The sequence below is a fragment of the Acartia tonsa genome, chromosome 8, assembly GCF_053477335.1.
Source record: "Acartia tonsa isolate MP-2025a chromosome 8, ASM5347733v1, whole genome shotgun sequence".
NCBI classification, from domain to species: Eukaryota; Metazoa; Arthropoda; class Copepoda; order Calanoida; family Acartiidae; genus Acartia; species Acartia tonsa.
In genome coordinates, this window is record NC_137267.1 from 38,970,254 (window position 1) to 39,114,432 (window position 144,179).

The 144,179-nt window shown below is 33.0% G+C and overlaps 6 protein-coding genes across 7 annotated transcripts; 5 read left to right on the plus strand and 1 right to left on the minus strand.

Moving 5' to 3' along the window:
- Positions 1–14,194: 14,194 nt before the first annotated feature.
- On the minus strand, positions 14,195–43,976 carry LOC145326922 (uncharacterized). Its single transcript, XM_080170371.1, has 27 exons — positions 43,730–43,976; positions 43,216–43,281; positions 42,660–42,708; positions 42,121–42,396; positions 41,622–41,906; positions 38,680–38,773; positions 36,687–36,859; positions 35,873–35,957; positions 34,610–34,721; positions 33,518–33,639; positions 32,934–33,110; positions 32,425–32,610; positions 31,808–31,916; positions 31,494–31,535; positions 30,201–30,389; positions 29,703–29,859; positions 29,260–29,408; positions 28,702–28,779; positions 27,823–28,227; positions 27,415–27,478; positions 26,941–27,016; positions 26,262–26,354; positions 25,508–25,603; positions 16,779–16,900; positions 16,110–16,284; positions 15,193–15,342; positions 14,195–14,977 (listed from the first exon to the last, which is right to left on the minus strand). Exons 1-26 carry the CDS (start codon positions 43,806–43,808, stop codon positions 15,235–15,237), a joined length of 3,567 nt encoding a protein of 1,188 aa, XP_080026497.1. The 5' UTR covers positions 43,809–43,976; the 3' UTR covers positions 14,195–14,977; positions 15,193–15,234.
- A 1,433-nt stretch (positions 43,977–45,409) lies between these two features.
- Positions 45,410–47,715, plus strand: LOC145326925 (ankyrin repeat and MYND domain-containing protein 2-like). Its single transcript, XM_080170374.1, has 3 exons — positions 45,410–45,809; positions 46,112–46,874; positions 47,306–47,715. Exons 1-3 carry the CDS (start codon positions 45,442–45,444, stop codon positions 47,438–47,440), a joined length of 1,266 nt encoding a protein of 421 aa, XP_080026500.1. The 5' UTR covers positions 45,410–45,441; the 3' UTR covers positions 47,441–47,715.
- A 9-nt stretch (positions 47,716–47,724) lies between these two features.
- LOC145326605 (selenoprotein H-like) lies at positions 47,725–50,975 on the plus strand. Its single transcript, XM_080169976.1, has 3 exons — positions 47,725–47,832; positions 49,833–49,954; positions 50,451–50,975. The coding sequence occupies exons 1-3, from the start codon at positions 47,725–47,727 to the stop codon at positions 50,563–50,565; spliced, it is 345 nt and encodes a 114-aa protein (XP_080026102.1). The 3' UTR covers positions 50,566–50,975.
- A 331-nt stretch (positions 50,976–51,306) lies between these two features.
- LOC145326926 (uncharacterized) lies at positions 51,307–65,590 on the plus strand. Of its 2 annotated transcripts, XM_080170375.1 has the most exons (11): positions 51,307–51,482; positions 51,983–52,084; positions 57,891–57,978; positions 58,327–58,353; positions 58,648–58,841; positions 59,181–59,259; positions 59,611–59,686; positions 59,932–60,051; positions 60,640–60,716; positions 64,974–65,042; positions 65,227–65,590. In XM_080170375.1, the coding sequence occupies exons 1-11, from the start codon at positions 51,331–51,333 to the stop codon at positions 65,464–65,466; spliced, it is 1,224 nt and encodes a 407-aa protein (XP_080026501.1). In that variant the 5' UTR covers positions 51,307–51,330; the 3' UTR covers positions 65,467–65,590. The 2 variants fall into 2 exon arrangements, with proteins under 2 accessions (XP_080026501.1, XP_080026502.1); XM_080170376.1 differs by lacking the exon at positions 59,181–59,259 and having other exon boundaries at positions 59,613–59,686.
- A 259-nt stretch (positions 65,591–65,849) lies between these two features.
- Positions 65,850–89,345, plus strand: LOC145326923 (uncharacterized). Its single transcript, XM_080170372.1, has 30 exons — positions 65,850–65,988; positions 66,678–66,738; positions 67,370–67,453; positions 70,300–70,362; positions 70,742–70,978; positions 71,388–71,464; positions 71,892–72,302; positions 72,540–72,714; positions 73,462–73,579; positions 73,921–73,985; positions 74,315–74,438; positions 74,704–74,808; positions 75,450–75,550; positions 75,902–76,029; positions 76,575–76,620; positions 77,053–77,130; positions 77,311–77,437; positions 80,345–80,439; positions 80,740–80,858; positions 81,202–81,298; positions 82,320–82,510; positions 82,976–83,138; positions 83,379–83,581; positions 83,897–84,014; positions 84,361–84,425; positions 86,141–86,264; positions 86,938–87,005; positions 87,255–87,387; positions 88,112–88,180; positions 88,658–89,345. Exons 1-30 carry the CDS (start codon positions 65,903–65,905, stop codon positions 88,754–88,756), a joined length of 3,630 nt encoding a protein of 1,209 aa, XP_080026498.1. The 5' UTR covers positions 65,850–65,902; the 3' UTR covers positions 88,757–89,345.
- Positions 89,346–89,802: 457 nt separating this feature from the next.
- On the plus strand, positions 89,803–109,206 carry LOC145326924 (uncharacterized). The gene is made up of 27 exons (XM_080170373.1): positions 89,803–89,926; positions 90,525–90,607; positions 90,837–90,920; positions 91,473–91,551; positions 92,021–92,118; positions 92,423–92,486; positions 93,026–93,078; positions 95,465–95,528; positions 95,901–96,110; positions 96,667–96,817; positions 97,104–97,740; positions 98,064–98,121; positions 98,411–98,500; positions 100,507–100,602; positions 101,356–101,403; positions 102,105–102,196; positions 102,889–102,994; positions 103,247–103,348; positions 104,184–104,284; positions 104,632–104,717; positions 105,454–105,514; positions 105,856–105,929; positions 106,509–106,549; positions 106,736–106,788; positions 107,753–107,828; positions 108,383–108,459; positions 109,113–109,206. The coding sequence occupies exons 1-27, from the start codon at positions 89,903–89,905 to the stop codon at positions 109,144–109,146; spliced, it is 2,742 nt and encodes a 913-aa protein (XP_080026499.1). The 5' UTR covers positions 89,803–89,902; the 3' UTR covers positions 109,147–109,206.
- The last annotated feature ends 34,973 nt before the right edge of the window (positions 109,207–144,179 follow it).

A 144,179-nucleotide genomic window follows, 5' to 3' on the forward strand; every position in this document is an offset into this window, starting at 1 on the left:
GTTATTCCATAATTCTTGAAAATGATACTTAGGAAATCTTTCAATAGATTTAAACTTCGGCTTTTTAACATCAAACATATTTGAGTTTCTAAGATTTCTGGTATGTAATTGGTTACGGCGAAGCCATGTACCTTGAAAGGAACTTGGTAGCTTACTGTTTATAAAATCATACATAAATAATAATTTCAAATAATTAGCTGATTCATGTAAAGGAAGGACATTCATTTTTTTAAATAAAGGCATTGTGTGTGAGATGTGTTTCTTACTAAAAACAATTCTTATTGCCTTTTTTTGCAATTTAATTAATGGTTCCATAGTAGATTTAAGACCACAACTCCAGGCAGGTAAACAGTAAAGTAAATGACTATTTATAAGGGAATGAAAAAGCATTTTTTTGCTATCTAAATTCAGTATATGTTTAGCTCTATTTATAAGAAATAAGGAACTAGAAATTTTTTTACGTAAATGTTCTACATGATATTTAAAATTTAAAGAAGGATCTATAAATACACCTAGGAATTTAATTGCAGGAATATTGCTACTTGAATTGACATAATTTAAGATTTTTATTTTCTCAGGATCAAACTCATTTTCATTGTTAAAGTTTAGCTTAATATTAAGAGCATTCCAATCAATAGTATTTTCGTTTTTATTAAATATCATAATTTTAGTTTTATCAGGATTTAAGCTCATTTGATTACTCCTAAACCAATCAGATATCTTTTTAAGTTCATTGTTTAATTTCAGTTTTATCTCTGTAAAGTTTTTACCAGAAATTAAAAAATTACTGTCATCAGCAAATAATAGGGTAAATAAATCAGTACAGTTTTTAAGATCATTTATGTAGATTAAAAATAGAATTGGTCCTAAAATAGAGCCCTGTGGGACGCCTCTATCTATTTTCAGCTTTGTTGAGTCAGTGTTGTTTACATGTACAAATTGCTGTCTATTACTTAAATAATTTTTAAACCATTCAAGTTCAATGCCATTAATGCCAATTTTTGACAACTTTTTAATTAAAATATGGTGTGGAATTGTATCAAAACATTTTGCAAGATCACAAAAGACTCCAATTACAGTTTTATTATCGTTTTTTGCTTCGGCTATATAATTTAAGAGGTGTACCACAGGGTGTATTGTAGACTTTTTTGATTGAAATCCATACTGATGTTCAAAAATGATATTATTACTAATCAAATAACAAGAAAGTTGTTGATAAATGACTTTTTCTAAAACTTTTGAGAAAATAGCTAATAAACTTATTGGCCTATAGTTTGATGGATCAGCTTTTTCATTAGAATTATTCCCTTTTAACTTAAAAATAGGTATAACTTTTGCGATTTTTAATTCAGAAGGTATTTTTCCAGTTAAAATAGTTTGGTTAATGACATGAGAGAGAGGAAGAGCAATAACAGAAATTATTTTCTTTAAAAAAGAATTTGACAGGCCAAAAATGTCCATACTTTGTTTATTTCCCATTTTTTTAACAATATCTATAACTATATTTGGGTTTATTGTATGCATTTTAAAACTGGAATTATAATTAGGTATATAGCTACACGGATCAATGTTAGAAGGATTTATTTTAGATGATATCTTGCTTGCTACAGAAGTGAAGTGTTCATTCAATTTCTCAGAAATTTCTGCATTATCCAAATATATAGAATCATTAAACTTCAATTCATTGATACATGTTGCTTTATCTTTTGTTTTTCGGATTGCATCTCTAATAATATCCCAAGTTTTCCTCAAGTCAGATTTACATTTTTTTAGCTCATTACAATAATACAATTTTTTAGCTGTTTTTATTGCACGATTATAGACATTTCTATATCTATTATATATCCTAATATTTTCAGCAGTTGGTTCATTAATACTTAACGTTGACAATTCAAATTTTTTATCTCTACATCTCATTAAACCATCAGTCATAAATTTTTCAATTTTATGTATGTTCTTATTAATTCTTATCTTTTGTAAAGGAAAAGAAAGTTCATAAAATTCATTAAAAAGCTCATAAAATTTATTAAAGCAATGTTGGGGTTCCATACTGTTAGTTACATTTTCCCAATTAACATTTCTTAATAGATTGATAAACTCAGTAATTTTTTCTTCATTAATATTTCTTGTAAAAATAAAAGATTCTTTACTTGCTTTATATGAATAAGGTGTTATTGTGAAAATTGGAAAATGATCAGATATATCATTTAATAAAATTCCTGAATGAAAACTATTATCTTTTGCGTTAGTAAAAATTTGGTCAATACATGTTGCTGTTGTTCTAGAAATTCTTGTTGGTCTTGTTATCAAAGATAAAAAACCATTTGCAATGCAATTTTCAAGAAAATCATTTGTTTTTTCATGACAATAGTATTTTAGAATATCAAAATTTGAATCTGTGAAAATGTAAGAGGCACATTTAAAAGACATTAATTTACTTTGTAGGTTAGAAAAATTATCAATAAAAAAATCCATTTGTTGAGATTCTGTAAATCCAATTTTAGTAGTATTAGGCCGGTAGACATTACTTAAAACAAATTTCTCTCTGTTATATTCAAGTTGAATTGTGAGTGACTCAAATAAACCTTCTTCAAATGTTGACAATTCATTCAATATTTTGAATTTTAGATTTTTATGAATATAATAGGCTATCCCGCCGCCCCCTTTATTCTTTCTACACTTATAGATAAAGATATAATCATCTATTTTAAAAATATCTTGGTCATAGATAGTCCAGACTTCTTGCAATGATATTACATCTATTATGACTTTATTTTCTTTTAAATAATCTATATATTCTTTAAGCTGAATAAATTTACTATTGAGACTTTGTATGTTCCAAGAGAGAAATTTTAATGTTTTAAATTGTTTACATTTTTCAATAAATTGTTTGTTATTAAAGTATGCACATGATAAATCAATTTCATAATACGGATTTTCATAATTATTACCATTTAATGTAGAATCTTTATATCTAGATAAGAAATCATATTCAATATTATTTAAAATCTGACAGATACTGCCCACCCTATCGAAAATCATTACATAAATATAGTGTGAGACATATACATAAAAGGTATAATGAAGAAAGGAAGTTGGGGCTGTAATGGGAAAATAGGGAGAAGTTTTTAATGAATGAAAGATATGGAAATTGGGTATAATTTAACATATAAACAAAGATCACTAACAAGGGTATAAAATTATATTTACATGAAGCAATTTTTAGTTGCGAAGCTACTCTATAATTAAAATATTGTAAAATATAATGTAAGAGGATAAAACTTAATCAAAGTATTACATATAATAGAATAATAATGTTTATCTCTTAACAATATTTCTCAATTATTTGATTGGGTGTGATTTCAAACATTTTTACTTTAAATACTTTCTCACTCTTTTTAGTAATAAATTTGACAATTTTGCCATCTAAATGCCAAACTTTTTCAAATTTCTCAGATTGAATCAATTTTTGCATGACAGCATAACGGCGTTTAGTAAGATCAGCAGCAATACGATAGCTTTTTGTGCCTTTTTCACTATCAATTTTCCGAACCTTAGCAAAATTTTTGTTGGCAAGAATTAGATTTCGAAGGTTGCGGTTTTTGAAACGCACAAAAATAGGTGGGCACATATAATTACCACTCTTTGGGATGGGCAATACATGAGCTGTTTCGATGTAATCTGATGGATGTTCAACGCTGAAACCAATAGAATCTTTCTTTTTGATCAACACAGGCTCAAGCACCTCATGAACCGCGGCCATGCAAAGCTTAGCATGGTCATATTCAGAGATATTTTTGGCTTGGGCTTCTGGTACAAATAAGCCATTTATACGCACACAGTAATTCCTTGATGCCTGCTCTCTAGCATCCACTCCTTCTCTGACAGTCTCAAGTCCTTCCTTTAAGGGAAGTATATCCTTATCATTAATTTGTGCTTTAAATGCAGATAGTTCGCTTTTTAAAGCATCTAAATCTGCCTTTTTAGGCCTGGACTCAAGATCATCATTGAGCTTCTTTATCTCCTCTTTCAGATCAGTATTTGCGTCCTGCAAATCACTCATGGCTTTAGAAAGAGAAGCCAGTTCTTTTTCATTTGCAGTAATACGGGCAGACAGACTCTCAATTACTTCTAATTTAGATAGTCTATCCTTGATATCCCGAATATCTTCTGTTAGTGTAGTTTCTACACTTAACTTGTTAAACTTTGACATTTTGTTAATTTGATCCCTTGTATAGGAAATGAATTACAAATACATGTGTTTATAGGATGAAAACTAAACACTAACTGAAAACTAAACACATAACATAAAAATAAAAAAACTGTCATTCATATCTTTTCTCTAAAATTAAAGCTGCTGCCTAGCTGTCACTGACGTAATGACTCTTGTTATAGAAAAGCTTTACTTCTAGTAATATGCAAGATTACAAATATACAGCACAAATTCCAGGGAGGGGGGGGGGGGGGCATTCGGCTGTTTATTACACTAGTCCCTAAAGTTTTATAATAACGTTTTCTTATACGTTGGCTTAAAAACTCTGGGGAATTGAATATTAGATAATTCATTAAATTATGTGTCCAAACGTTTCAACGCTTAATTGTAATCTACAATAGGGTTAATTTTGTGTATCATCATTGGGGATGTACATCAATAATTGTCTTATCCCTTTAGATCCCTGACAAATTGTCATCTCTCTTATAGTATCATGTTGATAAGGTAATTATGTACATTTACATTCAAGATGAAACCAAAATTAGCACTTGCTTCATGTTGTTGGGGGTGGTCGACGGGTTTGAGTCCAAACCAAATTGCGTCACACTAGAGACGTTAAAATTGGTCAAATGAATAGGAAAAGTCAACAAATTCAACTATAGAACGAAATAACATTCAAAGCGAAATCTCAACAAGAAAATATATTATTTAAGAAAAAGGTTGATTAGTTAGAGGTCGTAAAATAGTTAATACTTAATAGTAATGGGTAAAATCTAACTTACACCTACATAAATTTGACTAAGTTATGGTATAGTATTCTAATGAATCACCTTGTCAAACATCTAGTAAGTTAAGACAGTATTACATATTAATTTTGTCAATAGAGGTATAAAATATTTTTTTTTGTAAAAATGAACGTAAAGACTCAAAATATTACAGAGTTGCTGCTTATAAATTTCAGGATTCTACCTAATTTTTACAGGAATACTTTTATATAAAATTTAATTGGATCAAAGGCTTTAAGTCAAAAAAACCGCAGCATTTGAAATTATCTAGTAACTATTTCTCCAAATCTTGCATAATGTACAAAAATCACACAAATTTTGAATATTTAGCTAAATTACCCCCCTGTTTGGTCCTTAGCATTTTAGGACTGGCCAATATTTTGTAAATATAAACTTCATTTTGTTTTGTTTTTAAATCAGAGCTGAATCTTTAAATCATTTTAGTGGTGAGCCAGATCGGGGTGCGCCGAATTTCAGTCAATCACAGCGCGGCATTTCATAAAATGCTGTGCTCTCATTGGTGGAAAGTTGGCTCAAAATTTTTACAAATGTTAATTATTAGTGTTTAATTGCAGTCTTTTTGGCTCCGAGTGGCTGAAGCCCGGCCCATGAAAACTGGTCTAATTTTACTATTTGTGAAAATTTGTCTGCAATATGATAAAATGCTTGTTTTTTCAGTACTGCTATGCCCAGGTCCTAATCCATCGGTTTCAAAGTCATACTAGAAAATTATTTCTCGTATTTATTTGAATCCGGTGGATAGGAACCGGTTCTCATCCATACGAAAAAGCTATGTCTAGCATCGTATTATATCCAGCTTTCTACGAATATAAATATGTACAATCATAAGATTAAAACCAGTTATTTTATCCCGCGCCTTCTTCACCTCGGGGCTAAAAAACTGGTTTTAATCTTATAATTGTACATTATATATCCGCAGAAAGCTGTTTATAATACGATGCGAGAAATAACTATTATAGATAACCTTATTATTACCTAAAAGAAGCTAGGTACTCTGACTCAATAGAATATCTTTCTACTTTTATTGAAAGTGTTATCAATGTCATGCGCGGAACATAGAAGCAGTGAGTACCTTATTAACATTTAGAGATATTTATTGGGCTTTCACTTAAATCTATTTCTTTTCAGATGAACCCTCTCTACCATCAATAAGATTTCTAGAGAAACCCCTACCAAGGAACCTGCTATTCAAATTCTTATCCAGAGGTGGATTCTTAAAAAACTTTTTTGGCTCACTAGCTCACTAAAATCAGTGAGGCTCGCTTAAATTTTTTTGTGAAAAATACTCCAAAATCGCAAAAAAAATCTACAATTATCAAATAAAATCATAAAAGGATTACCTATTAACATAAGATTTTGATTAATTTTGTAGATTTTTTCTGTGATTTTGGAGGATTTTTCACAAAAAAATTTTAGTGAGCCAAAAAGTTTTTTTTAAAGAATCCACCTCAGATTTTTATTTGGATATTTAAACTTTAATCTTTTATTAGTAACAAACTATCAAATCAGCTTAAAGTTACAATTAACGTCAGCTTTTACAGGGTGCGCCACATAAATCCGGACTTTTTCTTATTTTTAAACAAATGAACATAAAATCGTCAATTTTTAAGATTTTATTGAATTTTAAAAACTGAAAAGCAAACTAGGTATATGACTATTAGATTATTCAATAAAATCGCCGCCAGCCTCAATCATCGCCTCTACCCGCCCCCTGAACCGCCCGCCGACCCTGGTCACCATGTCCCTGTTCAAGCAGGCGAAGTTCTCCATGATAGGAGCAGTAAGAGAGGTCTTCTTGGTATGGACGCGTCTATTGGTTCATGCTTTAATGGCGCTCCAGGCTCAAAAGTCCCTTGGATTAAGATCGGGGCTGCTGGGAGGCCACATATCCTTAAGGAGTGAGTAACAGCAAGATCCAAATTAACACATCTTTAAAGCTACTCTTTGACACGGCGGCTCTCATTTGGGCCACAGTTAAGCTAGAACAACGTTTTTTAAAAATAGCATGAAGATTAAGATAGGGTTGTCAGCGCAATACATAGTCTAAAACGAGTTTCAAGGTTCCATATGGGCCCCTGAAGTCAAGAACCGAGAAATTTTCAAGATTTTTGACGTTTTTGACATCTTAAAATCTATCACGATCTACTTTGTCGGAGTACTACAGTTACCTCAGCTGGGTTAGAGAGCTCTAGTCTTTTCTAGTGTTTTCACTAGGTATCTGATAGTATCTCCAGCAAGTTTCATTAGTCCATCTCACCTACAGATGGGCTGAGGTCAGATTTAGTAGGCCCAAGTCATAAATCCACGGTAATTTATCTGCGCAATTCGAATCTGCCTTGTTGAACATATGCGCGGCCAGCTCGGCGTTCACGTCCTCCATCGTCCAAAGATTTTCATGGGCAAAAATGTCATTACCTAAGCTTTTTATAGTGGGGTCAAACGTTCTGATTGGTCAAGTAGTTTTGGCGCTATGGCCGTTTAAAAAAAGTCCGGATTTATGTGGCGCACCCTGTATATACTAACAACGAAATTAACAAATTATTAACATCATTGGGAGGCAAAGTAGTAATTATGACTTTTTTATCTGCGACCCAAAAAATTATTTTAGTTCTATTTCTCTTGTTGTCTATACCTTATACAAAATATTGTTTAAATTTTAACTCATATAGCCTGTGGGTACTTTATTAAGACCTGATATGACTTAATATATGAAACCTAGGGCACTGTAACCACTGAATTATGCAGGATTTAACCACTATATCAAAATAGGGGTGTGCAAACGTTCATGCTAATATATCTTTATTTTTAAGATTAAGGAATACTATTTGATATATAATAAAATAGATGAATTTTAAGTCACTAGAGTTATGTTTAGACAACTAATACAAAAAGTTTATTATGACACTGTTTTTTTTTTGTATAAAAATACATTGATTTATTTTTTTCTTCTGTATTTTCAAAAATATCACATTGAATTATAGATTTGTTATTACTTGGGTCTTACACCAGATTATCATATTCTCTAATTAAGTGAAACAAGCAGCGGGCTTAAATACCGATCCCAGTTACCCCCATAGCCTCCACCTCCTACTGGATAAACGAACTGACCTATAATTGAGAGGGAAATTAGCAACAATAGCGACAATTTTTCCCCTGTCATAATATCCAAGTATATTCTCTACATCCATTTATTGAATATTGATCAAGCTATTTTTATTTATTTCATCTTTACTTTAAAATACAAATTAATTCAACAAGACTTTGGTTTTAATTTTTTTTTCTTCATAATATCATTGTGTACGTTACAACTAATTATCTTGCTGTTATATTGAGACTCTTCAGTTTTGGTTCTAAAGGTGGAATAAAGTTTTAAAAAATTAATAGCGAGGCTTTTCTAAACTAAGGGTAGCATAAATGTAAAAAAAAACACTGTTCTATTTGGGCATGTTAGAAATTTTTATGATGCTTTTTATAATCTTTCCAATACAATTCCTGTGCGGATGAATTGATATCATGAAAGCGTATCCACTCTATCATAATTACAAATACATACGAAAATACTAGGAAGGGTTGGGACATTGGGCTGTTCATTTCACTGGCCCCCAAAGTTTTACATTAACCTTTTTTTATTCGTTAACTTAACAACTTTGGGGCCTTTGTTGAATTCTAATTGGTTGGTTCATTAAATTCAATAAACAAACATTTCAACCGTTAATTGTTATCTACAGAAGGGGTAATTTAGAATATCATCATTGGGGATGAACATCAACTTATCGGCCATTGTCTTATCCCTTTGAATCCCTGAAAAATTCAGTGCATTTCCTAAAATTTCTATAATGATCGTTGACATCCTTGTTCGTGTATGAAGTACTTAAAAACTAAATAATTTACTCTAACCTACCAATATGTTTAATATCTGTAGTAATATTGGGCTAAACCATTAGTAATTAAAATACAAATATTGTACATATTAATATCGAAAAGACACAAAAACATTAGAAGAATTTATTTAGAAGTCAACTAATATGGCATGAGTTGTCCATTGCTTTGAAATATGTATGCATTTTAATGGATATATTATTACTTGGATCATATACTAGATTTTTTATGTGATCTGATAAAGTAAAACTATAATAACGATTTCGCCCATCCCCTGCTATATACCTACTAGATGAAAGAAATGACCAAAAAAAGCGTTCCATGTTAGTAAGCTAAATTGACAAAAAAATTACCCGGTTATAATATCCATATACATTCTACATTCATTACATCTTTCTACTCTATAGGGTATATACCTATTGGTCCTGTGGTGGTCTTAAGCTATTTTCTTGGGGGGTGGGACACCCCCAACCCCCCCCAAAATGAAAATTTCCCCCCCCCCAAAAAAAAAAATTTTCATATTTTTTTCTAATTTCAATGTTTTTTATGTTTTTATATATTTTTATATCTTTTTATATATTTTTATATTTTTTTATACTTTTTTATATTTTCTTTATATTTTCAAATATTTTTCTTCTTTTTAAATTTCTTTTCTTCTTTTAAACTTTGTTATATCAAATTCAAAAAGATTGTGAAAACTTCCTTCTCCTGTAGGGGCGAAGCCCCAAAAAGGCTAATGGCAAAGAAATTTTAAAAACAATAAAAAAAAGAAAAACTCAAAGGTTTTAAATAATATAAATCAATATATGTAAATAAATATAAAAAGTTATAAAGAGTTATAAAATGTTATAAAGAGTTATAAAATACAGAAAATATCTAAAAAAAATGTAAACAAAATTTTTAAAATTCTCCCCTAAACCTTTAGAAAAAAGCCCCTAGAGGCTAGGGGCTAATCCGCTAGTTATACCTATAAAGCAGTAAGGTTTTTTTTGTCTGAGACATAACATTTCAATAACTCCATTTTAGTGACCACTAGTGAATAATGAAATATATGTTAACTAGCGACTACGCCCCCTAGAAGCCTCTAGGGGCACTTAAGGTAGGAGGAGGAAAAGTCGACCTCATCCCATTTTAAATTTGAGTTTAAAAAGAATAAAAAAATTGGGGGGGGGGGAGGGGGGTGAAGATACCCTACTTAAAAATAGTTTAAAACCTTCCCAAGACATATATGAAGCTTCACTGTAAAGGAGAACAATATCGGTTCAGCTTTTAGCGAGATCCTTCGGGACAGACAAAAAACGCTTACTACTTTATATAGTACTAGTGGCTACACCCCCTAGAAACCTCTCGGGGCATTTAAGGTTGGAGGGGACAAAAGTCGACCTTATCCAATTTTAAATTTGTATTTAAAAGAGTAAAAAAAATATTTTTGGGGGGGAGAGGGGGTGAAGACACCCTCCCTTAAAATAGTTTAAAACCCTCCCAGGACCCATAAGAGGCTTCACTGCAAAGGAGAACAATATCGGTTCAGCGGTTAGCGAGATCCTTCGGGACAGACAAAAAACGCTTACTTCTTTATATAATAGGATTAAGGAAGGAGATATGATCAATATCATAGCAAAAATTGTTCGACATTGTTGTATGTAATTGTACAGCGGCTAATTGTTGGCTAAAAAACTATGGGTAGTTTTTGTTGAACTTTGGTTGGTTGTTTCCAAACTTTTCAACCAACAATTCTAATCAACAGACGTTGTAAATTTTTTTTTTTTTCATATTGGGGGTATATCTACATTTATAGTCCATTGTCTTATCCTTGTCATATGTAGGACCCAGGGATCTAAATGGATAAGACAATTGTCGATAAATTGATTTACATCCCCAATGGCAATACACAAATTACGACTTCTGTAGATTACAATTAATGGTTGAAATGTTTTGACACCCAACTTAATAAACCAACCAATCAAAATCCAATAAAAGTCACCAAAGTTGTTAGGTCAACGAATAAGAAAAGGTTATTTTGAAACTTTGGGGACTAAAAACAGCCTATAGTCCAATCCCTCTTTGCGTTGGATCCCAACATAAATTTAATTTCTATGCGCTTAGTTGTCCAATTTAAAGATACACTTGACAACACTCCATGCATGCAATATTACAAATTATTCCACAGACAAGTTAGACATTCAAATCAGGGATCTAAAGGGATAGGACAATGACCGATATATTGATGTACACCCCCAATGATGATACACAAATTTCTCCTGATGTAGATTACAATTAGTGGTTGAAACGTTTGGACATTCTACTTAACAAACCAACCAATAAAAACTCAATAAAAGTCCCCAAAGTTGTTATGCCAACGAATAAGCAAATATTATTATAAAACTTTGGGGACCGGTGTAATAAACAGCCCAATTTCCCTTCTCTCCCTGCAAATACCTGCTACTCCAAGAAAATTCTTGGGAAGGAAAATTTTTCTGTTTTTCTGGGGTTAAATTTTTTTTTTTTATAAAAGGGGCGATTTCTCTTGGGACCTGATGGTGGGTGTACCCTCCTTCCAAAAATATCATAACCCTTCCCAGTACTAATGAGAAGCTAACCTATAAAGGAGAACCATATAAGTTCAGTGTTTAGAGATCCTTTTACTGTATCATAGGTAGTTAAGGTAATAATTAATTAATTCAAAAAGGTTTTACCTATTAAAAACTAAAGGAGAAGCACAAATTCCAGGGTTGGCAATCCGAATCCGAATGGAATCCGCCAAATTTTGGAATCCGAATCCGGAATTCTTTTTTAATAGCGGATTCGGATTCTTAATTGGTAGACTAAAATTAGCGTCTTGAGTTTTTTCTTTCAACTCCGCCTTTTCGAAGGCAAATATTATCATCATTATATTATACTAGAGTTGGCTCGATATAATTATCTCCCTATTGGCTAGTTTTCTATATGCATATCTATTTCTCAATAAATCTATTTTCCTCACCCGGCATTACTATCTAAAAGAAAGTAAATATTTGATAATTGAAATGATTTTTAAAGGATTTTTTTAAATTATATTTTTTTCTTTACATTACCATCACCAAAGGGTTAATGATGATGATTACAATTTTAGTTTAATATTTGAACACACAAAATGTCGCCACAATCGAATTCTTTTAAAACATAGTTTTCTTAAATTTATCATATTATAAATTTAAATTTTCTTTTTTATGATTAGAAATTAAATACATCAATATAAGGTAAATAGCAACATGAAATGAAAAAAATGAATTTATTTTTAATAAAGTAAAATAATGGGTCTTATCGTTCTGGGCAATGAGAGTTTATTATGGATTATTGGAGCACTATGAGTTTTAATCATAAATTCCTTGGAAAACTTGAGCTCGTTTATAGACATTTATTTCCTATATAGATCTGACATGGATCTTGAAGCAATTAAGCAGGCCGTTTTGTACATGTTAAAAATTGGAAGATTTCATTAAATAAAAGTAATCGCAAATATACTTAGTAAATAATATCTTTTAAAATTTGGTTTGATTTTCGGAAGAGAATTATAGAGAACACTAAGAACATTAATTTTTAGGACATGTGTAGCACTTAAATTTTTTGATTTAAAAAAAAAACCTTTAAAATATTGCTAGAATCCGGAATCCGCCTTTTTTTTAGAAGAATCTGGTCCAAAAATTTGATGGATTGCCATCCCCTCCAATTTATTTAAGAAATCTTTTAAAATCCAAATAAGATAAAAATTAATCTAACAGAGTACTATTTGTCTATGAATGTGCAATGTTTCGAAGGCAAATATTATCATCATTATATTATATAATATCTTTTAAAATTTGGTTTGATTTTCGGAAGAGAATTATAGAGAACACCAAGAACATTAATTTTTAGGACATGTGTAGCACTTAAATTTTTTGATTTAAAAAAAACCTTTTAAAATATTGCTAGAATCAGGAATCCGCCTTTTTTCTTGTAAGAATCCGGTCCAAAAATTTGACGGATTGCCATCCCCTCCAATTTATTTAAGAAACCTTTTAAAATCCAAATAAGATAAAAATTAATCTAACAGAGTACTATTTGTCTATGAATGTGCAAGATTTAAGAGATCGATAAAAATTCATTGAGAATTTTGTTTGAAGTTAATTTAGATTCTGCACTAACATTGAACGTCAGACTATTAGAGTAAAACAATAGAGGGGAAAGGGTTTAAATAACTGTATGTCCACAGCCCATGGACCCTGTGACGACTTTCAATTGGGTCTTTAAATATCAGCCAATAGCATGTTAAAAGTTAACAAGCATGACGCTACAAAAGAGGAGAAATCAATTTACTAGCTGACGATTAAGATCCACACGACCGTGGCTAAGTTATTATCTAAGTTATACATCTAACTTATTACATTTATTATAGGAGCAACTAAATAATATTTGCATGTAGACGGTTTCCCTCTAGATGCCTAGTTGAGCAAAAGGAATCCCTTTCCTTATCTTTAAATATTTTTTAAATTCCCACTTAAGTCAAAAGCCTTAATTTAAACTAATAAATAAAAGATATGAAATTTTCTAACAAGATTTATTACGTTTAACGTGTATGTATATTGAATATGTATAAGAATACAAAAAGTATATAAAAATAAACAATTTACAAATTTTAATTTCAAATGCAATGGATTTACATATAAAAAAGTATCTTAAAATAAAATATAAATGCGTTATGATAAAATAATCGAAAAGTTTCTTAACAATTTTGGCACTTAATTTCAATTTTGTTATTTTTTTCCATTTATACAGATATAAAAAATACAAATTATTATATAAAATTTTATGAAAATATAAGAAGCTTATATACAATACAAATGCAAAGTGTAAATTTTATGATAAACTACATGTAATTTGAATAAACTAATTGTAAAAATGTATGATAATATCTAAATATGTCAACAAAATATCATCTTATTTTTATCATTTGTATTTAAAATTGCTAATATAGTCAAAAGACAATTGTATCTAAAAATACTTTAGAAAACAGTTTTTAAAAAATTCATAAAAATTTAAGGCACTAATTATTTAAAGGCTGATCGATAAGATACATATTTTATTTATGGCTGAGATTTCTATTAATGACAATAAAGTAAAACTGGATATAAAATACATGGATATTGTGGCAGGGGAGTTTTTGACGTCAATTTAGTTGCTAATAAAGTTCTCGGATATTGGTCAACACGTTCCACCATGGTCTGGGGAGGGGCTAGGTAGGGGATGGGGGGTATCATTATATTAGCCAGCTGAGAGAAACATTTTTATCAGGGTGTGCGAGATTCTTACAATATCCACGTATTCTATATCCAATAATGTAAATAATATATTTGCATGGTAACTAGGTTATAGCTGCTTTATTTAAATCACTAGTGGCTCCGCCCCTAGAGGCCTCTTGGATAAATAAGGTAGGGGAATGAGTGAAGTCAATTTTTGGTTTTACAAAGAAAAATTAAATTTTTTTTTTTATATAAAATTGATTTCTCCTGGTATGGTGGTTATACCCTCCCCATTATATCCATAAAACTTCCTTGGTTCAATGAGAAGCTACAGGAGAACCATATCGTTTACTTTAATATGAGATTACTGGTGGCTGCGCCCTAGCCTCTAGTCGTAGGGGTTTTCTAGTACATTAGTGAAAGATAAAAATCAAAAATTTTTATGGAGGGATATTTTTAGATGAGCCATTTCTTTCGGGAGATTTTTAAACATAAGCTACCGGAAAAAAAAATAGAACTCAATCAATGTTTAAAGAGCTATGGACGGACCGACAGACAGACATCCTACCTATATAAATGATAAGATCTATAGATAAAAATAAACATAACTAATATACGAATAACTACTAAATAACAAAGTTTAATATTTTGATTTTTTACAATGCTTTATTGGAAGAACAAGACTGTATTATTTTAAATAAAAGAAAAAAACCTAAGGGGAACATTGAAGAAAAGTATTTGATCTTTTCAACAGTTAATTTTGAAGTGGTGGAACAATAAAATCCACTTTAGAAAAAAGTCAGTGCTTTCCTACAGTGTACCTAGCGAACACAGAACCCATCCACTTAGTTCAAAATAAGGAGAGGAGGGAGGGTATATTTTTCTTTATGCCTAACACTTAACCCTTAGGGGATACTTTGTACCAAATACAAACTAACCTAACCTAGCGAAAGGTATTAATAAACACCAAGAAAAAAAACTTATATAGGGGATAGGGGCTGAGGTAATGTGTTCGAAATGAAACTCTGAGGGAAACCGCCGAAAAATTAAAACAAATGGCTAAATCATACTTTTATATTTAGTTAAGAATATTATACTGAGCTGGTACACTTGGAATATTGACAGGAACTCTGCAGCCCATCTCAATCAGGCGTTGCATGTGACAGTTACGACACAGCAGGTGGTCCTGAAAATATTATCAGCATTAGTTTTATGGGAAACTAATTCTTTAAAATAGTTTTGGTTTCAAAAACACCCGCCCCCACCACCCATTCTACAAGTATGAAAAAAAGTCCCCCCGCAGTGTTGCTTGTAAGGGGAAAATTTTGTGAAAAAAATTACTTTGTCTCAAATGATTCCAAATTGCCTAATTCGGCGAGAAATGCAATAAAACTTTTTTTTGCGGCGGCGGCGGAAAATGGCAGTGAACGGCGGAAGTAGCACCCAAAATAAAATTGCTGGTATGTCGTGGCACGAGTCACCACATTCCCCCCCCCCCCTTTATGTACCCCCAATGATAATACACAAAATTGCCCTTCTGTAAATTAAAATTAGTGATTAAAACGATTGAACATACTACCTACTTAATGAAGCCAATAAAAAATCAACAAAGTCGCACCAACGAATAAGAAAACGTTACTATAAAACTTTGGGGACTAGTGTAATAAACATTAGAGTAAAACACTAGAGGGAGAAAGGGTTAAATCACTGTATCTCCACATCGCAACCGCCTTGTGCAACCTTTCTATTGGGTCATTGAAAATCAACCAATAGTGTCGCTTATATTAACACAGCCAAGTAGCAGAAAATAATTTAGAAGCAGACGAAAGAGGTATTTGAAAAAGGAAGGGGGGTAGTTGACTGTATATACATCTTTACTATATATATCTGTTTAATAAACAGCCCACTGCCCCCCCCCCCCTCTCTCTCTCTCTCTCATAATAATAATAATACCTGTAAAGGATAGCATCGCTTGTCAGGTTCATCCGTGAGCTGCATCTCACACACCTCACACACGTAACAATCCACGTGGAAATCCTTCTCCATGGCCACCACCCTCACCGTCTCCTCTGTCCCCTCCACAGGCGTTATACCCTCTCCACAGGCGGCGCATTTTGGCGCGAAAATTCTAAAAATATAATAAAATTGGCGCTAAAATTCTTGATATAAAATTAAAATTGCGTGGAAAGTGGTACAACTTTAGATTATATTGTAATGTAGATATTAAAGTAATGAAACTTTTTGATAACTTCGGCCTGTTCGTTCGTCCCAAAGACATTCACTTCAAAATAGCACCATACTTATTACTTATTACTTACGAAATGTTATTGAGAAATAGCCGGTTAATTATTTTACAGCCCTTCTTTTTCATTAAACTCTACCAACTACAATAACTACAATTGAGTTGATAAAAAACTTTATTAATTATCGTTCTATCTCTCCATTCTTAAAACTTAAACCTTAACATTACAATTAACCGTTCGTCTATAAATTCTGATTTTGGTAGCTCTGAAATATTCACCCCCTTGACATTGAAAAGGGAAGGACTCCATCCCCTTGAACGAAGAGTCAAGAAGGGTGTCTAAGAAAAAAAATTACTCCACCCTTAAATTTAAGTCTTACCTATGGAAATCATTGACACAATAAATCTTGTTATCAAAGTCCACTGTGAAAGGTATCCCGTCCAGACATTCATTACACACACAACAACGGAAACACCCGGGATGGTAGGTTTTACCCATAGCCTGAAACAAATATTAGTTATTTTTCATATTGACAAAATGATTTGGAAACCTATTCCTGTAAGCGCAATTTTGCTTAAATGATATAATATTATAAGGGGGGGTTTTTTAATGCAACCATCTCGTAATCAATGATTAAATGGCATTTAGAATTCGAATTTCGATCTGAAATTGTGCATGAATAATCCTTGGTAGGTCTATTTTCCCTAAATCGAACAAAAAGTTGGAAAAGTAACAGCTAACGGCTGGCGGCTTAGCTGTTTTCCCATTTTTTTGCTATCTTGAGAGGATATTAGTCACGAAACCTATCTCCACATAATACTTTATCTCGCTCTAAAACCTTATCAAACGCTTCTAGCCGGTAGCTGTTGGTACTAGAAATTTAAAAAACTGTTATTGCTATCATTTAACATGAATTAAACCAAAAATATGTTTTAAAAAGTTGATTTCTACGTAAATAATGATGAATTTGCCCTGAAAATAGGCAAAAAACGGCTAAACAACTGAGCCGCCAGCCGTTACTTTTCCAACTTTTTGTTCGATTTAGGGAAAATAGACCTACCAAGGATTATTCATGCACAATTTCAGATCGAAATTCGAATTCTAAGTGCCATTTAATCATTGATTACGAGATGGTTGCATTAAAAAACCCCCCCTTTATTTATCGCATTGTATTTTAGATAGCTTTTTGCAAATATTAAAATGAAAATTTATAACATTAAAAACAGTATTGTTAGAACCGAGGGGCCGAAGGCCACAGCCAATAAAACTAGGGGTGTCCCATAGTGTAGTGGTTAGCGCACTACGCTGTGGTTGGGAGAAACCGAGTTCAAGTCCCCACATAGACTTTGTACTTGGTGGACAAATGCTGTCGCAATTTGTCAGATTATGATCACGCAACCTTCCCTAAGATGCCCTAGGGTTGTAAGGGGGGAGATTTGTAGGAAGTTAGGATTCTACAAATCAAGCAGCTCTAACTATGCTTTCCCTCATCCATGCTCCTCGTATGAGAGTGCCATTAATTAGGGTGGCTTAATATGGAACACCTGCCAAAACTCTAGGCCAGGGTGATGTAATAATTGAGTAGCTTCCACGAGAATTGCGGGTCAGCTTGTAATGTAACATAGAATACAATCAGCTGTGCGCGAAGCTTACCAATCTAAGATTGGACAAAGGATTCTCACTTCCAGTCTCCGTGTGCATCTGAGTCCTAACTTCAGAGAATCATGGCTACAACAACAACAACAAAGCCAATAAAACTGGTATTGATTAAAGTTTTTTTTATTATTCGTGGAAAGCTGTCTATAATAAGATGCTTTGATTTTTCAGCATTGATGAGAACCAAGCGGATATTAATCGGTTTCGAAGCAATAATAGCAATAATTTTGTCATATTTTAAGCCAAAATATATGAATTGCAGTATTATCTTTTTAATACATTAATGTATACATTATCGTTTTAAATACGATAAAATAAAAACACAAGTAAAATTAATTTTAATTAATTTTCTCTTTGGACGGTGAAAGCAAGGATTCCCAAGATCGTTGAAAACCTTCCCTAGACCTACTGAGAGCTTTACTGAAAAGGAGAGCCATATGGGTATGGCAGTTAGAAAGATCTTTCGGTACAATCATACAAACATCCACACATAAAATGGGTGCGTGACGCATGTCCGATAGCCTAAAACCAGCCCACCATATCATTATGTTTTAATATTAATGATTGTCGATAAAAAAATATTAAATGATTTCTATGACAAAAAGCAATATTCTATTTCATGCTTTAACGTATATAAATTGTATTGAACAAGGAAGGCAACATCCATAAAATGTAAGCTTAACAAATAATAAGGACAAACAAACTGAGAGTAAGGACATAACAAAGAAGATAATAGTTATTTCTCGTATCGTATTATAAACGGCTTTCCGCGGATATAGAATGTACAATTCGGCACCACGGGGCTAAAAAAACTAGTTTTAATCTTATGATTGTACATTTCTATATTCGTAGAAAACTGGATATAATACGATGCTAGACATAGTTTTTTCGTATTCATGAGAACCGGTTCCTATCCACCGGATTCAAATGAATACGAGAAAGACTTATTACTAACTTTGTACGATTATCCAGTTTGAACAAAACTGAAATAGGTAATACTTTTTAGAAAGAAAATATACCTAATGTGCCAATATCATTATTTTTGTCCAAATATATAAAATTACTAAATTCCCATTTAAATTCAATTTTGTGCGTGGTTTTGCACATTATATAATGTTTTAATACATTGTAAATGGTCGAATGCCAGGTATGGCTTTCAGTGAATTATTAAAAAAGGCATTAATTTTAATAATATATCTGGATAATTTCTGAAATCATGCGATTTTACTAAAAGCCATATTGACTTTTGGGACTTTCAAAAGTTCCAATTTTATTTCAGGCTAGCCTGGCAGAATCGTCTACCTGGATTCGATTCTATACTTTATCTTCTTTGGGACACAATAGCGTTTTAAAACCTAATTACAGGGATGTTTTGCTAATTGTCTAATCATCTAAAGAAACAATATTAAAGATGCCATGGAAATCGGATGACTACAACACATAAAAAATTATTATGGATATACGATTACGGACTTATTGTTGATAATCATAGATTTGCTACGCTTTCTAAATTACATATTTCTTTCAGGAATCATTAAGCAAATTTGAATAAAAAGGATAATTCTTAATGCCTAAATTTACGAACAGAGCTACTCGTTATTAACGTACTTACAAACTAACCGACACTAAATATAAAAAACTTTGCTTTGAATTATAACAATGACAATAACAAAGGAATTTTTTACAGCTTTTCTACTTCAAGAGTCGGTCCTTCCCTTCGTTCGTAAAGGATAGCTCTGATAGTTCATTTAAAAACAATATTAGAATCATACTTTAGGCTTCAAACTTTGTAAGATGTTTCTTGTAACAGTAGGTACAATTTTTTATCCGCGTTTTATTGGGAAAGTGATAGGTTGGAATCTCGGCCAAAGACCGCATCATAAAATGGTTTCTACTACTGCTGTGTCAGATACGTGGCTTAAATGATTAAACTAGGTGGAATGCCTTGGTCCCAAACATGCGTTACTCATTACAATGCACAGTTAGGACTTCTCATTTTCTTCAGTATTTAAAGAGAGTATACTTGTTTAAGTTCTTGTTATTTCAACTGTTTGATTTGTTAGGCTACGCTTTCATGGATGTTGTCATCCTTGTTATTGGTAATTTTATTAACTACTTTATTGAAGCTAAATAATATTTCATAACATTAACTTATTATAAAAATATATATTTATAATAGTTCAGCTACCATATAATTAGGGTTTATCGACGGTTACTACGTCCGTAAAATTCAATTATCTTATCTCGTGTTTTCTAGTACCTTTTAGGGTGGGCGGGGAGTTATTTTTTACTATGGACGTTTTCTCTTAAGAGAGTGGTGGTACCCTCCCCCAAACCTTCCCAGGACATAAGCTACATTGTAAAGGAGAACCATATTGGTTCAGCGGTTAGTGAGATCCTTCAGTACAGACAGACAAACTTATGAAACTTATTGTTAACTGTCATAATAAGTGGAACATAACTCCTTACTTTTATAAAAATTGAATAATCAATATCTAATTATGGACCTTTTATATTTAAATGTCACAATTATTGTCTATTTGATTTATGTTTATTTGAAGAGATATTTTACAATTTGTGTTAGTTGGTTTGCCTGTAATTTTGTCTATTCGTTGGTATTGGACTTAAAATACAAGTTTTCATAAATTCACATACAAACCACAGAAGTAAAGAACAGGGATACAGAGATGAGTCAATGGATATACAATTATTTTTCTGTCTATCTTAGCAGACAAAGTTTACTAAACGTAATCAACATAAAAATTGGTTTTCTCAGTATGGCTAGTGAAAATAAAGTTAAGTCCTAAGAAAATAAAGACAGAAGATTTTGTTTTTATATACCTATTATTAGAGTAAAACACTAGAGGGAGAAAGGGTTAAATAACTGTATTTCCCCATCGCAATCTTCTTGTGCAACCTTCCTATTGGGTCATTGAAAATCAACCAATGGTATCGCTTATATTAAGACAGCTAGTGGCAGAAAATTATTTAGAAGCAGACAAAAGAGGTCTTTGAAAAATGAAGGGAGGTAGTTGTCTGAATATACATCTATACTAAAGATCTGTTTACCTATTTGTAATTAGCTATTATTAAACCTAATTTACAAGCAATTTATCAATACTAATGGAGATACACCTCCTTGTTGCATACTGTTATGTTGAGTATATGCAGAATAACATTAATTAGTTGAAAGAATCCTTCATTGAGTTAACTATAACAAGCATAATCATGTCAAAACATAATATAAAAAGTAAGAAATTTTTAAGATTAATATTTCAGCTGGCAGCTCTAGGAATATTCTTGTTCCAAATGCAAAACTCCATAAGAAAATTTAATCAGAGGCCTGTTGTCCAACAATCCTCAACAGCGCTATTTGATAACATAAAGAAGCCTGTTATTTACTTGTGCCAGGATACTCAATACAATTTTAAGCGTGGAGAAGACTATGGCTACCTGTCATCTACTAGATATACAATGGGTCATGTACAGAAAGGTGATGATAAAATAACTTGGAAGGGAAACAGTGGAAACAAAACTCCTCAGGAATTACAGATGGAACTAAATGATGTTGATTATAAAGACTTTAGGAATACATTCATTTATTTAAGTTTGGAATTTTTTTTAAAAAGTTTAATTTAAAAAAAGTTATTTAACTGGGGTTGGCAATCCATATCTGAATCTGTTTTGAATTAATTCTCGAATTCTCGGACTAAAAACTACAATAAAATAATTTATGAAAATTTAGTTATTTCCTCAAAAGAAACTGGATAAACAATTAATCTATGAATATTGATGTATGACCACAACAGACAACTTCCTGGGTCCCCCTTTTCGTCTAACAAACTGCTCTCTGAATTTTTGTAGCGACTTCGATGTGTTAATATTCCTGATGCTATTGGTCACTTTTCAAGGACCCAATTGAAATTTGGTACAAGGTCCTTGGGAAGGGGACATAATAGTTAAATAACCCCTTCCCCCTCTATTGTTTTTAGGGTTTGCAATCTGAATCCGGGATCCGCCAAATTTTTGGCCAGTTTTGGAATCCGAATCAGTTTTTTATTAGCAGATTTGGATTCTTATTTGGTAGGCTAAAATTAGCATCTTGAGTTTTTTAATACTTATCATTATCATCATTATATATAATATATTTTAAAATCAAATTTGATTCTTGGAAGTGAATTATAGAGAACACCAAGAACTGTAAGCCTTTTAAAATATTGCTAGAATCCGGAATTCGAATCTGCCAAAAATAAAAATCTGGAATCCGCAAGAATCCGTCATTTTTTTGGATGGATTCTTGTAAGAATCTGAATCCGGTCTAAAATCTTGACGGATTGCCATCCCTAATTGTTTTACTCTAAAGGATAAACTTAGATAAATCTGCCAATATTTTGACAATCAGTTCAGAATCAGAATCTGATTTGGTGCAAAGTGCATTTGATTGAAATCACTGATTCAAATGTCTGATTTACTAAGATTTTTTAAAGTAGACTGAAGGGTCTTTGTTAAGAAAGAAATATGATTATAGAATATTGTTTGAATTAATTTTTATTTAAAATTATTATTTATTTCTTATTAAAAGAGAAGCTTTTCTATAATAAGGGTCGGTCTGTCTGTACTTCTGTAATAGATAGCTTTTCTTGTTAATTTAGCCATGTTAGAATTATCCTATCGATTTCAAACTTTACATGGTGATTACTGTAGTAGTTAGGTACGATTTAGAAAGCGTAGCAACTATATAACCATTACCAGAATGTCCGTATGTCCATTTAAAACATGTTGATTTTATACTTTTTTAACAACAAAGTTTTATGTGATCTAATAATCCAATTGATCTGATTTTTGGTATACTGATTCCTGTACAATATTAAGTACAATATTATAAGCAAAGCAACTCTATAATCAAGTCCTAGAAATGTAAGTATGTCCATAAACATTATCCTGTATCAAGCAGTTTTTCAACAAATTTACTTACAATTTTGCTTCAACTCTTATATATTTATTATTTATATTCTGATTATTCAGTTCTGACACTATACAAGTGTTCATATCCGTTTGTTCTACCGTTTCAGTGCTTTGATTTAATGGATGTTGTCATCCTTGTTTCTGTATAATTATTATGGATGGCAATCTGTATCCGGACTCCGGATCCGGAATCCGCCCAATTTTTGGCCAATTTTGGAACCCGAATCCGGAATCCGTTTTTTAATAGCAGATTCCGGATTCTTAATTGGTAGGCTAAAAATAGCGTCTTTAGTTTTTTCAATCAACTCCTCCTCTTTAAAGGCAAAAATTTTCATCAATATATATAATATATTTTAAAATATGGTTCGATTCTCGGAAGAGAATTAAAGAGAACACCAAGAACATTGATTTTTAGGACATATGTAGCACTTAATTTTTTTAAAAATCCTTTTAAAATATTGCTAGAATCCGGAATCCGAATCCGCCAAAATTAAGAATCCGGAATCCGCCACTTTTTTTGACGGATTCTTTAAGAATCCGGAATCCGAATCCGGCCCAAAAATTCGATGGATTTCCATCAATAATAATTATGCTCACTTTCTATTTCTAAGCCAATATAAACGGGGAAGGCAGTTGTGACCCTTTTTGAAACCAAAACTAAGAGTCATTCAACTAGAAAAAAGAGTTACAGCACTGAAATGGCTGCTTTAAAGAGGTACAATGTGGAACTATCACTGAATTATTTTTAATGGGAAACAGCGGTAGCGGCGGTTTTGTCACCTTTTCTTCAAAGTTCCACATTATACCTCTTTAAATCGAATGTCATTCCAAATTTCAGTGCTTTAACTCTTTTTCTAAGTGGAATTCCTGTAGTTTTGGTTTCAAAAAGTGTCTAAACCAACCAACCCCGCTATTTAAAATAGTATAAAATGTCTCTGTTTGGGGTTTCACTCTCAATATTGAATCTTAAAATCAAATAAATTGCTGATGTCAATGTTGATGAATTTTCAAAATTAAATGTATCTTAAATTTATGGATGATGTAATCTTCAGAGCTAATTACTTGGAAAATGTAGATACAAGACAATGGGTCGCTGTAGATCCAAATGAGGTATATATCATACCACATGGTTATTGCAAAAAACTCCCACATACTGGAAAACAGTTTATGCTTCAGTCCAAGATAAAAAGTACTATATTCTTGGTTGATCCAGCAACAGATAACAGGATAAGACTGTCTGGAATTGACAATGGCAAAATAGTATTTGGACCAGTAGGAGAAAACATGTATGAAGAATTCATATATCAAGTAGAAATCAGGTTAAAATTACTGATTAATATTATAAAATCTCTAAGAAACTTAACCCATTTAAGTTTTTATTTGGCTGAACAAAAATTTTAAGGTCATGATCAAGACTTAGCATTTTATATTATACCTATTCCAAAGTAATTGAAGTCTCATTTGAAGGTTGTTAAAACTCCAACACTTATATTTGGGAGTCAGGTTTTTGTAATCCATAAATACCCAATCATGGGCACCTCGTAATGTTTTGTTTTGTTATCTAGTTTGACTGATTCAAGCATAAACGAAGGATCAACATGTATAAACCATGACAAAAAGAACAAGAGCTATGGCCAATGTATTGAGGCTGTCATGAAAGAAAATCTGTTAACCTGGTATGGTTGTCTCCCTCCATGGTTTCCTAAGTATGGAAACCTAACCTGTGAAACTGATAAGAGTATAAAGCAGCCTGATGAAGCTATGATTGAAGAAATTAAAACTCAAATTTATAAAGTGGTCAAAGAATTTGAATTTGATATCTTCAAGACATGCCTTCCACCATGTATATCAATGAACCTGAGACTGAAAGAGATGATGTATGTTTCCAACAGACAGAAGAGAGGAATGGTTCAGCTGAAGATAGTGGATAAAGTTGGAATACAAACAGGTGTTTATGCATATGATGAGTTTAGTCTTGTTGTGGATCTTGGTTCTGCTTTGGGCTTGTGGTTGGGATTGTCAGCCGTTAGCATTTTTGATTCTGTGATTGAAATATTTTGTAACTTAAGAACAAAATACTTTGATTGATAATTGGGCCTTGATTCACTAATTTAAATTAACTTAATAGTATTGCAAATTAAATACTATTGATATTTTACTTTTATGTACATACCTATTTACTTAATGAACTAAATATATTCTATTGTAAGAAAGTACATAATAATTCAAAAAATTACTTTGAAAGTTTTTTTAAATGAAAGAATTTAACATGTTTGGCAAAAAATAATTGAAAATAGGCAAAAAACGGCTAAACGGCTGAGCCGCAAGACGTTATTTTTCCAACTTTTTGTTCGATTTAGGGAAAATAGACCTACCAAGGATTACTCATGAAAAATTTCATATCGAAATTCAAATTCTAAGTGCCATTTAATCATTGATTACGAAATGGTTGCAATAAAAACTCCCCCCTTTGAATCTTACAATTACCTGTAAAATGAGCTCCATGATGAGATGACCGCAGTGGTCACAAATTTCGCTAGTTTGCTGGAACCCGGAATAAAGGTAATCCTCCTCGCAGTAAACCTGAAGAGATTTTTTAAAATCAGCCAATAAAGCACAATAAACGAAAAGTAAAATATTACTTTCAATTTCCAACCTTAAGAATTATACCTAGGCTAATTTACATATCACCCACCTAGAATTATAATACGACGCCCAAATATTTTAACGGAGGTGAATTCTTAACCTACATTGGCCCATTCCTCTATCTATCAAAAATAGACAAATAAGTACAGAGGTGAATATTCTACATGGGATCCCCTGCTCAGGGGGGGAAATAAAAAATAAGTGGTTGGAGGGGAAAAAATGTAAAAATTAAGAAAACTGTAAACATTTTTTCCATTTACCCCCCTTCCTTGGTGAAAAAAACTTTAAAAATGTGTGGTAGGAGGGATAAAATAAATAAAATATAGAGTTCTTTAAATATTTTTCCATTTTCCCCCTACTTGGTGAGAAAAAACTAGGGGGGAAGAAAAATAAAAAATTTTGTAGCAGGGGAAAAAAATCTTGTGCAGAATATACACCCCTGAATAAGTATATACAATTCTTTCTGTAAACAGAAGATCAGCTTAAAGTCATAGATAAAATACTTTTAAAAGATTGATGTAAATGATTGGTTGTGGCATATTTTTAACATTTGATCCCTAATTAGAACCCCTTCTCCCTAAATGATTAAACCTACCTTTCCATTAACATTATAGAAGGCCTTGCCCCTTAATGTTCTGCCACAGCTACAGCAGATGAAACAGGAGGTGTGGTACAGATTACCCATGGCCTGATTATCAAGGTTCCAGAAATAAGTATAAAGCAAATGTAATAGATTTTTTTTATGGCCATGTTTTTCTTTATTTAGGTTCAGTCCGTTTGTATTTCTTAAGACATGAATAACTCTGATTATGAATTTAGGCATGTAAGAACATACTTGACATGATGATAATTGTAACAATTAGGTACACTTTTGAAAGTCGGTATGCTTATTTTTAATATGCTGATCTTTTAATATATATATGTACATAAATAAAATATATATTGATATAACGTTATATATTTTAAGTTGTTGTCATGCTGGTTTCGTGAACTAGGACACATAAAAATAATAAATGAAATTAATTAAAGGGGTAAATTTACGGCCTAGTCCAAGGCTTAATTACTTCTTGCCATGCAATTTGTTATGCATTGCATATCGGAGGAGTTTGCTTGCAAAGTATTAAAACTGAATGCATTTTGAGTGTCTGGTATTTTCAGCATACTCAAAGGACATACCTGGTTATTAAACTAACAAACAAAGCATAAAATTTGTAATGCTTATGTATTAAGATAGAAATTTATGTATCTATACATTTTTCTGGCTTAAACCCTGCCTGACAAGCTTGTCCAGCTCCTGTAACCCTCTCTCCGCAAAGGTTGCAGCTACCAAAAAATTCTGCTTCTTCCGCCCTGAAAAAATACATTTGTTAGAAAAAATTACAAGAAAGCTTTGGAATTTTTCTTGAATTAATGGAAGTGAACACTAGATGCCCTTTTTTTAAAAAAAAGCACAAAAAAGTAAAATAACAAGAATGACAACATTCATTTAGGCGAGGCTTATGAAAATAGATGGTCAGGCAAAAGTAAATCAAATAAAATTTTCCTTACGCTATGACGTAAATTAACAGTTGCAGAGTAAACATAATTAAAGGATGAATTATATGGACATACTAACATTTTAAGACTTAATTGTAGAGATGCTTAAACGTCATAGGAAATAATATTCCAAAAAACTAGAGGAAAGTCAAAAACATAATATAAAATTTGAAATAATATGTATATATTGTTAATGAATTAAAAGTATAAACCTTTGAAATTCTTCTTCTAAACTTGCAGTTAATTCTTCTACTTTTTTCTCCGCTTCTGTTGGACCTGAAAAAAATAATTTTTTTTAGTATATCGTTTTGTTTAAAATACAACAAAAATACCTAGGTAATCTTTTTGATACTTTATAATAGTTTGTTTTTCTTTAGCTAGGTATGGAATAGATGATCAAGTTTTTTGAAAAAGTAATTTACAAAGATCTAAAAATTATTACATTTATGCTTTGGGTCTCCTATTATTTATGGATATTAAGATTTCAGTTTTTATTTATTTCTCCATAAAACAATAATTTAGATTTCTTTAAAGTACGGACGGGCGCAATATCCTAGCTGTAAAGTAACTACCTACTCAACAATCCCTACAAATAATAATATTATTTAAATTAATCTAACCTGATGGTTTAGGTGGAGTAACATTGAACGGAAGTAGCGGTTTAACCGGCCCATTAGCCGCCTGACCCGCCTTGTTGCCCGCCGCCATCATGCCAGCTCTACTAGTAACCGGGGTAGCATTTACATCAATGGTGCTGGCTCGTGATTTTGGTTCCAAATTCTGCCGCAATATCGGAGGATTTGTGGCGCTAGTTGTAGTGTTTGCTGTTGTATAATTGGCGGGAAATTGTAATTGTTGCATGGCAGAAGTTGTAGTTTGTCCCCGTTGGGGGGTGATAGTGTCGCTAGAACAGTCCAGATCTGTTTCCCACCAACCATTGTGACTGCCTGGGACAGATTTCATGGCAACTCCAGTGGCAAGGTTGTTGTTAGGGCCGCTTAGGACCGGCTTACCAACGTTATGTGCCTTTTCATTTAGATTTATTATGAAATTTTGCTGTTTTAATTAGATTTGAGATACTTATTGTGATATTAAGTGTTTTAATATACTTGCATTATATTTTACTTAATAATCCTATATTACCTTGGATAAAAAATTGGACGCTGGATTTATATACAACCCAAGTGATTCTGTAGATTAAAATTATTGGTTGTAAAGTTTAGACACAACTAGTTTTAAACCAACCAAATTCAATGAAAGTTCCCAAAAGTTTTGTTGATATAAAACTTTGGGTACCAGTGTAATTTACAGTCCAATGTCATCTCCCTCCCTGTATATTACAAAGTATTAAGTTTTGTGTATGTCCGCTAAGATCTTGAAAACAGATGCACAGATCCTTTTTTTTACTGAGTTATGTTACATAAATCGAGTATCGAAAAATCCTTAATTCCTACTGCTTCTTATAACAGAGCTTTCTAAGAACATTTAATAAATTTTTTCCTGATGATATGAATGGGTTGGTCCCGCTGTAGAACACGATGTTGCACGCATTATCGGAGTTCCACCAAATGAGGATCCTTTAAAAAAAAACAGTTTTTGAGATATATTGGATTTTTCTAACTCGTTGTCAATCAGTTGGGACATATTATGACATTGCAATTTGTCTTATATCTTGCAGGTTTTGTAAATAAATCATAAAATGTGACATTGCTGAAATTTTAGGCCTCTTACGTTTCCTGTTATCTAAGGATAGGAAATATAAACGATAAACTTATTGTTTTTTTTACAAGGTAGTGGCTAAGCCCCTAGAAGCCTTTAGAGATGATTCCCCCCCCCCCCCCCCCCCCCGATAATACTTAAAAACCTTTCCAAGACCTATGAAAAGGTTTAATGTGTAGGGAAACCTTAACCATATTGGTTAAAGATTTTATTGTACACACATACAGACGTCGTAGCACTTTTATATAATGATTATCTGAAAAATTTCTATATAACCATGAAAATTTGATTTTCCTTTACGGTGTAGAACCTGTTTTATTATAAAATAAGTTTGTTACCTGATCCCTCACTGATACCCGAGACTCCTGAATGGTTCCTGCTGTGTTGTGAGGATACACTGGTGCCAGGATACGGGGGAGGAGGGGGGATATTGACGTAGTCCTCCAGGCCAGAGTCACCGTAACTATTCACCAAGCTTCCATCATTCCTGTAAAGCAAGGAGAATAAGTTTTGTCAGAAATAGTTCTATTTAAGATAAATTAATTTATAAGAACAAAATTTCTGTACCTAAAAAACATAGATTCATTTTTGTAAGGGTGATGATTGACAAATATTTTAAGATACACTAAAGAAAAAAGGTCCCAAAGAGTACCTAATATTTTTATAGAACTGACTTTTTTGTCGCTTTTCTTTAAACAAAGCAAATTGTTTTACTGTTTTTATAAAGAAAAATATCATTTTAAATAGAAAATTAGAGTTCGTTATTGAAATTAATGATAACCTTAAAGCTATATTTTCATAGGCATTATCGTATAGAGGTGGAGCCACATACGGAGGTTGTATCTTTTCACCGAGGCTGCTGCCTGATCCAGGTCTGGACAGCTGTTGGTACCCATAACTCTGGATACTACTTCCAGAATTCTGTCTCTGCAACACACCTAAACATTTTGAAGCATTGCAAGTATGTGCTATTTTAGAAATGGGCAAATGTTTCTTGTAAAGATTTTTTAATGCCGTTTACGTGCTTTTTTTCTATTTCCAACCACTGCGGGACATATATTTGCGGTGCCTTAACCATGCAGGGCTACCCATTCCCCAATATAAACTTACCTAACCTGACTCAGAGTAATTAACAAACTAAAAACTGCCCCCCACCCTCATTTTATTTCATTTCAATAAACATTTTAATTCAGTTTTGACCATTTTATATTTTTTTTCTTTTTTTCTAAATGTCTAATTCGGCTGAAATCTCAGGGTATAAGTTAATAAAACAGCTTACCTGAGCCTGGCAGTTTTGCAGCATTGGTCAGATGTTGCTGCTGTTGCTGTTGTGACAGCTTAGCAGCAGCTGCCAACTGTTGTTGGTGCTTCATTATGGCAGTGGATTGGTCCAAGGACACTGTTTGATGGTGGGCAGGCAGGTATGCCTGCTTCAGAACCTCTTGCTGGCAGTCAAGGCTGGAATTACCTGCACAAACAAATTATTCCAGAAAATTACATAAATATAACCATTTTACAATAAGTCTATTTTTTTTGCATTTTACAATATTACAAAAAGTCTTAAAGGCATTAAAAATGTTATAAATATTTCTTCAGTTAAAATAGAATCAAATGTTGTACTTATGCAAAACAACTACCGAGCTTGTTTCCAGTAATGTGGAAATGATTTAATATGTACATATACACATATATAAAAATAAGACATACATTTAATCAGCAAACATGATATTACTGATATCTGTACCCCTGAAAGCTATGATTTTAGAACTAGAGAGACATACCTGCCAAATTTCAAACTTGAAAGTGTTTATGTGTATTTCTATTGAAAGTTATTTTTGATTATTTTCTTGTTTAAATCTACTGTTTCAATCGTAATCCCAAGACAATGACTAAGTGCTTTGTATACAAATTACTTGTTACTGACATCTTGAAATTTGATATCCTGCTCTTACACATAAAGAGTAAGCCACTGCTCAAGTGTTTCAGGAATAAAAGTATGGTAAAAATAATATCTAGCATTGGCGTCATATTAAAGACATTAAATTCGGAATGCTTTTGCATAATAATGCAATATTAATAATGAGCATACCAATTACAAAACAAAACCAAAGAATTAGTTAGCTTCAATAAAATGCACCTAAAGTTTAATGAAACAGATACAACAAGGAGGAAATACTCTAATTTATCTGACTACGTAGAACTTTATGATTTTTATTTGCGGATTTTACTATCACTTTTTTCTATAAAGTGCAAGTGCGTGACCAAGCTTATTATGTAGGAAACATGAATATCAAAAGATTAAAAAAGGCATTTTATTTGACTTGTCTAATAATAGGAGGGGGGGTCACTTGTATCCAACCTTATAAAAAAAAGTAACCGGAATTTTGCATGTAGCTTAAGATCTCTCTGCCCGCTGAACCGATATGGTTCTCATTTACAATAATGCTTCTCTGCATATGTCCTGGGAAGGTTTATAACTATTTTTGGGGAGGATACCACCGGCCTCCTAAAAGAATTCACACATGAAAAATCCCCCACCCCCCCCCCCTTAATTTTTGAATAATTTTCTTACCTGACTGAGTGGAGATTAAATATGACTGAGGCACAGAATTCACTGAAATAAACATAAATCATTTTAGTATCATAACTTTCGCAGTTTAATTCAACAGTTAATCAAAGTTAAACTTTTCCTACTTCAAACTTGGCATGCATAAAACAATATCAGTAGCATTTTAATTCAAATTATTATGCTGAAAACTATGCTAAAAAACTAAAGTTATCGGTTCAAAAGTTTGTAAGCATACCAACCAAAAGTACCCAACGAATAAGATATCGTTGTTAAAGAGCTTAGGGTACCAATGGAATTTTTTACAGTCCCTGACTAACCTGGACTGGGAGTGAACCGTGAAGTTTTTCTAAGCTTAGGATATATTTCATCTGCTGGCTGACCCTGGACAGGCGACATCACCTGCACCAGACGTCCTCCTGGTCCAACCTGAACATGAGGTAGAATATTAAAGCAAACGAATAGAGATGGCGCGAGCTATATGTGACTCTACCCAGGATGTGGAGACCATGTGTCGACTATTAATTGGGTCTTAGAATATTAGACAATAGCGTCGGAAATATAAACACAGTCATGTTCTTCAAAAGAGCAGAAAGAAATTTGCAAGACGAAAAAGGTCCCCACCACTTGGGCCAGGTATTGGGTTATATTTATATACTTGTACATTTATTGGAAGAATAATAGACTAGCAGACATTCAAAATGCATGTATTAATGTAACCTTTGTTATAAAAAAGTAAAGTTACACAGACTTATTTAGCATTGATAATTGTAAATTTGTCTGCTTAAACTCAAGATATTAATAAAAGTTAGAACGAATTTCTTCTGTTATAAAATTGTATTTACCTATAAAATCAATTTTATTCATCTCATACCAAACATTTTCTATGGAGGAATTATCATAGTTTAAAAGTAATGAAATACAAAAACTTTATCACCTGAACTTTAGGATAAATTTCTTCGAGGGCGGCAGCAACCACGGGCGACGAACTTATCAACTTTGTATGCAGCTGCGCCGCACTTGCAGCAATAACTTGTTGTTGAAGCTGCTGCTGTGACAGCTGTTTGTTTGCCAGCTGTTGTGACAGCTGCTGATTTATTTGTTGTTGTGATAGCTGAGAATTCTAGAATAAATCCTTATTTCATAAATTCGTTAAAAATAATGGATTGCTACCTACAGAAGTTGAGGCACAGACTTCTACATTCTAAATGACTTGCAAATGGGAACCTTTAATAAGCCTCACTATAAAGAAGAAATGTTTCGGCTCAGCGGTTAGCTAGCTGAACACAATCATCCTGTTACTTATATATAAGGATTATATGAATGTTCGTATTTCTGCTAAACATTGGGTCTTTGTTTAAAATCTTTCTCTCGCCAAATCTTTTTCTAGTTCTCTTCTAAAAAAATACTGTTTTGGTTGTTTTCATATAAAATAAGGAAATTTTCCTGATGTTGTTGTAGTGCCTGTGACAACTGGGCAGATGACAGCTGCGCCTGAGCCAGGTGGGCCTGGGTAAGCTGACCAGATGACAGCTGGGCTTGGGAGAATTTTGCCGAGGATAGCTGTGCTAATTGGGCAGAGGACAGCGGAATAAGCTGCGGGTTTGAACGTTGTTTTACAAGCTGAAAAGGCAATCATATTAAGAATTTTTTTAAAAAATAATGCGGATATATTATGGTAGGTAAGTATTAAGTTTAATTTTCATTATTACTTTAGTTTTCAAAACAAACTGCAATTACCAAGATGGTTAATCCGTTTCTAATTGATTATGTACAGGAAAATAAGATGTTAAGAAATATCCTAACTCTAAATTAATGTCGTCAAAATAACTATGATTAAAGAAAAAATGTTAGAAAATACTAGATGTTTATGGCTTATTCGTTGTTTTTAATCAAACTATTCTCATGTAAAACCTATCAAAAACTTAGATAAGACGGAGGTGGTTAAAATGATCTTCCCCAAAATTTTCAAGTATTTATTTTTTTAGTGAGAATGCGATTGCCCCCCTGCAGCTTAACAACTAACTCACCTTAGGATAAATTTCATGACCAGAGAGCTGTGATGCAGGTCTCTGGACCAGGAAAGTTGTGTTGTCTGGAGTCACGCCACGCTGAACCAAAACTTTGGGGTATACCACCTCCTCCAGTTTACCTGTAAAATAAATTGGATATGCTTTATAAAAAGGTTCCATTGGATTTTCAACCACACGGGAAGTCTGTAGTCCCTTAAGTATCGAATATTCAATTTTTAAGAGTCTCAGACTTTGGGTACTGGCTTAAAGGGAATGTACAAGAGTTTAGCAGTTTCTGACTGACTTTGGGTACTAGCGCAACTAATGCCGCAACTCGTGTGTTAGTTTTGAATATCTAGCAGACAAGTATCAATAAACTTAATTTGTTATGATGTGGCTGGTTTTAACAATTTTTTTCTCTCCAGAAAATATCATTTCATAGATAAAAACTTTATTGTGATATTTGTTTAATAACCATTCCAAGAACTCAATTAAATTTTGGGTTTTAGGGCGATGGGTTGAATGGGTTTCAGAGAGATTTTTATAGTTATTAATTACAGAATGATTATGTCAGTCTGATGTGCTTGTAATCTAATTTTCAAATGAATGCTTTTTTTCTTGGAACTCTTTTCTTATTTTATAGTTTTCTGCCTCATCCTTAACAATTTCCTTCATATTTTCCGGATTTATCTGGATTTCATAGTCTTTCAGCGATAACTCTTAAATTGAATTAATTGCCCATTGTCCCCTCCCTTACTCCCTGCCCTTAAAGAGTTTTATAATTCACGCAAGGGAGTATAGTAGTGTGTATTCTTGAAGTCACATAAATAATATCAGTACAACCAAATATTCCCTCTCCAGAAAACGTGATCTAGTAAGAAAACTTAATTAGGGACACATGCTCTACTCAGCGAGCATGTGGTAAGAAAGAGAAGCTCCCATGAGATAGCGTGTCAAGTCATAATGTGCTTAAACATGGTGCTTGAGCTGGCCCTAGTAGATACATAAAAGTGTCTCCAATAACTTTTTATGTTCAAATACAAAGAAACAATGGCTTAACTAACACATCAACATAAAAAACCTTTGCTTTATAAAATAAATATTAGGTACCTGACGTGGCAATAAATTTAGGATACACGACCTCCTCCAGTTTGCCATGGCCTCCAGACCCTGACATACTTGACCCACTTCGCATCACTTTAGGATAAATCTCGTCTCCTCCCTAAATAAAATGAATAATAATAATGTTCTATTGGAAAATGTTCGTTCGCATGTATAAGAAAGTTGTAGTACCTTTACCTTCAACCCTCACCTCTTATTTAAAAATAATTTGAAAACAATGGGTAGGGTAAGGCGGGGCGAACTCGGGTTGTTTTTTATGGTTTTTGAAAAAAATGGGGGTAAAAATTATTATTTTTAAATGGGACCAAGACCAAGAAGATCTCGGAAAAGTCTAACAGGTCCTAAAAGGACGTTATCCTATGACCTTGGGAAGTTTGACAAAATTGATCTAAAAAACGGCACAGACTTCGTCCAGCCTCGAGGCGAAGTCGGTATAGCCTTTTCAAGCTTCAAAAAATCGATGACGTATTGATTTTATTACAGCATGCCCTAAAGGTAAAAGTTGCAAAATGTAATAAAGAGCATGCACAAAAATATATGAAGATAGGTCAATTTTTTCTACCGAAAAAAATAATTTTTCCGAAGTACGCGATATTTGACTTTTTCTCTCGAAAATTTCACTTTTTTTATAAAAAATTGAAAAAAATAGTATAAAAAGGCCAAAACCGAGTTCTACCCGCTTCAGAAAAGGTCAATTTGTGAAGAAGAAAAAAACTATACAAGTTTTTTTTAAGTTTTAACGGAAATGGATAGCCCATTAGATGCTTATTAAGTCCCCTGAAGACGTCTAAGCTCTAGCTCTAACCAGTTTTTGTACAACTTATTCTTTTTCCGACCCAAAAAATCGGAATTTTTTTTTTCGTCCGACTTCGAGACCCAATAAGTAGGTACCCTAAAAATTCATCTCACAAAAATTTCATGTTATACTTTTTTGTAGGCAATTTAATAAGAAACAAATTTGATTTAATGTTTTTTTTCTGTCAGTCGATAGAAAAATGTCATTTAATGAAAGTGTGTCAAAAATTACCGACTTCGCCTCGACACAGAGATCGCCCCGCCTTACCCTAGGTAGTTTTTCGTTTGTTGGTTTATTACTTTAGGTCAGGTCATTTTTTAGATACGGGTTTACGGATACCCAGCAGGGTTATGGTACTGCAGAGGTTAGGTCTTACATAAATACGTGGGGTTGGCTTTCAGGAGGGAAATCACCGGAATATAAATCTATGAGTGAATCCAAAGTTAGTTACTAACCTGTAACTGAGCTTGATTAAGTTGTAATGATAGTTGGTTGATTTGATTATCAAGATTGCTGACTCCAGATACGCGGGAAGACGATCTAAAACAAGTAATGTTTGAAGGATAAAGAACACGTGACTTAAAAAAGTTTTTTTTTCGTAAATATTGGGGTAGGTTATTTTTTTTCTAGGGCAATTTATCTTGAAAGGGTGATCCGACATTTAAACCATCGATTATAATTTTTTATCCTTTGGTCATTTTATTACAAAACTTTAAGTACCTACCTACTTTAAAATCATTTAAGACATTCTTATTTAACTATAGGTACCGTAACTAGTTAAATGATTTATGAAAATATTCGGATCTACTGCAGTTCACGGTGAAATATTGCTGGTAACGAATATTGCCAAAAATCTCTGAATTTTAAAGGCTGCTAGCTGCCAAACGGCTGAACGTACAGCTAATACCCGCACACCATTTTAAGCGGCATAAGAAGGCCTACAAATAATCTGGAATAGCCAAGATCCAATGATGCACAGGGAAAGTTTCACTGAAGAAAAAACGCGTAAAATAGGCATTTTTCGCGCATTTCTCTGCACTGCGAGATAATTATGCATTATTGATTTATGGCTATTCCAGATTATTTGTAGGCCTTCTTATGCTGCTTAAAATAGTGTGTGGGTATGATCTGTACGTTCCGCCGTTTGGCAGCTAGCAGCCTTTAAAATTCAGAGATTTTTGGCAATATTCGTTACCAGCAATATTTTACCGTGAACTGCAGTAGATCCAAATATTCTTTTAAATGGAATAGTTATTAATGCGCAAAAACCTGGAAAGAGTATCGGTGGTGACAATATGATGGTACCCAGTGTAGGGAGGGGGCGGAGGCGATGAGACGTAGCACTCAATATTCTCATAGATCTGGGGGGTGTTGCGGGTAGTCTCCAGCTTGCCCGCCTGAGGATAGCTCCCAGGTTGGAATCTGTCCCCAGGGTCAGGTAACTAAAAAGAAAATTATTTAAAACTTTATAAAAACTCCTCTTAATCCATAGAATAATTTACAAAGTACAGACACATTAGTAACTAAAGACATTAATTCACTTTCTATTTCTTCTTATATAGCATAAGGAAAAAGGATAAGAGGATGAATACTCACCCCTTTTTCATGGTAAAATACTACTTCCCCATCCCTAAATTTAGAAGCAGACGAAAATCAAAAACCGCCCAGGGCTTTTTGTAAGTCAATCATAAATAATAATGTAAATAAAAAGAAAAGCGATATTTAGCAAACAGCCGTGGGCGGTCGGAATCAGCTGAATGTTCATTATGAAAAAAATTTCCCCCTTTTTAGAAATAGAAGGATTCATCTTTCATGGACAAATTTTTTTAAATAAAAATAAAATTCTATGTAATTTTTAATTAAAACATTAAAACGAAAATATCTAATCTAATATTCTTGCCCTTAATATGGAAATAGTAAAAAGTAAAAAAATATTTTTTAAAATAATTTTTAATCCTCCCATTTGAAAAGTAGTGGAATAGCAATAAATTTTAGCGCGGCAACAGCGCTAAGTAGGCCTCTAGGCCCACTGCCTATTTTCGTCTTCTAGTTGCTTCGATTCCTCTCTTTTATTTTTTTCTCTATGTTATATAGAAAATAATAAATAAGCTGACAGGGGTGTATATTCTACACAAGATTCATTTTTTCCCCTGCTGCAAATTTTTTTATATTTTTTTTCCCTTTTAGTTTTTTCCAGCAAGGAAGGAAATAAAATGGAAAAATATTTTTAAAGCTCTTTATTTAATTCATATTATCCCCCCTCCCACATATTCTTTTAGTTTTTTTCACCAAAAAGATGAGAAAAATGGGAAAAAAATGCTTTCAGTTCTCTTAATTTTTACATTCCCCCCCCCCCCCCCACCACATATTTTTTATTCCCCCCCCCCCATCAGCCGGGTCAAATTTGAAAATATACACCCCTGTAAGCTGAAAAAAAATATAACTCAGGAATTGATGTATTTTCAACAATGATAGGCAGGGTGTCGGAGCCGTTTAATTTTGATGCGGCTCCGGCTCCTACCTTAAAATTAATATATCAATTTTTGTTCATTATTGAATTTGATAAAATAAAATAAATAATATAAAATATTTTGCTTAAAGTAGAAGGATGTGTGGATATTTGTTAAGTAACAATAGTTTTTCAGTTTATTATATGGAAATAGACCGTTGCCAAATTATAATATTACTTTAAAAAAATCATTTTTAGCTAATCTGGAGCCGGAGCCGTTTTTACCGAAAAATACGGCTCCGGATCCACCAAAAATGTTGCTGCTCCCGGCTCCGGCTCCGAAACACTGATGATAGGATAAATTACGCCTTCTTTAGGCGATAACTATTAAATAAAAAAGTTTGTACACAACTAGTTTGGTACTAACTACCTAATAAAAAATCAATAGAAGTACCCAAAGTTTCATTGTCAACGAATAAGATAACGTGGTTATTTTTCTTCTTTCATGAAGAAACAAGGTAAAAAAGTGTCATACTCCATGAGTCTTAGGGCAAAACCAAACTCTAAGAAACTTTGGCTAATCAATTAATGAAAAAAACATTATTTTTTTATTTGGAACAATATAAGTAGTAATGATTGAGATAAAATTAAAAGCATGATTTGTTTTCGATATTTTTAATAAAGAAAAGCAATTTGAGGATAAATCTATTTCCATTTCAATAGAAAGTAATCAATAGCTTAAAACATACTAATTAAACTCACTTGATTAGTCAATCTCTTTATTCATAAGTATGCGTGTTTACTTTAATTTACCTGATTAATTTCTCTTTCAATACTGAGGCGTTTTTGTTGAACATTATTTCCTTTACTGGGGCTGGGCTTTCCTTGCTTGTCGTCTATTGAAGGCCTGGAAAAAAACTTATCAATAAACAAAAAAAATATTAGACTAGAACTTTTAATATTTATAAAGGTTTAATCGATTAAAAAATGAGCCATAAACAACTAAAAAAAGTAAATATTATGAGTTTCTTCTAATGTATAGCAAATCTAATCTGTTAAACTTACTTTTGACAGGAGAAAAAAAATATTTTGTACACTATTGCTGCATCAACTGTCATAGCTAATTGGGAGTATGTAAAACAAATTGATTTTATTAATAATGGATATTACACCAGATTATCATGTACTCTGATAAAGTGAAACTTGTAGCTGGATTAAATAACAATCAACTACACTCATCCACTTCACCCTTTCCCCTCCCTACTGGATGAACAAACTGACAAATAGATGATGTACAGTCTATATTAGCAACCTAAATTAACGACAAGGGGGGGGGAAGTTCTGACACTTTTGCGTAAACAGTGATTATAGGCTTTGTCTTTGGAGATAATGGATAGGTTATTTGGCAAAAAAGTTTCCTTTTGGGATGTAGTTTTCCTATTTTTAAAAAATTTTTGGATTCGGCCTCCAGGTTCCGGTACTCCAGGCCTCCAGGTGGATTCTGGACAGGTAAAAATTGAAAATTCAAGATAGAACAAAACATATTTAACAAAAGTTGGTACTTTATGGATGGTATGATCTAATTTGAAGAAATTTTTGAAATCGGGCTCCAGGTTCTGGTACTGCAGGCCTCCAGGTGGATCCTGGACAGGTAAAAATTGAAAAATTTTAATTTTAAAGTTAGAACAAAACTTATTTAACAAAAGTGGCTTCTTTATAGATGGTATTAACTAATCTGAAGAAAATTTTAAAATTGGGCTCCAGGTTCAGGTGCTGCAGGCCTCCAGGTGGATCCTGGACAGGTAAAAATTGAAAATTTTTACTTTAAAAGTTAGAACAAAACTTATTTAACAAAAGTGGCTTCTTTATGGATGGTATTAACTAATTTGAAGAACATTTTGAAATCGGGCTCCAGGTTCAGGTACTGCAGGCCTCCAGGTGGATCCTGGATGGGTAAAAATTGAAAATTTTTACTTTAAAAGTTAGAACAAAACTTATTTTTACAAAAGTGGTTTCTTTATAGATGGTATTAACTAATCTGAAGAAAATTTTGATATCGGGCTCCAGGTTCAGGTACTGCAGGCCTCCAGGTGGATCCTGGACAGATAAACAGTAATATTTTACTTTAAAAGTTAGAACAAAACTTATTTAACAAAAGTGGCTTCTTTATGGATGGTAGGTAGTAATTTGAAGAAAATTTTGAAATCGGGCTCCAGGTTCAGGTACTGCAGGCCTCCAGGTGGATCCTGGACAGGTAAAAACTGAAATTTTTTTCTATTAAAGTTAGAACAAAACTTATTGAACAAAAGTTGATACTTTATGGATGGTATTAAATACTTTAAAGAAGAATTTGAAATTGGGCTCCAGGTTCAGGTACTGCAGGTCTCCAGGTAGATCCTGGACATGTAAAAATTGAATTTTTTCACTTTAAAAGTTAGATCAAAACTTATTTTACAAAAGTTGATACTTTATGGATGGTATTAACTAATTTAAGGAAAATTTTGAACCTGGCGCCCGATTTCAAAATTTTCTTCAAATTACTTCCTACCATCTATAAAGAAGCCACTTTTGTTAAATAAGTTTTGTTCTAATTTTTAAAGTAAAAATTTAAATTTTACCTGAACCTGGAGCCCGATTTCAAAATTTTTTGCAGATTAGTTAATACCATCTATAAAGAAGCCACTTTTGTTAAATAAGTTTTGTTCTAACTTATAAAGTAAAAAAATTCTGTTTACCTGTCCAGGATCCACCTGAAGGCCTGCAGTACCTAAACCTGGAGCCCGATTTCAAAATTTTCTTCAAATTAGTTAATACTATCTATAAAGAAGCCACTTTTGTCAAATAAGTTTTGTTCTAACTTATAAAGTAAAAAAATTCAGTTTTTACCTGTCCAGGATCCACCTGGAGGCCTGCAGTACCTGAACCTGGAGCCCGATTTCAAAATTTTCTTCAAATTAGTTCAAACCATCTATAAAGTAGCCACTTTTGTTAAATAAGTTTTGTTCTAACTTTTAAATTAAAAATTTTCAATTTTTACCTGTCCAGGATCCACCTGGAGGCCCGCAGTACCAGAACCTGGAGCCCGATTTCAAAAATTTCTTCAAATTAGATCATACCATCCATAAAGTAGCAACTTTTGTTAAATAAGTTTTGTTCTAACTTTTAAAGTAAAAATTTTCAATTTTTACCTGTCCAGGATCCACCTGGAGGCCTGCAGCACCTGAACCTGGAGCCCGATTTCAAAATTTTCTTCAGATTAGATAATACCATCTATAAAGAAGCCACTTTTGTTAAATAAGTTTTGTTCTAACTTTAAAATTAAAAATTTTCAATTTTTACCTGTCCAGGATCCACCTGGAGGCCTGCAGTACCAGAACCTGGAGCCCGATTTCAAAAATTTCTTTAAATTAGTTCATACCATCCATAAAGTACCAACTTTTGTTAAATAAGTTTTGTTCTATCTTGAATTTTCAATTTTTACCTGTCCAGAATCCACCTGGAGGCCTGGAGTACCGGAACCTGGAGGCCGAATCCAAAATTTTTTTTAAAATAGGAAAACTACATCCCTAAAGGAAACTTTTTTGCCAAATAACCTATCCATTATCTCCAAAGACAAAGCCTATAATCACTGTTTACGCAAAAGTGTCAGAACTTCCCCCCCCCCTTTTTCCCCTGTCATAACATCCACCTATATTATTCTATTGCATAAAAACACTTTACGACAAACAAAAGTTATTAAATCATTCATGCGCTACCTGGAAAATATTTTGCTGGCTAAGATATTAGAAACAGTATTGCTGGGCGTGACCACCACCATATCCCCATTAGTACGGGCCCCAGAAAACAGTGGCGGAGTCGCCATATTGGAATTATTATTGATGGAGGGATGGTGTTTGGTGTACATTGCTGAGCTGTTGCTGCTGGTGTAGACCATGCTGTGGGGAGTAACAACCACCATGTTGTTGGAGTCGCTGGATCTGCTTGTTGCACCCCCAAGAAGTTGGGAAGATGTGGGGATGGTTAGATCTTGCCCTGGTAATCTAAAAAAATTTAAAATATATTGTAAACTTGTTTAATAACTTATAACAACTGTTTACCTAGTAAACAATTTCGTAAATATTTTAAAAATTATCTTAAATAGTGTAGCCACTCTAAAAGTATGGTATGTACAACCGCTGAGCTCGCCCGTTACTGTTAAAAGTAAGCTCATGTTTTATATTTAGAATTATTTAACAAAAACACTTATAAAAATACCTTGAAAGGGGAGTAACTTTAGCCCCAAGGTGTGCTTCCAGCCCCTGTCTAAGCTCAGAATCTAGCCTCTCTTGAATACCATTGCTTATAGGCGAGCCAACAATACTATTTGTAACTCGGGTGGGCGGGCTAAGAGCAGCTCCGCTCCATGCAGATGAAACTATTGAGCCTCTGGAGGCAGGTATGCTGTAGGAGGAGGATGTAATGTTATTGGACTCTGAGCTGCTACCAAGGGCAAAGTTAGCTATGGCATTTACGCTGGTTTTGTAGGCTGGTCTGAAATTTACACATAAGAAATTAACAAATATTAGTTTTAAGCTTAAGGATAGGTAGATATATTTAAATTTTTTTTACTGCTTGACATAAGAAAACAGACATTGGTCTATAGAAGATAACTTCATACTCTAAATATTAGGGGAAAAGTTCAGAGATCTACCTGTAAAGGTCTTCAATACTTTAAAGTTTAATTCATTAAAAATCTGAATTTAAATTTTCACATCGCATTGAATTGTAAAATGAAATGTAACAAAAAAGCTTACCTGTCAAAATCAGAAGCTAGACTTGCTTTTACAGATTTTAATTGATTTTCTGTTTATCAAACAATATTTGGATTAGTAAAATGAAGAGACATGATGTAAGGGTTTTTCCCATTAAAATATAAGATGTAGTTCCATGGAAGATATTCAACTATAGACCGCTCAGTAAGTTATTAAAGACCATCTGATGTATTAACATCCTGGTGTTTAGAAATAAGTTTTAGAAAACTATCGAATACTTTTATATCATGACGTATTACATTAATGAAAGAATATATAAACACATATTACATGATCGAGTATATCTAAGACTTTAATTTGGCTCTATTATGCAAGAAAGAATTTGAAATAATGCAATCGAGAATGAAAAAGTAGAAAACAATAGGACTTAAACCAACTAGGCAATGCTAAAAGTTATAACAAGAAAAAAAAGCATGTTACACATACATTCCTATAACTCTTAAAAGCAAAAGCACAAATAACAATTAGACATAAAAGTAACCTATTAACGCAAATGTGTAGGTAGTTCAGTTATACATAAAATCCAATTTATGTTTTCCTTTGCTATTCTTTCTACTAGGGGAAAGACCAACTATATTTCTAGGAGAGCTCTTACCACCTTTATCTAAACAATAAAATTTAAATAAATTAACGAGCTACAAGAACAGATTATAGTAATTGTTTAGAAAATAATGCTACACGCTAGAGGCCTTCATAATAAAAAGTTGTAAGCCTTTCCAGGACTATGAGAAGTTACACTGTAAAGGAAAGTAATATTATTTCATAGGTTAGCAAGATATTAATTTTGTTAAACTCAGTCACACAAATAGGCATCCTGTTACTTTTAAATGATATGTTTTATTATAGCGAGTTAAACTAACTTTATTTGTCACAATAAGTTGCAACTCTAGGGTATTTTTAATTGATATTCACAGGGAAGGGAGATGAAACATGCATAGTTTAAAATTATTATAATACTAATCTAAATAAAAAAAATAGCCAAAAACCCATCTCCAGGGGACAAGGAAACCAACAATGAATAGAGTTCATCAAATATATTTCAAATGATTTACCTAAATTAAGATTATCTAGAAATTTTGCAGCGCCTTTTCTAATATCTTCAGAATATTTGTGTCGATCAATACTTGCCATTATAAAAAGTCATTTAAATTCCTAAATTTTTCCATTATTTTTCTAAATATTTGTCAAAAACGACAAATTAACTAAGTTTATCATTATAAAATCTGAAAAATAACATATTTTTATAATAAAATAACTACTGTTTGACCAAAAATATTAGAAATTCAGTCAAAACAACCACTTGTAGTTTGTATTGTTTGTAATTTCACTTGTTGCGCGAGTAACATGCGCAATGCCGAGATTTATTACGAGCTCAAAATAACTCTTGGTGGGGGATAAATATTTTTTTTATCAAATAAAGGAAGTTTTAATGCTTAGGAGTTGTTAATCAACAATACAAACCTCCGTATCCTATTAAATTGATGACCGTATTCAACATTTTTGCTTTGATAAACTTGGCTTTTAATTTTAAATCTAACCACTGCACTGCACTGAATCTCTTTTGGCCTCCAATCTAAGAAATCTTCAGAGAGTTTACTTACTTGTTGTAGTCTACACTTTATATTCGAATTAAAGTCATGATTTTACTTTATTTTTATCCTCATCCTCTATATGTATAGGGACACCGCCGCTAGTTTGAATTGTTAAAACAAACGAAAGGAAAGGTATCTTTTTTGACCTATAATTACTTGATGCATTCTTGTTTTTTTTATCTTAACCGTGTCCGTTTCATTCTTAATTTCAAAATGCATAAGTATACTAATTAGTATTTCTCTTTTATAGAATTTAAATATTTTATCTAACTTCTTTATTTTGATGTCTTACTAAGAGTTTTTGCTAATCGCCAAATTTCTCGAAGCAGAAAAGAGTTGTCAACTCGTTTTACACAATATTTATAAAAAAACCTTTTCATTTATAAATTTTGTAATTGTACAAAAATTATTTATTAGTTGATTTAGATAGTTTTGAATTTTTCTTTAAGAATATCATGCAAAAAAAGGGCAAAAACTGAATTTCTTGTAAATAAAAATATGTTTTGTAAATTGTTGCACATCCTGTTATTTATTTTGGCGCAAAGTGTAAGCATGCAAGGAAAGGATTATGCGCGATTTTAAGATTATAATTGTAGGGAATAACTTTTGTGATTATCTTTTGTTATAAGATGAAATTAGAAAGCCGAAAGAATTTTCTAGATTAATTTTATCTGATTGCATGATGTTAATATGTAGAGTATTATTGATTTTCAGCTATATTAATACGATAAATTTGAATTTTATTTTTCAGTTGATCATCTAAATTGTATATAGAATAACATATTTTTTTTTGGCTAATATAAAGTATTTTAGTAGCAATAGTACTTTTTAATTTACTCTGTTTGTCTATCCGCCGTCCGTATCGTTTATTATTTGGGAAATTTGATCGATTTTTTGAGTTAGACTTCTAGTATGTAATATTTATTGGTGAGACAAATCTCGTTAGGTCCTTTGGTCTGTTTGTAATATGATACAAAAGACTTTACTTGGATACGAGGCCTCGTGATTTTACATTTCATTTCTAACAATATCTACTATTTTTTCTTTGTTGCGACTATCCTAGACATCGCTATTATATAACCTATATAACACGTTCGATTCTTCCATTCACTATTGTTTTGTGCTCCGTGTCTCATGTATGTTGTCATCCTTGTTTTGTTTCAGAATACGGTATGGACAACGATCAAGCAGTAACAACTGATACTGTTTCTAACGGAGCTGTAAATGTAGATTCTCATAATGTTGCTGAAAATGAACAATCAATGGACAAAGAAACCAAAAAAGAGGAGCATCCTATTTTCAAGCTCATTGAAGAGGGAAACATAGATGCCGTCCAAAAGCAGATTGACGTTGAGGGTGTCAGCATCGAGACTGAAGACTCCCACGGCATGACCCCACTCATGCACGCCTCGTGGAAAGGAAGGACTGATATTGTGGAGTTTTTACTGAAGCAGGGTGCTAGTCCCAATGGAGGAAATCATGAGCATGATTATACTTGTCTACACTTTGCCGGATTGGCTGGCAGCACTGAAATTTGTAGGTAAGGAAATACTTATTGAAAAAGAATTAAAAATCGCATTCAGTTTTATATTTTTCTTGTTTAGGTAGTTTTTAGTATTCTAAGACTGATTCTATTATAACATATATTTTTTTGTACCATCATTTACTCACTTGGGAAGCAAAACATGAAATGTTCAAGATGCTTTTTTCTATATCTGTTTTTCCCTGCCAATTTCTATTTAATTCTAATAACTTACTATTGTTCGAAACATGTTATATTCGTCAACACTTTGATTGGATATTACGACTATTTAACGTTACAGAGACTTTTTTCTGTTCTAGAATGTTGCTAGAGGCAGGTGCAAAGGCATATCATACCAACTCTGTAAACAGGACAGCTGCTGCAATGGCAGCATTTGTTGGCAACCACAGCTGTGTTGCCGTCATCAACAACTTTGTGTCGAAAGAAGAGGTGTGGTGCTACACCAGGAAACAGCCTCTGGAATCTGAGCCTAAGCTTCCTCAAGAACTTGCAAAGTCTGTGTACAAAATAGTTATGAGTATGAATACAAATCCTGTTAGAATTGGTCTTATTTTACGAGAAGAGCCTAAATTAGTTGAAAACATTAAGAAGGTAGCAAATGTACTAGAGCTTATGTCAGATAAACAATTTAAAAATCGTCAAGATGTCAATGAAATATTGAGCTTAAAATTCCATATTCTCCATTACATTCTGAAAGGCATTATGAAGGAGAAAGAGATTGATGAGAAACGTACTGAAGAGAAAAAGACACCGTTCATTGATAGGTGGATAAAAGGAATGCTTTTGGGACGGGATACTGATGGCTTTGCCGCCTACCAAGAGAATTTCTTACGCCAGGGTGTCAAAGAATTTCCCTTCCCTGAGTCGCAGCTGTTTAAAATGTTGGTAACAAACTTCTCACATTGTAAAAACTACGGCGAAGGACAAACGGCCGCGGAATATATCAATGCTGCGTTTAATGGACAGAAGGGGTTCAAGGATTTTGAGAATTGTGCCTCCTGCGGCGAAGAGAAGGCGGAAAAGAAATGTTCAAGCTGTAAGGCTGTTTTCTATTGTGATCAGGTAAGAGACTCATTTGTTAAGCGAAGCTTTCCCTCATAAATAGTATGTCAGTATGTCTACAATGAATAGCGTTAAATTCCATTTTAAAGTAGGCAATGGTATGTACTCTTGGGAAGTTTGTATGACTAAATACAAATCTTTGCTAGAAAGTTGGGGTGTCCTTGCTGTTCTGACATTGAATGATCACATTTCTGACGTAAGGCGATTTCTTGTACAATTGAGTATACAGTTACAGCTTATTATCTTTTAATGTAGTCTAGTTGCAAACTTTTATTTTTCTATTTCTGACATAAAGTAATAAACAAACTTCCAAAAAAAATCTACCCTCCTTCATTATTTTCAAATTAAGGTGGGGGGGGGGGGGGGTGTTGTTGCTGTGCTTGACCTTACACTTATAGGGAAACCGCTGATTTTTATATTATGTAATTTAGGTTTGCCAGAAACTGCATTGGTTTATGCACAAGAAATTTTGCGCTGCTATGAAAATTCAACAAGAAAAAATGGATGCATTGAAAGAACAAAATGAAAAGAATGACAAAGAAAGTGCTAAATCACAAGCTGCTTAATGGTCAAATTTACAAATAATCTTACCTATTTTATTCTGTAGGCCATTTCTTGAAATTACTGATCTCTTTGAAATGTTGGTTTTAAAAAAATCTTTTTCAAATATAATTACATACCTAAATGTTTTTAATTGTATAACTATTATATGAGCGTTTGTGATGTATTCGTTTTATGTAGTCTACTTATTTAACTATAAAATAATAGGTACCCTAAATGTTTTTCTATGATATAAAATAAAAATGTATTCTTGTTTTTAAATTTATGATAAACTTGCAGATCGACTAAAATGCCTCCTAAAAGAGGTAAGCGTGCCGCCCCAAAATCGGCTGCGGCCGAAGCTCCGGCAGCTAAGAAAGCTGTTCCTGCAAAGAAAGATGAGGTGAAGGAGGCTGAGGTAGGTTGAATATCACCATCTTACAAATCGAAATATTTAGAGCATTAGAAAAAGCTAATTACCTATGTATAATATGATTTTCTCCTTTAAGGAAGAAGACTAGGGGGGGGGGGGGGTGAAATATTTTGCAGCTGGGGGGGAAAAATAAATCTTGCGCAAAATATACACCGCCGTGCTTGTTGTAAACCAAACTTCATATAAAAAAAGTTAAATCCCTGAATCAGTGATCCGGAGCCGTATTTTTCGTAAAAAACGGCTCCGACTCCAGATTAGCTAAAATGATTTTTTAAAGTAATATTATAATTTGGCAACGGTCTATTTTCATATAATAAACTAAAAAACAATTGTTACTTAACAACACACATCCTTCTACTTTTATATAGCTTTAATCAAATATAAGCAAAATATTTTATATTTATTTTATCAAATCCAATAATGAACATAAATTGATATTGAGTTTAAGGTAGGAGCCGGAGCCGCATCAAAATTAAACGGCTCCGACACCCTGTTGAAATGTTTAATTCGTTCATTGAGTGCTGCATAATAAAATCTTAATTAAGAAACAAAATACTTTACAAGTTTACATACTGGACGTAAAGGTTACGCCCCTAAAGGCCTCTAGAGTCTAGGTGCCATGAGGGGAAGAGGTATTACCTACTTTCAATTTTAGATTGGTAAAGATAATAATTTGGGTGTCATTTTTTATAGTAACTTTTCCACTAGGGAGGTTGGTGTTACTCTCATCTAAAATCGATACAAACTTTCCCAGTAAATTTTAATAGCTACAGTGCTAATTAGTGATGGCAATCCGTCGAATTTTTGGGCCGGATTCTTAAAGAATCCATCAAAAAAAGTGGCGGATTCCGGATTCTTATTTTTGGCGGATTCGGATTCCGGAATCTAGCAATATTTTAAAAGAATTTAAAAAAAAATTAAGTGCTACATATGTCCTAAAAATCAATGTTCTTGGTGTTCTCTATAATTCACTTCCGAGAATCGAACCAGATTTTAAAAGATATTATATAAAATGATGAAAATCTTTGCCTTCAATGTGGAGGAGTTGAAAGAAAAAACTCAAGACGCTAATTTTAGCCTACCAATTAAGAATCCGGAATCCGCTATTAAAAAACGGATTTCGGATTCCAAAATTGGGCAGATTCCGGATACGGATTGCCATCCCTAGTGCTAATATCAGTCTAGTGGTAAGGGATAGCCAAACATTCTGTTACTTTTGTTTAAGGAGTGTAGTGTGACATATTTTTTTTTGCATTAGGCCGAAGCAAAGAAGGCTGAGGATATCGTGGAAAGTAGTAACGGTGCTGATGCTAGTGCTCCAGAGGGACAAAGTGGCATCATAGTCACCATTGAACACTGCAAATCCTGACAGGTAAGGTTATTTCAGTTATTAATTGTAATTTGTTAAGATTTGTCTAGTCGCATTTAGATCTATAGGGATCTTAACAATAACACTTTATTTTCATTAGCAGACAAGTAATAAAAAACCAGCATTGTTTGGTAAAGGTATTATCAGGGGTGTATATTCTGCACAAGATTTATTTTTTTTCCCCAGCGACAAATTTTTTTTATTTTTTTCCCCCCCCCCTAGTTTTTTCTCACCAAGTAGGGGGGAAAATGGAAAAATATTCAAAGAACTTATATTTTATTTATTTTTTCCCCCCTACCACACATTTTTTTTAGTTTTTTTTACTATTTTTTTTATTTCCCCCCCCCCCCCCCCTGAGCCGGGGATCCCATGCAGAATATACACCCCTGGGTATTATTTAGCAAAATACATTACAAAAATACCAAGAAATTCATTTATAGAAGAAATAAGGGGGGGGGGGGGATAAAGCAGGGTTGGCAAAGAAGAGAAGAGTTCTAAATTTTTTCTGAATTGAAATACTGATATGTCAGTCTCGCCGTTTTAGATATTTAAAGTAATGCTTTCTAGGCAGGTATTTAATATTTATATCACATTTTACTAATAAAAAACTTTTAAGGTGTACAAGAAGAAAGCCAACGAGATCGTTAGCTTTCTTCAGAAGGAGTTTCCCGAGGCCACCTTTAATCTGAATCCTGACAAGCCCAGGAGCAAGGCTTTCAACATCTCTGTAACCAAACCAGGAAAGGATAAATAGAATGAATGTAGATTGTAGAACGGTATCTATCCGTCCTTTTGTTTGAATCCTGAGATCTCGTAACTGTCGTACTGATTAGCCTGTGTTGCTTTTCAAAGGATTTATACAGAAAAAAAATATATTGGAAGGTAGATTACCTACCCCTTCGTCTATATGGTCGAAGCGACCAGTTATTATAAAATACTTGATAATGCCTCTGGAGATGGTTGATTAAATGAACTTTTAATGTATTAAGCCGCAATGCTGTTTCGGCTGAGTTAAAAAACTAACACCAAATTGCCAACTAGTGGCATTTTTTTCATTTTGGTCATAATAATGTTTACTTTAATACTAGAAGTAAAGTACAAATATACTAGAGGTAAAATCAGGGTAAGACCAGTATTTTATCAGTATTTTATATATAGAATAATTTATGGAAAGAGATAATTTTAAGAGAGATATTTTATGAGTGCTGCAATATATCCCTTTATCCCTGAAACTAGGCAAAGACGAAAAGGAGGAGGTCTGGGACGGACGCACCAAGGGTCCCCCCAGGAAGGAGAAGTTCCCCGAGCTTGACGACGTCCTAGCCATGGTTAAGAAGGCTTTGGAATAAATCAACAAATCGTATCCTTATTTAAACATAAAATAGTTAGGGCTACTATGATAAATTAAATGAAAATCATGTAACTTTTAATTTTGATGAACCCAAGTCTTAATTATTTAGATACTTGTTTAAAAAGGAGCTTTTAAACCATTGACGAAATTCTTTAAAATCTCATTTACATTTTGTTATACTGTGTAGTTTGGTAGACTATAATGATAGACAAGCAGATAAATTGTTGATACTGTTTGTCTTGATGAAGTTAATTTCACCATTCTACATGAATATACATATCCCCCAGTACCTGTCAACGTATTATTAAGTACCTACCTATTTCATCAAACATTTTATGCAACTAAGACAATTGGTATTATCCCTTCAATGGCGTTTTGGACCAAACATTCCTCCCCTCATTTTCAAGATTTTAAAAAATAGGCTATCTTGGTCCATAATAAGCATTGCAATGCAAATTGATTTCTCTTTCTCATTAAGTTTATAAATGGTCCACTAACAGTTGAAGGGATATCACCAGACAATTCAGTAAAGAAACCTATTAACTGTAAAATTCATTCTTTTTGCTAGTCCTCATGAATCATGATCATGTAAAGTAATTTTTCTAACGTATTAAAAAATCTCATGTACCTTAATATTTGACTTAATTTAGGGAAAACTTGTATTTGGAAATATTTTCACTTCATATATATCATCTTATTTTGTTTCATTCTTATGTAAGTCAACATTTGATTTTTAATTTACAGATAAATGTAAAAAAAAAGAATGTCAAGCGAGACAGAATTGGGGCTAGTGGGCCAGGCGGTCAACCTGAGCGAGGACCAGTTAATATCTCTGGTTAAGGAGCACAACAGTATTTCAGGACAATTGAGTTGTCCTATCTGTCTACAGCTTTTTAACACTCCTTCTAGAACCAAGTAATTTACTTTTATTTTAATTTTGAAATTTCAGGCTTAAAAACAATCCATAAATTATGGTCAACTATAAAACTTAATTTGATCAATATTTGGATCATAGAAAGAAAACGGGTTACGTCGTATTAACACAGTAGCTTTTGATAGGTTATTTTAGGTAAATGTTATATTGATTGCCCGCGGGGCCGCAGTGTTATGAAATTTGCACCGCAGGGGCTAGAAAAGCTATTGCGAAAATACGACGAAACCCGCCGCTATTTCGGTTTTTTCCCCATGATTCAAATATTTAATGTTTGGTACGGTTAGGTTCTGTTTGTTTTGTATTATAAGAAAAACACAACAAATTTATGTGTTCGGGGGGACTTGTTGATACATTAATTGGTATGAATCTTGAGCACCTTCATTTGGTTTCAAATTGCCTCTTTACTAAGCTCTAATTAGAGAATAATAACAACGATAACTTGTAATCTAGAAAATAAAGTTATCGAATATTTTGCTTTTAGATGTGGTCATCTCATCTGTAAAGACTGCATTACCGACCATATACATAAGAATGGCAAAAATGTTAGATGTCCGCTTTGTAATCAAACCAATCTTGCCAAAAGGTAAATTAATTTAAAACTAACCATTATGCGAATGAAATGTAAAAATAAGGGGGGGGGGAGTTTGTACAGTTAAAGGAAATGAAAATTCAGTATCAAATTTTGCCCTGGCCGTTTGGGCTTGTTTTTATGGTTATCAACCTGATTCTTTTTGTAAACTCTCTTATATGATTGGATCTACCTGTAAAACTTTGAAAATTGAATTTTGGGACTTTCCCTCTAGGGGCTAGTTGGGCAAAAGACCCCCCAAAACACTAAAATTTTAAGTTTTGAGCTTATTTTTTTTAAGATATCGAGCTGATTTTTTAAATGGAAGCTTTTATTGCATAAATGATTAGATTAGCCATCCCATACATATTTCATTTTTGCACTTTATTTCTAGGGGCTTGTAAGCTTAAAACTTATAAATTTTGTATTTGGGGGGTTGTTTTACCCCAAAAGCCCCTAGATGTAAAGTGCAAAAATGAAATATGGGGTGGCTGATCAACTCATCTGTGTATTAAAAGGTTCCATTAAAAAAATTAGCTCGATATCTTAAAAAATAAGCTCATAACTTTTAAAATTTTAGTGTTTGGGGGGGGGGGGGTCTTTTGCTCCACTAGCCCCTAGAGGGAAAGTCCCAAAATTCAATTTTAAAAATTTTACAGGTAGATCCAATCTTATAAGAGAGCTTACAAAAAAAATTAGGTTGATAACTATAAAAACAAGCCCAAACGGCTAGGGCAAAATTTGATACTGAATTTTCATTTCCTATAACTGTACAAACTTCCCCCCCCCCCTTGCTCTTTCTTAAAAAAATCTGTATTCTTTCGAACCATTTTTATAATCGATTTTTTCCCCCCACTGTTTTCCTACTGGCTGTTATAGTTAAGGGGGGGGGGGAAGTTTTGCCACTTTCGCTTACTCCGTGATTATTGGGCTAGGTATTAAAGTTAGACTATAGGTTATTTGGGATAAAAGTTTACTTTTGGGTAGTAGCTCACGTATTTTTAATCATTTTTTGGATAACCCTACCCCCTAGCCCCCCGGGGCTCAAAAACCCCCTAAAAATGAACCTAACCTTAATTTTCTCAGGAACAATTTGACCAATTGAGATGATTTTTTAAACTTAAGCTTTTATGCTTATAAACTAACTTCTAGTTTAGAAGTCACCCCCCTGCCGCCAACCCCTAGCCCTCCGGGGCTCCAAAAAAAACTAAAAATGAACCTAACCTTAATTTTCTCAGGAACCATTTGACCAATAGAGATGATTTTTTAAACTTAAGCTTTTATGCTTAAAAACTAACTTCTAGTTTAGAAGTCACCCCCCTGCCGCCAACACCTAGCCCTCCGGGGCTCCAAAAAACCCTAAAAATGAACCTTACCTTAATTTTCCAGAAACCATTTGACCAATAGACATGATTTTTTAAACTTAAGCTTTTATGCTTATAAACTAACTTCTAGTTTAGAAGTCACCACCCTGCCGCCAACTCCTAGGACTCCGGGGCTCCAAAAAACCCTAAATATGAACCTAACCTTAATTTTCTCAGGAACCATTTGACCAATAGAGATGATTTTTAAAACTTAAGCTTTTATGCTTATAAACTAACTTCTAGTTTAGAAGTCATCCCCCTGCCGCCAACCCCTAGCCCTCCGGGGCTCCAAAAAACCCTAAAAATGAACCTAACCTTAATTTTCTCAGGAACCACTTGACTAATAGAGATTATTTCTTAAACTTTTAAAGTTTTTATGGTTATAAACTAACTTTAAGTTAGAAGTCGCCGCCAACCTCTAGCTCCCCGAGGCTCAAAAAAACCCTAAAAATGAACCTAACCTTAATCAAAATTTCTTATTTGAAGAGTTAGAGGTACATTTATTAAACCAAATATGCTTTTTTTTGGATGTTATTGACATATTTGCTGAAAAAATTAGAATCGGCTTCCAGGTTCAGGTGCTGCAGGCCTCCAGGTCCACTTTGGAGACAGGTAAAATTAAAATTTCTTATTTGAAGAGTTAGAGGTACACTTATTAAAACAAATATGCATCTTTTTGGATGTTATTGACATATCTGCTGAAAAAATGAGAATCGGCCTCCAGATTCAGATGCTGCAGGCCTCCAGGTCCACTCTGGAGACAGGTAAAAATTAAAATTTCTTATTTGAAGAGATAGAGGTACACTTATTTTAAAACAAATATGCTACTTTTAGATTTTATTGACATATCTGATGAAAAAATTAGAATCAGCCTTCAGGTTCAGGTGCTGCAGGCCTCCAGGTCCACTCTCGACAGGTGAAAATTAAAATTTCTTATTTGAAGAGTTAGAGGTACACTTATTTAACCAAACATGCTTCTTTTGGTGTTATTGACATATCTGCTGAAAAAATTTTAAATCGGCCTCCAGGTTCGGGTCCTACAGGCCTCCAGGTGGACACTGGATAGGTAAAAATAAAATTTCTTATTTGGAGAGTTAAAGGTTAACTTATAAAACAAACTATGCATTGTTTTTGATGTTAATAACATACTTGAAGATAAAATTTAAATCGGCCTTTAAGTTCAGGTGCTGCAGGTCTCCAGGTCCACTCCTGAGACAAGTAAAAATTAAAATTTCTTATTTGAAGAGTTAGAGGGCAACTTATAAAACAGAATATGGATCTTTTGGCTGTTATTACTATTTCTGGAGAAAAATATTAATTTGGCTCCAAGTTCAGATATTCACCTGGCCAGCTGCAACCAGCGGTCACCAAGACGCAGATAAAAGTGTCCATATCAAAAAGTATCAATGAATATGATACCTAACATGTCTTAAAAAACAAAGAAAAAAACAGCGAAATACTGAAAATAACCCCAAAAAGCCATCTGGAAGCCTGCAGTACCTGGAGGCCGATTTTATTTTTTCTTTAAATATTGTAATATTATCCAACAAGATGCTTATTTTCTTGTGAATTGACCTCTAACTCTTAAATTAAGAATCTAAATTTTTTCATGTCTAGAGTTGAACTTGAGGCCTGCAGCACCTGAACTTGGAGGCCAATTTAAATTTTATCTTCAAGTATGTTATTAACATCAAAAACAATGCATAGTTTGTTTTATAAGTTAACCTCTAACTCTCCAAATAAGAAAATTTATTTTTACCTATCCAGTGTCCACCTGGAGGCCTGTAGGACCCGAACCTGGAGGCCGATTTTAATTTTTTCAGCAGATATGTCAATAACATTTAAAAAGAAGAATATTTGGTTAAATAAGTGTACCTCTAACTCTTTAAATAAGAAATTTCAATTTTTACGTACCTGTCTCCAGAGGGGACCTGGAGGCCTGCAGCAGCTGAACCTGGAGGCCGATTATAATTTTTTCAGCAGATATGTCAGTAACATCCAAAAAGATGCATATTTGGTTTAATAAGTGTACCTCTAACTCTTCAAATAAGAAATTTTAATTTTACCTGTCTCCAGAGTGGACCTGGAGGCCTGCAGCACCTGAACCTGGAAGCCGATTCTAATTTTTTCAGCAAATATGTCAATAACATCCAAAAATAAGCATATAAATTTGGTTTAATAAATGTACCTCTAACTCTTCAAATAAGAAATTTTAATTAAGGTTAGGTTCATTTTTAGGTTTTCTTGAGCCCCGGGGGGCTAGAGGTTGGTGGCAGGGGGCGTCTTCTAAACTTAAAGTTAGTTTATAACCATAAAAGCTTAAGTTTAAGAAATCATCTCTATTAGTCAAGTGGTTCCTGAGAAAATTAAGGTTAGGTTCATTTTTAGGGTTTTTTTTGAGCCCTGGAGGGCTAGGGGTTGGCGGCAGGGGGATGACTTCTAAACTAGAAGTTAGTTTATAAGCATAAAAGCTTAAGTTTTAAAAATCATCTCTATTGGTCAAATGGTTCCTGAGAAAATTAAGGTTAGGTTCATATTTAGGTTTTTTGGAGCCCCGGAGGACTAAGGGTTGGTGGCAGGGGAGTGACTTCTTAACTAGAAGTTAGTTTATAAGCATAAAAGCTTAAGTTTAAAAAATCATGTCTATTGGTCAAATGGTTCCTGAGAAAATTAAGGTTAGGTTCATTTTTAGGGTTTTTTGGAGCCCCGGAGGGCTGGGGGTTGGCAACAGGGGGGTGACTTCTAAACTAGAAGTTAGTTTATAAGCTTAAGTTTAAAAAATCATCTCTATTGGTCAAATGGTTCTTGAGAAAATTAAGGTTAGGTTCATTTTTAGGGTTTTTTTGAGCCCCGGAGGGCTAGGGGTTGGCGGCAGGGGGGTGACTTCTAAACTAGAAGTTAGTTTATAAGCATAAAAGCTTAAGTTTAAAAAATCATCTCAATTGGTCAAATTGTTCCTGAGAAAATTAAGGTTAGGTTCATTTTTAGGGGGTTTTTGAGCCCCGGGGGGCTAGGGGGTGGGGTTATCCAAAAAATGATTAAAAATACGTGAGCTACTACCCAAAAGTAAACTTTTATCCCAAATAACCTATAGTCTAACTTTAATACCTAGCCCAATAATCACGGAGTAAGCGAAAGTGGCAAAACTTCCCCCCCCCTTAAATCAAGATTATATCTGTTATTAATATATTCTTGAGGGAAACCTCCATAGGAGATGTGTTTGAAGGATACGTTGTTGCAAATAAATCCCTTAAAAATCAAAAAAAAAAACTTACATCTTTACACTCATACCTAGTAATGTTACAAGATTTGCTAAATCAATTATGTAATTTTTTGAAACTATCCCTATCGATACTCTAAGCTTTGTTCTGAACATCTGATAAATCATAAATACGTAAAGATTAGAGGATTTTTTCCCCCGGCTTTTTTTGAAATTCAAGTAGTGCAGTTGCAATTATTATGCCTTTTGGTGAAAAAATACTTGTGTTAAAATTTTAATCATTTTGGACAAGTATTATGCCCAGTAATTTCACTTTGAAATTTTGACGCCCCAGTTATGTGAAAAAGTCACCAAAGTCAATAGCGCAGCTGTGGAAGCACGTGAATTAAGCACACACAAATAGACATTTCACATCCATCTGTAATAAAGAACAGGTTTGGTAGAATTGAAGGGTAAAATTAAAACCCCCAGAATATAATAAACTCTGTAATGAAAAATAGAATCTTATTTACAAGAAATAAATAAACACAAAGTAAACATAAAAATATATTCTTGATATCTTAACAACTGACTAAAAATCTTCATTTGTTATCTTAAACTTTTACTGTGAAGGTTCCTCCTGGTCCTGTCGTCATCTCACAGCAGCCACACTTTGGTATAGTTGTAATTTGTTATCAATACCTAAAAATACAATTCTTATCATTATGGGGGTAAAAAAATCATTGCATTAGAACTATGGCTTCATGGTGCTCCCTAAATAGGTCTTGAGGAGTAGAATCAGGAATTTTTGAATTTTTTAGAATATCTCGTTCCTAGCCTGAGAAAAGTTCAAAAATCCTAAAAAACGCTATTTTTGAAAATTGGCCAATTTTTAGAGGTTTTTTGAACTTTTCTTAGGCTAGAAACGAGATATTTAGAAAATTTCAAAAATTCCTGATTCTACTCCTCAAGACCTATTCAGGGAACACCATGAAGCCATAGTTCTAATGCAATGATTTTTTGACCCCCATAAGGGGGGCGTCAAAATTTCAAAGTGAAATTACTGGGCATAATACCTACTTGTCCAAAATGATTAAAATTTTTACACAAGTGTTTTTTCACCAAAAGGCATAATAATTGCAACTGCACTAGTTGAATTTCAAAAAAAGCCGGGGGAAAAATCCCCTAGTAAAGATAAAGGTAAAAGACAAAGAAGGATAAATCAAGTTATGAGTAAAATATGGTTTTGTCTTTTCAGAAGTTTGGTTGAGGACAAACTTATGAAAACCTTGGTTTTACTATATAAAGAACTGTTACAAGCTGAAAAGAAAGATTCTTCAGATCAGGTTTGCTTTCTGATTTTGAATTGTTAGATAAACAATGGACGGTAAATATATTAATGAAAATTCCTAATGATGATCAATAAAAAATAACATCTTCTGTATATTAAAAAGATTTAACAATACTAGTTTAGAACCAGACAATCACAATACAATAAAAATACCCAAAGTTTTAAATCAACGAATAAGAAAACGTGTAATTCATGCCATATGTTTTTGTATTGACTTGATTTAGATTTTTTATGTACCACAGTACCTAATATAAATGTTTTTCATGAATATCTCATTTTTTTCTTATTTGACTATAAAACTATATACCTTTCAATATTTTATTAGATTTTTTGTTTATTTCAGTTGGATGTAACCTCTCTTAGAATACCAAGGAATAAAACTAATTTGTTTAGTACAAATTAAACAAGACTAAAGTCCTGTATAGTTACATTGCACTATACAAGAACGTTAAACTATTTTCAGAAATGGCTAATGAAACTGGAAAGTAAAAAGGTGTGCTGGGAATATTTTCAATGCTTGAATCCTAATGTTCTTTATATCCCTCAAGAAATGTGATGATTATTGTAGGATATTTTCCCCTAAAAAATTTAATTGTTATTTTAAAAAAGGATTATTGAGACTTAATTTATAATTTAGCCAAAAAGCAAATAGTTTTTATCTAATAGAATTGCAAGCAGAGAGAGTAATGGTAGTCCATTCCGCAGGAAAGCAGACAAATCACTGAAAAACAAATACAAAAGTATCGCAACGTATGTCAGAAATAAGCCAGTCAAAGATGAGAGCACGATAATTTTCCCCGGGGAAAGATTGTCTGGAGATGAATCAGAGGATACAGACACTGAAAATATTTTCTCCAGGTAGTTTTCTTAAAATTAAGCAACAGTATGTTTGTGTGTGTATCTGTACCGAAAGATCTCGCCAACCGCTTAATCGATATGCTTGTCCTTTACAGAATAGCTTCTCATAGGACCTTGAAAGGTTAATAACTATTTTGGGGGAGTGTAACAACACCCTGCCAAGAGAAATCGCCCCTAGTTAAAAATTAACCCCCCCCCCCTTAAAAAAATATTCTGCTCATTTAGTTTTGAAACTCATTAAATGAAAATGTTTGTAGGTTCTACCGCCTGATTTTAGAGATTTGCTTACACTTAAGTTACAGGTAGCAAACTTATCAAGAAAAAAATATGTTTTCATAGATTATCAGATCCAGGATCAGAGGAGCCTTTACCTAAAAAGAAGGCCCTTGATATGAGAAGATTAAGCTCCATCAAAGCAAGGAATGTTATTTAACAATTTCAAAATTATCATATGCGTTATCTACTTTCATTTTGTAATTTTATTCGAGGTTTTCTTGGTTTTCAAAATATTTGAAGGAAAAAAATGAGTGTTTATTTACCAAACTACTAGTCCATCCCTCTATTTCGTTCACCAAGGAACACAACAAAATACGGGATATTTGCTTATTTTGGAAAATACTTACCCATTGAGTTATAACTTGCAAAGTGGCATTCATCAAGGGGTTAAGTTAAGCGATTGATTAGTTTGTCTTTTTCTATTCCATTATTTTTTTGCTTCGATACTTATGGATTTTATAATCCTTTTTATACTATTAATTAAACATTGATCAGACAAGCCTTTGCGGATTTATCAGACCTGGACCTATTAAGCCAAGCACCCCCTGGCCCAGCAGAATCTACCCCTACAGGAATGTTTATAAAGTTTTGCCTGTTGCTAAATTTTTTAAGTCAACAATGCAATACAATGATGTTTGTTTTTCTTTTTCTAATTAGAAAATACATGAACTTTGGGGAGATCCCTAATAAGTGCTTAAGACTTAAAATGCTTTCAATATTCGAGGGGAAGATCAGTTGAAATTACCATAAAACTCGTAAAGGTTAAAGCTGCAGTTTATGCTTGATTTCAGCTATTATTTATGAACAACCATGCCAGGAACTCCATCTGGAACACCTGTGAGTACACCGACCACACATACCAAGGCAGGTTCAGGTTCTACACCCGGCACTGGTAGTTCCGCGGTACCTACTAAGAAAAAGTTTTTCAAATCAGGTAGGTAACTAAAAAAATCTTAAAGTAGTTTCATAAAGGCATTGAAGAAGTTTAGAGACTTTTGAGAGGAATTTTGAATTTTAGAGGCTTCGCTTTTATTATTAGATTATCCTAAAATGGCCCTAAAAAGTCCATCGGTTAGGCAATTACACAGATCTTGTTTAAGTAGAGAAAATAACTTAGCTACTTAATGAAATATATTATGTTATTGTAAAATATTTTTGTTATTTTATCATGAACTAGCTTCGGATGAATACATCAATTTTCAAACATTCTGTTTTTTTTTAAGGTCTACTATCATCTATCAGGGAGGGAAGGGGACATTGGGTTGTTTATTACATTAGTCCCCAAAGTTTTGTAAGAACGTTTTCATTTTATAATTATTCTTATTAAACAACTTTAGGGACTTATCTTGAATTTTGATTGGTTGATTACATTATGTTGAGTTTTCAAACGTTTCAACCACAAATTGTAAGCTACAGAATGGATTTTGTGTATAATTATAATGGATGTGTATCAATTTATTGACCATTGTCTTTCCCCTTTAGATCCATGCACTTGTATAGTATGATCTCATATTTTATGAAGGTCCCTCGCCCGGAGAGAAAAGAATAATGAGATTGGAAAAGAAGAGATTAAGCCGGGAACCTTCCCCCGCTCCAATGGTAAGAATTTCTCTTGGTAGAAACGAAGCTTTATACCATAGGCGTCCAAGGGGGGGGGTAATGGGCCATTTGGCACCCCCAAACGATTTTGGGGGTGCCGTAGGCACCCCCAAAATTTTGTGAACAATACCCCCCCCCCCAAAAAAAATAAATGTTCTTTAAAAAATTTTTTTTTGGGGGGGGTATTTACCCCCCCCAAATTGAATGTTCTTAAAAAAAATTTTACTGAAATTTTTTTTTGGGGGGGGGAGGGGGCCTTTATAAGGGCTAAAACCATCCCAGGGATCTATGATGTAATTGTAAAGCACTGAAGATTCCATAAAATAGATACCTAACTAAGTTAAATATTTCATTAAATAATGAAAAAGAATTTCTATAGGCGATTTCTTTTGGGAGGATGTCAGGGTGTCTCAAAACTAGTTATAAAACTTACCAGGACCTATAAGACGCTTCACTTTAAAGTATAATCATATTAGTTCATTGGTTAGTGAGTTAAGGGGGGGGGGAAGTTTGTACACTTATAGGAAATGAAATTCAGTACCAATGTTTGGGAGGGTCGTATGGGCTTGTTTTTAAAGTTATCAACCTAATTCTTTTTGTAGGCTCTCTTATATGACTTGATATATACGTATTTCTTTGAAAATTGAATTTCGGTACTTTCCTTCTAGGGGCTTGTGGAGCAAAAGACCCCCCAAAACACTAAAAATATGAGTTCTGACCTTATTTTTAAAGATATCGACCTGATTTTTTCTTTATAATACTTTTTTAACATACCCGAATCAACGAACCATTACAGATTTCATTTTGGGACTTTCCTTCTAGGGGCTTGTGGAGCAAGAGACCCCCAAAACACAAAAATATGAGTACTGGGCTTATTTTTGAAGATATCGACCTGATTTTTTTTTATAATACTTTTTTAACTTAACCGAATTAACGAACCATTACAGATTTCATTTTGGGACTTTCCTCTTAGGGGCTTTTGGAGCAAGAGACCCCCAAAACACAAAAATATGAGTACTGGGCTTATTTTTGAAGATATCAACCTGCTTTTTTTATATAAAAATAATATTTAAACATAACCGAATCTACGAACCATTACAGATTTCATTTTGGGACTTTCCTTCTAGGGGCTTGTGGAGCAAGAGACCCCCAAAAATCATAAAAATATGAGTTGTGGGCTTCTCTTTTAAGATATCAACCTGATTTTTTATATAAAAATACTATTTGAACATAACAGAATCTACGAACCATTACAGATTTCATTTTGGGACTTTCCTTCTAGGGCTTGTGGAGCAAAAGACCCCCAAAAACACTAAAAATATGAGTTCTGACCTTATTTTTTAAGATATCAACCTGATTTTTTTAGGAACACTTTTTTTAACATAACCGAACTAAGAAACCATTACAGATTTCATTTTGGGACTTTCCTTTTAGAGCTAGTGGGGCAAAAGACCCCCAAAAAATATTTTTAGAGATATTGAGCTGATTTTTTTCATGAAAACTTTTTTCACATGTTTGAACTAGGTAGCCACTAATAATTTTATTTTGGCACTTTCCTTTTAGGGGAAAGTAGGGTAAAACACCTCCAAAACAAAATAAATTGAGTTCTCAGGTTATCTTTAAAAATAAGCTCAGAACTCATATTTTTAGTGTTTTGGGGGTCTTTTGCTCCACAAGCCCCTAGAAGGAAAGTCCCAAAATGAAATCCTTAATGGTTTCTTAGTTCGGTTATGTTAAAAAAGTATTATTTTAAAAAGATCAGGTTGATATCTTTAAAAATAAGCTCAGAACTCATATTTTTAATGTTTTTGGGGTCTTTTGCTCCATAAGCCCGTAGAAGGAAAGTCCCAAAATGAAATCTGTAATGGTTCGTAGATTCTGTTATGTTCAAATAGTATTTTTATATAAAAAATCAGGTTGATATCTTAAAAGAGAAGCCCACAACTCATATTTTTATGATTTTTGGGGGTCTCTCGCTCCACAAGCCCCTAGAAGGAAAGTCCCAAAATGAAATCTGTAATGGTTCGTAGATTCGGTTATGTTTAAATATTATTTTTATATCAAAAAAGCAGGTTGATATCTTCAAAAATAAGCCCAGTACTCATATTTTTGTGTTTTGGGGGTCTCTTGCTCCAAAAGCCCCTAAGAGGAAAGTCCCAAAATGAAATCTGTAATGGTTCGTTAATTCGGTTAAGTTAAAAAAGTATTATAAAAAAAAATCAGGTCGATATCTTCAAAAATAAGCCCAGTACTCATATTTTTGTGTTTTGGGGGTCTCTTGCTCCACAAGCCCTTAGAAGGAAAGTCCCAAAATGAAATCTGTAATGGTTCGTTGATTCGGGTATGTTAAAAAAGTATTATAAAGAAAAAATCAGGTCGATATCTTTAAAAATAAGGTCAGAACTCATATTTTTAGTGTTTTGGGGGGTCTTTTGCTCCACAAGCCCCTAGAAGGAAAGTACCGAAATTAAATTTTCAAAGAAATACGTGTATATCAAGTCATATAAGAGAGCCTACAAAAAGAATTAGGTTGATAACTTTAAAAACAAGCCCATACGACCCTCCCAAACTTTGGTACTGAATTTCATTTCCTATAAGTGTACAAACTTCCCCCCCCCCCTTATTGTATTTTTATGTTCTAAAGAATGAGATACTACTATATATTTGAATAGTAGTGGCGCCCTTAGCATCTAAGAACTCGTGTTTTCTAAAGGGTAAAAAGGGAGGAGAAAAATAGCCTAAAACCACTCAAAGGATTGACCTATAATAGTGTGGAACCATCATGGGATCTATGTGAAGCTTTCCTAAAAAGGAGAACTCAGTATTAAAAGTAATGAAATCTGAAGCTATAGTCAAATAAACCTTACTTACTACTTTATGTTATAGGATAGTACTTATTAACTTAAAGGAAGCCTGCAAGAAATACCACGCTTTAACAGCTTCTATAACAAAAAAGTTCTAGGCATTTTAAAATCACATTTTATGTACAATGGAAATTTTGAAAGAATTGCAGTGCTCATGTTGAAAACTTTAAAATTAAACTACGTGGCCTAGAAACAAAATTATAAGCTTATTTTTGTCATAAATTTAGGTTTCCAGTAACTAATTATATTTTTACAATAAAAATACCCATTTTTATAGTCAAAATCATTAAAAAAAATTAAGTTTTACTTGCGTTGTACCGAATGTACTGTAGCCAATCAGAAGGCTGAATCAGCTTAACAACCAATCACAGCTAAGCTTGTATTAGTTTACCCCTTTGTTTCCGCTATGATTTTCATTAAAAAATGCAATTTAAATCGATTTTTTTTCACAGATTTTGACTATGAAATGTGGTGTTTTTATTGTAAAAATGTAATCAGTTACAGGCAATCTAAGTTTCTGACAAAGATAAGGTTATAATTTTATGTCTAGGCAACGTAATTTAATATTGTTTTTTCTTTTATGAGCATTCGAAATCTTTCAAAAATTCCATTGTACATAAAATGCTATTTTGAAATGCCTAGAACTTTTTTGTTATTGAAGCTGAAGGCTTCAAATTTGGGGTATTTGGTCTACTTGTGGCAGTCTTTCAGCAGTTAAAGCGTGGTATTTCTTGCAGGCTTCCTTTAAGTTAATAAGTACTATCCTATAACAGGCTTCAAATTTGGGGTATTGGGTCTTCTTGTGGCAGTCTTTTAGCAGTTAAAGCGTGTTATTTCTTGCAGGCGTCCTTTAATAGATTAGGTAGGTGCTTTTTTTACATAATTAAATTACCCCCCCCAAAAAAAAAGCTTGGACGCCCCTGCTTTATACAATTTTGGTCCATCGCGTCGGTACTGCGTACTATCCATAATGATTTGAAAGAATAATGAACATCTTTTCTAGGCAAATAAAAGTTTAATTTATTTTGTTTACAGTGATATCTAACTTCCTATTGTTATCATCCTCCCCTCTCATTTACAATTTATTACAAGCGGAGCATTTCTATAACTAACACGGCAACGTAGTGTCGATTGAAAATTCTCTTTGATCTTAGCACCTAGTTTATTGTCATACTAGTGGCTGCGCCATTAGCATCTATGGGCTCCATATTCAAAGGGATAAGAAGGTCATAAAGGTAGTCTAAAACCATTCCAAGGATTATGAATAGAAAACCAGCCCAGGATCTATGTAAAGCTTTCCAAAAAAGGAGAACTCATTTAGTGGTAATGAAATCTTAAGCTTTAGACAAAAAAAACCTTACTATTTTATTTTATACGGTACTTGTTGAATTAGGATTTGGTAACAGCAAGCCAAGCAGTTGATGTGAATGATACATTTGACAAACTTTTCTTTGAGAAAAAGGTAGATTTTTATTTGAAAACAATATTGACAAGCATTGTACACTGCACTTTCTTTCTAAAAAATATTGTGAAGGCTCACCACTCAGTCTTCGCAAAAAGCCAGTGAATTAAAAAATATAGATGTATCAAATAAACGTCTGACAATAAACAGTAACTTATTAAGGTAATTTTCTATCACTTTTCAGAAACCAGAAGAAAAGAAATCCTCACTAAAGTATATAACATCAGAAACTAGTCTTGAAGAATCCTCGTTTGACAGTGAGGGAGGTGTAGGGGCAGATATTATCAAGAAGCTTCGCTCTCAAACTCCGTCAATCGATGAATCAACGCCAAAACAGGATAAAAAGGGTTCTGCAAGAAAATTGTCCATGAGAGGCCGTAGAAATAAGGGTGGCGGTAAACTTACTAAAACAGGCAAAGATTGATACATTAAATAAATAAAGAAAGCAGGGGTGTATATTTTCTAACCTAGTTTTTTTTTGCTCTGGGAAGGGAGTAATATTTATATGAAAAAAAACACCCATGTTGGAAGGTTTTATTTAAAAAAAATAGATTCTAAAACTTATCGAATCTATTTAAACTTACCATGTGTACCTACTGTTAAGCCCAAATTACCTAACTCATTAAGTCCTTGTTCTAGCATACTTTATTGTTTCTTGAAGAGTTTATATTAATTGTTATTTTTGCTTAATTGTTTATTCTACCTGCAACTTAATGGTTCAATACCTACCGAAACTTTGAGAACATTTTAGCAAAAATTTCATAAACTAATTGGAGTTAATTGGAGGACAGTTTTCTTTTAAAGAAATTACAGAATTATCAATTTCAAATGAATTAGAAACCAAGAAGGTTGACAATGATATGACAATAGTGAATGAGAAGCACACAACCAACTCCAGTGATTCCGATGATATCTCTTTTGTTGGTGTTAGTACCGAAGGCGGCAAAGGAAAGGACTTAATGGATAAAGAAATGTGCTATACATAATGATTTTCAGTAATTTGGAAGAAAAAGTTACATTAATATTTTTTCTCGTATTCATTTGAATCCGGTGGATAGGAACCGGTTCTCATGAATACTAAAAAACTATGTCTAGCATCGTATTATAAACGGCTTTCCGCGGATAAAGAATGTACAATCATAAGATTAAAACTAGTTTTTTTAGCCGATGCCTTCGGCACCACGGGGCTAAAAAAACTAGTTTTAATCTTATGATTGTACATTCTTTATCCGCGGAAAGCCGTTTATAATACGATACGAGAAATAACTATTCTCGTATTCATTCGAATCCGGTGGATAGGAACCGGTTCTCATCCATACGAAAAAACTATGTCTAGCATCGTATTATATCCAACTTTCTACGAATATAAAAATGTACAATCATAAGATTAAAACCAGTTTTTTTAGCCCCGAGGTGCCGAAGCTGTTTAGCGGAAAGCTGTTTATAATACGATGCGAGAAGTAACTATTATTTCACAGACGGGCAATTTTATTCATCATCACACTGGGGTTTTTCAAATCATCCTACGTTGTCTTATAACGTAGGATCCGTGCGGATGTCCAAACATTTAAAATGTTTTTATAAATTTTGTACAAAATTCATTGGCCATTTGATTATCCCTTAATTTCTGATAATAGGTTTATCTGAAATGCTACAAGAGGCTGTATTACAAGAACGAACAATGAACAATAGCAAGGTAGGTCCTCACGATCTTAGTAGAGGTGTCGGGTTCGAGTCTAGACCACATCGCGTCATGCTAGAGACGTTTCGAATGGTATATTATGCTATTGCTAGGTGAGAGTCGTGACAACAATAGTACGAGGAAGGGAAATGCCTTGCCATAAATAGGTGCAAATATTTGACTTAACGCATAGTAATGCAGTTAGTAGGTATGAAACTAAGGTTTGCCTTTTAAAAAGGACGTTAGATTAAGGGGGGGGGGGTCGGATCTGACACTTGGGTAAACAGGGTGCATAGACTTTGTCTTAGGAGTGAGAGGATAGGTTATTAAAGAAAAAAAGTTACTTTTGGGGTGTATTTTTCTTGTATTTAAAAAAAATTTGGATTTGGCCTCAAGGTTCAGGTGTTGCAGGCCTCCAGGTTGTCTCTGGACAGGTAAAAATGAATAAAAAGTTTTTTTGAAGAGTTCGGTAGAGTTCAACTTAAAAAACAAAACATGCATCTTTTATCTTCAAATATGTTAATAACATTTCAAAGGATGCCATATTTTGTTTTATAAATTGACTTCTAACCCTAAAAAAAAAAAAATTCATTTTTACCTGTTTAGAGACAATCTGGCTTTTAAAATCAATTTGACATGTGTTAAGGTTGGTAAAGAATCCCCACAGGCAGGAACCAGTAGTGGGGTCCGACATGGTAAACCTCCCAGACAAACTAACTTCTATGGGTCCCAGGAAACGATAACTATAGTCTTGTGTAAAGGTGTTATTGTGTAATGTGTATTGGTGTAATATAGTTATTTAAAACATGCTGATTTTTTACTTATTCAATAACAATTTTTCATGTAAAATAATTATCCAATGTAACTGATTTTTGGCATACTGATTCCTAAGACAATAAAGTACAATATATTATAAGCGAAGCATCTCTATAATCAAGTCCTAAAAATGAAAGTATGTCTCTAAACAGTATTCTGTATTTTAGCAGTTTGGCAACAAATAAACTTAAAATTTAGTTTAAACTTATATATTTATATTCTGCTTATTCAGTTTTGACACTCTACAATTGTTAATGTTCGTTTGTCCATTTCAGAGCTTCGCTTTTATGAATGTTGTCATTCTTGTTTTTAGAAATAATTTTAAAAATTCTTTCCATTACCTAAGTTAAAGAGAAAAAAAAGTTTTAAAATGTCATATTCAGGGTGACCACTGTGTACTATATGTACTTTATGTACTATATAGTCAAAATTTTGTAAATTTTTAGTCAAAAGCTGCTAGCTGCCAAACGGCTGAATATTCAGATCATATCCGCACACCATTTTAAGCGGCCTACGAAGGCCTACAAATAATCTGGAATAGCCAAGATCCAACTATGTACAGGGAAAGCTTCACTGAAGAAAAAACGCGTAAAATAGGTCTTTTTCGCGCATTTCTCAGCACTGCAAGATAATTATGCATTATTAATTATGGCTATTCCAGATTATTTGTAGGCCTTCTTATGCCGCTTAAAACAGTGCAGTGTGCGGGCATGATCTGTACGTTCAGCCTTTTGGCAGCTAGCAGCCTTTAAAATTTATAGATTGTTGGAAATATTGCTTACCAGCAATATTTTACCGTGAACTGCAGTAGATCCGAAGAGTATATTAAAGAATTTAAAAAAACGATTTTTAAAGATTTTGATCATAGAAAGGGGTATCCTCAAAGGACTGACAATTTTGGATGTTTTAGCAAAATCAGCAGATTTTGAGTTATTTAAGGATAACTTTTCAAGGGTCAATATTTATATAAACCATTTTTTATTCTTAATCTACTCTTCAGGAAGGTAAATAAAGCCATACTTTGAAAGAAGAAAAAATTTTCTCTTCCAGAGGGAACCCTTCCCTTTTTTTATGAAAATCAAAACTGACATATTGCTGATCAAAAGCAACCAGAACACTTTTTTGAGTATCAATAGTCATTATATCATGAAAGGAACTGGTTGGAACAGCACGCCCATTGAATTATAAAAAAATTGGTAATTCTGAGTCGGTGAAATGTATAGGTTTAGATCCTCACTGTAAATTTTAAGTAATACCTTTATGTGCGACATCTTTAAAGGGAGTATGGACATAAAAAATTTTATCTGATTATCAAATCTTAACATTTTCTAAGCACATTTCACTACACTGATCAACCAAAAACGTCCTATTAACACTCACTGTCTACAAAGGGTTGAAACTCAGAGGTTATTTAAAATAATAATATCCTTTTTTATTTTGTTGGACAATAAATAACCCACTTTGGAGAATTAGTTTACACTTTTATCAGACTGTTTATAAATAAATATTGCACCTTTATTATTTACAAATTTTTAATTAAAGGTGGGCCATCTAAAGTTACTTGGTTACTAATAAAAAACCTGTTTCTAGCTTTGTTATTGTATTTGGTATTCAATAAAAATTATTGCTTATTTTATCAATTTCTAAGTAACTATACATTGGTTTAAAGCAAGGATTGTATTAAAAGTCAGCTTAACTGTTGTGAAAAATTGAGAACTATGTCAAAAGTTTAGTGTTAGCTATAGAAGGAAAAAAAGACAAGTAACCGCACATTTATATAGTCCGGAAATTTTTCCCCAATCTTGGACATACTTTGATTATCTGATAAGAAATTTTCTCGTTCACAGTCCCTTTAATTACGCAATAAATTTCCAATTTTAGGACTTATTTGAATAAAAGTCTTCTAGTGTTCGGTTCTTCCACCAATTAAAAAAATTGTTTAATGCTCCATCATCATCTCACAAAAACCTTATTATTTCATTTAAAAAAGTCCTCAGTTTTAAGGAAAACTATTTTTGTTTAAAATTACTAGGAATATCCCATTTTTTGGGTGAAATTTCTTTTTTTTTTTGGGGGGGGGGGGTCGTTAAGGGGAATTTCCTATCCCCTTTATTTGGTTTTTTTTTCTCTGCGGCTTTGCCCCACACTTTGCTTAAAACCACCACATAAACAGTACAAATATTCTGAAGAGTAGAGCCCAATTGGTTCAGCAATTACTTTTTACTTACAAGAAAAAATTTTGTGGGGTATGTCATTTTCTTTTTTTTTGAGGGGGTTAGGATTTACCAACCCCACAAAAATTGCTTAAAACCACTATATGACCAGTATGTATATTCCCTGGAGAGTAGTGCCCATTCAGTTCAGCAGTTACCAAATTCTTAATCTTTAGACGGACAGACATCAAGCTTCTTTGTATTATAGACTAGCAGATAAGTACCTAGATTCTAGGACATCCCAGGACATAATTCTGAAAATTAAATAGCCCAAAACCTACATACGACCTCAGGGAAGCTTACCTAAAATTGCTAACTCAATTGTTCAGTAGTTAATGAGATCTTAAGCTTCAGACATAAAACCCTTACTACTTTATTTAATAAGATATATAGGTACTATTTTTTAATATTTGGTACTAAATGGTACTATATTAGTTTAAATTTTGTGTACTATATGGTACTATATGAAAATTTTTATGTACTATAAATGTACTATATATTTGTAAATTTTGAGTGGTCACTCTGCATATTAGTTATCAATCTATGGCAGGACTCTGATGTTATGTTAGATGAATATGGTCTGCCAATTCCAACCCAACAAAGTAAAAAGGTAATTCATGAACTGAACATCTTAGAGGCTTTCGTGGTTTAGTTGTGAAAGAAATCTCTGCAACTTTTTCACCAGTCTATAAAATCAGTCTCTTTAAATCCTATCATTTTTTTGTATGAGAAAGGCAACCAATTTCATTTATGAATATTTATTTCTGATGGAACTTTTGAAAGCAAATTAACAGGAATATCATTAAATTTTTATATCCTAATTAAAATTTTTAAGTAAAATATTGATCAATTTCTCTTCCAGTGCATTTTATTTTAGAGCACAGAAAACCTATAATGAAATAAATTGAAAAAAAAAGGGGGGGGGGGGTTTAAAATGTTTTTTTACTTTATGGCACTATGAGGAAAAGTACCAAATCTCTTTATTGTAGAATGAAGAATATGAATTTGCAATGGGGCAAGGACAGCAGAACCAGGAGAACACAGAGAACATTGACAATGAAATTGAGAAGGCCGACGCAGAAAGTTCTCTGACCCCCCTTCCAGAGGTTGAAAGCTGCCCCAGCATTTTTTCTGCCACCCAAAGCCAGAAGACAAACAATAGAAAGCTGTTGAAGGGACGAAAAAGTGTTACTGGCAAGACAGATGAAAATAATATTGAAACCAAGGTATTGCAATTCTTGTTTTGTAACTATTTTGTCACTTACTTTTACAATTCACATCTCCTTTAAGTGGGTAGGGATTTACAAGAATTCGCAGCATCAAACTTCCCAACTTTCTGATAAACAATAGTGATTATATAACAGTTATGACTGGATGGTTGACCTAAAGGCAATTTCTATCAAGCACCATTTTATTTTATTTTCTTTGTTATGTAGATGTCAATATAAGTACCTTGGATATCAGTGCGAATCCAAGAAACAAATTTTAAAATAGGATAGAGATCACAATTTTATTCAAAAACTCAAATTACACTTGGATGAGAATTGCCATAGTAGTAATAGAACTACTGTATGATAACTTCATTATAATGAAAGTTTTTTAGCATTTAATGATTAAATATTGTCATATTTTTAGAAAAATTCTTCATACAACAAAAGCACAAGTGATATGATACAAGAAGTTGTTGACATGGAGGAAAGAGAAAAGAAGAAGTAAGTTATGTTATGTTTTCATTTTCTTCTCTTACTGTTATTTTTTATTACATTAACAGAATTAATATCATTTTCTACTCTATAAGAAAAAGATCATTATAAAGAACTTTTTTAAAATACTGGTAGAATGGACATAGACTATACTTGGATATTATGGCAGGGGAAAAATTGTCAATTTAGGTTGCTAACTTGGAGATCATTTATTGGTCAATATGGTAATGTTTATCCAGTAGGAAGGAATGGGGAGGATTGTTATTTTAGCCAAATACAAGTTTCACTTTATTATATGATAGTCTGCTGTACGATTCAAGTAATAATAAATCCATTACTGTTAGGCACTTGCTCCATCATTACTGTTATATTCATTGTATTGCCTGTTAAAATGTTATTACTGCTTTTTTAATAAACGTATCAAACTTAATTTTAGGGCCTTGGACAAAAAGTTTGAATCTTTTCGCAGCAAAGTCAGCACCAGTGACATCCTAGCTATTCCTGATCCAGAATCAATGCAATTGGACCCAGACGATATAGAATGCGCAAATGAAAATTCTAAAAAATCCACCAAAAAAGAAATTGAAAAATCTGTAACGAAAACACCAACAAGACAAGAGGGAAGGGTGACAAGATCAAGAACACCCCAAGGGAAGAAAGCCAAAAACAATGCTGGAAAATTACCCAACACGCCTAAAGATAAAACTGCTACTCCCAAAAGACCTGTAACTCCGCCACAAGATGATGATTCTGGACGTGTTACAAGATCAAAAACACCCAGAAAAACGGAGGAGAACTTAACTACTCCTAAAAGAGCAACTAAACAAACTTCTCCCAAAACACCCAGGTATTTAAAAATAATGCTATTTTTTATTATCAAAAGCATATTTAACGATTGTTTGTGAGGCTTTTTTTTTATAAAAACCCATTTAGTTTGAAAGAATTTTTTTTAACACAATTTACAAACCAAAAATATTTGCGTTCTTTGTAAAATTTATATAACTTCTTACTTCTACATGGCCTTTAAGAATAATTAAAACGTAGGTTAACAATTTTGTACACTTGTTAATAGCTTTAATTATAGGTCAGCAACCAAGATAAAAACTACACCTGCAAGAGCAACCCCCAAAAGGCTGCAATTAGGCTCCCAACCGAAAAATCCACAAACGCCAGAATCTGCAAAGAATAAGAAGGTCAATACACCAAGAGGTTCTCAAGCTAAATCTGCAAAGAAAAAGGCGAAACAGATTAACAAGCAGGTATTCTTTGGTTGTAGTTTTGATAGGTTCATTGTAACATAAATAAAGGCATAAACTCACTCACCTCGCATTATAAAAAGCTTGTTCTGAAACAGGTACATTTGATGATTTCTTATACATTGATTTCTGTGATATATCCCGACTTATAGATCATTTAAACAACAAAGTAAGACGACATTCTGGCCATCCTGATTATGACTTATTCTTGACTATTTATGGAACTGTTCTGTAGATATATCTTTATGAATTAATGTATGGAACTGTTCTGAAGATTTATTATTGTAACTTTGTTTGTACTTTGAGTGACAGCTAATGTTGAATCTTCTTTACCTAAACAAAGAACACATTAGTGTTGATCAGCGTAAAGTTTAGTTGAATTGGAAATGTCGATTTTATTTTTTTCCGTGTTCTTGGATGATGACCTTGGACAATTTGATTAACACTCAAAATTAAGAGAAACAAAAATAATGTTTTATCACTTCTAGTTTGTACCATCCAATTAAAATTTTATGAAAACACTTAAAGTTACCTGTATAATTTACAGTCTCATGCCTCCCCCTCCCCCCCTCCGAGTTTCGAAGACTGAGTTAAGATACATTATTCTTTCCTACATATTACATATTAAAGAAATTACATTAACATATTTTGTCTCTAAATATTCTACTAACCTATGTTCCTATAAAAGATTCGATACTAATAGCCGCATCAACCATGATGAAGTACCAAAAACAATGATTTTATTTTTAGGGTCGTGTTGATTTTAAGATTGTTGGACGGCTGTCTATGGAAAATTCCAAACCCAGGGACCAGCCAATTCAGTTTTTGCAGTTGGGGCTTTTGGCGGATAAACAATATGGTAGCAAAGGTAAATTATTTTGACGGAATTTTAGCCACAGTGGATTTTTCACATCTCCTCAATCGCATCATAAAAAAAGTAGAAGGTTTTTTTGTCTGTATAAAAAAAGTCTAAAAAAAGGTGGCAAAAAGAACAAACAAAGGCCTTGTATTTGAGAGATAATAAGTCTTTGTATGTACTTTACTATGCAGTCTTAATGATCATTTGGAATGTTTTATTAAAGAGTAATCATCTCTGAAATATTTTCACCTTTGATTATAAAATAGACTTCTATAACAGCAATGAATGACCTGTAGGTTTAGCTTAATAGAGACCCAATAAACAAGTGTAAATAATGTTTATAAAAACAGGTTGGCCGACCTTACAAGATCTTATCAAAGAAAAACAAAGACAGCTAGAGGAAGATTCGGAGAAGGTTATAACTTATTTTATTCTGACGAAGCTTTCAACAATTTCGGGGGGGGGGGTGAGTGTTCGGTTGGCAATTTGAGGGAAAGGTCCATCGAATCTTATTTGTTTTCGTTTTGGTCAGGGCCCTAATATTGCATATAAATTGCTTTTGAATTGCAGAAAATTTAGATATTTTAGTGGCTTAATGATGGCGTAAAACTTGTTTTGTTCTGTAAATAATAGGAAGTGGGTAAAAAAAGGGGGGAGAAGGAAGTGGGTTGTGGGTAAATTTTTACTTGTTTGTCAGAATCCTGGTCCCTTGTACCCTGTTATGGTTAAATTGCTCTTGTTCAGGTTTATAGTTGGCTACACGGAGATAAAGATCATAGTGACCTCATACCTTTCCAAGTAGATGCACACCTTCCAGTTCTACGTAATGATCATATTGATCAGTTTCTGAGCACAAATATGGATCAAGGTATATATGCATCTTTATTTTTGGGTCGACGGTTAAAAGTCTTATGCAATATAATATATAAAGATTAAATGAAACCTAATCGTTTTTTAGACGGTCCAATTTAATGCAATTATTTATAGCTGACCCTTTGTGCGGAAATAAAAAAATATCTCTCCCTTCGTAAAAAATCTGTACACTTTCGAACCAATAATATGGTTGTATTGTTCCTCCTATTTTTTCCTCTTTGCTGAATTAGATAGTATCTATCTAGATTATATCTGTTCAGATAACACACAGCATATGGTTGATGATAAAATTGTTGACAATGGAGCCACAGCTTTTGATGAGGAGGAACTCCCTGATCCTGATCAGTTTTCTGAATTTATGACAGGTTTGCTTTTATTGATGTAACAACTATATTAATTGTTTGTACGTCGTTACATTTTGGTTCCAGGGAAGGAGGGGACATTGGATTGTAAATTACACTGGCAATCAAAGTTGTATAATCACATTATATTGTTTGTATGCTCATACACTTTGGGTTATTTTCATTGAATTTTCAATGGTTGTTTTAAAACTTGTGTTCAAACTTTTTGTCCAATTTCAATCCTATGAAGGATAAAACATTTTATCATCATTTTATCGTCCATTATCTAATCCCTGTTTATTTGCACCAGTTATAAATAAGATAAAAATTCACTTCATAAATATAAGTAGTTGCTATGTGTTAGAAGTCCTCATATAAAATCATCTTCATTCGATTAATTTCACGACATTTGGACATTTGGTAATAGTTAATATCGAGTCGTATTATAAACAGCTTTCCGCGGAGATTAAAATTCTAATTTTCGTGGGAAAATGTTTGTAATACGATGCTGTAAATGATTTTTCAGTATGTCTGAGAACCGGTTCTATTCCAGCGGATGTTTAAAAGTTTTAAAGCCATACTGGAAAGTAAATAATTTTTATAATAATAAAATGTTTTACTTTTCATTGAACAACCCGATTTGCTTATTGTTAAATTTTTTATAGGTGTACTGGGAAGAGGAAAATCTGATATTTTCTCGCAGGATAAGGAAACTAAAAGTCAAGAAGCTGCTAGAATTGCACTGCAAGAACTGATTGAAAAAGAGGTGAGATGGTTTTAACTTGTAAAACCTTTACTAGTGGACTTGCTATAAAGAAGGGATATAAATATACTGTAAATGATACTAGTCTTCAAAGTTTCATAAACACGTTCTCTAGGGTTTGGCCGGATACCGGATATCCGGCTCATTTCAAATACCGGATAACTGGATATTGAAATAGGAAAATAAAGTTTCTTCATAAAAATTCGCGACTGTTTTAGCCGTCGACTGCGGCAGCTGGCAGTGATTTTCAATAAAAAGAAAGGGACAATTATCTTTTTAAATTACTACGACATTGACAATGTCTAGTGGATTTTCGTGTAGCTGCTCTGCATGCCAATAAAGCTTATATTCTAGGAACGAGAAAAGAAAGAGCTGGTACCTCCAAGCCAAGACGTTAAAGATTCACCGGTTAGAAAGAGTAGAAAAAGAGAACTTTCAAATGATTCCAACCATGATGAAGTTCCTAAATCAAGATATAAGAGGTATGGCATTTTTAAAGGGCATCCAAGCTTAGGAGAGGATTTTTTTTTGTCGTTATTATATCCAGTTAAATAAAGTACTAACATTCTTTTTTGTCAGAATATTTAATAAACTGTTTAAGTTCTCCTTTTTTTTGAGAGCTTCATATTATTCTCGGGATGGTTTTATGATATGTTAGTTTTAGATTTAAATCTCTGGGTGGTTTTAGGCTAGTTTTCTGTTCTCTATTAATTAAGAGTCCCTAGATGCTAATGGTGCAGCAGCTAGTTCGTATATAAATTCAATCCTTATAATAAAGTAAAAGGATAACTGTCTGTGTTTGTGTGTCTACCTGTCTTTTTGTACCAAAGGATCTCGCTAACCACTAAACCGATATGATTCTCGGTTACATTGTAGATTCTCATAGTTCCTGGGAAGGTTTATAACTATTTTGGGGGAGGGTACCCCTCTTCAGAAGACACTAGAGGCCTTTAGGGGCGTAACCAAAAGTAATATATTTTGTATCTTATAAGTATAACTGCTCTACACTAACAATAATTCAATTTAGGATTCGAACACCAGAAGAGACAGATGAAGAATCTTCTAATGACAAAGTAAGTTTTTTTTAACGTTTTCCAGAGAAGGAGAGGACAATGGATCGTAAATTATACTGGTCCCCCGAACTTTTATAATTCGTTCTGTAATTTATTGGCTTTGGGGACTTATTTGAATGGGAGTGTTAAAAGTAGCTGTGTCCCGACTTTTTTTTATCGATTTGTCAATTAAATATGAAGAAAACATTTTACATAAAGACTCTTTAGGTACTTTATTCATATTATCCCCCCCCCCCCCCCCCCCTCCAACATATTCTTTTAGGTTTTTAGAGGGAGGGGAGAAAAATAGAAATAAATGCTTTCAGTTCTGTTAATTTTTACATTTTTCCCCCAACCTCATATTTTTTTTGTTTTTAAATGAAATAGGGAGGAAGATAGCCATTGAATAATAATGTCACTGAAAACAATGTTATAATAATTCTTTTTCCTAAGTTGGATGTTATTGATATTCCAAACGAAGTTAGCAAAAAAGAACCAAAGACAAGCTTGACCTTTCAAAATTCTTTCCAGGTAAATTTTGTTTAGACTTATACATTTATATTATGCTTTTTCAGTTCTGACACTGTACAAGTTTTAGTTTTCGTTTGTACTACCGTTTCAGAGCTTCGCTTTTATTGATGTTGTCATCCTAGTTTTGCTTTTCATATGGAAAAGAAACGTTGAATTATTTTTGGAAAATATTTCATTTAGGATTCCGATAATGTTATTGTAATTGAAGATTCCCAGGAAAATCAGACAAACAATGTCAAGAAGAAACGCCAATCTCTAAAGGGAAGAAAACCTTTGGTGGAAGTCTGCAACTACCAAGTTATTTCAGGTATTTATTATTTTTTCACTCTCAAAGGTTTTAACTTTTTAACACTTTTTGGCCGTCAACCTCTAAAATGGTGGTCTTCTAAAGTTTTGTATGTGTGTTTTTTACATTTTGCAAATGATAACATAATATACATGTCTCAACTTCTACTAATCCAAGTTAAAAACTAAAGATCTTTCATTTAAATCTTATTATATTTACGGCTTTACCCCTGGCATCTAAGACCTCTCTATTTTTGTAGAGGTAAAGGGTAAAAAATAGCCTAAAATCATCTCGGGCTCTATGTGAAACTTGCCTGACATGGAGAACAAAATCGGTTCAGTAAGTTATAAGTTTAAAGCTACAGACAAAAAAAACTTTCTACATAGAATTTGGATTAAAAGTTATTGAGGATAGTTCCCAGACGTTTCGATGAGTTTTGTAAGTCTATGTACTATTAGTGATAAGATGTCTTATCTATCCTACTCAAACTGGGCGTATCATTGCCGGGTTTTTAGTAGCGAAGCTACTCTATAATTTGACATGTCCGTCTGTCCGTCCGTCTGTCCGTCTTAGTTTGGGGGAAACGTAAATTTCTCGGCTCCTATAAAAGATAAAAGGCTGAAATTTTTTGACAACATTCCTATTATTAAGGAGCACAATTAACTATACAACATCAATGGCGGTCGGACCGCTTTTTAGCAGGTTTTAGGCTATTTTTGTATTTTTCACATTTTTCTCCATATCTTTGGTGTTTATGGTCTGATTTCCAAAAATTTTTCAGTTAAAGATATCAAAATTGAATTTCCTGTCGATTTAAGAAAACAACTATGACGGTCAGACTGTCTTTAAGCAGGTTTTAGGCTATTTTTGTATTTTTCACATTTTCTTCCATACCTTTGGTGTTTATGGTCCGATTTCCAAATTTTTTTCAGTTAAAGACATCAAAATTGAATTTCCTGTCGATTTAAGAAAACAACTATGACGGTCAGACTGTCTTTAAGAAGGTTTTAGGCTATTTTTGAATTTTTCACATTTTATTCCATACCTATGGTGTTTATGGTCCGATTTCCAAAATTTTTTCAGTTAAAGATATCAAAATTAAAGGGGGGGGGGGGAAATGTGGTGACTCGTCACACGACATACCAGCAATTTTATTTTGGGTGCTACTCCCTTAGTTTTAGAGATAATTGGATGAAATCTTTTGGGCTGGGTCACTAATTACCCCAACTATTGGTATCTTTAAAAAGAACCGGCGGCGAGACCGTCGCTCCCGCCGGCCGCCGCCGTTTTCCGCCGCCACAAAAAAAAAATTTTATTGCATTTCTCGCCGAATTAGGCAATTTGGAATCATTTGAGACCATGTTATTTTTTTCAAAAATTTTTCCCCTTACAAGCAAATGATTCCAAATTGCCTAATTCGGCGAGAAATGCAATAAAAACATTTTTTTTGGTGGCGGCGGAAAACGGAAGCAGGCGGCGGGAGCGGTGGTCCCACCGCCGGTGTTTTTTTTAAGATACCAGTAGTTGGGGTAATTAGTTACCCAGCCCAAAAGATTTCATCCAATTATCTCTAAAACTAAGGGAGTAGCATACTGTATTTAAGATATACCTTCATAAACGAGAATTTGAAAAAAATGATTAAGTCCCCCCGCAGGGTTGCTTGTAAGGGGAAAAAATTTTGAAAAAAATAACATGGTCTCAAATGATTCCAAATTGCCTAATTCGGCGAGAAATGCAATAAAAAAAATTTTTTGGTGGCGGCGGAAAACGGCGGCGGCCGGCGGGAGCGGCGGTCTCGCCGCCGTTTTTTTTTAAAGATACCAATAGTTTGGGTAATTAGTGACCCAGCCCAAAAGATTTCATCCAATTATCTCTAAACCTAAGGGAGTAGCACCCAAAATAAAATTGCTGGTATGTCGTGTGACGAGTCACCACATTTCCCCCCCCCCCTTTTCTATCATTTAAAGAAAACAACTATGACGGTCAGAATTGCCTTTTTTCAGGTTTTTGGCTATTTTTATATTTTTTACATTTTTCCTCATTTTTACATTTTTCCTCATTTTTACATTTTTGTAGTTATAAATTTCCCGTTGTTTTGAGCATCCACTAAGTAATTTACTTTAACCATCAGTCAGTTTATCATAGTACTGAAATATAAATATTAAGAAATTACAAACAAATGTTGAAAAGGTTTCGTGATTTTTTCCTAATATACATGCTTTTGACAACTAATATCTAAATTCTTATTTAATTGTTTGTGCTTCGCTACTTATGGATGTTGTCATCCTTGTTTTTATCGATTTTTAAAAATTTTTCGAGGCTAGGTTTTGTGGGGTTTGTCTTTGCAAGATTAGTAAAATGTTTGTGTTTATGTCTTTTTAAAAGCGAAGCTTTTCTATAATTAGGGTCGGTACGTCCGTCCGAGATAGATAGCTTTTATTCGTTAATTTAGGCATGTTAGAATTGTCCTATCGATTTCAAACTTTGCATGATGATTCCTGTAGTAGTTAGGTACGATTTAGAAAGCGTAGCAACTCTATAATCATTACCAGAATGTCCGTATGTCCATTTTAAACATGTTGATTTTTCTACTTTTTTAACAACAATTTTTTATGTGATCTAATTATCCGTTTGATCTAATTTTTGGTATATTGATTCCTGGAACAACAAAGAACAATATTATAAGCTAAGCAACTCTATAATCAAGTCCTAAAAATGTAAGTATGTCCATAAACATAATCCTGTATCAAGTAGTTATTCAAAAAATTTACTTACAATTTTGCTTCGAATCTTATACTTTTATATTCTGATTATTCAGTTTAGACACTATACAAGTGTTAATGTCCGTTTGTACTACCGTTTCAGTGCTTCGCTTATATGGATGTTGTCATTCTTGTTCCATCAACAACAAATAAATCTGAATTTTAGGAAGTGATATTGGTAAAGTGTCAGATGCCACAAGGAAGGAAGAGAGACGGTCACGTGACTCAGCCACAAGTGAAGATGGCCATTTATGTACACAGGTAAACCATAAGTTATAGTCTTTGCAGGCGGTGATAATATTTGATACTCTTTCCATGAAAATTTCTGAAAATTGGACCAAAATCGAAGGTATGGGGGACGGGAAATTTTTGAAATTCAGCATAAAGCTACTTGTCCTTTCATCTACATACACTAAAATTCATTAGAATTATGAGGAGATGAATTTTTTTCAGCAGGGGAAAAATTAATCTTGTGCAGAATATACATAACATCCCTGACATATTTTTAAATAAAATCTAGACTTAACCAAATCCCTGTAGATATTAACTGACCACTTTCAGGAAATACTGGACAGCAATAAAAGAGCTGCAGGAGTGGTGGACAACCTGCAGACCAGTCTTGCCAGGACCAGAGAGGTTCTGTCCAGTCCAAATACTAGTACTGTACTTTCTGGAGCAAGGCAGAGATAAATGGATATAAAAACAAGCAACAGTTTCATGGGTATTTTATTCACGTTTTCGCATTTAAGGATTTTAATCATATATTAACAAACACAAAGCTGTCTTCAAATGTCTTTGCGTATATTCCATAAAGTTGTTTGTAACCGTCAAGTCAAATGCGCTTATGAAGTTAAACTGTTATTAATTATGTCCATTTCATATGAATACATACATTTAGTCATAATTAAGAACAGTTTGATTAAATAAGCGCATTTGAATAAACGGTTACACACAACTGTGGAATATTTGCGAGAAAAAAATGGCATTTTAGAATTTTCTTATCCATTTATCTCTGCAATTTAGATCAAGACAGGTTCCGTCAGTGGTTAGCCATGATACCAGTACTGTCCTGACAGGTTCTAGGATGTCTAGTAGACCAGCTTTATCTCCTAAAAGCAAGGTACCTATCTTTAATTTACTTTGCATGTATAGTTATACCTTAAGAAGGGGGGGGGGGGGGTTTAATGCAACCATCTCGTAATCAATGTATAAATGGCACTTAGAATTCGAATTTCGATCTGAAATTTTGCATGAGTAATCAGGGGTGTATATTCTGCATGGGATCCCCGGCTCAGGGGGGGGGGAAAAAAATAAAAAATAAGTGATTGGAGGGGGAAAAAAAATGTAAAAATTAAGAAAACTGGAAACATTTTTTCCATTTCGCCCCCCTCCTTGGTTAAAAAAACTAAAAAAAATGTGAGGTAGGAGGGATAAAATAAATAAAATATAGAGTTCTTTAAATATTTTTCTATTTCCCCCCCTACTTATTAAGAAAAATCTAGGGGGGAAAAAAATAAAAAAATTTGTAGCAGGGGAAAAAAAATAAATCTTGTGCAGAATATACACCCCTGTGAGTAATCCTTGGTAGGTCTATTTTCCCTTAATCGAACAAAAAGTTGAAAAAGTAACAGCTAATTGCTCAGCCGTTTAGCCGTATTTTGGCTATTTTTAGGGCAAATCTGTCAAAAATTACGTAGAAATCAACATTTTAAAACATATTTTTGCTTTAAATCATGTGAAATGATACAAAAATATTTTTTTAGATTTCTAGTACTAGCAATTACCGGCTAGAATCGTTTAAAAACTTTTTAGATCGGAAAAGAGCATTATGTGGAGAGAGGTTTCGTTATTTATTTACATAGAAAAAAGCCAAAAAATTACTAAGCGGCTGAGCTGCCAGCCGTTAGACGTTACTTTTCCAACTTTTTGTTCGATTTAGGGAAAATAGACCTACCAAGGATTACTCATGCAACATTTTATATCGAAATTCGAATTCTAAGTGCCATTTATACATTGATTACGAGATGGTTGCATTAAACCCCCCCCCCCCCCCCCCCCTTTTACCTAAGAATTTATAGTTAAGATATTTATATTTGAAAGGACAACAATTTTATACCATTAAACGAACAAAATATTTTAAGGAACCGCCAGTGGAAAGGGAGGCGAGTCCTATAGAGAAAATGATGACACAAACAATGCTCATTTCTCCAGACAAAATTGAGTTTGACGACAATGATGACATGAGAGTTGATAATGAGGATGTAAAAAGAATCAGAGATAGTGATGAAGAAGATATGTTTACTGCCACGCCTGAAGAGCTTCCTATTCACAGGTTTGTCCTTGTTTTTAGTAGTGCAGCTGGTACTTTCACACAAAGTGCTTGTTGAACACTGATACCCCCGCCCCTTATTCAAGTCATTTCAAAAATAATAAGGAGGGTGGGGGAGATATCAGTGTATCAAACATTTAATTAAAGATCTTAGTGAGAGTGAGAGGGGACAATGGGCTGTTTATTACACTAGTCCCCAAACTTTTATGATAACGTTTTCTTATTCTTTAGCTTGACAACTTTGGGGACTTCAGTGAATTTTGAATTTTTCCTTTGTTCAAACCTTTCAACCACCAATTTTAATCTAATTTCTGATTTACAATGTGCATCAATTTATCGGACATTTTCTTATCCCTTTAGATCCCTGTAATAAATTTCATTTTAATCATGTTTGACTTTGATTTCAGCTATATCTATCTTTTCTCTGTGTCTCTATTTTTGTTAACTGTTGACTATTTTTTTCTTCAGGGTGAACAGAAATATCCTTCAAACTGGGAGGAATGAAACTGTAAATGTGGTGCCTGAAAGTAATCCAATTAGCCAAGATGTAGCTGCACCCGGTAGTAATCAAATAAGCCAAGACGTAGCACCGCCCATTAGTATTATTTCACAAGATCAACAGCATAATCAGGTAAGGAAAGAAAATTTTATGGATAGAAAGGGAACGATAATAGTTCCCCTTAATGTCATTCCCCCTCTTAATGAAAATTATTGGTGGAAAAGTTTGGACACTAATTTGGAATTAGCCAGTCAAAATTCAATAAAAAACACTAAACTGATTTGAACTAACAAATAAGTTACCGTGGTTATAAAATTTTGGGTTCCACTGTAAACTACAAAGACAAAGGCACTTTAAAACTTTTAAACCTAGGTAAATGTATCGCAACCCGAAGAAGAGAGTGTACCTGAATCCAGAAGTTTGCTGGATCCTGCTAGTCAGAAAGAGGACCAAACATCAAGCTTAACAAAAATTGGCCACAAAAAATCTACCAAAAGTTGTTCTCCTTTAAAGCTGACTAATGCTAAGTTTGTCATGTCAAATCTACCATTGACTAAAAAGGAAGTTGTTACAAGGTATTGAGTTTTCCCTTTTTTTTTAAATGCGAAGCTGCTTTGTAATTAAAATATGACATAACCCAGGACTGTGGCATGTCGCGTAGCGCATTCGCTTGTCGAAACTTGACCCAATCATGATCAAAATATAAAATCTAGGAAAGCAATTCAAATTCGTTTCAGATAAATCTGCTAACTTATTCAACAAAAACTAAGAAGCCGAAAGGGGGGAAAATAAATAAAAAAAATATTACTGAAAATATTTTTCCATTAGGGAGGGGGAAATTAAATCTTGTGCTAAATTTACACCCCTGTTACATAATATGAATATTTTAGGTTTATAATGAAATTCCAGTGTGGGATACTACAGGGCAGTATAAACGATGAAACCACGCATGTTATTGTCAAAACTGAAAAGAACTTGTATGCCCAAAGAACACTGAAATACTTGCAGGTATACTTTTGCTGATTGTACACTTTTCCGCCATTCAAAACTATTTTTTTTCTATTAAAATACCAATGTATAGTGTCATTGCGATCTTAAGGTTTAAAATCATGGAGATAGATTGATGTATTTTCACTTCAATGCGATAGACAAAATTACCCCTGCCCTTATGTAGATTAAAATTATTGGAAGAAAATATTGAGGATTATACAACCGACAACCGAATCAAGTTTTGATAAAATTGCTTAAAGATTTTAAGCCAACAAATTGTGTTTATAAAACTTTTGGTACCAGTGCAGGGTAAATTAAATCTATTATCCCCATCCTCCCTGGTTCAATTGAATTATTATTTAAGGCCATAGGACGTGGATTAATGCTAGTTTCCAACCTTTGGTGTGAAGAGAGTTTAGCCGCTGGCAGGTAGTAATTTTATTCATGTTTCTCTGCTTTCAAAGACCCAATTGAAAGTAGGCACATATAGCTCGTTTCTCCTCTATTTTTTTTACGTTAATGTGATGCAGCTGCAGCTTTCTACCTCTTAAAATAAGCTTTCTACCATAAACGATCGCTTCACCACAGTGCGATCTTTTTAAAAAAATCGGGACATCCAAAAAATTTAAAATCGACTTTTATCTATCCTAGGACCTAATAATGGCTGAAAGTAGACAGCTAGAAAAGAAATTTTTGAAAAAATATTAACTTTTGGCGGATTTATGCCATTTTTAAAAAGGGTAGTGAAATATTTCTTTTTAGTTTTGATGATTTTCCAGATTTTTTTACACAATTTTTTCAAAGCAACAAAAAATACATTTATGTTCAGCTTATGCAAATAATTTTTGATTGAGGTACTTTTCAGATACCTGTACCAATGTCTAATTAAAGAAAAATTAAAAAAAAATTTTTTTGGAGGTGTAAATTGACATTTTGTGAGAAAATTTCACCAAAAATATTGAGATTTTTAACCCCAAAAAATCAGTTTTCTCCATTTTACCCAAAAACGGCCAGGAGGCCCCGGGTTTTGCAATAATAATATTAATATGCAACATGTATTGTGTATAAAACAGTTTTCACAACCTGGGGCCTCCTTCGTTCTTGTTAATTTCAAATTTTCCTTCGTTAGAGGGGGAAGTAGTCATTTTAGAGCCCAAAGTCATCTCTGCAATATTTTCAAACTTTTTAAGGCGGATCTTTCTTGACTTATGCATCATTTGCCTCTTGCGAACCGTTTCGCCGTTATTTGCCAACGTTGGCGTGATTTTTAACGATTTTTGCCGTTCCCGCGGTTTTAATGGACATATAAGGGATAAAGGAGTCGTTAAATAAAGATGACTTATAAATACTTTTATTTTAGCAATTAAATTTGCTAAATTTCATGTGTTCTAAAAAAATTTGTAGTTCTAACTGGTTTTGGCCCAGCAGAAATTCAAATTTGGAGATTAATTATAATATTGCAAAAACATTATATACGCATCAGAGAGAGAGAGAAATATACGTTTGAGAGAGAATATAATTTAAGTAATTATGTTTATATTCTTATACAAACTTTAAATGAAGATAGCTAGACTTAGAATAAAGGTATTAACACAAAATCAAAAGTGTTTTTAAAATTATGTTATTGTTGTTTATATCTGTAAAAAAAATATTTAAAAACATGCCTTATAAGTGTCCTATTTTACTTATACTGGACCTACCTAAAAATGCCGGGACTCGAACTGGGTGCACCTGACGCTATATTCTTTTTCACAAACATTGTTTGCATTGAAGAAATATTTACATAGACGTTGATTTTGTTAAAATATTCCTATCCTTACTAAAGTTATGAAGTTTTATAGATTTTTTAAAAATAGGGTAGCTTCGCTCCTCCAAAACAGCAAGACGTACTTACCAAATGCACATTAGAAGTTAACAGAGGCAAAATTTAAGTTATTTCCGAGTAAAAGCAAAAGAAATTACATCATTTCTTCAAATACAAGCTTATTTATTAAAGTTTACTTTTGTCTACTGTAAATGTCCCGTTTTTTGGCAAAAGATCGCACTGTGTTCACTCCTCTTTCCAATAATGCTGTATAATATATTGCTATTTCAAATTTATAAAATACTCATAAAGTCAAAACTAATGACTATGATTTGTTCAGATTATTAGACCCATCCAAGTTTGAAGTGTTGGATGCTGAGCTGGATGGAACTCCAGGGCCATACCTGTCAAGAATTGGCAGGCAGAATAATCAACATGATCTTCTAAAGGACTGGCAGATAATGGTAAGTTTGGTAGAAATGCGTGATTTTTCATGGTGGGAGGGGACAATGAGCTGTTTATTATACTAGTCCCCAAAGTTTATATTATAATTTATGATTTCTTTCTTATACTCTGGCTTAACAACTTTGGGGAGATTTATTAAATTTTGATTGGTTAGTTTAAGTTGAGTGTCCAATCGTTTCAACCACTTAATGTAGTCTTAAGATGGGGTAATTTTGTGTATCGTCATTGGAGATGTCTTTGTCTTATCCTGTGTTCCTTGTGTTTTAAACGAATGCTGCCTGTCATTAACATTCTGAGGGAAACATGATTTTTCATTCTTACTAATTTCCAAAGAAGATAACATTTGATTGTTAATAATATTACACTGGTCCACAAAATTTTATCAATATGGTCTCTCATTCAATGCCTTTAAAACTTTGGGGTTAATTGGTTGTCTAAAATTTCCACCAGTAATTCCAATCAACAAAAGGGGTATTTGTGTTGAAGAAAACTTATCTTGTGCAGAATATACACCTTTGGGCGCATGTGGAAATTATGAGTTGCCCAAAAAGTTAGTCTGTCCGTTACACCCTAGAATATACATAGTTTTTAATGACTAGACGTTGGTTCTTAAAAAAATCAGTAGATAATAAGTTTTCCTGTCTTGAAATTAAACTGATAATGGTTTTTTAGATTGTTGGTGAGATAACGGCAATACCAAGAAATGATATGATTAGTTTTGTAACTGGACTAGGAGCTAAGTAAGTTAAAATTTTTCAAGCATTATTTGGTAAATATAAACCGTGTATAGTAAAGATCCTGTGAAACCAAGGGAGGAAGGGATGGGGAGATTGAACTGTTTATTACACTAATTCCCATGTTTTATGATACCATTTTTTATTTTTTGGCGTCACAATCGAATTTGATCGAATTTTGATTGGTTGTTTCATTAAGTTGATTGTCCAAACGTTTTAACCACAAATTGTAAACTACAGAGTATTTTTATTAAGAACTGTGAAAGAGTATGAAGAGTTTACAAAGGATAATGTGAAGAAAGCTGTTCTGGTTGATAATGCTGAATGCATTACCCACAAACAGGCCAGAAAATATCTCAGAAGTTGTCATGTGGCTTTTGTCGATAAGGTATAAAATCTTTGAGTATTTATTCTTAATAGCAAAGCCTTTTGATGTCTTGATTGGTCTTGAGCATACAGCATATTTTTAACTTGGTTTCAACTGATTTTTTAAAGTAACTAAACATCTGCTTTATAACTTTGCTCGTTAGTTCATTTATGATATTTTCGTGCTTCGTTACAAATGGATGTTGACTTCATTGCTTATAACATTTCTTGTTTTACAATATTTATACCTAAAATTTTTATAGTTAAATTACTTTTGTTTGAATACACAGGAAGATTGTATTCTGATGAGGTGGATTCTTAAAAAAAATTTGCCCCACTAATCGCCTAGTGGGGCAAAATTATTTTCGTAAACAATCCACCAAAATCACATCAAAAATCTACAAAAATTAAACAAAATCATAGGAGGGTTATGAACATAAGATTTTATTTAATTTTTGTAGATTTACAAAAACATTTTTGCCCCACTAGGCGATTAGCGGGGCAAATTTTTTTTAAAGAATCCACCTCTGGAATAGATATAATAGAGAATAATATATTTAGCTGGTCCATCTTACCCCATTTTTCGTCAAACTTAGAAAGGGATTTTCTGCAGACAAAAACTGTTTACATTTTGTTATATACGAGATACGGGTGATCTGTAAAATGGTTCAATTAATGAGATGTATTGGTTGTACCTTTAGACAGCATTCTGACAGTATGTCTCTAGGTTATCTCTATTTATTCAGGAATGGTTAATGGAGACCCTGTGTTCCTGGTCTATTCGTCCCTTGCTGCGCTACATGCCCCAAGATGTTACCAGGAAACATTACTATATTTTATTTATGCCTTTTTGAAAAAAGGCACCTAGTTTTCATTTATTCAACAATTTCAAAAAAAATTACAATGCTTTCTCGTCATTTGTATGTCCCTTGGGGACAAGAAGCAAAGACTCTCTATAATTAGGGCTTCTCAATCACCAGATAGCTCTTTTTAAAGTTAAGAATGTTAGAATTTCTTAAAGATTTCAAACGTTGCACGATAATTTCTATAACAGTTAGTTACGATTTAGAAATCGTAGTAATAAACTCATATCGTTGCCAAAAATTATGTACGTCCATTTAAAGCTTGCTGATTTTTATTTATTGACAACCAAACTTTTTATGATAAAATTATTCTATTCGTCTGATTTTTAAAAGTGTCTTATTCAAATACTTTTTTTTATATCTCCATTAATTTTCGATTTGGTACAAAATAAGCTACCCCCTGAACAATAACTTATAGTAATCTATGTGACCAGGGATGAAGTGATACAGCTGGGTAAATACCCTCCAGAAATGGTCGGGTTCAGAGATTTTGAAGAAACCCCCAGCTCCATGAATAATGAAGTATAGAATTGATTCGCGGATTTCATCTCTAGAAACTGTTAATGCAAGGCCTGAATAAAAGAAAATGAAAAGGAAAAAATTAAGAAATTGACAGTCAAGAATTAAGTGTTATTAAAAAATAATGAAATCGTTGTCTTAAATATCATGTTTTAAGTGCCATTTATATCAGTTATAGAACAACAAACCTCGTTACATGCTAAAGTACTTTCCTTACATCATTGGTCGAAATCAAGACTAAAAAAATTAATACACCTTTTCTTGGAGTCTAATTATGAACTATTATTTAGAGGCCAATTTTTGTATTTTTTTGTTGTTGAAATTCTGAGCATTTATTAAACCTTTTTATATGCCAAAGTACTTTCCTTTTCAAGTTTTCATTGATATAAAAATCAGATTATCTATATAAAATATACACCTTTTCTTAAAGCCTCTACTTATTATTATTTTGAGGCTAATTTTTGCATTTTTTGGTTTGTTGAATTACTAAGCATTTATTAAAGTTTATATAAAATAAGATCATGTAAATTATATATGTGAAATAAAAATTCTGTATTATTAAAAATCTATATCAAAAAAATATATATATTCACTATTATGTTTCTTTTTCACCAATTATTTGGTACATTTGTAACCGAGGCATATTGCCAATAGTTATTATTTTATATGTTGGCATATTTTTATATAATTGTTCTTGATTTTTAAAAGCTTTTCAAACATTATTTTTTAACGCCTAGATCTGGTCTTCTATTACCTGACGTCCATTTGATTTTTAATTTGTAGGTAAATTGCGTTTCTATTCTCATATGTCCGACTCAATGTGTATGGCTGTTGCAATCGTTGCTTTGTACATCGTAAAATTTAGAATATACGTTGATATATTGAAGGTAGAAAATTTGTCGTCAATTTAGGCTGCTTACATGGACCTCATTTGTTGGTAAGTTCGATCATCCAGGAGGAGGGGATAGACATGGAGAAAATGGGGTGGAATCGTTCTTTTGTTTGTGGCGTGTTCTTTTTTTAGAGAACATAAAAAACTACCTAGTGTAAGATCCAAGTAACAATAAATCCATTGAATCAAGCAGTCAATGAGAATAGAAAACAGCTGCAGCCTATAGTTAATCAAAAGGATTTTCAGATATTGAGCAATCGAGTATGGAAGCGGATAAAGATCAAAAGGTAATGTATTTTAAAAGGAACATTGTGAAAATAACTGCACGGTAATGAGTTACGCTTTTTTTGGGCCACAGCATTCCCCCATATGTCTATCAATGGAGCATCTGACATTGCAGCAGAAGAACCATTTTCAACGTCTTTCGAGTGGATGCGCTACGTGTTTAGCCCGGAAAGAGGGGTGGGGGAACACCTAGGAAATGCTAAAAATTTACCAGATTCAAAAAAAAAGATGAGAGGGTTAAGGGGTGACATCGGCACCCCCCAATACTTTAGTGGTGTAATTGGCAACCCGCAGCTGGGAGTTATAAAATTTTATGGTGGGATGAGGTGTGAAAAAAAACGCAGGAACAGGTATACAGTAGGATCGCTACTAATATCCCAGGTATAAGGTATAACCAAAAAGCAAAATAAATATAAAATAATAATTGGGGGGCTAATGAAGAGGTCGTCAATTTTACGATGTGTTGCCCCCTCCATCGACAGCTGAAAAATACGTATAGGTTTCGTGATTATTCTCCAAATTAATTTCATTGTTGGTATAAGCTGCTAATAACCATTGAAGTCGGATATTAAATACTTTTTGTTTATATTTCCCTATTAGCCTGGACTATGGAAGCGAAGACGGGGATACAGTCTCAACTCTCCCCAACTTCCTGGCAGCAAGACTGATCTTCTCAGTCCGAGGTAATCTCTACAGGGAGGGTGTGGGACATTGGGCTGTTTATAACACTAGTCCCGAAATTGTATAACGTTTACTTATTGGTTGTCTGTCTAAACAGCTTTGGGGACTACATTGAATTTTGATTATTTGGTTCAGTAAGTTGAGTGTCTAAACGTTTTAACCACTAATTGTAATCTACAGAAGGAGGAATTTTGTGTAAGATCCAAGTAATAATAAATCCATTATTATTAGAGAGATATTGCAAGATCAACCTGTAGTGGATGTAGCCGCACTCAAAGAGGCTGCTAGCAAAACTTACTACTGCAGAGATTGTGGGTAAATAGTTCATTTTCATTGTTGACAAGCTACACTAAATGTTTTAAAGTAGGTCAATTTGTTTGAAAATTAAATTTGTGCACACCAATCAATGATATTTTTGTACTCTTATAAGGTAATGGATGTAGAATATACGTCGATAATATGACGAAAACTTTGTCGTTAGTTTGCCAACATGGAACTTGTTTATTGGTCAATTTTTTCATCCAGTAGGAGGGAAGGGAATTGGGTAGAAGGTGAGGAAGTGAGGAACTGTTATTTTAGCTCGCTGCGAGTTTTACTTTACTAGAGAACATGATAATCTGGTGAAAGATTCAAGTTATGATTAGTTGTATCAGTTATATCAGTTGCTCTACTGACGGACTGACTGTATTACTTACAGTTAGACTTTAACATGGCGTTTAACAAACACGTAATAAATTTTTTCTATAATTTTTTTTCTGAAAAATAAAGAACATGATTGATAAAAAAATCATAATTTTAGAGAATATTTGTATTATTTAGCCCTTAAAGAAATATAGCTACGGAATATTTTTAAAATCTTATTTTAAGTGGCTGGAGTATGTTGGAAGATGAAGATATTTGTCCCAAATGTTATATCCCTGTATATAACAACGCTGCTTTTAGTAAGGTTAGTCAGGCAGGGAGGAGACGTTTGTCTGTTTATTACTCTAGTCCTCACAGTTTTACAATAGAGTTTTCCTATTCGTTGGCTTAACAACTTTAGAGACTTTTATTGATTTTTGGCGGATTGGTTCATTATGTTGACTGTTTAGTGCAAGTCCGTCCTTTTCGGATTTTCAATATTTCGATTAAGATCCGATGGATTATAACCGGTTCTTAACAATACAAAAAATTATTGTATTGTAGACAATTTTTATTTTCCACATTGCTAACAAAACTGGAATTCATTTTTTCCGTATTCATTCGAAACCGATTAATATCCAGTGGATTAGAACCAGTTCGCAGCCATAAAGAAAAAATAGCATCGTATTATAGCCTATGTGTATCTAGTTTTCTGCGAATATGTACAATCATGAATAAAATTAGAAAGGTTGACAACTTTCTAAAAAACCAAGTAATCAAATGTTAATTTATAGGCTAATTCTGGCACTCAGGAAAACGTTATTGAAGAGGGAGTAGCTACCAAAGTATTTTCTCCGTCCAATCTTCCCTTTGGACTTAATCCTATTAAAAGGTCAATTATTTTGTATTATAATTAGGTATATGTAAGTATTATTCACAAATATTCGCTATCTTTAATCAAAGTAACAGGATGTTTTTCTTCTATCTCTGTGTGTATGTTGTGTGTGTGTGTGTATGTATGGGAGGATATTCCCAACCACTGAATCAATATGGTTTTTCTTTGCACTTAAGCTTCTTTTAGGTCAAGCGAAGGGTTTTTTTTTATTTTGAGGGAGGGTGCCTCTACCCCATTAAAAGAAATGGCTATAAATCCACACCTTAAAAAAATATTAAATTTACATAATTTTTGTTGATAGAAATCCACGAATGATTCTTGAAAAGAAAGGACAGCTCTTTGGCAAGGAACAAGGAAGAGAACAGGTAAAAGATTTTCCAGTATGGCTTCCAAACCGATTAATATCCGTCGTATTAAAGCCTGATCTTAGCCATACTATAATATCATGTATTGTATCGTATTATAGACAATTTTAAATTAAAATCTTAAAATTAATACTAGTTCTGTTGGCCCGGGCCCGGGTAAATACATAACAAACAAATTATATCATTTTGAAAAATATAAAAATCAAGACTGACAACATCCACAAGTAGTGAAAGACTGAATATTGGATAGACAAAGGGACAACGTGTTTTAAAGAAGAGATCTAATAGTAAAAAAATCCATTTGTCATTTGTAGCACGGCCAACGAATTAAGTAAGTTGTTTACGGGTTGTATAGGTACAAAAGCGTTCCCCAATAGCGTTACGAACGGACATAGAGTTATAGAGTAGCTTTGCTACTTAAAAAGTAAATATTTTAATTTGTGAGTCTCAAACATGACTTAACCGACAGATGTCTGTTATTTCAATTGTATTGGACATAAAATTAATATAAGACATTCAATATTTTGATTGAATTCTAGGAGGCTAATATGCAGAATGTTTTTGTGTTTTCACCACTCAATCCTATTAAAAGGTTAGTTAATTTTTTAATGGTGTTCTATAAATCCTAACGCCCCTAGACACCTCTAGAGGTAGGAGGAGGAAAAGTCGACCCTCCTCCATTTTCAATTTGAGATTTAAATATTAAAAAAAATTTTGAGGGGTCATTTTGTAATGGGAGGGTGGAGATTAGTAATGGCAATCCGTAGAATTTTTGGGCCGGATTAGGATTCCGGATTCTTAAAGAATCCGTCGAAAAAAGTGGCGGATTCCGGATTCTTATTTTTTGCGGATTCCGTATTCGGATTCCGGATTCTAGCAATATTTTAAAAGGATTTTTTGTTCTTGGTGTTCTCTATAATTCACTTCCGAGAATCGAACCAGATTTTAAAAGATATTATATAATATATAATGATAAAAATCTTTGCCTTCAAAGAGGAGTTGAAAGAAAAAACTCAAGACGCTAATTTTAGCCTACCAAATAAGAATCCGTAATCTGCTATTAAAAAACGGATTCCGGATCCGGATTGCCAACTATGTTGGTTTAGCGGTTAGCGAAATCCTACACTAGGGACAAGCTTACTGCTTTGTATAAAAGAATAATTTCAGCAACAAATATTACCAAAGTATTCTTTTATATAAGTTACTGGATATTTATCTATCTTTCCTTGTGTGGAGCAAACTGCTGAACCAATTAGATTCTTCATTACAGTAAAGCTCATAAAAGGCTCTAAATCCATCCCCCCCCCCCCAAAAAAAAAAAATATATCTTTTTAAGAGCGAAGCTTTTCTATAATTAGGGTCGGTCCGTATGTCCGGAACGGATAGCTTTTTCCATTAATTTAGACATGTTTGAATTGTCCTATCTATTTCAAACTTTGCATGGTGATTTTTGTAGTAGTTAGAAAATAAAGCAACTCAATAATCGTTACCAGAAAGTCCATACGTTCCAGGGATAAGGGATGGGAAACGTAAGAAAATATTATTCCAGGCCTATTTTCCAACTAGGCCTAAAAAACTAGTTTCGGGATGACGCAGTAGTTAGATTTGAAAACTATGAACAATGATGAAATAGCTATTATATGAATGCAAAGAAAAAAAGTATAGAATAGAATTCAGGTAGTTGATTTCACCTATCATAAAATATAATAAAAACTTTTCAAAGAACCAATATGTTAGTGGCTTTAAGTAGAATCCCGTTATTACTTCGCCAACCCCCCCCCCCCCATTTAAAAAAAAGTTTTTTTTGAGATGGTTAAATCTGATTTATTTTCAAACATTTTAAGGGGGTATCTACTTCACCCCAAAATTTGTATATAGAAATAAACACCGCTTTAGCTCCCCAGCTTTAATAAATAAATTAAGTAGAATTGAATAAGTACATGGGTAACATTCTATCAACTAATTGTTCCATAGCAAACATATAAATTAAGAATTTAAAAAAAAAAATTATTTTACGTTAAATATTAACAGAAAAGTTCAATTAAGTGTGCATTAATTTTTACCAAAATTAATGAAATTTTTTTTTTAACAAAACACAGTACACTTTTATTTACATATTGAACTAGTTTTGTATTTGTGATCATTTAGATGGGTTATCAATTCCACATGAAATGTAACTTTTAAATTGTCTAAAGACATGAGTTTTTCACATTGTTCTAAAGTATAAAATGTTGAATCCTACTCAGTCTTCAAAAAACGATCTCTCAATTTATGTTTTGCTATATGGACATTTATTAATGTGTAAATTTAATAATAAGTTGATGTGATTGAACGTCATATATATTGTTGTCATTCTAATAGCAGAAAGTTTCCATTGTTGTCTTTCTAATAGCAGAAATTTATGTTTGGTTGAATTAATTTAGCCAATAATGAACTGGGGGACGCGTTTGTTATTAATTAATTGGTTAATGCTAAAAGCAAGTTTCAGGCTATTGGATATTGGCCTACAGCCAATGAGGAACTGGGGGAAATGAGTTGATTTTATAGGCAAAAAAGAAAAGTTGCCCCATCACTTTTAAAAGGAGGCTGAGACCTAATTTTCGGTCAGGTTTCCCATCCCTTATCCCTGATACGTTCATTTTAAACATGTTGCTTTTTAACTTTTTTAACATCAAATTTTATGTGATAAAATTATCCCATTGGTCTGATTTTGGAATACTGATTCCTAGGACAACAAAGTACATTGTTATAAGCAAAGCATCTCTATAATCAAGTCCTAAAAATGTAAGCATGTCCTTAAACAATATCCTGTACTTAAGCAGTTTTTCAGCAGATTTATTACAATTTTGTTTCATTCGACTTTTATACATTTATATTCTGATTATTCAGTTCTGACACTATACAAGTGTTAATGTTCGTTTGTCCTCACATTTCAGAGCTTCGCTTTTATGGATGTTATCATCCTTGTTTGTTAATAGAAATCCACATATGATTCTGGAAAAGAGAGTTCAGCGCTGTGGCAATGAACAAGGAAAAGAACAGGTAAACTATTTTCTACCGGGGCTAACAAAACTGGCTTTAATCTCATAATTTTTCATTTGAATATCCGTGGAAAGCTATCTATAATATGATGCGATAAATAACTATTTTCTAGTATGAGCCATATTGAAACATTTATTGTATTGTATGTATTACATTAGATTTTACATAAAAAATAAGTAAAAAATCATTACCAGTTTTGTCGACCCCTAGGTGGGAAGCTTGTACACTTAAAGAAAATATAATCTTGAGGTGGTCGTACGGACTTGTTTTCGTAGTTATCAATCCAAGTCTTTTTTTGTAAAATATCTCATATGACTTGATCTACCTGTAAAACTTGAATAATTCTATCATAATATCTTCAATAAAATTTAGGAAGCTAATGTTCCGAAAGTGTTTGTGTTTCCACCGCCTCCTATGGTACAAGAACCGGTTTCGAATATCGCACCACCAAAAAGCAGAACAAGTGTTAGCAAAGACGATTTTGTTGATTATGGAAGGAAGCCTACTGTTGCTAAGAATCCTAGTTACGTTGTATTTGGTGGACAGGCTAACAGTAGGAAGGATATTAGTCACGAAATAGAGGTAAATGTTTCAATGTTTTAATTTAAAATTAGCACATAATAAATATCAAAGTTGTTTTCATCCAAAAATTTCAGATTAATATTTCCGTCTATGATTAATTTAGAACATTGCCTTAAACCATCCACGGGACAAAAGTAAAGTTTTCTTAAAATGGACATCTTAATCGGATCACTGGTTAGCAAGATCTAAACAGACAAACATAAACACCTCAATGTATCTAAATGTGTCTTAGTTTTCAAGAAATTTATCGCATCGTATTAAGGACGGCTTTCCGAAGATATTATATCAGGTGTAACAAAACTGGTATTATTTTTCTCGTAATTATTCGTATCCGGTGGATAAGAACCGGTTCTCATCCATACGAAAATTAGTTTTATTATTTGTATCTTAATATTCGTGGAAAATTGTTTGTAATACGATACGATGCCAAACATGATTGACAGTTTGGCTAAAAACAGGTTCTAATCCAGTGGATATTAAACGGTTTTAAAAACAAACTTCAATACTTAAAAAAAGGTTATTATAAAAATCCGTTAAAAAAGACATATTTATTTAGAATGATGGCCCTGCTAAGCGTAGCCATGAAAGATCTGCATCCATGAGTCAGTTTAGATCATTTGGACACCAGGAGACACCTTCCTTCAATCACCAGAAGAATGGGAAAGGCACACTTCAAATGGTTTCCAGTTTGTCGGACTTTAATCCAGGTAGAAGATATAATTTATTTTGTTTGATAGAAATGTGCATTTAATTTAAACGGCTTACCTAAAGAACAAGGGACAATTTTAATTTAGAAGGTTAGTTTTTCTTTCTTCACGTTTTTACTGTCTTTTGGCCCATATAACGTTTCCATACATTAGTAAGATCGATATTTTACCCCTTTTTATTAATACTAGCTACTACGCTCTAGTCTCTATTATTTTATTTCTGTTAAATTCGTCCGTCTGTATTAATGTTGACATCATTGTTATTAACAAACACTATTCCACTAAGGGACTGGAATGGATATTGATACTGGAGCTAAGCAGCCCATCATTTATTCTCGCTCCTGGACAGCTACAAAGAATGTTCATTTTGCTGTTGATAAAGATACGCTTGAAGAAGTTGTTTACCACGGAGACTCAAAAACTGACATCGTCACCGCTCGTACAAAGGAAGTTGATAATGAGAAGAGGAAAGGAGATCTTGGCAAAGATGTTGCAGAGAAGAAAAAAGATCTTAACATGCGCACAGACAAGGTCAATAAACCTCTTGAGAAGTGTGATAATCCTGATTTTGTGACTGCCAGCACTGATGCTAATTGGAGAAGCAACCAGGCAGTGAAAAGAAGAAACCGCTCTGCTTCTTATGGCCGACAAAAGATGTCAAAAGTTGGGTCCTCCAGAAGTATTCGATCACACTCTAGTGGAAAATATGGTTTTGACAACAGAAAGGATGATTGTGATAACAACAACGGTAAAGATAACTCTGGAAATCAAACTGTTAGTCTGGATATTCTTAAAAAGGCCAGAAACAGTCAGGAGCAAATAGAGAAGAACAAGGACAAAAATGTTCATGGAAAGGATAATGGAAATGAACAGAAGAAAGAAAAGCAACAGAAAGCACTTTCTTGTGGATTAAGAAATTCAAGGTATAAAATTGAGTAGACGCGAAGCTAATATGCCTGTATGTTCTGTACTTCTGTCTGTAATACTCTTTTTGGTTCCTTTTACGGTAATAAGTGGTTCTTTCCCATTCTCCTCTAAAAATTTAAGGACATTGTATTCAAAGAGGTAGAAAAGGGCAGAAAAATAGCCTAAAATCAATGATGTAATTCCAATAATAAATGGCCCAAAACCATCCTGGTGCCCAAGTGTTTTCTCTCTACAATTGCAGAACCTAATCGGTTTAATAATCTTATGCTACAGACAAAAATCCTTACTACTTTATATGATAAGATAGGATAACATTTAGGTTAGAGAAATGGATGCAAGAAAAGCTCAACATTTTCGACAGGGTTGAAAAACAAAAGGTAAAACTTTGATTAAAATTGTTATAGATTAATCTATAAAAAGTTTTATTCAGTCTATTATCCCAAATATCACTGAGCAATGTGTATATGAAATACTTTAAAAATTGTCTTTAACTTTGGTTCCTGAACGCCAAATTAATTAAGAATTTTGGAAAAAATATATGCATTAAAAAAAAGTAATATATAGGTTCTTAAATCTTTATTTTAGCCCGCTGCGAGTTTTACTTAGTTTCATTATAGCACATGAAAATCTGGTGCAACATCCAAGTAGTAATATATCTATTTTAAGATGAAACTGAACGCTGAACTGATAATTCACAAAGAGGCTCTAGACTCAAAGCAACATGATATCAGGATTATCATTTTCTCAAAACTGAAGGTTAGTCATTTAAAGAAATAGATATAATCTAGAAACACACTCTAAATCAGCTAATAGGAAAATAATTGAGGAAAATCCTGCCTTATGATTGGTTGGAACGTACATATTTTGGTACGAAAGGGTTATTATTTTTTCATTTTATTCACATTTCATTCACATATTGAGTCAGTTATCAATAGTCTTCTTTCCCTCAAATAGAGAATGCAATCGGTTGCATGTATGGTATATATAGAAGAGAATTTAGTCAAATAACATTGGTTTATGGGTTGCGCCTGTTCTGCATATACATTATACATACACGCCTTATATATATAGTTAAACTTTAGATTCCAGGTATTAAGTACTAGAGTTGGCTCGATATAACTATCTCGCTATTGGCTAGGTTTATTCAATGATTTATTTACTTTTTATGAATTTACAATATAAAATACGCTCTATATTTCTATGAAATCCTTTTGTGGCATTCTTTTACTAAAAACCCACCTTGTATTGGCATAGTTTAATAACCAATTCAAAATTAATCTAATAACCTTTACAAACTGACATTTTAATTCATACATTTTATTTCACAAATTCACTCTCTTTAGATTTTTTTGAAAAAGACGACATTGAATATGTTTTTGAAAACATGTTGTGTTCATCACAACATGTTGTAACTTACACAGGGGTGGGTTTTTATAAAAAGAATGATGCGTTATTTCTTTTTATCTTTCCTTTGTCATGAAATCTATGTACTTTTCTCTGTCTCTCTTTCTCTCCCCCTCTCTGTCTCTTTCTCTCTCTCTCTCTCTCTCTCTCTGTCAACAATATTTTCTGAAATAATATTTTTCAATTTATATACTTTAGCATGTAAACTAAGGCTGTAAAATTGTAATCTTTATCCAATGCTGATGTGGCTCATTTGGTTAAGGCATCAGGTTTGAGATGTTAAGTTTCAAGATGAGTGGTTCAAGACTCACCACTGAAATTTTTTTTCAATCTTATATACTTTGGCATGTAAATTAAGGCTGTAAAACTATAATCTTTATCCAATGCTTATATGGCTTTTTTGGTTAAAGCGTCAGGTTTGAGATGTCAAGTTTCAAGGTGGGTGGTTCAAGACTCACCACTGAAACATTTTTTTTCTTTCAATCTTATATACTTTGAAACATTATTTTTTTCAATCTTATTTACTTTGGCATGTAAACTAAGGCTGTAAAACAATAGTAATTATCTCATGATAATTTAGCTCTTATTGTAAAGGCGTCAGGTTTGAGATGTCAAGTTTCAAGGTGGATGGTTCAAGACTCACCACTGAAACATTATTTTTTTCAATCTTTTTTACTATGGCATGTAAACTAAGGCTGTAAAACTATAGTAATTGTCTCATGCTGATTTAGCTCTTTTGGTTAAGACGTCAGGTTTGAGATGTAAAGTTTCAAGGTGGGTGGTTCAAGACTCACCAATGAAACAATATTTTTTTAATCTTATATACTTTGGCATATAATAGCTTTTTGATATTTTACGTGACTGTTATTATAAGGTAAATGTTAAAAAATATTGTTTTACTTTTACCAAATATTAATTATTATCTCAGAGAGTGAAAATGATAATTAGTGTTAAGGGTAGATTTGAACCATCTGACCTGAACTGGAACCTCATCTCTACCCCTGAGCTATAATGACAGACATAAAAGAGAGTAAAATTTTAAATTATACTATAAGAATTGTGTTTTTTGTCTATCTTGTCTTTTTTCACCACTGATAATTGGTCTCCGTCATAGCTCATTTATAGAATGTCGGTTACCTTATCCGTATGATGCGGGTTCGAGGCTCTCCGAGAGGGGGGGGGTTTTGTAGTTGTTAAAAATTGGAAGAATTTATAAAACAAAAGTTGTCACAAATATAGGTATTAAATAACCAACAAGCGAAAGAAATCTGAAATAATAATTTCGTTGTTAATATAAGCTGTTTAGATTCTAGCAACTAATCGACAAGCAGTGGACGCTCTAATTTTAATGTTTTTAGAAATGTGAGGCAGATCTGGAGGTGTTGAACGGATTCCGAAGCAACATTGCTGTAAATGCATGGAAAATGGTCAATTTTGCTGTCAAAAATGTCCAGGTTAACAAGTTTTTACCCCGCCAAATTCTTTGTTTTTGGTTGGTTTGTCTGTTTGTAATACTCTTGTCACACTCTCTTTATGTGATTTAAAGGAAAAGTATGTATTTTTTATCTGTTTAATTAAAAATTTCACGTATCTTGCTATTTTTTGTTTTTGGGCTAAAAGGACAAAAAAAATTGTCATTTAAGCTGTAATTGGATGTCATTGTCTATCTGCTTCCGAAATAGTAGGCTGTATGACTATGTGTCTTTTTATATGAAATCTTGCGCATTTTGGCCCTTGTTTTGATAATTTGCTGAAACTTATCCAGGGGTTGTATATTCTACAAATTTGACCCGGCTGAGGAGGGGAGGGGGGGGGGGAATAGACAGTATGTGGTTGGGGAAGAAAAAATGTAAAAATTAAGAGGACGGAAAGCATTTTTTTCTATTTTTCCCCCCTCTTTGGTGAAAAAAATATATATATGGAAGAGGGCATAATATGAATAAAATAAAGAGTTCTGAAAATGTTTTTCCATTTTATCCCCTTCCTTGCTGGAAAAAACTAGGAGGGGAAATTTTTTTTTAAAAATTGCAGCAGGGGAAAAAATGAATCTTGTGCAGAATATACACCCCTGAACTTTTCCGTACTGCTTTGTAACCTACTACTATCTGATGAGCGATTTTATCGTGGTCAGATCAATGGTTGGTCACATTTTTATCAAAGCTAGGTATTTTTAAAAAAATTTAATTACGAAATTTGGTTCTTTTTAGTTTGTTGACGAGCGAGACAAAATAAATAATCTCCGTGTTGAACAGCAGGTGACCTGTACAACTACACATCCTTGTTAAAAGCGAAGCTTTATATAATTAGGGTCCTCCGTCCATACTTCCGTAATGGTTGCTCTTTTCATTAATTTAGACATATTAGAATTGTCCTATCGATTTTAAACTTTGCATGGTGAGTGATTCCTGTAGTAGTTAGGTACGATTTAGAAAGCGTAGCAACTCTATAATCATTACCAGAATGTCCGTACGTCCATTTTAAACTTGTTGATTTTTAACTTTTTTAACAACAAATTTTTATGTAATATAATGGTCCGATTGATCTTGGTATACTGATTTCTGGGACAACAAAGTAAAATGTTATAAGCGAAGCATCTCTATAATCAAGTTCAAAAATGTAAGTTTGTCCTTAAACAATGTCCTGTATTTAAAAAGCTTTTAAACAAATTTACTTTCAATTTGTTTCGATTTTTACACATATGTATTCTGATTGATTATTCAGTTCTGACACTATACAAGTGTTAATGTCCGTTTGTCCTACCGTTTCAGAGCTTCGCTTTTATGGATGTTGTCATCTTTGTTTAGTAGAGATCCAGGCAAACTCTTCCTTTGTATATACTGTCGTTAAAGTTTCCTACCAAAAAATTAACACAGTTTAAAAAAAATTTCGTTAAGACTCTTTTAATTTTTTATTATATACCTAGGCCATCTAGGGTTTTAAATCTGTTGTTATTTAGGTTTCACTAAACTCAGACGGCACTAAATACTACGAACACAATACAAATCCGCCAACTTTTAGTGGATACAAGAAACCATTTTATTCTAACAGGTATTTTTTTAACAGTAAACCGTGATTATCATGGCTGCTAAACAAGATATACGGCAGAAATTTGTTGTGAAGATTCCTTGTACCAATATAAATAAGAAAATAATCAACTCGTCATGATAATGTGATTTACAGATAGGCTTTGTGAGCCTTTGTAAAGATTTCGTGACATTTTAATATATTATTATTATTATTATTATATATTATTTTATATATATTGTTACTTTGACTCTTTCGAGGCATTTGATAGTCAGGCAACTTACATGTTTCTCTTAGCTTGTATTAAAGATAGACTGCAGAAATGTTGTATGAAAATTGATATAACAATTGAACATCTACTCTTCAAATTATTTTTTCTTAATTTATCATTTTAAGATAACTTACACGTCTTGGGTAACCTTAAAGCATTTTTGACTAACTCAAATAAACGATCGTAAAAAACAGAACCATTTGATAATTATTACCTACTAGATTTTGAAATAGTTTCCAGTATGACTTTGAAACCGATTTATATCTGACAGAATAAAACTGGTTCTGAGCCATGCTAAAAAAATAATTTATCGTATTATAGACAATTTTCAAAGAATAGTTAAATAAACATCATAAAATTTGTACCAGTTTTGTTGTCTTAAATTTTTCATTTTAATATCCGCGGAAAATTGTCTAAAATATTATGCTATAGATAACAACTTTAGGCACTTAACAAACCTGGCTTCAGCAAGGGATGACATCACTTACGAAGAAGAAGTGAAACATCGACATGATGATAATTGTAATGTTGAAGAGAATGACGTTCACCAGGTTGGTTTTGCCTCCCTCTTTGTGTCTCTGTATGATTTAATAGTGACTTCGCTCCTAGTCTCCTGGGGCTTCGCCCCAAAAGATGATGGGAATTTTCCCTCCTATAGGATGGGGAATGGGTCTCATATCCCAAGAATATAGCTTAAAACCACAATAAAAGTTTCCAATATACAAATATTCTATATTCATTTTATCAAGGGAGTTAATTCGGGTAGTGCTATCTTATGGTTTTTATTAAAGTTTGTTTTAAAGGCCGGAAAGGATGATTATCCAGCTGGCAACACGTTTAATCCCAAGCCAGTCCTTTCTCAATCAAGAACTTTTGCGCATCATTCTCACATTGGAAGTGGCCAGGTACATACAAAGTTATTAGAGAGAAATCTCATCCAAAATACCTATACCTTCAATTTCTGTAAATCAAATAAGTTTGTTGAGCTTAAAACTAAGGTTATATTTTCGCTAATCTAGATTAATGTAAATGAGATGTAAAAAAGAATTTCTCATATTATTCCTTTCTTGTAAAAAGGCGATTTTCTATGAGAATATTGAACTCTAAATAATAATAGTTAAACACGTCCTCCTATTCGTTGGAAAATTTTTGGAGACTTTTATTAATTCTTGTGTGTGTTTCTTAGTGTTTGGACCTATTAATCATGGAGTAGGACGAGACACTTGTATGCTAGCACCAGGGCCAGCTCAAGTTTCACGCTCAAGTACACAACCAAGGGGATGTTGCGTGAATTAATTGCGACTGAGAAATTCGAGTTGCCACATGGAGACTTGAACTCGAACTCTCACCACCGTAACTCAGTGCGTTACCACTGAGCTACGACGCCCCTTTTTATTAATTTTTGATGCTGTGAGTATTGGTTTAAAAAATATGACGTAACAAAAAAAATTAGCCAATGAGAGGCCGTTATTGACCGATGGCGGCATGCGTAGTGGACTCTCATTGGCTAATTCTTTTTGTTACGTCATATTTTTTAAACCAATACTCACAGCATCTTAATTTTTGATTGGGTTGTACAAATCTAAAGAGTCCAATATTTTCAATGAATCGTTCATTACCTTATGCCGTGCGTTGTACGTAATAAAATGGATAGGAAATTCCTAATACCAGTTCGCGTATCTATGACCTATGGCAATTGGTCTGTTAGCTGGTTATTGTTAATCTGTAATGATTATTAAGGCCCCGCCAAGTATTGGAAGTGCACCTGGAATCTGTGCAGATTCAGAATCTGGAATAACTATTACAATCAACAATAATCCAAATGCTACCAACGTTGAAAGGTAAGATTATATTCCTATTGCAGTGGGGGGTATCGTTATTTTAGCCCGCTGCGTGTTTCACTTTATTAGAGAATATGCAAACCTGGTGTAACTTCCAAGTAATAATATATCCATTGCATTATACCAACAAGCCAACAGTATTAAAGGCTGAGTTAACTATAGAATTCTTGTACAACATGACATGGATAAAAAAAATGAAAGGGAATTTCAACAAAGATTATATTTCAATTAACCTTTCCCTCTATTCCTGGTACATTTTAATGGTGAAATTGTAACTGACAAAAGAATAACAATTGTTTAATAATTTTTTTAGCTGAGTTATACTTTAAATTAATATCCTTGTTAAGTATTGGAGCCAGCAGGCAAAGAAGAGTGAATCCATTCCCATGTCCATCTCCCTGCATGCGATTTAACAGCCTCTATGACCTTTCAAGTAAGATTTATTTTTCCAGTATGGCAGTATCAATATCCGCTAGATTAGAACCGGTTCTCAGCCATACTGAAAAATTATAGCATCGTATTACAGACAATTTTCCACAAATATTTTTAAAAATCATAAAATTAATACCAATTTTATTAGCCTGGTCCTTCAGTCATTCGGGGCTAACAAAGCTAACTGTTTTTAATCTTTAACTTTTCATTTTAATATCCAAGGAAAGCTGTCTATAATACGATGCGATAAATAACTATTACAGACCTGAGGCACTTGAGGGTATCGTGCCAGATGCCGTCAGGAAGGTGACGGGTTCGAGTCTGGACAACACCGTGTCTAACTAGGGGTGGTGATAAAAGTACCTACCTACTGCTGAAATGACTGATGCGTGACAAGTAGGAGGAACAGTAACGACTTTCACGCAAAGGTCGTGCTGTCTGTTGTAACATTATTTGACCTTATACCTCGTGTTATATAAAAGCATGTTTAAGTTTAGTTACCTATCATAAGAGATAAGCTAATGGGCAATATATTAATGGATATAATTTTATGTATATCCCCAATAAAGAAAAATAGCATTAGGTATATAACCTATATTCTAAAATTATTGGTCAAACGTTTGGGAACTACTAGTTTTTAACTAACCAATCAAAATTCAGTAAAAGTTGTACTTTCTACCAGATAGCCATTTTGATAATAACGAGAATTGATTTGATAACTTTATTCATAAATTTAGGTCAACTAGGACGATTCTGTCAGGGAGAATTTGGAAGCAAGTTTATTATCAAAAGACTAAGGTAAATAAGAAAGTTTTAACTATTTTTTGTGCTTGTCGAGCATATGCGGAGCCTATAACTGCGATCAAATAACCTAAAGTAATAATCAAACAAAACTACTTTAAGCCCTATTAACTAAGTGCCTTGTTTTACATAAAAGAAGGGTAAAACATACAAACAAAATAAAGAAATCTGCAATAAATCATTCGATATGTGAAATTTTGTTTCATATTTTTTATTATATCTCATCTTAAACAGTTTTCTAAAGGTAGGGTAGAAAATTGTCTATTAATCGATACAATACATATATTTTCAGTATGGCACAAATGCGTGTCATATTGGATATTTCAAAATAATTTCAGGGAGGGAGCATGTGCAGAAAGAAACTATGCCTTTGAGAAGCTCAGGCTTCCAAAGAACTTACTCAGCGTGACAGGTGATAATCAGGGAGGGAGGGCACATTCGGATTTTCATTACACTGATCCTCAAAGTTTTATGATAACATTTTCTTTATAATAACTTTAGGGAATTTTAGTTTTTTATTAGGTGGTTCCTAACGTTTCAACCACTAATAGTAATCTTCAAAAGGGGTAATTTTGTGTATCATCAATGGAGATGTACTTCAATTTATCGATCATTGTCTATTAATTTAGATCCCTGTGTGATAATATATTCTTACAAACAACTGTGAAAGATAGAGATTATGCTTATGAAAAGTAACAGGATTTAGTCTGTAACTGTGAGGGGAGAAATTCGCTAAATAAATCAACATGTGACGTCATAAAAATTAGGGGTTTTCTTTCCCACTCCTCCTTTACTCATCCCTAATTTTTTTAATCGACTTTATCCACTCACCTGTAGCTTAGATCTCGTTAACCGCTCAATCGATATGGTTCTTCTTTACAGTAAAGGTTCTCATAGGTTTAAAAAATGTTTTCTAATTATTGTACCAACCAATTAGTGTTAATATTTTGTTCTTTATAGGTATTGATCACTAAAATTATAATTTTTCTAGGTACAAGTGGAGGTCGGAATGTAATCTGCTGTCTGATGGAGGTAAAATAATTGGGTTTTTAGACCAAGGGGGGGGATTTCTGGAACATTCGCATGGAGAAGTTTATTTTGGGGAAAAGGAGCAAACATAAGTATAAATAAAGAAATGTCAAAATATTTGGCTAGGATAGTCTTTGTTGCTTGCTTACTATATACTGACACCTTATAAACCTTGGCTCTTATTTTCAGATTGACACTCGATCACGAGTTGAGCTTCTACGCTACATCAAGAACTTTCTTAGGTTAGTCATAGACAAGGGAACAGGATTCCAAGGCTCGGCAGCCGCCTGTAAACAGTGCAGTGTTAAAAATCTGCTGGAAGTCCAAACCTGACCCAAATTCAGAGTCGGAGCCGGGAGCAGCAACATTTTTGGTGGAGCCGGAGCCGTATTTTTCGTTAAAATCGGCTCCGGCTCCAGATTAGCTAAAAAAGATTTTTTAAGTAATATTATAATTTGGCAACGGTCTATTTCCATATAATAATCTGAAAAACTATTGTTACTTAACAAATAGACACACATCCTTCTACTTTTATATAGCTTTAATCAAATAATAGCAAAATATTTTATATTATTTATTTTATTTTATCAAATTTAATAATGAACAAAAATTGATATATTAATTTTAAGGTAGGAGCTGGAGCCGTATTTCCAGATACGGCTCTTTGGAGCCGGGGCCGTATCAATATTAAACGGCTCCGACACCCTGCAAATATGGCTATCCATCTTTTTTTCAAAGCATCCCAACGGGTAAAAAATTTGAGGCGTAGTCGCGGCTGCGAAGCTCTGCAGGATATAACTATAAAATTTGAAGTCTCCATGCTAAAATCAGATTCACCCTATAAGTTTCTTTTGGTATATTTTAAGTTAATTTGCCAAATCACATCCCTGGGGTTCGATCTCTCTTAATGTATTATTATTTTTTTACTAGTAAATGGTTGACGTTTCAAATTGGTAGAAAAGATGGATTTAGATTAAAATAAATAAACTATTTAATTTATGTTTGAAAAGAAAAGGGAGGGACGCCAAATTTTTAACCCCCCCCCCCCCTTTAATCCTTTTAAATAATCTACTTTGACCGCAGTAATTTTCAGTAATGATTGTGGCTGTAACTCATATTGCGGTTGTTAATCCCTGTTTGAACTCATTAGAAATTTTAGGAGTTTGTTATTTCTGAAATCTTGTATTACTTATTATTTTCTTTCAGTACACTGTTGCCCAGAAAAGAGTTCTGTGAGTTTCTGATCCAATTTCTCAGGGAATATGAACCTTCTAACAAGCAGGTAGTATTCATGCCTTTAGGGCAGGGATCAGCAGCAGCTTGTAAGCTTAAGTGAAATTGTCGTCATGTTAAAACTTGAAAATTCAGCTGGATATCTAAACCTATTCCTAAACAGACAAGGATGACAACATCCATAAAAGGTCTAAAACATGAAGGGAAGACAAACGAACAATAATTCTTGTAGAATGTCAGAACTTAATTAGAAGAACATTAATTTGTAAGTCTAAGCAAAATTGTACTTGCGTAAATACAGGATGCCGTAAAAGGACATACTTTTATTTTTAGGATTTGCTTATAGAGATGCCTCGCATATAATACTTGACTTGACTTGGCTTGACTTGACTTGACTTGACTTGACTTGACTTGACTTGACTTGACTTGACTTGACTTGACTTGACTTGACTTGACTTGACTTGCCTGTTTTTCTGTCTCGGAAGACACTACCGTCCATATCTAAACTCTACACTTATTCCTGTGTCTCGCTAAATTCTGTACTGTTGCTGTAATTTCCAATATCTTCAGCTTCAGACAAAAAAAACTTTATATTATAAATAGGATAAGCATCTTGGCATCATTGAGATTTTGAAGAACAATAATCAGGCAAATACTGCTAATATCTCTCAAATTGACAGGTAAATCAGTTTATTTAACCTTGTACAAAAGTAATAGGATGTCTTTTTATCTTAGTGTATCTGTTCTTAGCGCAGGATCTCATTTACCAATATGATTCTCCTTTACAGTGAAGCTTCCTACATATCTAGGGAAGGTTTAAGAGGATGTTACCAACTCAAATCCTTTAGAGTAATCATCCCTAGAAAAAGATTGACTTTTCTTAAACTAAAATTGGTTTTAAGTGGGGGGTTTACTTTTACCCTCCCAACGCCTTTTCCTTAAGTGCCCCTTAAGGCCACTAGCGGCATAGTCACCATTACAATTAAATTAGTTAGATATTTAGTTAATTAGTATTTGTGCGTCCTTGCGATCGTCTCTTACAGAAAAGATATCAATGCTTAAATTTTAGAGTTGCTTTTCAAATATCTTAAATACTCAAGGATTCTAGGGTATAGGACCATGGAAGATGAATTGGTTTACTTCTTAATAATCAATCATACGGTCTCCAAAGTTTTTTAGTTGGTTTGAAATAAAAGTGTCCGACCTTTTCAATTAATAAGTTTAATCTACAGAGAAGAGTAATTTGATTTATCATCATTAGTGATGTACATCAATATATTGTTCGTTGTCTTATCTCTTAAGATCCCTTGAGTAATATGCCTCAAATTTTTAGGTTCCTAGAGGAGTTGATATCCAAGAAAAAGTAAAGAAATAAATCAGGAAAAGATATAGTAGATCTAGATGGACAAATTGTCCCCGTAATGCGTAAAACTTAAAAATAATATTCACCCCCCTCTAACTGGGGGTAAATTTGTTATGACGGGTGTTAAAAAAATCTAAATATTTTGAGGTTGCCTTTTTTCCTATCCAACCCCTGGTTAAACGATATAATTATTTATCCTTAGAAATTCAACTATTCATATAAGTTTTGTCAAAAGCTTTGTATTGTTATTTACCCAAAAAAAAGCTTTATCATAAGAAATCTAACTATTTATAGTTGACTCATTATGCGAACCAAATGAAAAATTTAATCAATAATATGGCTGGGTTGTACCTTTACTGTTTTACTATTGGCTGATTCAGGGAGTATGTATCTAGATTATATCTATTCAATTAGGAATGCCTTGTCTGGTCTGTTATTCAAAACTCTGGCATATTAAGTTTGAAATAAGATTTGTATTGCCCATAGCTGGTAGATTTTATTTGCTTGATTTTTGGAATGTTGAAAATTTTAAATGTTTTATAATTAGATTATGAAGAAAATTGTATTTGTTTAAACAATATTTAAATCGTATTAACCTATTTTTGGATTGATTCAAATTTTAATTGATTTATTTTATTTTTCACAAGCATTAAAAATGTTTTTCGGTAAAATGAAAATTTATTAGTTTTTGTAACCTAAATTATATATTAATATTTTTAATTCATTAGCAGGTATGCTTGTTTTATTTTTTTGCCATAAACTTTTCCAGTAGTAAAATGTTGAAAAACTGTCTTCTATTCCTGACATGTGGAAAAGAAAGAAGCACAATATGTTTACCTTAGTTTAATATTTGTTCAAATTGGATAATTGATTCAATATTGTAAAAAATTATGAAGTTGTTTGTTATTTTTTAACATGTAAGTAACAATATTAGAAATAATGAAAATTTGAAAGTATACAAGAATATGATTATTAATCCAAAACCCATTTCCCTCCCAAGGAACCAAATGAAAAATGTTTAATCATAGGAATTAGGTGAAATTACTTTAATTGTCTTTAAGCATGTTAGTTATAATTTTATGTATTGTATTGAAAATTTTAAATAATAATAGGCATGATTATTTAATTTCCTTGAACAGAAAAGAAACTTTTTATTATTATGTAATATGTATTTTGACTAAAATAAAGCATGAAAAAATCCATGAATTTACTATTAAAATCACAAAACCTCGAACATAAATTAGTTGTTCGACGCGTCATTATTATGTCAGCCAAGACCATTTTATTATTAAGGCCAGTTAGTCGACTTAAACCTTAGAAGCTATCAATTTAAATGATTATCTTTTGATATCTATGTTTAATTAAATTCAAAAAATTGCATTAATATTGGCAATATCTTTAGTACTTGTTAATGTTACTAGTTTTAAAAAGCGAAGCTTTTCTATAGTTATGGTAGGTCTGTTCGTCCGTCCGTAACGGATAAATGCTTTAACAATTTGTACATGTTAAAATTGTCTATACGACTTCAAACTTTGCATGGTGAATCCTGCAGTAGTTATGTATGATTTAGAAAGCGTAGGAACTCTATAATCATTACCAGGATGTTCGTACGTCTATTTAGAATATTTAGATTTTTCTCATTTGTCTGTTCGTAAATAACATAATAAGGAAATGGAATTTACTCGGCAGATTAAGTAGATAGGAGGCTGATATTTTTTTAAAGATCCCACTTACCTTAATTTAACTTATTCCCTAAATAGTAATACCATGTATATTAATGGTAAAAATGCTTGCATATTATGTCATTTCCTGAAAATCTAGTTTCTAAAATATCTATGACTTGGAATTCGGATGTAATCAGGGCGGGAGCGGTCAATGGCACTAAAATTTAATTACAGCACTACTTTCTTCCCCTTTACAAATATATTAAACAATTGAAAGATATAATACTAAAATTATTATGTGGGAATAATTAAATAATTCACCATTGCTCCATGCCTTATTTCCCTGATTTAAAATACTTGTTGGCCCTGGGAAAGTAGAAGAGGGAAGAAACTGGGAAAGGAGTGAAAGATCCTTTCACCCCCCCCCCCTCATATTCACACTAAAGAGTAAAGAACTCTCTCCTTATAGTATTTTATCATATGTGTAAAAGGCGGCGCTTTTAGAAGGGGAGGGAGAGAGAGAAAAAAGAAGGAATTTTGTAGGATCTTACAAACATAAAAGGGCATCCCAGTTTTTCAACTGTAGAAAAAAATATTTAAAATTACTATTAAAGATTTTAAATGTTTAAGTTTTTATTGACTTACCATCTTACGATTCTCGACATAATATTATAGAAATTTCATGAAAATTTGTTACACAAATACAGTTGAATATTAGTCTGCCCTTCAGGCAGTCTTTGTAAACACACACACATTCAGGCAGTATACACACACACACATACATGTAGGCAAGTACATAATATATATTAAATGATGTAATTTTATCAATTATACATTCATATTTTTCTTATTGTTTAATAAATTATGAATTTGAAGCATTTAATTAGCCTTAAAATATAATTAAATTTTCCACATTAAGTATTTCTCTATAAAATAAATCTTATTTACTATCTCTATTACTTGCCACATTGTAAAGAAACATGCCAACTCACACACACCCACACACACACACACACACACACTGCCTGTGTAAAGAAGGAAATCTACACCCCCCTAACCCCCCCCCCCCATGTTGTCCTCTTTGTATAAAAGGAAAAAGGACACTATAATGTGTTGTATATGTACAACTAAACCTACTATATACTTTATACTACTTGCTGCATAAACAAGGATGACAACATAATATAGCACCGAAGCTTAAAATCAAACAGGACAAATATATAAATTGTTGATTTTTAGAACTTAAAAGAAAAGGTATAAATTATAGTGTATAAACAAAATTTAATGTAAATTTGTTGCAGGGTCCATAACAAGGGAAGCTCATAAATGAAACGAAATATACACATTTGCCTTGGGAATCTTCATACAAATATAAGACGTCTATCTTTATTTATATACAAAAATAATCCCATTTGTTGAAAAATCATTTGAATTGCCAGTCTTCTATCTTGCAGGGCAGTCAAGAAAATCATGGTTTGACTCTTAATTATAGAGAAGCTTTGCAGCTTAAAAGAAGAAAAATTCCGCAAGTTTTCTTTGCCTACAGTGAAGCTTACAAATACACAGCTTTGTTGTTCAGTCAGTCAGTAGAAGAAGATTCCTTCCCCTTTGTTTGATAGAACCTTCCCTTAAATCTAAAACCCACACTATACATATTTCAGTGAATTTTATAAAAACTTGTGTGTATAGTTAAAACTAAAAGGGGGGCGGTCTCAACTTTCTTTTAAGAACCATTCATTTGGTTGGCCGGATTGTTTCGGCGCGCGCAATTCCGCGCATTCTTTTAAACAGTTTAATAATTAGCAAATTGAAATTTTGGAAGCTCAGTGATGTGTGACCCCACCCCCTATTTTTGTTGGATTGGAAAATGTGTTTGTGTGTGGGGGGGATGTTAAATAATTGGGGATGATCCTTTAAATGGGTCAGTTGAATGAAGGTCACCCATTCTCAAGGTCATTAGGATGTTACACCAGGGAGGAGGGGGCAATGGGCTATTAATTACAAAAGTCCTCAATGTTTTATAATATCATTTTCTTATTCGTTGCTTAACAACTTTGGGGACTTTTTACTGAATTTTGATTGGTTGGTTCATTAATTTTAGAAATTGTAATCGGTACACCGACAAACCTCCTAAAGGGACAAACGTCCTAATGCGACAAACGTCCTAAACCTCATAATGCGACATACATCCTAATGCGACAAACCTCCTAAACGACATACCCCCTAATGCGACAAACCACCTAAAGGGACAAACATCCTAATGCGATATTTCTTAAGTAAAACGTCCTAAAATTTTTCAAAAGTTATTAAATAAAAAATCTTCCCAGGGATGAAATTCAAAACCGAAATTTCTTTCTTGAATAACTTTGTCCACAGGGTAAAATTTAAAAATCCGTCCGACAGTTGTCCCAAAGTCTGTGTTGGCTACCCAACGGCAAGGTTTCGAACCCGATACAACCTTGCATTAAAAATATCGACCCTTACCTCACACTTAATAAATGTGATATCACTTGAAAAGTTTTAGGGGGTTTTACTTAAAAGATTTCGCATTAGGAGGTTTGTCGTTTAGGAGGTTTGTCGCTTAGGACGTTTGTCGTTTAGGATGTTTGTCGCATTAGGACGTTTGTCGTAGTAGGACGTTTGTCGGTGTACCATTGTAATCTACAGAAGGGTCGATTTTGTGTATAATTGTATTATTGGGGATGTACATCAATTTATCGGCCATTGTCTTATCCTTTATAACTCTGGGAAAATGGGGGAGGTGGTTGTTGAATAATTTGGGATGGACCTTTAAATGGGTCAGATGAAGGTCACCCATGCTCAAGGTCATGAGGATGTTACACACACACACACACACATGGGTTCATTGGAGATTGGGTAGGGGAGCGTATAAAGGGTGATTGACCCCCTTCTGAAAGAAGATATTGCTCATCTTTTGGTAAGTTATTATGTAAATAATATAATTCGGAATTTAAAAGTTACGACGCCACTTTATAATAACTTTGTCCTTCGGTCCGTTTATACACTTTATATTAAGAGACATTAATAATACATATCTAGAATTCAGTATAGAAATTTAGAATCATGGTGAACAAACGTGAGCAGGTTTCGTCGTAATTTCACAGTAGCTTTTGGTAGGTTATTTTAGGTCAGGTTAGGTAAATGTTAATGATTGCCACTCAGGGTTAGGAAATTGGCCCCGCCCGCAGGGACTAGAAAAAAGAGACAAGCTACTGAGAAAATACGACAAAACTCGCTACTTCGTATTCTTTCTATGATTCGAAATTTTAGTAAATAATCAACTTGTTGTCATCCTTATTAAATCTCCTCTATCTACGCAGTCTTTTACAAATCCGCAACTGACAAAAGGAATCCACCATTTTTTTCAATCGGACCATAGAATTTGCGGCTGCCAAACCCTTGTGATTTATTTAGTTTGGCAACAAAATTTTAAAAATAATAAATATAATTTGCATCGATATTAATTAAAATCATATTTATCAACAAATAGTCAATGATCCATAAAATCTTGAATCAGTGTAGCTAATGAAACCCTTTCCATGAACACAGAGAGAATAATATATTTGTAGTGAAGCTACTCTAGAACTAGGATAGGTGTATGTCAGATCGAGAATGTTTTCTAAAAAGTGTATGTATTCTAATCAGGGAGGAATAGTGTTAGAGGGGATCGAGGGGGTTAATGCAAAGCACATCGAATTACTCTTCCCCCCTTAAATAATTTGTGAGGGAAGGGGGGGGGGGTTAAAATTTATTGGAAAGAACGTGTCCTAACTTTTTTAACCCATTCGTGTAGAGCTCCCAAAGTTCAAAGTTATGATTCAACGGGGTTCAACAAAAAAGATTTTTTCAATAAGTACTCAACAGAATTCAAAAAGTAAGGTGTCTTACTATTTTTATTCATAATGTAAATTTTCTTCTTTTTTTGTTGCTTAATTTGAAAAAAAATTTAATTACTTCAAAAATAAGAGGTCAAAAACACCTTCTTTAAAAAAGCATTTAATAAGAAAAAGAATATACAAAAAATAATATTAGAGAATATTTTCATTTCAGTAGCGAAGCTACTCTGTAAGATGTGTTTTCTTTTTGTACAGAGATAACTTAATTGGTCCGTCAGTCTGTCAGTTATGATGCTGAATATCTGCTCTATAACTCTCTTTTTCCGTTTGTCCATCTATGATTTATTTCTGCTTCGCTACCTCATGGATGTTGTCATTCTTGTTTTAATTACAAACTTCATATACCTTACTATATAAGTATGTATTCGATCATGTGTATTTAACCATGATTACTTATTATTTTTTGCCGAACTTTTTTTCGCACGCAAAACGTGTTCTATAAAGCTTACTCTACGTGGCCAGGCCATGGCTGTAACTATGTATGTATATTATGTATGTTTTCTTGTTTAGTTTATAAACGTCCAATGGTGGAATAAAGGGGTGTTTACCCCCCCCCCCCCCCCCATTCGAACTTTAAAATCCCTCATTTTATCCCACTCAATACTAAATACATTAAATTACGACCCTCATTTTAACCCCCAAATAAAAATAACAATAAATAGCCTGGGTATAGTTGCATCTTAAAGTTTACAAAAAAAATCATTAGAAATGTTTGACCTAGGCGTTAAGGATTCATAACTATACCAATATTTTATGTGATATAAGCTGGGAAAAAGTTGATATATGTCACTGATTAATGTTTTTTAAGAGTACTATTTTGAGAATTAAGTCTTAAATACTTCCCATTTAAAAATAAATCAAACTTTTAAAAAATGTATTTATTCCCTTGAAAACATCGTTGTATTTTGAGTTTTATTATACATATCTTAAAACCTATCAAAATCGACAAATAACAATCTTTTTGTTGAAGTTTACTTGCAAATTTAGAGGAGAATAAATTCTTTTGTTACATACATATTAAACTAACCAAAAAAGTTTGTAATTTCTTTTTACGGGGAGATTAAACGATTTCTACCGATGATCGAAACGATATTACCAAATATGGGTATAAGGTCAGCTGATTTATAGTTGTCGATTGTGATCACATAGCACCCTCATCCTATCTCAATATTTACTACTTGCTAAAAAAGCTTCATCATACTGCAGAGCTAAAAATACGATTAGGCCCCCACATAATTTTAAAGTTTTTACTATAGATAAAATCTATAAAAAATATTTAAAAGAAACAATCTTTAAAACATGAATTAATTTTTGCTATAAGCGTTTTCTGAGTACAGCCAGGTTGAATAAAATACACACACACACACACAAACATACATATGGACTCCACAGAACTTGATTGTTTAATACTTCAAAACATGGAATAAGATAAAGAGCACACAAATTATATTATTTTAATATTAATCTGTTATTTATGGATGTACATTAATTAAAGCAAGGCTTTTATCTTAATCCTAAACACAATGTAAAGATGGTTCCTGAGGTAATAAATCAAGTCAGTTAGCAATAAACCTATACAAAAAAAAATTAAAAAAAATAACATGTTTTTTTCAGTTATGGGAATAAAATTATTTACTTTTTATAGCTATTGAAATTTTCCCATACTGGTCCAAACTTACAACTTAAAATACACTGAAGGGACTGCGACTTTTACAATATTCAGTAATGTTTGGTTTCTATACTTCAACTTAACAAAATCCGTTGGTACCATTTGTACCAAACGAAAGACAAGGAGGGGGGACGAAGAATGGAAGAGGGAAACACGAGAATGGCAAATGTAAGTGAATTAGTGTGTGTGTGTGTGAGTTAGGCAGGTATTTAGACAGGTATTTAATTAAATTCGACACAATACGAGGATTATTTTACAATAATAAAATGCTTATTTTTATGTAAATACTATAGAAACGCGCTATATTTTATGCTGAATATGTGCAGCAAATAATATTTGTTTATTCTATTTAAACATTTCAATTCTTAAATATCATTCTTTCTACAGATTTAAACAATTTTTCTTTTGTCACTATACCTGCATAAACAAAGCGGTATTTGGTTAATGATTTTATAAAATAAACCAAACTTTTTCATTACATTTTAGAGAAAGTTCAAAGATAAATATCAATAGAGATATATTACAAAAATATTTTCTAAGTATCAATTTTTTTGTTTTTATCTGCAAGCGAAGAAATGGCTTATTTTCTCTTAGTTTAATTGTTTCTCAGATTTTAACATTATTTTCATGTGGAAATACTCTCGGCATTTTAAACTGATTTTTTTCTAACTTAATTGAACTTTTAAGGCATAATTCTTTGAAAATTACTTAAAATTAAGCATGTTGAAAATTGAAGGATTTTTATCATCGTTTAATTGCGGTAAAGAGATTTATATGAATGTCTAGCAAACGGTTTTCAAGAAAAACAGCTAATTTATACAAACATTAGCAGATTATTAATTTAACATATGAGTAAAACAATAGAGGGGGAAGGGGTTTGATAAAAGCTGCTTAGAAGCAGTCACCCACCATTGATGTTTTTTGTTTAATTATGATCAATAATTAAGGAAATGCTGACAAGAAGTTTCAGCTGTCTATCTTTTATAGGAGCCAAGAAAACACTTTCCCCCCCCAAAAAAACTTGAAAAATAAATTAGCTATTCTATTAACAAAGATTGGATCATGGAAAGAAAACGAAGTTGCCGGTTTCATCGTATTTTCACAGTAGCTTTTGAAGGGTTATTTTAGGTTAGGTTAGGTTAAGTAAATGTTACTGATTGCCCCGCAGGATTGGAAAATATGCCCCGCAGGGGTTAGAAATAGGAGAAAGGCTACTGTGAAAAAACGACGAAACTGGAAACTTCGTTTTCTTTCCATGATCCCAAAAATTTTTGTGTGTAATGTTAGCTCTTTTATTAATATGCCATAAAATCAATAATCATTATAGAAATTATAATAGTTAGTTAAGGTTTTTCTATAATTGAAAAATATTATTTTAGCATCAAAGCAGAAACAAAAATGTACTAGTTAGTACATAGGGGATGGTGGGGGCTAGAACTCAGTGAAGCAAGGGATAACATTGGATATGCATGAATATTCTCCTTCCTACTCATGGACAAAAGTATCAGCGATTAAGTCATGTAAGATCTCTTTAATAACAGATTCAGTTTGTCTGTTTAAATGTTTGTAATGTAGGATCTTGCTAACCGCTGAACCAATTTGGTTCATCTTTAAAATACGGCTGCTCACTCATGGGTCCTGGAGAGGTATTTTGGGTGAGGGTACCTAAATTTTCTTCTTTACTTTTTCTTTTTAAGTTTAAAGTGTTTTGAGAGGGGGTTGGGGTCAACTACCCTTCCCCTTTACCCCAAGTGCCTCTAGAAGCATCTAGGGGTGCAACTGCAAGTAAGATATATTTATATAACATAAATTCCTTAAAAGAAAGATAAACATTGAAATAACAAACTATTGTGACAATTAGACCTCCAACGCATTTATTACTAATCCCCAAATCCGTGCGGTGCCTACTACACCGGAAAAGTAAAAACCATATTCTTATTAAAAAGATATTTAGAGGAAAAACAATGTAATATTTATTTTCAATTCAACATATACAAAAAAGTTAAAAGTTTGATCAAAAAGAAATAATGTATATTACAGTATTGCTTCAAAACCGAAAAAAATCCTTGGATTAAAACCGATTCTAAGCCATACTGAAAAATCATGAATCGTATCTTATTATATTATATTGATGAACTTGGATGATTTGTTAAAACCTAGTACATCTTAATATCTGCAAATTTTTGTACCTTGATGCTAAAGGTTAAAAAAAATATAGATAAGCATCTGTATCAAAATGTTAGATAGAAGCATTTTTATTTAATGACATATAGTAGACCCCTTATAAAAACTTTATTGTATAATCTGCATGTTGATATTATGTCAGTCACAACCACCTTATCAAAGCCATTTAGTCGATATAAACCATTGAATTTATGTATTGACAGAATCTCAATTATTTTTATTTAAATTATTATTAAATGACTTAATTTTGTAAAAAAAAAACTGTTCAATAATAGTCACAGGTGCTTTGTCAGTCAGTCCGTAATACTATGGGGAAAATATAATTTTCTCGGCTGTTGTTTAGGATAGACTGCTAATTTTTTATGGATGTCTCCATCCTTGATAATGATGATATTTTACTTCAACAAAAGTCTTATCAATTTTATGCAAGCTTTGACTCATAAAATATGCTTTAGTATCAACACATAACATTAGTATTGAATATTAGCGACAAAATTCCAAGTGTAACATTATAGAGTTGCTACGATTACTAAATCCTACATAACTTTTACTGGAATAATCATGCCAAGTTTCAAATTCATAAGAAAATGCTAACATTCCTAAATCAATATATGTCGACAAAAATAAAATTTTGAATGTTTTATTTATAACAATAACCTTGCAAAAAATGTAAATATGTGCAATCAAGTAAAGTGCAATTTTTTAAAAAAGGTTTTGTACTGAGTCAAAGTTTGGCTTTAATTCTTAGAAATTTATTACAGATTCTACCTTTTGATTTGACACTATAATGATTTACTAGCCGCAACGCCCCTAGAGGTCCACTAATTTTTGCGATTTATCTTGGGAGGGTGGTGGTACACTCCCCCACCCCCAAAAAATAGATATAAATCTACCCAGGACCTATGAGGAGCTACCCTGTTAAGGAGAATCCTTACATACATACATGAAAAGATCTTTGGAACTAGCCTTCTTGGTATTCGCGAAGAAATCAAGTATGTTACAAAATGATATTCAAAATTTTATGCATTCAAAATCAATCAAAATCAGTTGACATTTTTTTTTACATTGAATAAAAGGGGATATATTTTATTTAGTAGCAAAGCTACTCTATAATTCACTTTGTCTGTCCGTCAGTCAGTCAGTCAGTCAGTAACGCTATGGGGGAAACGTGATTTTCTTGGCTCCTATTAGAGATAGACAGCTGAAATTTTTAGTGAAGATTACTATGACATTTGCGCATCTAATCTATACATTGTTTTGTCCATCTGTCTATTAATTGGGGTGCTAGATCGATTCCTAGATTTTTACTTTTTTGCAATCTTTTCAATTCCTGTTCAAGATGAATGACTGGAATTTTCAGGGATTATATAAATTCAAGTTTTACATATTTTCATCAAGTTTTATTAACATTCCTTTATTGGTTGGGGTGCTAGATCGATTCCTAGATTTTTAGGTTTTCATGATTTTTTTGATCCCTATACAAGATATACAGCTGAAATTTTCAGGGATTAAATAAGTTTAAACTCTACATATTTCCATCAAGTTTTATTACGTTACCCTTATTGGTTGGGGTGCTAGATCGATTCCTATTTTTTAAAGTTTTTGTTATTTTCCTTATTCCTGTTCAAGATAAACGGGTGGAATTTTAAAAGGTTTCATGATTTTTATTATTGAAGTTTTTTATAACATACTCTATAGATCATTTTCCCCAGATGTCTATTCATAATTTTTGAGCTTCGCTACTTATGGATGTTGTCATCCTTGTTTAAACTATAGGACGAAATATCCCAAATGACGTCATATAAGAATAGTCAATTATTCTAAAATATGTCATTTTTATCCTCTGTTTTTTTTTAAATAAAAAGCTACCTTACATTAGCCAAAATCATTAATAAAATTTAGAATATGAATATTTTTATGTCAATGAAATGTCAGTCATGGTCAATAATATTTACACACAAAGTCATTAGAAACATTATCCAATGCTGATCTGCTTGGCAATTCTAATTAGAGCTGTGAAAATGCCTTGCACTTTGAATGGTGATAACTCAGGGATCTAAAGGGATAAGACAATGGCGGATGAAAATTGATGTACATCCCAAATGATGATGCAGAAAATTCCCTCTTCTGTAGATTAAGATTAGTGGTTGAAACAATCAATCAAATTCACTGAAGTTCCCAAAGTTGTTAAACTCACGAATAAGAAAACAATATTGTAAAATTTTGGGGACTAGTGTAATAAACATCCCATTGTCCCCTCTCTCTTTTTCTGGTTACAAATATTTGACTTTAATGGGTCTTTCAGTATGTCAAAATGAGCGAATATTTTAAATTTCTTTACACTAAAACTAAGCTTTAAAGCAAACCCCAACAATTATATTTCCTCCTGAAAGATCAAGAATGTCAACTCAAATAAACCTGCAATTTTTTTTGTTAAAATTCTTTTGGTAGAGATCAATATTCTGAAAGGTAAATCTTTCAAACCCGGCCAAGCTTTTTGCTGCCGCCTACATTCCTAGAGGGCTTTAAGGGCCTTGAGGGTGTAGGGTGAAAGTCGACCCACCAACTTTAAATTGTGTTTTTAAAAAGAAAAAGTTTTAGCAACTTTTTATGAAGTCATACAGTGGTGGTCTCGAGTGGCACATTAAAATATTTTGTTTTGTATTTATTTTCAGGGGTGGATTTCTCACAGGTGGGTGGTGGTGCTCTACCCGAAAATAATTATAAACCTTCCCAGGACCTATGAAAAGCTACATTGTAAAGGAAAACCATATTGGTTCAGTGGTTACTTTATTATAAGGAAGAATTTAGACAAAAATATATAAATACGTAGCTACGCTACTAAAAATTCTAAAAGTCCTGACTATGAATTGACATGGTTGTTATGTTGCGACTTATGTTTGATTAATTATGACCCACCTCGCTAACCTTCACTTCCATTATTTCATTCATTCTTTTTTCATTCATAGATAAAGGGATGGGTAAAGGGGAAAAATATTTGTCGAAAATCTAATATTGGATTAAATAAGAATTAGTACATAAAGAATTTCTGCGGTTAGACTTTAGTGCTTGAGTATAAAGCTCCCCACCCCCTCACATTGAAAATAAAGAGGATGGGGTGTTATTTAGTTTTTTTTTTTTTAATTTAGGTCAGGTTTGTTTGAGTTTTATTGGGTAAAAGGTGGCCCAGATGAGTTACGGCACCACATTAACAAAATCCGTAGGGTTAGGACACCTAAAGGGCATAAACAAACTACCCCAACCCCTACCCTAATTTAAATTAATTAAAAATTAAGGTGAATGCTGGGTTTGAGTGATCGATAGGCAATTTGAGGGAAAGCATTAATACTATTATAAAATAATAAATCAAGTAAAATAAAGATCTAACTTTTAATTTTTCCTTCCTATTCCCATTATCTCTTTTTCTATTGAAGCATTAAAATATTTAAAAACAAGGTAAAGAGGTTTACCAAAATTACTGTTTTTACAAGTATTAAATTCTATGCACATACACATACATACACTCTCACAAACACACATCCTATCACACACAAACACACATCATGAATGTATATGCATTATTTTTAAGCAAAAAATATATTTTTAGTTTTAAAATGCTTTTAATGATCAAAAGTACAGCTCTTGCGAATATCCAAGCATGTTAGAATTTTCATATCCATTTTTAACTCCCCTTTTGAAATTCTGGAAGTATTTTGAAAGCGAAGCAACTCTCATGCTGTAGGTCAGAACGTTCCTTTGATAATAATTATTATTAGTTGAATTTAACTTCGAATGGTGACTTTGGATCGATACAAACAATTTTAATACTCGTAAATTTTTTTCTGTAATACGGTGCTATACATGATTTTTCAGTATAGCTGAGAACTGGATTTCCAGCGGATATCTATCGGTTTCGAAGCCATACTGGAAAGTGGTCTACCAAATTTTACCCCAAAAATTTCACTTTAATTAAAAACAAGTTTCAAAGGAAGACAAATTTATTTATTTTTGTGTTTAAAGCATTACAAGTAATATCCTCCCTATAAACATGTTTTACCTTGTTCTCAGTTCAATCAGGGATGGGATAATGTAAGATAAGAAATTGCATCCCATAAGTAAAAACATTGCTCGTAACCAGAAGGATTATTTTAACTGAAAGAAAAAGAACAATATTTGCCATTTTCAAAAAGTTTCTTTAAATTGTTTTTTACCTTATTTGACTTTAAATTACACTAGTACCCAAAGTTGTTTAACCAATCTTATTTTGGGTACTTTCATTAAAATTTGATTGGTTTATTCCAAACAAGTAGTGTCCAATCTTTTTAACCAATTATGTTAATCTACAGAAGGACTTATTGTGTTTCTCATCATTGGGGATGTACAAGAATTCAATGTTTTTTTATTAATGGATGTATAGATTATTATTTTGTTTAAAATAAGATCCTTTGTGTATAAATTTTCTAATGCACAGGCCCTAATTATATATAAAATGTTTTTAAAAATCCATGAAATCCAACTAAGATGAAGCAAATAAGAGGATTAAATACTACATAGGCCTAAACTAGGTGTTTCTTCGATAATTATAAACATTACAAATAGCATTATTAGTATGCGTACAATATTGGTTTTTAATAGTTTTATAGACAGCTTTCCGTGAATATCAAAATGAATTTTAAAAATTATAAGATTAAAACCAGTTTTGTTGGCCACAGTTTTCATTTCTAAGTTAGTGGAAAATTGTCTGCAATTAGAAGCTATACATGATTTTTTAGTATGGCTAAGAACCGGTTCTTAACCACCGGATATTTATTCGGTTTCGAAGCTAAACTGCAAAATGGCTACTGGAAAATGAGTACAATATATGGTATGGAATAGGTATGGAAATGAAATTGCTAAATATCCACAATTTTTCAGTTGTTTTAAAAAAACATTTGAATGCCTAAAATTAAAAGTTGACAAACAGGTATTGGGAATGAAAACATCCAGGGATGCAAGGATAGCGCTATGGATGATTATTTAATCTTCCTTAAAATTTTTAAATTCTTCTTTTTATTGGATAAATATTATTGTTATAATATTAATCAATCTTTAATTTTTTAGTTTCTGGAATAGGCCCAAGTGATTTTATTCAGGAAGGGAGGGGACATTGGGCTATTTATTACACTAGCCCCCATAGTCTTATAGTAATGTTTCTTATTCGTTGACTCAATAATTTTAAGGACTTTTTATGAATTTCGATTGGTTTGTTCATTAAGTTGAGTTTTCAAACTTTCAATTACTAATCGCAATCTATAGAAGGGGTAATTTTGTGTATTATCGTTGGGGATGTACATTAGTTTATCGGTCATTGTCTTATCCTTTTAGATCCCTGGAATTCATTTCATTATTTTGTTGTGTTAACTAAAGCTATGGCTTTAAATGACCATGATTAATTTTATTAATTAATTTACGATTTAATTTATATTTTAAACGATTTTTTTATCCTCTAATAGAAAGTGGTAAGGTATTTTTGTCTGAAGCGTAAAATCTCTTAAGTTTTTGGTCTGAATGGGTTGTCCTTTTCAGAGAAGCTATATAAATGTCTTGAGCTAGTTTTAAGCTATTTTTCTGCCACCCCCAACCCCACCCCGCCCCAAACGACCTCACCCCCATTCGGTTACAATGATATGTTGCAGCCCATTGTCTCCTCCCTCCTTGCTTTAGCATTCTTAGCAATCTTATTTTGAGTGGCCTGTGTTATGTTATTGGTTAAGTTTTTTAATGCCCAAAATTCCAACTTCATTATGTCATTTTCCTATGCCCAAATATGAATTGTAAATATCAGGAACTATGGGATAAGAACATAAAAATTGAATCAATATGACACAAAATCCCAAGATTCTTATGGTTTAAGGCAATGGACAATAAATGGATATACATTTCTAATAATAATAAACAAAATTACCCAATAGGCATATTAAATTTTGTATTGAAAAGTTTAAATCCAGCTATCGTTCTGAGTCAACCCATAAAAATTAAAAATAAAAATACCTTCGTAATTTACAGTCCAATGTCCCCTACCTCCCTGGATAAATTTTACATTATTGCTCAAAAATATTGGTCTGATATTGAGAAAATTTTAATCTATCAATCAATTAAACCCTAATCTTTTAGTTGAATAAAACGTTTTTGTTGATTGCTAAACATTTGGATTTGTCTTTAGATCTTTAGAATCTAAATTTGAATTTGAGAAATATTTGTATATCATCCATTGGCCTATCTCTTTAACAAATTTTAAAAGGTATATTGGGAAGAAGGTTGAAGGGGGGGGGGGGGAGTGGGATAAGATCGTGCTCATAGAATAATCTTTGAATTCCTGTCTTCAACACAACATCGTAAAATTAAAAAGAGGATTTATATATGTTTGATTGGTATTTATTTATGGGGAAGGGTAAACCACTAAAGGACCTGCAGCTACATTCTCAGATGAGGAGACCCCATTCGGTTCAGCGGTAACCGAGATCTTAAGCTAAAGACGGACACCAGACAGACAGACAGAAAGACATTATTCTACTTTTTATTATAGATAGATTATTAAATTAATCTTTACTTTTCCTGCTAAAGTAAAGACTTTTTTTCCATTTTCCATACCACTCTTCTTGGTTTTAGCACGTATTGGCTAGGGGCAGGGACAAGGGAAGTTCTTTCTGATCAACAATTCTATTAAAATCACGCAACTAATTCACGAAACCTTTAAAAGTTTTGAATGTTTGGGATGATTCAACTATTATAACAAGGATGACAACATCCATACGTAGCGAAGCACAAAATTTTGTGGATGGGACTGACCGTCATGGTTGTTTCTTCAAACGACGTGAAATTTAATTTTGATATCTTTAACTGAAAAAATTTTGAAAATCGGACTAAAAACACCAAAGATATGTGGGAAAATGTAAAAAATATAAAAATAGCCAGAAACCTGCAAAAAGGCAGTCTGACCGTCATTATTGTTTTCTCCAAACGACGGAAAATTTAATTTTGATATTTTTAACTGAAAAAATTTTGAAAATCGGACTAAAAACACCAAAGATCTGGGGGAAAATGTAAAAAATATAAAATAGCCAAAAACCTGCAAAAAGGCAGTCTGACTGTCATAGTTGTTTTCTTCAAACAATGTGAAATTTGATTTTGATATGTTTAACTGAAAACATTTTGAAAATCGGATCATAAACACCAAAGATATGGGAGAAAATGTAAAAAATATAAAAATAGCCAAAAACCAGTAAAAAGGCAGTCTGACCGTCATTATTGTTTTCTCCAAACGACGGAAAATTTAATTTTGATATCTTTAACTGAAAAAATTTTGAAAATCGGACCATAAACACCAAAGATATGGGGGGAAATGTGCAAAATAAAAAAAATAGCCTAAAACCTGCTAAAAAGCCGTCCGACCGCCATTGATGTTTTATAGTTAATTGTGCTCCTTAATGATGGGAATGTTGTCAAAAAATTTCAGAATCCTATCTTTTATAGGAGCTGAGTAAATCCCATTTCCCCCATAGCGTTACGGACGGACGGACTGACTGACGGACGGACTGACTGACGGACGGACATAGTGAATTATAGAGTAGCTTCGCTACTAAAAAAGGGTTTATAGTAAAGTAGATAAGGGTTTAGATTCGCTAAATCTCATCACTAAACCTCACTATTAGATAAGAAATTAGCAGACCGTTTTTCAAAACAAACAAAAGAATTCTTACCAAACAATTCAAAAGTAGGGAGATTAAAAAAATATTTTTAATTACTTCGTAAAATTTAAATCTTTAATTTTTTTTCTTTTCCATAATATTTGTAACTGATTAAAGACAAAAAACAAAATATTTTAATAAATTTTTACTTTGATGCATTTTCAAACACTTTTATTAACCCCTTAAAGCAAGTTAAGACAAAAGTTTCATATTGATTCAATAATTAAAATACATCTTACTTTAAAGCTCAAAAATAAAATTCATTGTTCATTTCTTATTAAAACAAGGATGAGAACATTCATAAGCGAAGCGCTGAAATTGAAGGACAAACATACATTAACTCTAGTAGAGTGTCAGAACTGAATAAACTGAATATTAATGCATATGTCTACAAAATTGTGAGTAAATTTGTTGCAAAACTGATTAAATACATGTTACTGTTTAAGGACATAATGACGTTTTTAGGACTTTATTATAGAGATGCTTCGCTTATAACACTTTACCTTGTTGTAATAGGAATCAGTATTAAAAAAATCTGATGACTAGGATAATTTTAACATACAAAAATTTGTTGTAAAAAAAGTAAAAAATAAGCCTGTTTTAAATGAACGAATGAACTTTCTGGTAACGATTATAGAGTTGCTGCGCTTTCTAAGTGGTACCTAACAGCTATAGGAATTAGTATGTAAAGTTTGAATTGATAGGATAATTCTAACCTTTTTAAATTAACGGAAACAGCTAACTGTAATGGAAAGACGTACGGACTTACGGACCGACCATAATTATAGAAAAGCTTCGCTTTTAAAAAATAAATAAACATAAAATACTAAATTCTATTTGACGAACACCTTAATAACAAATAAGCATAAAAAGTATATATATTGGTGCCTTACCACAAAGTTGCTTATTAAGCACTGATCACCCTCCTTATTAAGATTATATCTTTTGGTTTCCTTAATGCTATACCAAAAGGACCCCCGCCCCTTTGATTGTTTACAATTTGTTTTAAGTTAATGGTGGGGAAAGGGGGGATTCTGTGCTCTACAAGGCACTTTGGGGAAAATTACCCATTTTTAAATTCTGTAATAAGTTTGTAAATTGTTAATATTCGAGAAGATTAGTTGTTTTTATGTTCAATATTGCAGGACATGATAAATCATTTTATGATTTCAGGGAAGCTCCTTATTTACATTTCCTATTTCGACACTTCCCTCCAACTTGTTTCGCAATTAGAGGCAAGATGTTGTCAAGAAATACCAAATTAAACCACAACATATATTATAAAATTTAGGATTTGGAAAAGAATAGTTATGTAGTTCAGAATTTTATTGATAGGTGTCGTAAAAACTTTTTTTATGTAAAATTTTTTGATGAGATAAATATCTAAACAATCTTAAATATTTTTGAAAATATTACAGCTATCCACTCTTTGGGATTTTCAATAAATTTTATTCACTATTAAACATATAATTTACGAGTAGTCTATGATTTAGATAAAATATATAAAATATGTAAAAAGCATTATTCAACTCGTTCATCTCAAAACTGAACATGGAACTAATCTCTGACTATCATTTTGCATGGCTTGTAGTAAAGTGAGCAAAAACTAATAAAATAATGCTTGAGATTCTTATCAAATTCTGCCAAAAGTTGCATAATCTCATCATCTAGTTTTAACTGGAAATCTATGAAATCAGCTCTAAAGCATTGTTTGCCAGAATAGCCTTCCCTTGTCCCTGGCTAGGGGGGGGGGGTATCATGTGGCCACCCATGCAAAGTCAAGGAGTTCCAACTTTAAAGATAAGAAATAGTTGATGCTTTTCCTCAAAGAAACTAGCGAGAACATTGTCTTCCTTACTTATTTTTTAAATAAATAGAAAATAAGGGAGAGAGCGGATGATGACTTAACTCTGCTGGGAGTCCTTACCCTGCGGGGCTTTTACCTGCGGTGCTCAATATAACCTAACCTTACCTAGCCTAAGGTAACAATCACCTTCTTCCCCACTATTTTGAGAAAATAATGGTTCAGAATACATGGATAACTATAAATGGCAGAAAGATTAAATTATTATGGCTTAAAACAGAGATTCTAAAGGATAAGATAGTGAACGATATTTTTATGATCTTTAGAACAAGATTATTGGTTGCAAAGTTTAGACATAGCTAGTTTAAACCAATTAATCAAGATTTCGTAAAAGTTTGTATGTAAACCAAAAATGGAAAAAAAACGTATTAAAAACATTATATTATAATTTGCAGTCCAATGTATCCTCCATCCCTGCTAAAAAGACAGTTTTACGTCTTCAATTGGCATATCACTGTCTAATTGAAAAACTTTTTAGTAAAGAACTTGAAAGCATTGTCAAAGAGTCGCATGAAAAACTGAGATACAGGGTTGCGACAATGGAAATTGAATTAATCCCACTTTCAATGATTTCATACAAAATATTCAGTTCAGCCTAAAATTCAGAGAAGGAGGGGATATTTATTATGCTAGTCCCCAAAGTTTTATTATAAAATTTTCTTATTCGTTGGCTTAAACGTTTTAATAACTAATATTAATCTCCAGAAGAGGTAATTTTGTGTATGTATTTTGGGGATGTACGTCAATTTTTTTGGCCATTGTCTTATCTCTGTAACCCTGGAATTGTCATAGTCCTATGAAATATGCATGCGTCAAAGTTATTGGAAACAAAATTGAAAGCCTTCCAGGGGGTCTACTACGCTAGCAGCCCCCTGTGGGCCCATCAACTCCCCCCCCCCCCCACACACATAAAAATGTTTTTCATTCATACCCTGTTGAACAAAGAAGGAGATATTGTGTCGATATTTTGATTGGTTTGTGTCAACTACAAGCGGCTGCGCCCCTATCATCTAGGAACTATGTCTACAAAGGGGTTAGAAGTGGGCTGGAAAAGTAGACTAAAACTATCCGAAGGCTTAAGTCTAAAAAAGGACAGCCTAAAACCATCCCGGGACCTGTGTGAAGTTCCCTAAAAGTAGTGCCCGAAATCTTAAGCTTAAGACAAAAAAAAACCCTACTTCTCATATAGAGAATATATTTTTAGGTCTGTAAAAAACAAGAGAAGATTTTTTATAAAATCTGCAAAATTAAAGCAACTGAAAAGTGACAAAAAAAGCATTCCTTTAGAGAGCCAGTTAGCTTTTTTTGTTTGTCCCCGTTAAGATCTCTGTAAACACTGATTTCTCCATTTTAGGGAAGCTTTTCAAAGGTCCCTAGATGGCTATAGGTTATCATATTTTAAATCAACTCCCCTTCAAGTTCATCCATTCAAATACAGAGTCCCTAGATGCTAGTGGTCTAGCCACTATTATATTATTGAGTAACTGTTCTTTATACAAAAACAGAAAAGCATATAAGATAGTTGTTTTTTTAAAAAAGATAATGACCAATTAAATGTCTAAATTACTTAAAATATGTCAATATATTAAAATTTATATAAGCTAATGCAAAATTTAAACATAAATTGTCAAATGCAAGATTTTTATGCCAAAGGAGTTAAAATAAAAGTAATGATTTAACATTAGCGCACAATTTTAGTTGGCTTTTTAAAATTTCCAATCAAACTATCCCAAGAAGCTCCAGTTTTTTTTAAAAATCGTGTAATCTATTATTTTGTATTTTTTTATAAGCGAAGATTTTCTATAATTAGGGTCCCTACGTCCGTATGTTACAGTTATCTCTTTTCGTAGATTTTGGTATGTTAGAATTGTTCTATTGATTTCAAACTTTAAATAATTCTGTAACAATAAGGTACGATTTTTTTTCGTCTGACTGAATATACAAAATAACAAGGATGACAACATCCATAAAAGCGAAGCACTGAAACGGTAGGACAAACGGACATTAACACTTGTATAGTGTCAGAACTGAATAATCATAATATAAATGTATAAGGGTCAAAGCAAAATTGTAAGTAAATTTGTTGAAAAAAAACGGCTTGATTCAGGATAATGTTTATGGGCATACTTACATTTTTAGGACTTAATTATAGAGTTGCTTCGCTTATTACATTATACTTTGTCCAAGGAATCAATATACCAAAAATCAGATCAGTGAGATGATTAGTTCACATAAAAATTTGTTGTTAAAAAAGTAAAAAAAATCAACATGTTTAAAATGGACGTACGGACATTTTGGTAATGATTATAGAGTTGCTACGCTTTCTAAATCGTACCTAACTACTAAAGAAATCACCATGCAAAATTTGAAATCGATGAGACAATTCTAACATGACTAAATTAAGGAAAAAAGCTTTCCGTTACGGACGGACAGACGGACGGATCAATCCTAATTATAGAAAAGCTTCGCCTTTAAAAATCACATTTAATGAGCCATCAAGTAAAATTAATAAAAAAAAAACCTGTTGAAATTTGCCATTAGTTTTATTTTTTGTTAAATGTTGTTAGCTTGTTTACTACTAATGAATGACAAAATTGTCCTTGTTAAAAAGTGTTTTGGAGTATATAATGGATGTAGCATATTCGTGGATATTATGACAGGGGAAAATTTAGGCTGCTAACATAGTTATCCTGTATTTGTAAGTTCGTTCATCTACTAGAAGGGGAGGAGATGGGGTAAAGGGGACGGATGACCATGCAAAGGTTATAATAAATCTATTAGTAAGTAAGATTTGGAGATGCGATCCTCAATTTTCAAATTCTTTGAACGTACATATGAGACATTTACAGAAATGCTTCGCATCCACAACTATCTATCTATGCTTGATATAAAGTCAACACTTTATAGAGCATATTACGAATATTTGATTGACACGTGCCCTGCAATTATCTAGTAGCACTCAGGGGCAAGACACAATTACTTTAGCTAGGCCCAAGGCATTATTTGTATCAATTTATGCATTCATAGGCCTATCTTTACCTATATGACACCATATATGGGTAACGCTAGCCTATTCATGGTAATCTGTATGTGATTTGCTAACAGTATATGTTTATTAAAGATATTATGTTTATAGTTAATGTAATCATATAAACAAACAGTACAAATATGTATGCCTACAACCATGCCTGATTTACGTCACATATTAACACACAAACATTTAATTGCACAGACAAACACTAAAATCCTGGTCCAGAGCTAATGTTATAGCATGTACCTCTTGAATTTATTCAGTTATTTATTAACTCCCCTACCATCAACTTCTCTTTCTGGCTTTAAAAGGTAATGACTTAGTTGTTTGGCATGCATTGTAGTTTAAATTTAGGCCCCTTAGTACTTAGCATGAATTGAGCTCAGGCCTTATGTTAGAATTCTAACACTTAGCACAATTCACTGCTTGGGACTTAGGGCACATTTCTGTCCTACTCTACTTATAATTTTAACACTTATCCTGTAAATATTTTCATACTTAACTTATGCACTTGTAATATAAATACACTTTATAAAAAACATTTTCCTTCCTTAATACTTAATATGCTTATATAATTCTGATCGAATATCAAAACCAACCATTTATTCTTAGGTTAAAGCAACATAATACTTCGCGTGGGTCTTTTGTTGAGCTTCCACCAGCTCAACCAAATTCGTATTATACTTGTGGGAATAGAGGGTTAAGCATTCTAAACAAACGAACCGACGATGAGAATGTCTATGTGTATTGCATTAAAATTAGGTTTTAGTAGTACTCATAGAAGAGCGGTCTCCATACCTAAACATGGACAAACGCCCCATTCGCACACACAATGGTGCAACTTACCGGTTGTATTTTGAAAAAATTTTACTCCATAAATTTTTTTTCTTTTTTTTCCTTACCTTACCCGAACCGCCTAAGGCAGGTATTTTTACCAAAATCGAATAATTGTAGTTATGGCAAAATCGGATTTTCCAAAACCTGTGAAACTATTTGAGAGCAAGGTTAGGACTATGAGGCGTTTGAAGAGATAGGGACTGAAAGGCACGACACAAATGCAATTGAGAGCCTCGTGTACGAGCAGTTGCACTAGCTGACACTCTAGAGGCCCTAGAGAATGCTAGCATATTTGTGGCCATTGGTCGCCGCCCTATAAGGACACTCGCACTGGTTGACACTCTAGAGGCCCTAGAGAATACCAGCACACCGGCACCTCCATGTCCGCCTCTCTTTAGTAAAACACTTGGGTTGGAATAATCTATGATTGAGCTATGTGCAAAATTTTGATTTTTGGACTTGGTCGGAATTTTGAAATTTAGGAGTTGTGCTAGGTGGCGGAGTATATATATAAATCTTCGGACTTAGTATGATTTTTACTTATTCAAAAATTCTCTAAGTGTTGAAATACTTGAATCTTTGATACTTAAACCAGAACTTATTAAGAATCATGCATGGAGTAACTTTTCATTTATAAGCTATCAAAATACTATTTGTAAAGGACCATTTTGAACTGTCTTATTAAATGAAAACTTAGGAGCAAATCTTATAGAACACGGGAAACGCTGTTAGTTGGGATACATATTGTCTTTGGAGCCATGTTTCTGAAACAATATGCCGAAAGCAGTTAGTACTCTTGAGTCGTAGTAAAGGGCCAAAAGATTATTACAAACTTGTAGCATTTATACTCAAGTTAAACTGTACTAATACTTTGGTACCGTTAGAACCGATTTTCTGAGATTTGTACTTACTTATACATGCCTAGGACTTATATTCCTAATGTAGTTCTGATTTATATGCGGATGTATCAAAATAACCATTTCCTCCAAAATTTTGATTTAAACAAAATATCTCAAAGTCTCAAAGATATTCTCAACATCGATCGGTTGGAATGATATAAGTGTAAACAAATTACTGTATGCAATCAGCAATAACTCCAGAGATTCTCTGATGCTCTGAGCAAAATATTCCACTTTTGGACTTAGCACCGTTCTATTCCTTTTGTTACAGAGAGAATTTTTGAGTCTCTGGACTTATAGTAATTTTTATGAAATTAGAAATTTGGTTGGAAATTTACCAAAATTCGGACTTGTAATAATCGCAACTTTTCCAACTAGATTAACAAATTTCATTTTTCACACTTAAGAGAAAATTTCGTTTTAGAGTATTTCTGTCTTAGCCAAAATATTCCAATTATGGACTTAGAGAGATTCTATTTCTTTTGGTGAAGGATAATTCTAACACTCTAATACTTTATGATTTTAAAATCCTTAATTTAGCGAGATTTGCACTTAGTCAAAATACTCCAATAGTGGACTTAGAGTGATTCTATTTCTTTTGACTTAAGGGCAATCTCTAAAGTAGCTTTGTGAATGAACTGTTAGGAAATTTCATCTCGGACAAAATATTCCACGTCTGGACTTAGAGTGATTCTATTTCTTTTGTCCCAGGATAAATTCACTTATTTTGTACTTAGCATAATTTCATTGAAAAGTTTTGGACTTAGTCGAAATTCATTAATTTTGTACTTGGTATAATTTCATTGAAAAGAAATTTTTGGACTTAGTCAAAATTCACTAATTTTGTACTTAGCATAATTTCATTGAAAAGTTTTGGACTTAGTCGAAATTCACTAATTTTGTACTTAGCATAATTTCATTGAAAAGGAATTTTCTTTGGACTTAGTCAAAATTCACTGACTTTGTACTTAGAATAATTTCAATAAAAAAAAAAAAAAAAAATTTTTTTTTGACTTAGTCAGAATTTATTAACTTTGCACTTAAGATATTTTCAGAAATTTTTTTTCCTAAGCCAAAATTTATTGAGTTTGTACTTAGAATAATTTCATTAGAAACTTTTTGGACTTAGTCAAAATTTTCCAACTTTGGACTTAGAGTGATTCTATTTTATTTTGACTTAGAAAGTTTTTAATTCAATCTTATAAAAAATTTTTTTTGTTTGTATGTTCTTTACAAACACATACATAAATACAATAAACAGTTCACTCAACAATAAGTAGGACATGAAAACTAAATTTTTACTTGCTTTGCTAATGCTAAAATTTCTATTTCATGTGCCGCCAGAATTCAACAGACAACTTGAGAAGAGTTATAAACCATCAATCATTAGTGATAGTGAATATTAGTGATTTAAAAGTATAGTCAACAACCTAAGCCCTATATGTAATTAAAAAGCACACTTATAAGAGACAAAGTTCTAGTAACCAAACGCAGCAAAAGGTTGCAGCAGCCTATATTGGGAGTCTTGGGACGTCTCTAAAAGAAGTAGCAAGTAATATTGGAAGTACTCTACTGTCTTTATAAAAATCCGGATTAAAACAAAGAAAGAAAAAATTTTCTTTTTATACCATTGAGAAAATTTAATTTTACTTAGGATTATTAGCATAAAGACTATAACCAAGTAAAATAAAGTGTGTACATATAGTTTATAGTCTTTATAATCTAAAATTGTCACCATTTAGGAAAAAAAAAGTGCACTAATTCAGCTAATTTGATTTTCAATAATATTTGACCAAACAATAACACCAACTTTGTAGTCTACTTTAAAGAGTTTGATTGACAACTTCCAGCGTATAGATTGATCACCTTGCGTAGGATATCACACTTCAGTAAGACACATAGAATATTGTGTTCTCACTAATTAAGTGGAGCACATCCGGTCTATAATAACCTTGAAAACAAACTGATTATATTCATATATATAGGACAATCTAAATTGAGTCTCAATAATATAGTTATAAGGATTGAAATCACAAGTGAAGCCCCATAATAATTCGCGAATAATACTTAGTAGGATTGGTAGGCATACCCTAATACAACTATAAGTATTGGGTGCGAGATCTTTGATATTCAGGCAAACTGTTGCAATACTATTAGAATATAGACGATCCTTTGGGAGTGAACCTTAGTAAGTTATATTCATAAAGCCTTACAGGAATAAGCAGATTGTAAGCTACATATCCTTAGAGTGGAGTAAGAATTCAACAAGGATTATAAATTGCTGTTTTTCTCAACAATAACATTTGCTAGGAAAAGTCGACGCCTAAGCAAATAACAGTTAATTTGTGATAGTATATTAGCATACCCAAATTAACTTCGCTGCAAACCTTAACATTCTATTTAACTTTATAGCTAACTTGAATAGCTAAACAGCCCACATTAGCTTTATAGGCAAATATAGAATAAATCTAAGTAGAAGTGTTTCTACAGTTGAGCTTAATTAAGGGTAGGAGTGCATTAGCACACACTCCAGAATAAGATTTAAAGCTCACTCGCAAGCATTCACGACGTAGAAACAACTGTAGGTGAAGTAGACAATACATACTCATCTACATTTAACAATTTTAAAAGAAAAATTTGTTATTGTAAACAATTTTTGATTGTTTTAACTTTAGGCGCATTATTTAGTTTCTTCTAGTACCTTTGCTATTTAAATCCTAAAATAGTACAACATCTCATAAGCTTCTTTAAAGAACTCATAGAAAGTTTAAAAGCTTTAAGCTAGCTGTAATGCCATTATTTAATAAAAGTAAGAAAGATGACAACGCTGAAAAGGCGAACACTCCACGTCGAGGACGCTCGACGACGCCTGGAAGAAGAACTCCATCAGCTGATGCAGCTTCTGCAGGAGATGATACACGAAGGGAGGAACCGATGCCCAACCAGGAGGAACCAGAACAGAATGGTGAGAGAACCAAGACGCCAGAACCAGACACGGAATCCGTAAGATCCATACCTATGCGCGAGGACTCACCTGACGCATTGATCAGAGATCGATATGTTAGAGCAACACTATCAGATCCTCTGGGAAATTTCCTGTTCCCACAATTCCTGGATACAATAAGACTTTGTAACCCCAACATACGTGTGGACTCAGAAATGATGAGGAACTTCTGTACCAACTACACACAGAGTATGAGGGAATACAAAGAGGAACAAAGACGTGAAGTTGAGTTAGAAGCCCAGCGTATTGTACACGAGGAGAATGACAAACGCACTCAACGACACTTCAGTAACTTCACCAACCAAACTGGAATTAAACCACCAAGCAGCTATGCAAGCAAGAGCACCCTATGCAACGATCAAAAGCTTAAGTTAGCCAATGGAACCTTCCCTCTCAAGCATTGCTTCAAAGGAGACGGCAAACCACCTTACATTACTGATTATCTGTCAGAGATGAACACTGCACAGGAATTATGTAACCTCTCAAGATCAGAATTCGAAACCTTTATGCTTAGAACCACAACTGGCGAGGCATATACTACTATCCAGCAGAGTTTCAATCTTGGACTATCTATCGAAAGTGTCTACAATAGCTTACTGCTACAGTATGATATACTCATCAGCCCACAGGAAGCTCAAGCTAAGCTGATAGCTTTTAAGGGAACCAAAGCCATGTCATTCCCTAAGCTTGTCAGTACCATTCAAAATCTTGCCAGCAGAGCCGCTGTTCACTATACAGACAAGAAGGAACGACAGAATGTATTCAACATAACTGCAGTGGAGGCACTCAAACGTAGCTTACCAACAAATAGCCGCAATATAGCATCTGAAAACCATCACAATCTCAAACATGATCTTGGGAGATCCCCCACATATCATGAGTTGACCGCTTCCATGTATCCTAGAACTGAAGACCTAGATATGGACCTACAGCAGAATGGTGTATCAGCCAGTTACAATGGAGATTTGTCGCTTCATAAAAAGACAAATAACACCAACTACTCACATGATAGGGATACAAGAATGAATAGAGACAAACAGCCTGCTAAAGTTGCCGCTACGTCAAGCTATTATAGAAGGCCAACAGTTAGAGAAGTTACTGCTAAACCAGCCTATCCTAAAACCTACAACAGAGAAAACAGGGATAATAGAGATAGACAACCACAAAAGAACACCAAACAAGATTATCATATCTCCTATGGTACATCCAATAAGCGCTACTGCGGTGCATGTGGTCAAAATTCCCACAAAATATCAGATGGATGCAGACTACTGTGCGATGACCAAGGACGACAATATCAAACAGCACTAACATCCGGATACTGCCCAAGCTGTCACAAGAAGTATGGCAAAGACCTATACCACGCTCAACACCTATGCCCTGGACGACCAGCAATGATGGAACTGTACCATAGTGGTAAAGTAAGACCTGGTGGTGTGTTTAGACAGGCATATGAAGAATGGGTTGATGCCAAAACCAATGGACAATCCAAAGAGTGTGGCAGAACAAGTAGGGTTAACGCTATCACCGTTCGAATGGATCCTAATGACCCCAAGATTTTAGCGGTAGATAGTTCGGCAGCTATCATGGATGAAAACAGGAAAATGTACCTGAACTGCTCCGGCTGTATGTCAAATGGAAATTACGATGTATACATGACAGCTTTGTTTGACTCAGCAGCAGACAGAAATATCATGTCAACCAGCTATTTTGGTATGTTATTTGGAGTACAACAAAATGAGGTTAAGAACCATCTGGAAAAGAGTGACATGGTTCTTGTCAGCTATTCTGGACACAAAATCCCAGTAGCTGGAGAAATAACTCTCATGATTCGCCTCACACAGTTCTCAGGCATCTATAGACCAGTACCGTTTATGATTGTACCTGAGGAACACAAGAATGTCACACCTATGATCATCGGAATGAATGGCATTAGAGATCTCCAATTAGGGTTGACTTTCGTTGCGGACAACCACCCGCCAGCACCATATCTATACTCTATGTTCCATCCTGGGAGAGTACTAGATAGCCTGTTCTGTTCTGATTATGAGTTACAACTCTGCACAGGGACAATTGACAAAATTGACTCTAATGAAACTCAGACTATAGAGATGAACATCAACCATTTCTTCAACTTGGCTCCTGGAACAAAAGTCATTCTCAGCGATGACCACATTGCCAATGATAGAAATGGAGGAATCAAAATTCAGCCTGGACAAACGCAACTGACTGTCAACAACCGAGGACAACTCAGTGGAAGAGCAATGATAACAAATGTCACTGAACATGCAATCACTAACACTGTTATCACCGGATACTTGGAACCAAGCAACCAGTTTGAAGTCAAGGAGATCACCACAGACTTTGATTTCACACAATCATTCCTACACAATGTATCTGTGACAACTGAGCTAGATGAGATTGTACAAGCCCTGGAGCAACACGCAGAGAAAGCTAATACTCCAGCTGTCAATCAGATCTCACTAGACACCAGAAACAACTCAGTTCAACTCTTATAGCTACCAAAATACAGTGCCATCAATCTGGTAGAACGATCTTTTCCTTTAGCTGATGGATATATACCGAATCCTACAGCTATAAACAATGACACTCCAGTACCAGGAGTAGCCTTATCTGACTACCGTTCTAATATTGATGAAATTCTAACTACACCAGATCCTGAAAAGAATAAACTTTTTGAAAATAGTGATGACGTTATTGAACTTGGCTTAAAACATATAGCTGAATCTGATAACCTCATGGACTATGTAACGGAACCTACCGGCTACAGTGTGCCTAAGGACCAGTTTGTTAAACCAGAGGATCTTGTGGTGCTGTCAGACTATCCACCAGAGGTAAGACATTATATAGAAGACATATTCCTAAAATCTTACCCCGATATCATATCTACACATTCTACTGATAGAGGTAACATGAGTAAATATCTGGGCAATTATACAATTAGACTAAAACCTGGTCAAACTTTACCCCAGCACAAGAAATCATATTATTTATCACCCGTAGAGAAAATGCAAATGCAATCTATCTTAGAGTTTTTGTTAAAGAACGGCACAATTGAAAGAGCTAATTTGGATGGGGATTCCTATAACAACTATACAAGCCCAGCTTATCTGATTCCAAAGTCGGATCAGGGGAGCTGTCCTCGTTTAATTGTAAACTTTCAACAATTGAATCCTTGTCTGCAGTCTGAACCTGCACTGCTACCCACAGCAGAAAATTTGATTCAATCACTAAGGGATAAATTTGTGCATAGTAGTAGTGACATGGCTAACGCTTTTCATAGCATAACGCTAGATCCTTCTTGCAGAGACCTAACATTGTTTGCAACCCCATTAGGAGCTTTTAGACACGCATCCTTACCAACTGGCATTAAGACTTCACCTGAAAGTCTATCACGCTTTATGGAAAAGATATTACACTGGGAATTGGTTTATGATGATAATGGTAATGTTGTAATGGACGGTGATTTAGCCAAAATGGTATACTCACCTATCCCTGAAGTACAGCACATTTATGATGATTTCATTGTCTCAACTGAACTAGCTAAAACTAGATCAGAATCATTGAATATACATTTTAAGATTTTGAAGAAAGTTATGGGGAGAATACACACGCATAAGGGAAAGATTAGTTTAAAGAAATCACAACTTTTTAAAAGTAGGGTAAATTTCTTTGGATTCTTCATTTCACATAATTATTGCTGTGTAGATCAAAGGCGAGTACAAAAACTTCTAAATATTCCCATGCCTACTGATATTACTATAATGAGATCTTTTATGGGAGTACTACAAAGTATGCATAAACATTTAAGATTTGATATTATGGCTCCTACACATATTCTAACTTCACTTACATCTACTAGATTAGGTAAAACTTTTGTCCCAACTCCAGAACAAAGACAAGCATTCGAAGATATTAAGAAAGCTTTAGCTTCAGGACCAATTTTTAGCAAATTAGTTAACTTATTGGCACCTAAGATTATTTTGTCAGATGCAGCCGGCACCTCAACTGGCTCATATTCAGCAGTCTTAGCGCAGATAGTGACACCAGAATTACAGGCTAAAACCCTACCCCCTGGGCTAAACTTCGATGATCCTGTACACCATGTTATTTATGATAACAGATTACCAATTTTACCCCTACCTTTGCAGATTGAAGGTGAAAATATTAAGGATTATGCTAAACGTATGTCTGAGGATGGACCGCCTGAATTTGAATATTTGGCTAGTAAAACTTTGGGCTATCCTGAAGATACTGTACACAATAGTCTTGGGATATCTTTACAATTGCTTTTGGAACTAAATAAAGTTCAAACACCTTTGACCACCATCCTGCAAAGAGCATCAAAAATCATACGTTCTACGATGTTGAGACAAAAGTATATTCAATTCGTATTCAATAATGATAGGGATAAATTCTTAGAATTTATTCGCAAACTAGAGCATGGATATGTATATCTAGATCCGCAACAACTCATATTCGAAGCTCTTAGTGTGGCTATGTACCGCCCTGTGATAGTTATCACAAATATAGAGGGTGTCAAACCTGTCACTCAACACTGTTCAGACAAAACAAAACCCCCTTTTGTATTTTTACTATATGAACACAAGGAGCAACACATAGTAAGACCCGCAATGGTTTCATCAACCAATAGCTTTAATTTAAAATCTTTAGCGTCTATGTTTGAAATTATTGCATACGCCTCAAAGAAAATTACCGTTGCTGAGTCAAGATTATATATCATAGACATTGAAATCCTAGGAATTATTTATGCAGCAAACTCATTTAGAACTCTAATAGGTCCAAGCTGTGAATGCACTTTGTTAACAGACGCAAAATGTGCTTATTATCTTTTCAATCCTAAAGCATTAACAGCCGTTAATAAATTGAAGAGGTGGAATACCACTCTGTTAACTCTAATACCGAAGCTAACAATGTCTTTCTTGAGAGGAGAAGACAATTTAGCAGATTTCTTAACAAGGGCATATAAGGCTACTTTACCAAGCATCAAAAAGGTAGCCCTACCTAAATTTGTTAAATCTGGGTTTGAAGATAACTTACCCCAATATAAAGTTTGGACTATTGAAGAATGGACACAGTTCATTATGGATAACCCCGACTATTTGGGTTATGATGAACAACCTCCACAACAAAAGCAACAAAAACCCAAAATCACCATAAATTCACTTGCCGCAGAACATAGAGTTATAGGCAAGGTACTAAGACCTTTGGAAATCCTAAAAGAAAGGATTAGCATAGAAAATATAATTGCAAACCAAAAAGAGGAATACTCTGATATTTACACACGTTGTCTAACCTCTAAATCAAACACCTACACTTATAAAAGACAGAACTACGAACTTAAAGACACGATTCTGTTTACAAAAATAAAAGGAGATTTAAAGGTTTATCTCCCAACCAAACTACTACCAGTATTAGTATGCTATACTCATCTTTTGTTAGTACATAGTGGAGAAATTAAAATGCTTTTGAATATGCAAAATTCCTTCCACCCTAACCTTAAGAAATATGTTAGAAATTACACTAGATCTTGTTTAAATTGTCAACTTCAAAATTCATCTACAAAACTAGAACAAGTAGGAACCTATAGTACAATTTCAAGACCTTTTGAATGTGTAAGTATTGACTATATACAATCCTTACCCCCCTATCGTAGTTATAATCATATCCTCACTATAGTCTGCCAACTAACAGGAATGATTCTTGCATATCCCATGAAATCACTCACATCCCGTGAATTTATAGACAAATTCATGTTTTATTTCTATCCTAATTTCTCCCCCAGACAAATATTGTGTGACAATGCAAAATCATTTTTAGAAAAGCAAAATTTGATATTCTTTGCTTCTATTGGCATCCGAGTTTTGTATTCTACTGCGTACTTTTCACCCTCTAAAGGATTGGTTGAAGCTAGCAACAAAGTAATAAAATGGCCAATCATTAAAATTTTAGCGCAAGACTCAACAACCTCATGGTTATATCTACTACCGTTAATAGTCCGACAATACAATTGCACTAAAATACCAAAAACTGGATTTTCACCCATGGAATTATTATTCGGGACACGCAGCTCCCTGTCTAAATTGTTCTTTGGAGCAATAAAACCGGACGAATATCACCCTGAAATAGCTCGCACAGAAGCTTATGTGCAAGACCTCTCAGACGGTATACAAGAAAACTTGGACATTTCAGCAAAAGCTATTGAAAAGGGAAGGGAGGCAAGACTAAAGTATATTAACAAAACCCGTATACACAAACAATTTGATATAGGAGATCTTGTCTTGGTTACAAATAACACTATTACACCTGGTGTTAACCCAAATCTTACTCCTATCTATCATATTTCACCCTATAGAGTTTTGGATGTAAGCCCTAACAGTTGCACGCTTGAAAGAATTTCTGACAAGAAGACTGAAATATTTAAATACTCTTTCAACGAAATCAAAAAGTTCAAGCCAATTGACGAACATTTTGACACCCTCCCAGAGGAAATAAGGGGAATTATTACAAAGCCTTATAATACACTCACAAATCAAGAGATAGCCACATTAGTTAAAAATGACACACTTCCGCTTATATTCCCGGTTAATTCAAAAGATCCGCAACCAGGAATACGCGCACACTCACCCTTAGAAACACGAAAACAAGCGTCACAAAACAAAAAACCATTAGACTCTGATTCGGACATAGAAGACTCAAGTGCCGATGAGGACATGACACTAGATTCCGTATTTATTACCGGAGGTCGACGACTTAGGAAAATAAATGATAGACATGTCAGATTTCGGAATGGCACAAGTTCACAACCATAATTTACATTTCCATTTACCCTGTAAACTTGTGAACAATATGATAATATGTTATTCTAATCTGATAACTAAGTTATCATATTCATGAAAAATTTTCCCACTCAAGGTTATATATCCAGTGGTAAAATATACATCTTTTCCCTTCAGCAGGGGAGACCAACTATATGCAATATACGTCGACTAAAAAGTCGATCCCTTCAAAAACACTTACATAAAAAAAATTGCATATAGAAAGTTTTGATTCTGTATAGGCAAACAGAGTCAAACGATTGATACAGATTGTACAAATATACGAATGTTACGAATGTTAAATACGCACCCTGATATATACAAAAAAAAAAACTATTTAAAACATTTAATACAAATTGTATAAAGTATACAAACATAGCAGTACTATTAGGCAACCTATATATATATGCCTTGAATTGTGATGAGTTGATTAGTTATTAGAAACTATAACCACTCTACATACAAAAAAATATGTCAAAAACTTTAATTATAACTTCGGACAGGAAACGCCCACTCAGAATTTTAGTAGTAGTGAACAATAACGATAACTTAAATTTTATCCTGAAATTGAGTCAGTTTACTATAACATATCCACAAGTGAGGAAATCACCAACCTTGTGAAGTACTACAGTTATCACATAACACGTAAGTCTTAACAGAATATTTTATAAAATCTATAAAATGCAAACTAGATTCCGAAAGCCTATGCCTAGATCACAACGAATTCTACATGAGACCTTCGCGAACCTAGTAGAATATTGTTATAACTTGCTTACGATGATTAAAGAAATGTTATCGTTTAAAATAAGTTGTGGAATCAGCCAACCTAGTCGTATTGTACGATACTTGCATTGTCGTATACTTAGAAACACTTATAGAGACGCATACAACCGTTTGGTTATACGGTATAGACAGCAAGAGTATAGAAGCCGACAGACTATAACAGACGAATTACGGGCTGTAGCACGCCAAATAGAGAACCTGAGAGACACAGTCCTCCTCATTTCTGGACATTGTACTCTCCCCACTATCCACGAAGAGTAAACTAGATTAAAACTGATTCTTATAATCTGACTTCTAACAATGATGTACGGACGTATCCTAACGATATAAAAGCTTTGCATATGATAAAACCTCTTGTACATATGTGTATTGATGTAAAATACTTGTATTCTCATATATCTCTATGTAATTATTGAAAAAATTTATCTTAAATAAGAGCGATAAAAACGGTAGGAAATTAATCGCATAAATCATAGCTGAGATATTAAAAAGAACATAGCAAGTAATTTTGTTATTTATGAAAGTTATCATAAATCAAATGAATGTAAGCTAGTTTAAGCACCTTGTAAAAATAATGCTTTAATTATGTATCTAACTA

Coding starts and splice junctions, on each gene's coding strand:
- LOC145326922 (XM_080170371.1), bottom strand. CDS start 43,808: ATGGCAAGTATTGATCGACACAAATATTCTGAAGATATTAGAAAAGGC. Junction 34,722..35,872: donor TTAATCAAGCTCAGTTACAG/GTTAGTAACTAA, acceptor CATTTTATTTAG/GGAGGAGACGAGATTTATCC. Junction 25,604..26,261: donor TCTATAATGTTAATGGAAAG/GTAGGTTTAATC, acceptor AAATCTCTTCAG/GTTTACTGCGAGGAGGATTA.
- LOC145326605 (XM_080169976.1), top strand. CDS start 47,725: ATGCCTCCTAAAAGAGGTAAGCGTGCCGCCCCAAAATCGGCTGCGGCC. Junction 47,833..49,832: donor ATGAGGTGAAGGAGGCTGAG/GTAGGTTGAATA, acceptor AAAACTTTTAAG/GTGTACAAGAAGAAAGCCAA. Junction 49,955..50,450: donor AACATCTCTGTAACCAAACC/AGGAAAGGATAA, acceptor ATCCCTGAAACT/AGGCAAAGACGAAAAGGAGG.
- LOC145326923 (XM_080170372.1), top strand. CDS start 65,903: ATGACAATAGTGAATGAGAAGCACACAACCAACTCCAGTGATTCCGAT. Junction 72,715..73,461: donor CGAAACAGATTAACAAGCAG/GTATTCTTTGGT, acceptor TTTTATTTTTAG/GGTCGTGTTGATTTTAAGAT. Junction 87,006..87,254: donor GTAACTGGACTAGGAGCTAA/GTAAGTTAAAAT, acceptor ATTTTTATTAAG/AACTGTGAAAGAGTATGAAG.
- LOC145326925 (XM_080170374.1), top strand. CDS start 45,442: ATGGACAACGATCAAGCAGTAACAACTGATACTGTTTCTAACGGAGCT. Junction 45,810..46,111: donor GGCAGCACTGAAATTTGTAG/GTAAGGAAATAC, acceptor TTTCTGTTCTAG/AATGTTGCTAGAGGCAGGTG. Junction 46,875..47,305: donor CTGTTTTCTATTGTGATCAG/GTAAGAGACTCA, acceptor TATGTAATTTAG/GTTTGCCAGAAACTGCATTG.
- LOC145326926 (XM_080170375.1), top strand. CDS start 51,331: ATGTCAAGCGAGACAGAATTGGGGCTAGTGGGCCAGGCGGTCAACCTG. Junction 59,687..59,931: donor CCCAGCAGAATCTACCCCTA/CAGGAATGTTTA, acceptor GAACAACCATGC/CAGGAACTCCATCTGGAACA. Junction 60,052..60,639: donor GAAAAAGTTTTTCAAATCAG/GTAGGTAACTAA, acceptor TATTTTATGAAG/GTCCCTCGCCCGGAGAGAAA.
- LOC145326924 (XM_080170373.1), top strand. CDS start 89,903: ATGGAAGCGGATAAAGATCAAAAG. Junction 90,921..91,472: donor TACTACTGCAGAGATTGTGG/GTAAATAGTTCA, acceptor TCTTATTTTAAG/TGGCTGGAGTATGTTGGAAG. Junction 96,818..97,103: donor TTTGTCGGACTTTAATCCAG/GTAGAAGATATA, acceptor TATTCCACTAAG/GGACTGGAATGGATATTGAT.